Source organism: Neofelis nebulosa, chromosome 16 (assembly GCF_028018385.1).
Source record: "Neofelis nebulosa isolate mNeoNeb1 chromosome 16, mNeoNeb1.pri, whole genome shotgun sequence".
In the NCBI taxonomy this organism is placed as follows: domain Eukaryota; kingdom Metazoa; phylum Chordata; class Mammalia; order Carnivora; family Felidae; genus Neofelis; species Neofelis nebulosa.
In genome coordinates this window covers 28,218,489-28,320,493 of record NC_080797.1, presented here as the reverse complement: position 1 = coordinate 28,320,493, position 102,005 = coordinate 28,218,489, and the positions used below count along the sequence as shown (strand labels likewise).

Genomic DNA, 102,005 nt, shown 5'->3' with positions numbered 1-102,005 from the left:
CTGATGGCTCGGAGCCTGGAGCCTGTTTCCGATTCTGTGTCTCCCTCTCTCTCTGCCCCTCCCCCGTTCATGCTCTGTCTCTCTCTGTCCCAAAAATAAATAAAAAATGTTGAAAAAAATAAATAAATAAAATGTTAAAAAATAAATAAATAAATAAACATTGAAAAAAAAGAGAGAGAAAAGTCATTATTTTACCAAGGGTACAAGTTTAAGTACGATGTAACATTATTTTAGACATCGAGGTTTTAATGTAGTTGGCCACCACAGCACCTTTTATTTCAGGCCGCTGACAGGGATATGGTCCAAAACTTTCCCCTTGAGGTTACCAACCACCAAGGGACGCTAACCATTGGAGATCCTGAACTTATGGCGGGGAGGGTACCCCAGCCAGTGGCATTCCTCTCTCCTCTGGCAAGTTCCAGGAATTCTGGAGAGGGCATTTGGCTGGGACAGATGGTGAGATCTATCAAGTGGTCAAATTCTGAGATCTGCTGGGTGCTGTTCTTTTTTTAAAAAAAATTTTTTTTTAATGTTTATTTATTTTTGAGACAGAGAGAGACCGAGCATGAATGGGGGAGGGTCAGAGAGAGAGGGGACACAGAATGTGAAACAGGCTCCAGGCTCTGAGCAGTCAGCACAGAGCCCGACGCGGGGCTCGAACTCACAGACCGCGAGATCGTGACCTGAGCCGAAGTCGGACGTTCAACCGACTGAGCCACCCAGGAGCCCCTGCTGGGTGCTGTTCTGATGTGAGTCCCTCCAATCAGGGGTGAGCAAACATTTTTCAAGTAGTAAATAGTTTAGGTTTGATGGGCCACATGAGCTCTGTTGCAATTATAAAACTCTGCTGTTGTAGCATGAAAGCAGCTTAGACGATACACAAATGAGTGAGCGTGTGGTTGTGTTCCAATAAAACTTTATTGACAAAAAAGGTAGTTTGCTGACCCCTGATAAACTCCAGGTTTCTTAACTTAGTTTAGGAAGCTGAAGTGACCTGGTACAAGCCAAGTCAGTCCCTGCAAATATAGTAAATATCCCCTTGTCCGCATGTCGCGTTCCGTGGTTTCGGTTACCCACGGTCACCCGTGGTCTGGAAGCAGATGAACCTCCATTGGACCTGTCACCAAAAGGTCAATAGCGGCCTAATGGTTATGTCACTGCCTACATCATTCAACTCGCTTCATCTCATCACGTACGCGTTTTATCACCTCACATCATCACAAAAAGGCTGAGAACAATCAGATATTTTGAGAGAGAGAGAGAGAGAGAGAGAGAGAGATCATATTCATATAATAAAAGTTATTATTAGCTTTAGTAAAAGCTAAAGAATATTGTTATATTGTTCTATTTTATTACTGCGGTTGTTGATTTCTTATTTGTGCCCAATTTATAAATTAAACTTTATAATGGGTACATATATGTACGAAAAAAACCAGTATATATACAGTTCGGTATTATCTGTGGTTTCAGGCATCCCCTGGGGATCTTGGAATGAATTTTTCCTCTCCAGCGATGGGGGGGGACAACTGTACAGGGCTCATTACGGAATGCTGCTCTGTCAGCTCCTTCCACTCTCAGGGCTTAGCAGTGGTGGCTCTCTACACCGAAGGAAGGGAAGCCCATTATTGTGCTTATATTTTAAATTATTTACTCTGTTGGTTTTTGCCCCAGCTAAACTAGGAGTACCTGACGTTTGAGAATTGAGCCTACATTTTTAATACCATGCATACAATTCATACAGTGACATATAAATAGAAGGTGCTTGATACGCCCTTGCTGAAGACTGAGTGAATAAATGAATTTCCTCCCACACCAAGCTGGTGTGAAAGGCAGTTCTTGAGTGACGCCCCTTGGGAACCACTCACGCTTTGTCCAGGCAGATTCCACCTTGAAAGGGCAAGCTGTGTTCCCCACAAAAACACCTACACCTTCTAGAAGAATTTGTTACTGCCACAGGCAGGAACTTTCTAGAAGATATTTCTAGAAGATATCAATGTAAAGAGCCATAGAGTAGGCCTGGCCAAAGCTGTTCTTTCTAAAGGGCTTCTTAGTTCTTTTCAGCGACGGTTTTCACCTGAATAAAAGATTTCAAGTTGCTGATGCTTGGGAGTCCTTAGATCTTGCCTCGTGGCACTCCGTTACCTCCACAACTTCCTGCATCCTGTTTTGCATTCCCTTGGCTGTGTCAAGGCACCACAGGGATCACCTAGTCAGGAAACTCTCTCTTGACCATTATGACCCGGTCTCAGTCTTCATCATTCTCCACAAATGCAAAACACGTAAATGACGTAGAAGAAGACGTGTAGCTTCTCGATCCAGGCTCTTCCCTGAGTGGATCCTGATGGAACCCACAGCCCAATCTCAGGGTGAGGCTCTCGACAGGTCAAAACATCCACTCCCCAAGAGAAGGCAATTCAAAATTATATTGCCCCAACAGAAAGAGGCTGGCGTAAATGCTAGGTCAGAAGATGGATTCTCAGCAATACTAAGCAACTTCATGGCTGAGATCTAGTAAGAGTCAGAATGTCCCACAAGGTAAGTATTTTGCAGGAGGGGTACGCTGATTTTAATGTGGGATATGTGTGTATATATGTGAATATAAGCATAGTCCCGAAAAAATATACAGCATGCGCACATATATTTGCTTGTATTCATTTTTCTAGGTAAATGTGAACAGTCACTGAGAAGACGTATGCTCAATCCAATGACCAGAAACCGAATCCTGGAGTTCAAGGTCCCCACCGTCCCCCTCAAATGCCAGTGACAACCACTGCAGGCCACAGAGATTTCCGCACGGAGGCCCATGGAAAGTACATAAAGATGGGAAGAAAGGCGGGACTGCAAAGTAATTCCAGGGAGCAATCCCAGGGAAATGGCCCCAGAAAGCAAATGCCAGAACTTGTCTGGGGTCCTAGGTACAGATCCTCCTGCTGGGCGCTGGGCCTGGCCACCCAAGGGGCTGTGAAAAGTGCCGCGACTCTGAGAGCCCAGCGGATGAGGGCACAGTACAAAATGGGGGTTCTACAAATGTCCACTGATGGATAAAGAAGACGTGGTGTATATATATACAATGGAGTATTACTCGGCAATCAAAAAGAATGAAATCCTGCCATTTGCGACAATGTGGATGGAACTGGAGGGTATTATGTTAAGTGAAATAAGTCAGTCAGAGAAAGACAGACACCATGTTTTCACTCATGTGGAATCTGAGAAACTTAAGACATAGGGGAAGGGAAGGAAAAATAAGTTACAAACAGAGAGGGGGCAAACCATAAGAGACGCTTAAACAGAGAACAAACTCAGGGTTAATGGGGGTAGGGGGTGGGGGGGGCAGGGAAAATGGGTGATGGGCATTGGGGGCGGCACCTGTTGGGATGAGCCCTGGGTGTTGTATGTAAGCGAAGAATCATGGGAATCTACCCCCCAAAACCAAGAGCACACTGTAGACACAGTATGTTAGCCAACTTGACAATAAATTATCAAAAAACCCCCAAAACCATGGGGGCTCTACTCACGCGGTCGTTGCTTCCCTTGTTGTCTTCATACTTGGTTTCTATATGAATGGAGAATTTTGGCAGAAAGGAACACTACGGGAAAAAAAAGGAAGGTTTCATTAGCATACCATTTTTCCTCTCTTTACACCCTCAGCACAGCCGCCGGATGCTCTCCTGACCATGACGTTGGGAGCACCATTCTCCATCAGCAATGTCAAGATACCAGGTCAACATCCAAATTCGGACAGAAAAGCCGCCTTTGGCAACATGAACACGATCGCATCCAGAAGCCAGGCCGGAGAGAACGACCAAGCAATGGAAGGCACGTTGTCCATTTCCAGAAAGAATACGTTCTGTCAGTCCTACCACAGGCTTTAGAAAAGCGAACCCCTGAAACAGAGGCAGGTCCGGTCCCGGGGTGCTGACCTCTGCGGCGAGAAGCTGTCACTGCTGGGGACCCAGCCTTCACCTTCACGTAAGTATTCCCATAAAGCGAGGGAGGTAGTTAGTATGGGAGAGCTTTAAGATAACAGATTACCGAAGTCAGACACACCTGGCTGTTCGTTTCGAATTTATGACTGGACAGCTATGTGAGTTTGGACAAGTCATTTAATTTTTCTGAGCCGCGGCAGTATTAATATGGGGATAATAACTATTACCCAGTAGTGACTTTTTGAGGGTTAAGTCATCACGCGTGTAAGTCGTGTAAGTGCCGGGCGCAGAGGAGGCATTCAGCAAATGACAGCAATTGGCTGCAGCGAGCTTGATGTAAAAGGCAGCCCCCCTTTTTGCCAGTACGAGGGGGAAAAACCCCCAAACCCTCTGCCCTCCCACCCCAGCATCACTGAACCACACTGTGTGTATTAAGTGGACTTCAAGGGTTAAGGTGGCTTGAGAAGAGGCTTTTGATGGATGTTGACGTAACCTCCCTCCTGCTGGCACTGAGCTGGCCAGTGACTTCCTCGGCCACCAGAGATGGGACTGAAGGCCTAATAGGTACAATGACCCGGCAACTCCACTGGGAGCTGCAGGTGTCGGAGAAATGAGACTCCTGCCGATAGGCTCACAATCCTGAGTCTGGCTCTTTCATTTATTTACCCCACGTGCACAGAGCACACATTGTATACATCAGGCACCAGTACGTCCAAGTGCTCGTTCATTTATTCCTCCTAACTATGCCATGAAGTAGACACTACTGTTATCAGCCCTGCTTTAGAGACGACGGAATGGAGGCAAAGAGAGGTTAAGTAAACGGCCCATGATCACACAGCTCGTAAACAGTAGCATCAAGATAACAAGGCTAGTGGCCTGGTCCCAGTGTCCTTGCTTTTCATCACCCCTGCCCCCAAGCTGGTTCTCAAAGTGGGGTCTCCACACCTGTAGCAGTATCTGTCAGAAATGCCAATTCTTGGGCCCAACCCCGTACCCACTGACTCAGAAACTCCAGGGAAGGTGCCCGGGCATCTGTGTTTCACAAGCCATCCAGGGGATGCAGATGTGGGCTTGCACTGGAAAACCACCTCATTACCCCGTGCATGGGGAGAAAACAGTGCACTATCTAAAATCCGTTAGTCCCCAACCCCTCACCCCACGTGCTTCATCCCCCCAAGTCCAGGATCCCCTTTCAGCCTAGCTGAGAACCCCGGTGGCATGTGTACAGGAAGGCAGAGGCCTTGGACGTGCCATTGATAATTCTGACATCACGTGACTGTGTGCATTCGGCGTTCATCTGTCTCAATCCAAGTGAAACAAGCAAACTGAACCGTGACTAAGGAAACACAGAAACAACCAATCCCAGTAATTGCCTTTATGGAGAATGAGGCTCTGAGATTATTCATTAACACCTTCTTTGCTGTCTCCTCTCAAATCTCTCACTCCACAGTTGCTGCCCTCACACCCTCTGTCCCTGGGGGTTCCAAGGAGGGGCTGCTCCTCATGAATCGAGGCCCTGGAGGAATCGGAGCGGCTCAGAGCCCCAGGGCAGAGCTCTTGACATGTGAACCTGGAGAGATGCACCTGCCAAGACCCTTTTAAAAATGTCAAGCCTTCTGGCAAACTGATCAGTCCTTTTTAACCCATAATTCATCTGAGAATCAACTTAATGCGTGCATAGAGCCAGATGGTGAGAGAACAGAGCCGTCTTGGGTGGGGAGCTGGGTCCGGGTGCATCAGAGTGGAACCCCACAAGGAGTTTTTATCGGTGGAAACTGTAAACCACTTAACTAAGGTCAAACAAATGAATCCGGGTATTCAACCCAAATACGAAATGCAAAACTCTTATGCAAATTAGCAGATGCTGTTATTTTTGAGTCAAGGGCTTAGGTTATTTTCATATCAGAATGGCAATCTTGCCAGAGGCAGGGAGCACACCTGGCTCCGGTGAGGCAGCGGGGAAAACCCGGATCGGACAGGTCAACTCCGGGCTGGTCAAGGTCTTCCGCTATAGCACCGGTTCGGGACTGATAATCTCCATGGGCTATCTGATGGCTGGTTCTCAGAGCCCCAGAGGCTGGTGTCTCAGCCTCTGAATGTGGAGGATCTCTGGCCTGGGGCATTTCCAGAAAGATCACTAAAAACTTTCCGGCTAGAAGTCTATCTCGACATCGAGTTCTGCTTGCCCTACACAGGTTAACTTCCCTAAAGACCCAGCCCACTAATCCTAGTAGAGCCTCGGTGATTAAGCAAGGTTCTTCTTTCTCCCTGGCTGGCTTCCTGCTGTGTCTCACTACTGAGGTTGTCATAAATCCCTTCCCTTCTCTAGACCACCCAGGTCTAGAGAAGTCTGCGGGCTTCCCTCTTCCTCCCTCGCAACTAGTAATCTTGATTCATAGTTTAACGAGACCATGTGGTAGAAACACCAACAACTTCCCTCTCCTCCACTGCTAATCTGCTTATTTCTATATGCTGCTTCTTATTCCTTGTGAATCAGACAAAGGTGTTGCTTTCTGTATTCCAGTGGAAAACAATGCAACGACAAGGACTGAGGCAGTGAGGGCAGCAGACCCAGGCTCAAATCTGAGATGTATGGATTTGAGCAAATTATTTTGGCATTCCCGGCCTCAGTTTCCTCGCAACAGAATGGAGACCACCCTTCTCTACTCTGTAGGAGTGCTGAGAAGATCACTGAGATCATTCCAGTAACCCCCAGCACAGTGCCTGGCACATAGCAGGTGCACAGCAAAAAATTTTAAGTCTCTTCCCTGGAAACTTGTTCCGTCGATTACTTGCATCTTCTCCCTGCTTCCTTCCTGCAGCCTAAAAATATCATGAAAGGTGTCATCTTCCTAAAAAACTAGTATCAAAGTACCCTTGGTGATGTTCCTTCCTTCATCCACAATTAATTCCATTTCTCTTTGTCTCCCCCATCAAACTCTATTAAAAAAGTAGCCCATGCTCTGCTGTTTTTTCGCCTCTCACCTCTTCTCAACCAGAGCAACAGGGTATGGAAACAACCGAGAATCAAAGAATTTTTCAAACAAACATCGCTTCCCCGTCGTCCACACCCTGAGGAACTCTCTATCCTGTTCGGTAGGAGTCAAGAATTCCACCTTTCTGGAAAGCGGTTCCTTCTCTGCCTTCCGTTCCCTCCCCCACCCCTTCAATGGAGGGGTCCCCTTAGGATTTTGTCCTCTGCCCTATTTTCTGGTACCAAACCCTCTCCCCTGGGGAATAATCTCATCTGCCCCTCACTTTTCCTAGACCATGTTATCCGGCTGCCTCCCAAGCTGACGTCTAACCCCACCTGCTTTTCTCACGTATGCAGCTGCCCGCCGGCCATCCCTAGCAAGGGTCCAAACTGAAAGGTCCATACTGAATTAGAATGTTCTCTGCACTGTAGGAGATTCCTGGGGCTGCCGTAACAAACTGGTCCAAGCAGGGTAGTATAACGCAGCAGTTTACCTGCTCCGTTCTGGAGCCCAGAAGTCTGAAATCAAGGTGTTGGCAATGCTGCCCTCCCTCGGAAGGCTCCCCAGGGAGAACCCTTCCCTGCCTCTTCCAGCTTCTGGTGGCCCCAGGGGCTCCCTGGTTTGTGGTTGCCTCCCTCCAGTCTCTACCGGTGTCTTCACATCACCTTCTTCTCTCTGGGTGTCCTCTCCTTTTCTTTATAAGACACCAGTTACTAGATTCAGGCCATCTTAAATCTAGTGTGATTTCATCTTGCACCTTGAGGTCCTTAACTAATTATATCTGCAAAGAACCTACTTCCAAAAAGGTCACGTTCTGAGGTTCCAGTGGACACGAATTTTGAGGGGACACCATTGTAGTGAGGGACACTACACTCACCCATCATGGCCAGTGAACCCCCAAATCCTGCTGGCTCAGCTTCCCCCCTTAAAGGCAAGACCTAGAGTCTTCTATATCCGATCCTAATTTTCTTTATATCTCTGTCCTGTATTCCTCCCATAGTCCACCACAGAAGAGTGCTCGCCACTCCCTGGAACACTTCTGGCTGCCATGTTTTTTTTGTTTGTTTTTTGGGTTTTTTTCCTGCCTACAGTTCCCTCAGCCTGAAGTCTCCTACACAGCCCATCTCAAATCCCATGTCAGAATGTTGACCCCATGTGTGCGGGTAGCGTTCTGTTTGTACCTGTGTCATAGCACTTATCTCCTTGTCCATCATCACCATTAGCTGCCAGGTGTCCGCCTCACCAGGCAGAAGATAAGTCTGCAACACTGTTCCATCAAGAAGACCCCCTCCTCACTCCCTGCTGTCACGAGGAATGGCGTAAGTCACCCCGTCATTCGGGCATCAAAGCTTCTGTGACGGAGGGCTTTGCTCCAGCTAGGAATATACCATCTCACCTGGTCACTCTCACATTTCTCAAGGTGGAGTACCCCACCTTCCAAACCTAGACTTTCTCCAAACACGTCACATCCCCTAAAGATTCTGACACATTTCCATCGGGGAGGGGGATTCCATAACACTGAAGGAATGATCAGGAGTGTGGGAGCAGGAAAAAAAAAAAAAAGGGAACCCAGACACAACCAACTGGAACATGCTGCAGGAAGGGAGACGTCAGGAGCGTCCCCCATTGGCTGAACCTGGAAGGCGTCAAGGGATTCGGAGGACTCCTATGCTCTCTAGGGCACAGTCACTTGGGAACAGCGAACACTTCAAGTCCCATCTGGCCCATGACCCAACATGAAGGACAACCTGAAGGAAAGACTAAAACCTTCCCGCCAGATAGAATGCTCGGATGGCCCCCAAGATTCCCAGCCCTTGATATACACACCTGGCACAGTTCCTTCCCCTCAAGTGTGGGCAACACCTGTGAGCACCATAGGGTAGGAGCCCCTCTGATCGGATTACCAAGGTGATCAGTTGGTGCACCTTACATAAGACTTCTGTTTTGAAGAAGCAGAGATTCTGGCTGCTCTTGAAGAAGTGAGAAGCCATGAGGGGAGAGGACCATGTGGTCAGAGCCCAAGGGAACCCTCCAGGAGCCAAGAGAGAGAGAGAGACCTTGGGAGACCAGCCAACGAGAAAAGCAGACTTCAGTCCTACAACAGCAAGGAACTGATACTTGCCAAAAAACTAGTGAGCTTGGAAGAGGACCCTGAGCCTCAGATGAGATTGGAGCCCAGCCGAGTGAGGCTCTGAGCCAGGACCCTGCCAACCTGCGCCCAGGAGACACTCTGAGGCCGTAAATGCGTGTTGTTTAAAGTTGCTACGTTTGTGGGAAATTTGATATGTGACGATAGAAAAGCCAACACAACACCCAACCTCAAGAATCCAACCACTGCTTCCCTTTCAAATCACCCATCCGGCTTTCATCTGAGTAAAAGATCACTCAAGTTGAAGCGTGAATAGGTCCCAGGAAACGGGGACTCTGTACTCTTGGAACTTAGTAGCTCCGGCTGTGAGGTCAACTGCTTTGTCAATGACCACAGAGAGAGCAGGACACAACGACCCCACAGGAAGCAAGAATACAGTAGAAGGAATACAGATTTTCGAGTGAGATGCACGTTAGTTCGAGCCCCGGCTTCTTTTTTCACAAGTTACCGTGTGATTCGGAGTAAATTCCTTAGTCCCCTTTGAGTCTTCGTTTTCTCACCCATAAAACGGAGACGATACCAACCTCAGCACCGTGGGGTGAAGACTGAATGATCTAACAAAGGGCCATGCAGTGTCTGGCAGGACAGGTCCTCAGGTGCTGGCCCGTCCCACTGTACCGGTCCTCACGAGATCCCACAGGCTCCATGGGGAGAAAATAAACTGGGTGGGGAGATCCTCCGCTGCTGCATAGGTGCATGGACACGCTGGGAGGCTGTGGGCTTGTGGGTGCGGTGCAAGAAAAGGACACTTGATTGGTCCTTCCCACGACGTGGGCGGTGGCCATGCCACAGAGCGGGTTTGGGCTTTTTCCACCTCGCTCTGCCGCCGGACCCGCTCTGTTGTTGAGGACGCGTCCTATCGTCCGTGCCCACAGTGTCCTCCTTTTCCTGAAAGCCTGGGAGCTCCTGCCTCTGAGCAGGGGCTCGATCCCCTGACCTCTCCTCTGCTTCCCTCGACCCCCTGCCAGCTTCAGGCAGGGAAACAAGAACACTACCGGGATCCCCGTGGACTCTCTTCTTTCCTAGATGTAAAGCCTCTACGCCTGCGCGTTCACTCAGCCTTGTTACAAAAACTGAGGTTCAGACGAGTTGAAAAATAGCATCACAAAACAGCATTTGGGAGCCCCGGGGGCCCCACGAGATGACCCTGCTTACAGGCTGAAGACTGGGGCAGTTACTCTAGGGTAGTAAGATGAGGCAGGGAGACAGGCAATAAAATGCCCTAATCCCCTTGGAGCCTGGGGGACACCATGAGTCATTTCAGCCCCTCCCTGCTCTCCTTCCTCTCCTGGGCCCTTTCAAGATCTGGAATCTTCGTTCTCACGAAAACTCTTTCTCCCTTTCTCTTCTTGACTAGAAGAAAAACAGCTTGGCCAGGAGAACTGCAACAAATATTCACCTTCTTACACCCAGGGTCTGTTTTGCCCCTAACCCCGTAAAAATAGTAGCAGGGTCACGGAGAAATCAGAGAAACGAGGCGGAGTTCTGCCGTCATCTCTACTTTGATTTGCTAGCTTAGATCCTCCGGAGCCAGAAGAGTCTCAGTAGGGCTGCTGTCATCTGCTCCCGCTGTGACCAAGCTTCCTTTGTACCCAGTATCTACACATCTTTCATTTGCCTTCCTAACGCAACGGCAGCCAAGGAGATCGCCGGGTACCTGTGAAATCTCTAGCACCTAAAGCTGAATGTGCAGGAAAGTGATGGTTCTTTGTCGAACATTTGAACGCATGTGCTTGTATCTTTTGGAAGTGACGAGAGAATCTGCAGTTGGGGAAAAAGAATGCCAGGAAAAACAAGCAAAGTGCCTCCCTCGGCTTCTGCAAGAATAATTTTCCAGACCAAGCAACTCCCAGGTTCAGTGTCGGGAAACGAAAGCAGCCTATGCAAAATGCACGGCAGGGCTGAATTTTCAATTCACTACAGACATGCTTTGGAAAAATGAAAGGGCTATTTTTAGTCCAGTGATTGATTAGGGTTGCTATGGCAATCAGAAACACTTACGAGAAGAAAACTAAATGTAAGCAAGTCTTAAAGAGAAAGGGGCAAGCCCATGGGAATTTCATAGTTAGCTTCTGGGTGGTGCTGAAAACCCTTTCTGCAGTCCCCACACGTGCACAGAGAGAGCAAATGGTGGCTGCAGAGACCCAGGCAGGGGAGTCAAGTCTGAGGCTCTCCAGGGGGCTGCCCTTCAGAAGCGTGCGGTGACAAAACTTCTGGAAGAATGAGCGCCATTCAGGTAGAGGATCGCCATTCCTGTCATGCTATAGAAGCCCACAGCACCCATGAAAACCATGAGCTAAAGGGTAGTAATCCCCCCCTACATCAGTTTACAAAGGAAAGTGAAAATCATATTCTCTCTCACAGTATAGTTCTTTTTAAAAAATTTTAATCTTTATTTATTTATTTTTGAGAGAGTAAGAGAGAGAGAGAACTCGTGCCATGGGGGAGGGGCAGAGAGATGGGAGAGAGATGGGGGGGAAGAGAGAGAGAGAGAGAGAGAGAGAGAGAGAGGGAATCCCAAGCAGACTCTGCATTGTAAGTGCGGAGCTCAGGGTGGGGCTCGAACCCAGGAACTGTGAGATCATGACCTCAGCCAAAGTCATATATGCTCAACCAACTGAGCCACCCAGCCACCCCTCCGTTTAACCTTTTGAGGAACTGTCAGGTGGTTTTCCAAATCGACTGCACCATTTTACATTCCCGATAGGAGGGTTCCAGGTTGTCTATATCCTTTCCAACATTTATTACTTACTGCCCAGGTGTTTCTTCACCTTGGGAAGTTTTGGTATATCTTTGGGTCAAAATGATGATGCAGGGTAACCAAAGTCAGCCTGCTTTATGCCCATGCTGAGACAGACATGACCCAACACTGAGGTAATGGTGACCATGATATGGCATTATTCCAAGTATTTGATCTATAATAATTCTGTTATTAACCCTTCAGCCGCGTACAACTCGATGAGGGATGTACTATCATTACCCCCATTTTACAGATAAGAAACAAAGGCACGGAAAGGTTAAGTCATATGCCCCAAATCACGGAACATTTACATGATGGAGCTGAGATTCAGCGCAAGCTGTCAGGCAAGGAAGTTCGTGCTTGTGACCCTACATTCTGCTGCCTCTTGAGCACTGGGAAAGCACACGAGTGCTTCGAGTGGAGTTGAGCACTCGGTCAGGGGTGATGGTGACTAAGGCAGAGGCTTTGCTTTTCAGTTTGTCCTGTGGCCCCCGAGAACAAAGAAAATGTGTGTGTGTGTGTACATCTGCCAAATGATAGATGTGTCCTACTTCAAACAAGCCCGAAGAAGAAAATAACTGTTTACTCAAAAGATAAATTGAGGGGCGCCCGGGTGGCTCAGCCGGTTAAGTGTCCGACTCTGGATTTCAGCGCAGGGCACAATCTCACAGATTGTGGGATTGAGCCCTGCATTGGGCTCTGTGCTGTCAGCGCAGAGCCTGCTTTGGAATCTCTCTCTTCCTCTCTCTCTGCTCCTCCCCGCCCCCTCTCAAAATAAATAAATAAATAAATAAACGTTAAAAATAAAAGAAAGATAAACTGGGGAAATAATTATTCATTGAAGAAATTCACAGTGCTATCCCTTCAAATGCCAAAATATCCTAGTACCTTTCAAATACAATCATTTTCAAAAATTGATTTTAAATATGATGGCTTAAGTTGACTACCGCTGTGAAGGGCTTTCAAAACCCCGCTCAGGACTCAAGGAAGGGCATAAATTCTCAAGTGTACAAAATATTACGAAGAAAAAAAACATTATCGCATTGCTGTTGTATTTTACGATAAACATCTACTTTTATAAAAGACACGGAAACAATCCAAAGACCACCAACAGAGGGTTGGTTAAGTACATTACGGTGAACTCTAAAGCCATTAAAATGTAAAGTGTAAAACAGGACGATCCATTTTTGTAAAAAGAAAACAAAAACATGCTAAAAAAAAAAAGCATGTTAGTATATGCACAGAAAACGTGGAGAAACAGACACCAAAATATTCTCATGGAGGAGATCAGCAGAAATCATAAGCCCCTTTTATCTGCCCTCATATACATTTTTATATTTCTATGTTTTAATTTTTTTAATATTTATTTTTGAAAGAGAGAGAGACAGAGTGTAAGTGGGGGGTGGGCAAGAGAGAGGGAGACACAGAATCCAAAGCAGGCTCCAGGCTCTGACCTGTCAGCACAGAGCCTGATGTGGGGCCCGAACTCCCTCAAATGGCGAGATCATGACATCAGCCGAAGTCAGACCCTCAACCGACTGAGCCGGGGAGCACCCAGGCGCCCCCTGATATACATTTTTATAATGCTTGCATTTGACAATAAACATCTACTTTTTCAGTAGGAAAGAAAAATTCAAAGCGGTAAAAAAGTAAATAAATATGTCAATGAGATCCCAAAGGAACTATATGGGATCTAATGGAAATCGCAAGGTATTCCAGAAATTCTCTTCATTTTAGTCCCCTTTAACCTAAAGGGGAGCATATTATAAAGAGCATGGTTGAGTAGATGGAGGAGGTGTAAGTGAAGGAAGTTTGGGAAATTGCCACTTCAAGTGGTCCCCATCTCATCCATCATACTTGTTCATGGATGAGGAAGGATCTCAGGGATGATACAGTCCTGGAGTTCACACCGCTCTTTAAATGGCACTAGGTTCTTTCTACAAATAAAGCATTATGTAGGGACATGGTGGCTGGTGAGGCATGTCCATGGAACCTCCTGGACCAAGACAAGCAAAGTTTGAGAACCAACGATTGAGCTCAAGAGCAGTGCCGGTTATTGCCGGTTACCAGCCGGAATCCTTCCACGTCTGAGCACAAACCTTCCAAGGAGGCTCAAAGACAAGACTGTGAAATGGAAGACTTGAGAAGCTGGCATGGGGTAGATGAAGTGTTTATAGGCTTTCAAAAGATCATTTCCTTTTAGCTTTTATCCGGAACTCAATGCATTCCTCTCCGGCCATCTTGTTCTGTCTCCGTGCACACAGGTCCTCCTGCTATCCATGAACATTAAACTCAATATAGACTTGACCTTCTCTCTAATGGAATTCCCCTGAAGACATTGATTCTCTGGTACTGTATTCTATATTATCATATTAAATGTACTCCAAAGCTGTACAGGGTATTTCAGCCTGAGATGGGATCATTAACAAAAATGAATCTGCAAATGTTTTCAAGTTTCACCAGCAGGAGACCTACACGAGAATGTGCCACAGGGCTCATGAGATCAAGTCTAGAATTTAGGATTTACTGTCTTTTTGGACTCTGGGGCTGCAGCCTGTGTTGTTTGTAAACTAGGAGACTATGGGTGGTCAATCTGTACGTAAAGGCAGCTGATAGATATCTAGATCTTAAAGTACCTCTCAACTTCCTTTACTCTGTTTTTAAATACTTTTCTTTGTTTTTTTAAATTATTAATTCATTAATTTTAGAGAGTGAGAGAGAGCGAGCGCACATGGTTGCACGTGAGCAGGAGAGGGGCAGAGAGAAAGAGAGAGAGAGCATCCCAAGCAGATTCCAGGATCAGCACATAGCCCGACGTGGGGCTTGATCCCTTGACCCTGGGAGCACGAGCAGAGCCAAAATCAAGAGTTGGATGCTCAACCGACTGAGCCATCCAGGCGCCCCTTCCTTTACTCTTCATGAGGAAGTTTTACTCTTCCAATTTGAAATTTTGCCCCATAATTGTAAAGTGTTTTGCACACACATACACACACAGTCACATATACAAACTCCTCTATTAGGCAGAGATCCTTCACATACACACACACCAATTTCAAGAAGGCGTATGTCCAGCTGTCCCTCCCATCTACTCAGAATTGCAGTCATCATGCAGGCAAAGGTGCATAGGAAGGAAGGGGAGCTATCCGGGCTTCCACTGGGTTCTTGGGTTCCGAGGGCCATGTATGACTTTACACCTAGATAGGGTGGGTGGCAATGCAATGGGGTGATTGGGAAAATAAACTGCAATGACAGTTCCAGAAAACTGAGAAGAGGAACCCAGGTGGAGGAGGAGGAGGAGGAGGAGGAGGAGGAGGAGGAGGAGGAGGAGGAGGAAGAAGAAGAAGAAGAAGAAGAAGAAGAAGAAGAAGAAGAAGAAGAAAGAAGAAAGAAGAAGATGATGAAGGAGAGAAGAAGAAGAAGATGAAGAAGAAGAAGAAGAAGAAGAAGAAGAAGAAGAAGAAGAAGAAGAAGAAAGAAGAAGAAGAAGAAGAAGAAGAAGAAGAAGAAGAAGATGATGAAGGAGAGAAGAAGAAGAAGAAGAAGAAGAAGAAGAAGAAGAAGAAGAAGAAGAAGAAGAAGAAAGAAGAAGAAAGAAGAAGAAGAAGAAGAAGAAGAAGAAGAAGAAGAAGAAGAAGAAGAAGAAGAAGAAGAAAGAAGAAGAAGAAGAAGAAGAAGAAGAAGAAGAAGAAGAAGAAGGGAATTTTAAATTATTTTTTTTTAATGTTTATTCTTACATTGAGAGCAACAGAGCACGAGCGGAGCAAGGGCAGAGAGAGAGAGGGAGACACAGAATCAGAAGCAGGCTCCAGGCTCCGAGCTGTCAGCACAGAGCCCGACGCGGGGCTCGAACTCAAGAACCGCGAGATCATGACCTGGGCTGAGGTCAGACGCTTAACCCACTGAGCCACCCAGGCGCCCCAAGAAGAAGAATTTTAAAGCAAAGAGAAGGAGAAAGGGATTGCATGTAAAGGATAACGATGACAATGAGTCTGAGTGACTTCCCTAATATATGCTGCACAGGAAGAAAAGGGTGGCCAAGAAGAACAGTGGGGCCTGAAAGAGAAGTGGGGGAGGACGAGAGGACGGGACCGAGTGGATGGAAAACTTCTGTCTGTATTCTAGCCCCCGCCGAAAACATCTGTCTGTATTCCAGCCCCCAGCCTCTGCGAGGCTACTCAGCAGCTTGCACCCTACACTGAGGCTCTCTGTTCATTCATTAGTTCATTCATCTCAGGAGCCTCTTCTGTCCTCTGACAAGCTGAGTAACAGCATCTTGCAGGAGAAGCAAGGCCAGGAGGGAGAGGCAGCGAAGACATGAATGAAAATATGTTTTCTCAATGGGGCATGGTTTGCTCCTGGCGCCTCTACGAAAATCGAGCAGGGAAACTAAATTCAGGCTCATACAGTCTAAAGCTGGACCTGTCACGGAGAAATAAGCAGAAGGTGCCTGTGAATACTGATAGCTACACACAATGAAGGCAGGACAGGGATTTAAAGAGACAGGCAGAACACATCCAATGAAAAAGAATGACACGTAAATAGTAGAGATGGGAAAGACTCAGAGGAACTCCCCAAATACACAGGCTGCATAGCAAACTTTATGACAAGCCTTTTCAATTAAAAACTGTAAGAACCACCCCTCTGAACCAAACCAGGCACATTCCTTATTTAAAAATATATTAAAAAAAAAAAACAAACAAAAACAAATCTCACTCACTCTTAAAAAGAAGATCAATGTTGAGATTCTGAACTGAAAAGATGTTAGATATCACATAGTTGAGATTATCTTAGTGGGTAGAGGGTCAAAAACACGGGGGCAATTTTGCACTCACTTTATTTTAATCACCAAATTTAGGCAATTTATTGTATTTTTACACAACGAAATCTGTGCAGTTGTACTATTCTTCCCTCCCCAACATACACTGAACACAATTCCATAGGTACTAATAAACCAGAGAAGAGAAATCCAATTTTCAGTGCCACAAGTGGAAAACAGAAAACAAAAGAGAAGGAAGATTCTATGAAACATGTATTTTCTCTCTGATGACTGACCCATATAAAGTCATTCTGGGCGGTGTTTAAAAAACTGCAAACAGGGGCGCCTGGGTGGCGTAGTCGGTTAAGCGTCCGACTTCAGCCAGGTCACGATCTCGCGGTCCGTGAGTTCGAGCCCCGCGTCAGGCTCTGGGCTGATGGCTCGGAGCCTGGAGCCTGTTTCCGATTCTGTGTCTCCCTCTCTCTCTGACCCTCCCCCGTTCATGCTCTGTCTCTCTCTGTCCCAAAAATAAATAAAAAACGTTGAAAAAAAAAATTTTTTTTTAAATGCAAACAATTTCAAAATGTTAACGTTATGGTAGAGAAGCCCATTTTCTCGCCTGCCCTCTCCCCCAAGATGGCTGAATTAATTTTCTTTGAAGTACAAGGAACAGCTTGGGAACAGCCAGAGGAAATGGAAAAGGGGATCCACCAGTCAAAGAACACTGCTTTTCCAAGGATCCTGAGTCACCAGGCACCAACTGACTAGGTCTGTGAATAAGGTCCCCCCGCCACCCCCTATATGACCAGTTCATTTTCGAAATGGAAACAAATCACTGTCATCTCCGTGCAGGGCTGCCTTTGCTGTGGGGTCACGCGGCACCGTTTGGAAAGAAATTCACAGGTCATTACTGTTGGGAGTCTTTCAAACCGCTGGTATTTGAGGAACAGTAATCACTATGCAATATATTAACTCACTGAAATTTTAGAGAAAACAACATTTACTGAAATAGAATTGATCCACTGACCTACTTTGTGGGTGCATAATGGCTCTAACCCTGAGACAAGTTTCTGGAGCTCCCTTAAGGTTTAGAAGGCTGTCCTTACAAAACCCAAGATCCCAAGGAGAAAATAAGTGTGGAAAGTGCTGCAGCTCCCATGTGAAGATTCACAATGTATGGCAGAAAAGTGAAGCCTCTGACAAGTCCTGCAATAACTTAAGCTTTGTAGCTTTGCATAACCCAGTGCTTCCCTATCTGACTGTGCACAATTTAATGATAGGTATGAGTGGTTTTAGACTTTTTCCACCTAAAATCTCTTGACCCCTGAAGATTTCTGAACTTGGCTATTCTGACTCTCAACTATTTATGGTCTATGACCTGTGTCATGACCTATGTCTCCACTGACTTTTTTCTCTTCTTCTTCTGGGAGGGTCCTCCTCCAGCCTGTGGCTAATTGCTGCCTTGCTCATCTGCGCCCCCAACTGGAAGACTATTTCTTTTTGATCACCACGATTACCTTCTGCCCTGGATATTCAGGGTTAATTGCGACGTGGAGATAAAAGTTATTTCCTAACTATCTAACCCCCATCCCTACCCTTGTCTCCATGACTCCAGAGAAGGAACACTTAAGGACCATCATTCTCTTAGCTTAGTTGAGATGGCCAGATTGTACTCTCATGTCCGTCTGAATAAGACTAATCCTAGCGTTCAGGCGTTGAGTGTATTTTCTCTGTACTGGCACCTATTTCCTAGTTATGTAATTCGGTGATTTCTACCACCCTTGGCTGGGACTCAGTGGAAGGTGGGGATGGGGAGCTCAAGAAAAGCCTGATGGGCATGGAGATCATCGGTCTGCACACACAAGCACCCATCAGCACTTTCAATTATCGGGGATCTACTGGGGCTAAGATTTCAAGGGAAGTTCCTATCCAGAGCCGTTAGTTGCTTTCAGAAAAATACCTCAGCCTCCCGTGCCACTCCCGGGAAGATGGCCCGAGTTCACCTCGGGTGACTCATGATACGTTCTCAACGGTGAGCAGGCTCGACTCTCTACCCTGGCTGGTCTGAACCAACCCCAGACAACCCCATCTCTCATTGTGGCTCAACACCATTTGAGCTATTCATTCAAGAGTCATCTCCTTCTCCCCGGTCTGTTATAATTTACCTTGTCCACCTTTTTCAACGAAATAACGACAATGTGGAGGAACACGGGACAGCTCACCGCCTCTGCATCTTGGGCAACAGAAGCCATTCTCACCAGTACAAAGGGGCTTCCCATCTGCCATGGCTTCTTCTGTGAATTCTTACTGAAAGATATTTTAGCGGAGGGGAGCCTGGCTGGCTCAGTCGGTAGAGCAGGCAGCTCCTGATCTCGGGGTTGTGAGTTCAGGTTCTGCACTGGGTGTGGAGCCTACTTTAAAAAGCTAAAACCTTTAAATAAATAATAATAAAAAAAGGATATTTTGGTGGAGTGGGATGGTCATGGCCCCCAAATATATATAGTAACTGTGTATCTGGGTCACCACTATCAAATTACTGTAAGCTTCAGTTTTCAAATTCGTACAAATGAGAAAAAACTTTTTCCCCTTTATCACGACCAAGGCTGAACTGATGCGGCTGAGCTATGTTCGTAGTCCAGTGTCGCCTTTTTTTAGCTCAAGAGAAACAAAATCAGTGACTTTGGAAGGCAGCCAGTCTCTTCGGGCACCTTCCTTTGTGACTTTACAAACTACAGAAGAACCGGCAGGTTTTGAAGAACGGGCTAGATAGTCCGTCCTCTGGAAAATTGTCATCGTGTTAGGCTTTGTTTACTGTGTAATTAAGACTTTTTCCTATAACCAAGCTAAAGATATTTTTTCCACTTCCTGGGCACATGGCATTTCCACGTAATCCTAACGACTCAGTCATACACAGTGATGAAAAAGCTTTTATGTTTTGATCACTGTGATAATGTTGAAGCCTTACATGACCCTAAATAGAAAGTTCTCTTGTCTGGGTTTTGTCACAAATGAGGGCAGCATGAGGTCTCAGTAATAAGCTGGACAGTCAGATAGAGGACCTAGGGGATCCTAGGAATAGATGAACATTGCTCTGGGCTAATCCTATGAGAACAGAGAGCGGTCTAGAGTATTAGGAGCCCCTGTGTCTCCCCGGAGGGTAGGGAGGGCAGGGTGTGGTGATCCCAGCTGAGAGTCAGGCATTGGAGAAGTTTTGCTCTGGGCAAAACGTTGGGCACAGACAGGAAATACGGGCTTGAAACGACATCAAGAAGAGGTATTTAGGGTGAAAGGATCGGGGGACAAAAAGGCCAACGGAAAAGCATTTAAAACAGGAAAAAAAGGATGAAGACAATTGAAAGCATCTGTCGTAAATCCAGGGAGCAGAGCCTGGAGTCAGGGAGAAGAGCGGGCTCTTCCTCCCGAACTGTCGGGGCAGAGACCGTGAGAACTTGGCTGAGTGTGAGGCAAGGGGAGGGAGGCAACTTCAGAATGACCACTGCAGCCAGAGGGAGAAACCCAGACCCCCAGTCACTGGGAAGGCAGACAGAAAACCTGTGCTATGTTTAGGATGGAAAATCAAAGTGAACTAGCCAGGAACAACGTGGCCTCCTGTAGAGAGTTAAATACAGACCTCACATGACATTCAAAGCCACCATGACCTGGCCTCCAAGCTTCCAGGATCCAGCAATGTCACTTACCCACTGGGCCTGGAGTGTGCATGCTCCGGACTGCCCCCCCGCCCCCACACCTCACCATCCCATATTTATATTTGAAACCTTAACCTCCAATGTGATGGCATTTGGAGGGAGGGCCTTGGAGAGGTGATGAGGTTTAGATGACGTCATGAGGGTGGGGCCCTCACAATGGGATAAGTGCCCTCATAAGAAGAGATCAGAGCTGGCTTTCTGTTTTTCCCAGTTCTATGAAGCCATAGTAGGAGGAGGGCTTTTTCTCCAGGAACTGAAGCGGCTGCTACCTCGATCTTGGACTTTCCCAGCCTCCAGAGCTGTGAGAAATAAATGTCTCTTGTTGAAGCCACCCTGTGCATGGTGTTTTTTGTTATGCAGCCTGAACTGACGAAGACACAGCGGGTGTCTGCAGGTAGGACTTCTACTATTCCCAAGGTCCAGCTCAAACCCCGCCTTCTCCAGGAAATCTTCCCTATTTCTTCCAGGCAAAATTTCTCTCTCCTTTCTACAACGCTCTGTGCTTCAACCACAACCCTTAGCACACATATTCCTTGAAATATTGACAGTTCTACACTCATCTGTTCTCCTCTCATCTTCCCAAGCCCCGCCCCCTTTAATCCATTTCACTTCCTGAGCCAAACCTACCTGAGGCAGGAAGTACTTAAGTTGTTCTGACAGGCCACTGGATTGGCCTTCGGGTTAAGGTGGCACGTTAACTTTAGGACAAGCTGCCGAGTCGTACAGTTCCCTCTCCTCCTTTTCTTCTGGCCCACCAATGTGCCCCTGTCCTTATAACCTGATTTTTGTCCTTAAGTCTCTGACATGAGCTCTGCCCCAGTGCTGTCCCCCCTCCCATACGGTTGCCAGAAAAAAAATAGAAGATGAGCAATCTTTCAGTAGAAGTATATTCCATGCAATACTTGAGAAGTACTAAAAACGATATGCCATTAATCTGAAAAGTCAAATTCAACAGGACATTCTGTATTTTCACTTGCTAAAGCTGGTGACTTTATCACTCCCACATCTCATGATCAAGTCCCCTGTGAAAGATGGCCGTGTCCTGCTCCTACCTGTACACCAAGCTCCGGGCCCCGGTCCAGAGACCAAGGCTCTTCTTTTCACCTTTGCTCCTTGCACCTGCTTGTCTGCCTGGATGGCCCAGTGCCATGCATTCTGCCCTCTGGTCTGAATTTCTCCCATCAGCCTCACTCAGAGCTCATCCAGCTCAGTGGGCAGGTCTGGTGTCAGCCTGCCCTCTGGGCTGAATGATGGCCTGTCCCATTTTGCCTCCAGAAAACCCCGTGCCTTGCTGATGGCTGCCACTGGAATGTCTAGCTTCTCCCCCACAAGATTGTGGCTCCCCAAAGCACAGGAGCTACTCAATGGAACCTACTAGCATGATGTTTTATACACTGTCGGTGTTTAATAAATGATTGTTGATCTAAAACTGAAAGATGGTGTTATGGGTTGAATTGTGTGTGTGTGTGTGTGTGTGTGTGTGTGTGCGCGCGCGCGTCCCTGCCCACCCTACCGCCCCACGATCCAGATATGTGCTTAAGTCCTAACCCGGGTTCCTCAGAATGTAATCTGATTTGGATTTAAGGCTGCTGCAGATGGAATTATTTATAATAAGATGAAGTAGGGCAGGTCCTTAATCCAACAGGACTGGTCTCTCTCTCTCTCTCTCTCTTTTTTTTTTTTTTTTTAATTTTTTTTTCAACGTTTTTAATTTATTTTTGGGACAGAGAGAGACAGAGCATGAACGGGGGAGGGGCAGAGAGAGAGGGAGACACAGAATCGGAAACAGGCTCCAGGCTCCGAGCCATCAGCCCAGAGCCTGACGCGGGGCTCGAACTCACGGACCGCGAGATCGTGACCTGGCTGAAGTCGGACGCTTAACCGACTGCACCACCCAGGCGCCCCTCTCTCTCTTTTTTTTTAATGTTTGTTTATTTTTGAGAGGAGGGGAGGGGCAGAGAGATAAGGAGACAGAGAATCCCAAACAGGTTCTGCCAATGTGGGGCTCGAACCCACGAACCATGAGATCATGACCTGGGCTGAAGTCGGACGCTCAACTGACTGGGCCACCCAGTCACCTCAGGACTGGTGAACTGGTAAGAGGAGACACAGGAAGGAGGACACCAGGTGAAGGCACAGACACACACAGGGAGAAGATGCCATGTGAAGACGGAGGCAGAGACTGTAGTTATGCAGCCACAAGTCAAGGAACACCTGAGGCCATCAGAACCTGGAAAGAGGCAAAGAATTCTGCCCCTATAAGGCATCAGAGGGAGCATGGCCCAGCCAACCACTGATTCAGACTTCTAAGCTCCCAGAACCATGAGAAGATGCATTTCTGTTATTTTGTGGTACTTTGTTTCAGAAGGCCTAATCAACTACCCCAAGGATTGGGGGTACCGTTAGGGGGGAACTGACAAAAAATAAAAAAAATAAGGGCCCTAGAAAAGATCAAGCAATACATCGAGTCAAACAGAAGGGGGTGAGTATGAGCCTATACAACTATAACTAACTTCTTTTATCCCAAAAGTTTTCTCAAATAGAAATAAAATAACATGCTCCTCTGAAAGTCTGAGCTGTGTGATCAGAACTACAGCTGGGGCACCTGGGGGCTCAGTCAGTTAAGTGTTCGACTTCAGCTCAGGTCATGATCTCGCGGTTCATGAGTTCAAACCCCGTGTCAGGGCTCTGTGCTGACTGCTCGGAGCCTGGAGCCTGCTTCAGATTCTGTGTCTCCCCTCTCTCTCTGCCCCTCCCCTGCTCGTGCTTTGTCTGTCTCTCTCTCCCTCAAAAATAAACATTTAAAAAAAAAAAAAAAAAGACCTACAGGAGTCCCGTGGGGCAGAAGCTAGACAGAAGGAAAGGCCACGACCCCTGAGAAATCCGCCGTGGCCTGTGCAGAGGTCAGCACAGGAGACCGAGTCCACGGTAATGGGGGCTGGCCAGAAAGCTTTTCACAGGAGGGCTGCCCGAGGAGGTGCGTCCCCATGGGAATGGCTTTGTCAGGAGCTGTGGTCTTCATTCTGATGCATCCTGTTTTCAGAACCAAAGTCCTATAATGTATGTTCTTAAAAACTGAACGTGATGTCAAGCATTTTTCAGACTTCATTTCTCCATGAATCACCCCCACATTTCATGGTATGGTCATTGGCTTCTGGGGGAATAAGTGCCATGAGTTTTGGGTCAAGTCAAGGTGACCTAATTCTAAAGCTCGCTGAGCAAATAACTGCCTTTGCATAGTTATAGGGACATGAATTCTTTTGTCCCTGTAACTACTGATCACATTTCAAGTGAAAAGTCCATGTACGAGCTTTCGGAGAAGCAAGAAAAAGGATAACATCAGATGTCAATAAAATCAAATAATATTCTAGACAATTAGCCCCATCTGGTCTAAGAATTGGAGCCCAGTCAACATTGAAGGGCACCAAGATGTATTCCCATTTATTCGCCCATAGGACTTCCATTGTAATGATGGCAGCTTCTAGCATTGAAGATTTATCGAACATTCGCCATGCACCAAAGACTGGGCTAAGATTTCACGTTAGATTATTTAATATCATCTTCGTATCGCCCTTATGAGATAGTTACTACATTTTCCCCGCTTACAGATGATGAAATGGAGGTTTAGAGGGAGGTAACTTGCACAACTGTTAACAGAAGCAAGACTCAAAAGATACCCAAGCATTCCTCTTAGAGGCGGTTCAGTTGCTAGCAGCCATGGAACTGGGGATAGTGTTGGTGGGGAACCGTTTAATTGCCTGCTATGTACAGGCAACGTGCTAACCATTGTATACATCAGGGGTTGGCAAACTATAGCCCGGGACCCAACGGGGCCTGCTGTCCGAGGAAATTCAACCAGGCCAACATCTTTTACATATTGTCCATGGCTGCCTTCACAGTGACGGAAGCTGGCCCGCAAAGCAGAAAATATTTACTATATGACCCTTTACAGAAAACGTCTTCTAGGGGCGCCTGGGTGGCTCAGTCGGTTGAGCGTCCAACTTGGGCTCAGGTCATGATCTCACAGTTTGTGAGTTCGAGCCTCGCGTTGGGCTCTGTGCTGACAGCACAGAGCCTGCTGTAGATCCTTGGTCCTCCTCTCTCTGTGAACCTCCCCCACACGTGCTCTCTCTCTCAAAAATACATAAAATCATTAAAAAAAAAAAAAGTCTTCTGATCCCCATGTTAAATCACTGAATCCTTCTATTAATGGCTCTATGGAAGAGGGTTTAGTCCAATTTTAGAGATGAAGAAACTGGTTCAGAGAAGTTAAGCTGCTTACTTCTAAAATGTAATATTTGTATTTTGCCAAAGAATTGCCTTTTTACAGACATTAGGGAAGAAATGCTATATATATTCCTATCGTTTCGTAAAAGGAAATATATTTTATTATCTTTTTATCTAAATTTTCTTATCTAAAATTTTTTTTATCTAAATGTTTTTTAATTTTTTTTTAACATTTATTTACTTTTGAGACAGAGAGAGACAGAGCATGAACGGGGGAGGGGCAGAGAGAGAGGGAGACACAGAATCGGAGGCAGGCTCCAGGCTCTGAGCCGTCAGCCCAGAGCCCGACGCGGGGCTCGAACTCACGGACCCCGAGATCGTGACCTGAGCCGAAGTCGGACGCTCAACCGACTGAGCCACCCAGGCGCACCTATCTAAATTTTTTTAAATAGGCTTTACACCCAGCATGGAGCCCAATGCTGCACTTGAACTCACGACTCTGAAGACCTGAGCTGAGATCAAGGGTCAGGTGCTCAAGCGACTGAGCCACCCAGGTGGCCCAAGGAAAGACATTGTAATACCCAAGAATGAGGGATGTAATTTATTCTCCTAAAGGAAACTTGAAGTGGAATAAATTTAATTTTGTGAACAACTTTGGCTACTATTTTCTTCATTTTGCAAAGCACAGGGGAGAATATACTCATAGAGTCATGTAAGTTTAAAGAACTGGCAACTGGGATCACTTGCTTAAGAACTTTGGGCAGGAAGGTGGCAAAGCCAGAGCCAGAGGACACTCAGGCCTACCTGACTCCAAAGCCGGTGACCCTTCTGCCTGAGGAGATGATCCATCTGTTTTCGCCTTCCTTCTGCCATTCAATGACTATTTATTGAGCATTCATTATGTGCAAAGCCCTGTGCTCTTGCCAAGGACACAATGAATCATTTTCCTCCACTTCCCTCTCACCAGGTCTCTTTCCTTTGGCTGTTTTGATTAAGACCAAAAACTCAACTCCATTATAGCTCAGTTAACCATTTTCTTTTTTCTTTTCTCTTCTTCTTTTTTTTTTTTTTAAGTAGGCTTCACGTCCAGAGAGAGCCCAGTGCGGAGCTTGAACTCACGACCCTGAGATCAAGACCTGAGCTGGGGTCAAGAGTTGGATGCTCAACTGACTGAGCACCCGGGCAACCCCCCATTTTTTTTATTATGACAACTTGACCTGTTGGTTGTTGAGGAAAATGATCCAAATGAAAACGCCATAACACAGAGATACTATAGGGTCTCCCTTTTTAATGCTAACTAAGTAACGATTTTAGAGGCCCTTAGGGCAGGAGGAAATCAAATGATTTTCATCAAGCCATCAAGACTGCCCAATCCAGAGCTCAGAGGAAAATAATCTGAATGAACGTCTTTCTAGTTACGAGGTTCTCCAATAAGTGATCAGATCACAGCCTTTAGGTATCAGCCCCGCCTTCTGTCAACAGCTATTATCATCACTTTAATATTGTATTTCTGGCAACTGCTCTATTACATTGAACTATCACCAGTAGAGCAGTCAAGCTATTTAAAAATACAAGCAAAAGTTAATTATGTAAGGTGAATATCAAGGCATTTCAAATTAACATTCATATTCTTGAACAAATGAGAACATGCAAGTTATTGCATTACATACAGCTATGTAATAGCCTACATTTAAATATTTCTGATTTGAATTATTCCCCTATTTTTTTATTACGTGGTACGATGAGAAAGACACAGGAAGTTCCAATTACTCCACTGTTCTTAAACTGAATATTTAAAAATGATTAAATGACACTTACCGTGTATTCTGGTCCCGGATGTTCATTTGGGCAAGAGGGAAAAGAAAAAAGAGAGACAAAATGATGATTTAGACCATGCTTATATGCAACCACATGGCTTATAAAACCACAGAACTAACAACTACTGGTGAATTATAACTATTAAAAATATGTTAAAGAAACCTTCCAAAAACTGAACTTTCATAAATATCTCCATGTTTGCTCAAGAAACTCTTACAGATGATACTTCTGTGGTTGGGCAGATAAGGACTGTACGACAAGGTTCAATTAGCCTATAGGTTTGTGGCTAATTAAAAACCAGCGAGCTGGCATTATAAAAGCAGAATTAAAGACTAATAATTTCAGTGGAGCATTTCATTAACCACAAAGGAAATCTTTTAAGTGGAAAAACAGCTTTTATAACCAGTAAGAAGAGCCTGTTATGATATTCAAGTAGGGTCTTGAATTTTCGTGTTTGAGGGACAGGAACCAAACCTTCCAAATTTGGGAGCACAGTTTCTAGTTCAGAATCAACACAGAGTTTATTAACATCCCATTCCAAGTAAGAGGGAAAGTGATCTTATAATTATCGTATTATCCAACTGCAGAGGAAGTAGTTGGGGCAGAGAGACCCAATAGAACCTTTGACATAAATTATAGTCAACGTTTTGGGAGAAGCTGTAAAACAAATCAAAGTAAACAAACTTGTTTATTTACAAACCACATCCCCAAATTACTTGGGGACTACTGAGGAAATAGGGAGAAATAGGGATCATGAAAACTCTAGACATATTACTAAAAAAAAAACAAAAACAAAAACAACAACAACAACAACAAACCTTTCACGTTCCTTCTCCACAAGCTATTTAATAAAATCACTTTAAGAAGCAAGCTGGAATGGTTTAGTTCAATTCCTACCAGCCCCCCCTAGGAAGAGCACTGATCTCAAAGGACGAAGGCAAATGGTGAAGAGACAGATACTACGGGGCTCTCACAGTCCCTGCTTGGATAATAAACCCTGAATCAGTGAAATCTGACTACCGCACTACGTTCTCTTGCTACATGTGACCTGCCGGTTGTAAAACGGACTTACCTGTAATCGTGTAGGGATAATAGTTCCAAGCCTTTTCTGTAACGTAAAATATTTTGGGAACAACAGCTCTAGCCCAGCTGGGCAGTTTGCTAAGAGGAAAAAAAAAAAAAAAAAAAAGACAATTAGAAAGAGTCTGTCCAGAATCTCACGTGCTCCCACAGCTTTCTGGATAAACTGCCAGAGAAAGTGGAGGCATGCCTAGACAGCCCTTCTCTCCACGGGTCATCTCTTCCCCATCCCTCTGGTTTTCACCATAGTTCACCATTTTCTGTGCATATTCATATGCTCTTTTTTTTTTAATGTTTATTTTTTATCTTTGAGAGAGTGAGACCGCGCGCACAAGTGGAGGAGGGGCAGAGAGAAGGGTGACAGAGGATCCAAAGCAGGATCTACACTGACAGCAGAGAGCCCCATGCAGGGCTTGAACGCACGAACCACGGGATCAGGACCTGAGCCAAAGTCGGATGCACAACCGACTGAGCCACCCAGGGGCCCCTTCATACGCTCTTAAAATGTGGGGAGGCAGATAGCAGCCTGGGTGTGGGGATGGGGAACCTCAGACGATTGTTAGCTTGTCCTCTTTGACCTGATCTACAAGGACATGAGGTTTCAGTGCCTGGAAGGTGCGCCGTCGGGAGGGTGTGGCCAGCCTGGCCTTGGTCTCCTAGGAGTCATATGGCGGAAGTGGTCGGACAGGATGTTTGAGACCGAATAGGGAGGGAGACGGAGGCAAATGTCAGAGCCGGGTGTCAGCTCAACAATCCACAAGGGCGATGTTTTAAAAACGAACTAAAACGACAGACAGTAATGATTTTAGAGATATGAAGAAGAACAAAACATAGCCCCTTGGTGACTGGAGTTGGGGGACTTGTGTCCTCTCCAAAGATGTAGCCACGACCTAACCGCCAGCACCTGTGAACTTAACCTTAGGTGAAAGCAGGCCTTTTGTAGGTAATTAAGGATCTCAAGATGGAATCCCGTTGGATCTAGGCTAGGCCCTCACTCCAGGCACTAGTGTCCTCGTAAGAGAAAGGAGAGGGAGATTTAGAGACAGGTATACACAGAGGGGGAGAAGCCAGGTGAAGACAGAAGCTGGAGAGAGGAGGGACGTAGCCACGAGCCATGGATTGCCTCAGACACCAGAAGCTGGAAGGGAGGCACAGAACAGCCTCTCCCGCGGAGCCCCCATGGGCAATCAGCACTGCCCACACCTTGATTTCAGACTTCTGGCCTCCAGAATCGAGACAGGACAAATCTGCGTTGTTTGAAGCCACCCAGTGTGTGGGGATCTGTTAAGGCAGCCACTGGAAATGATACAGTGATGGAGCCTTTCCCTGGAGCAGGAACCCGGGCAGCCATGAGCAGAAAACAAATTCTTAAAACAAAGAAAACCCAGGGGCACAGGTCTCAAGACCTTTTGTACACCAAAGACTCACTGAGTTTTGTTTAGCTTTATTTGGCTTTGTTTTCCTTCAGGGGCCAACTCTACAGCAGTACAGGCCCAGAGAATTCTGTAAATGCTACATTTAAATATATAGTCCCCTGTATTCCTTAAATATGTCTGCATGATTTTATTCTACCTCCCTGCCCCCGCCCCCAGCACTATACCTGGGGGCTTTGTGTCTTTCCGGATGCTACCATTTTGTTTTAGTTTTTTTTTAAGTTTATTTATTTATTTATTTTGGAAGGGAAGGGCAGAGAGAGAGAGAGAGAGAGAGAGAGAGAGAGAGAATATCCCAAGCAGGCTCTGCACAGTCAGCACAGAGCCCGATGCAGGGCTCAAACTCATGAACCATGAGATCATGACCTGAGCTGAAATTAAGAGTCAGAAGCTCAACTGACTGAGCCCCCCAGGCGCCTCCCTGGCCCCCACCCCATTTTGCTCCTTTCCCACCCTGGGGCTTCCAGCTCAAGGGTCTGGGACTCTGGGCCTAGCCGGACATCAGACCCCGAGAGGACACAGACTCTGAGCTCCTGAAGGCCACCATGTTGACGATAACACTACGGGGCAGTTGTGAATTCCAAGAAAACGGGGCCATCAAGCTAACAGAACCCCAAATCCCCACCCTCTCTCGGACATGGAGTTTAAACGACAACCCGAGCCAGAAAAATACTGTGCACCTCGCATGTCTTCTCGAATTGCTTCTCTTATTTCTGACAGTGTCCAGGACCCCCCTTTTTTTTTTTTAAAGACAAATATGTATTTTCAGTGGCCAGCCGGACCTAACCCAAAGCTCCGGGCGGCTCATCAGGGCCAAATCAAATGGGGGACCCAAAGCTTCCCCGAAGTTGGGGGGGGGGGGGTTGTCAGACAGAGGGCCACCACTCTCCAGTGGGCTGGGCAGCGTGGGCAGGAGCATTTTCTGCCCCGCATCGCGATTTTTCTTGCCGCTCTCCTGCAGAACGTCTCACTCCCATAAAATCAGGTCTGCAGTAACTGCTCATTTACCTTACGTTCACACTGCTTGAAAGGAAGGAGCTGCTTCCTGACGGGGGTTTTTATAGCTTTTGCCTTTGATTTATCCTTTCTGTCGCGGAAGCAGCAGGGCAACCAGGGTTGACGTGCAGGGTGGGAAAATTGCGCTGGGCTTACTTGCAGTTAATGGGCATGAGCACAAGTCCCCCCGGGGCTCCCTCCTTTCTGCCCCAGAGCCCAGGGCGATGCACGTCAGCAGGTGGTGTAGGAAGACACAGCTTCTACTCACAGGCAGGTGGCTTCCCTGGGCTGTTAATGGACTGGAACAGCATTGTAGAATCTCCCCCAAAGAAAGCTAGGCATTCTCTAGCTCGGACCAAGACCAAGTACCTAGGTCTCCCTACAAGCATCAGAGCCCATTCTCCACTGTCCACGCTGGGGGTGGAACCCCTCCCCATACGCATTAGGCTCCTGAGGCATAGCACTCTGGGGCCCCAGCCCCCTCCCTCCATAACTCAGACCCCAGGTCACTTAGAAAGCCTCCCAGAAGAACCACATCCCCATTCAACAACCCTTTCCTGGAAGGAGACTGGCTGAAAAGCACTAGCAATTTTCTACCCACGCCAAGACCTTTCCTATTTGTACGTGGTCAGGACTTCAGCCCCTAGAATCTTTAGCTCAGGTGTTTCATCCACCAACTCATCCAGGATACGAAGCACTGGAAAAAGCTGCCTTTTCCAAAGAGACACCCTAAAAAAACCCCACAACATTCAGCCAAGAGGGCTGATGCCACTTTACAGGATTCTTCAATTAGTCTAGGAAGGAAAACCTCTCACTACAAGCCATTTACCGGGCCGGGGGCAGGAGGCATTGGCAGAAAGTTGCATGATACAATATTCAAATATTTTAATCCCACTAACAGACTTTCTCTCAGCCCCCACTTTCCCCAGAGCACATCATTATTCAAATCATTTTTGTCTGAGGAAGTAAAATTTATTTTTCCCCGTGGCAATGATTTATCAGGGCTGCAAAGGAAAATGGAATTAAATTAGTCCCCACTGCTGCTGTCACTTTCATGATGTATACTGTCACACAGCCTCCAATTCTAAGAAGTCTGTCACTCAAACTCACTCCCAGGTGTCAAACAAGAGTCTCTCTTCTGGAGGGGGCGCCTGGGTGGCTCAGTTGGTTAAGTGTCCAACTCTGGCTCAGGTCATGATCTCACAGTTCGTGGGTTCGAGCCCGGTGTCAGGCTCTGTGCTGACAGCTGGGAGCCTGGAGCCTGTTTCGGATTCTATGTTTCCCTCTCTCTCTGTCCCTCCCCCTCTTGCACTCTGTCTCTTTCTCTCTCTCAAAGATAAATAAACATCAATTAAAAAAAAAAAATGTAAGAGTCTCTCTTCTGGAATGGTGGCACGGTTTGAATCATGTCCTCTTGATCCACTGGCCGGGACCAGACCTCCCAATGGCCCGTATCACCATGTCAGGCTTCAGAGGCACGGAGGAAAGGGACAGACGGACAGACAAAACCCTGAAGCCTTTACAGAATCGTAAAACGTGCTGACGTGGAATGATACTGTTGCCCAAACACCTCTGTCAATGCCCCCCAAAGACAGACTTTTCAAAACGCTTGGCTTTTCACTTTTATGTATTTTTTTCCACTTTTAAACTCTAGTATGAAACACAGAACCTATCAATGACACACCCAGGTGACCCACCCATCCCAGTCTACATGAGGCTGTCCTGCTTTTAGTGCTGCAAGTCCTACATTCCAGAATATTCCCCAGTCCTGGGCAAACTGGTATGGTCGTCACCCTAGAGCACTGGTTCTCAATGGGGCGGAGGGGGAATTCTACACCCCTCCCCGGCGGGGGGGGGGGGGCGCATTTGACCAAGTCTGGAAACATTTTTGGTTGTCACAAATGAGAGGTTGAGGGAGGGGGGGCAGGGATGCTGCTGGCACCTAGTGGGTAGGGGCCAGGGATGCTGTTCAACACCCTACAATGCGTAATGCTCAGGAAAGCCCCCACAGCAAAGAATTCTCTGGCCCCAAATATTAGTAACAGTGCCGAGACTGGGAAACCCGGCCTTGGACCTCAGTGGATATGGTCACTGAAACCTTCTCACCGGTTCCCTAGGTCTCCCTAAATTACAACTGATCTGATAGGAAGGCCCCAAAACGCAGGCATAACCTAACTGGTCTCAGCTGAAGCGTGTTTATTTACTTCATCAAGAGCTTCCGGAACTGAAAACCCAAACCATCCCTTCTTTAGAAGCTTCTGGCACTTTACAATCCAGATTATTGCCAGACTTGCCCTGATATCTAATCTCTCTTTACAATCTAGGCTCGTTTGGGAATATTTTTTTGGCCCCAGGAGGTACTGAACATCATTAGGCCAGATGTGGTCTAAATGGAGTCTAATTTCATTTTCTCAACGGGGATCAGAGTTATGATGGTCTGCACCAGAATCTTTATTTGAGCTGTTTTACCCACCGACTCATGCGGGATACGCAGCACTAGAATCAACCACCTTTTGGACTTAAAACATTCCCTGCAGAAAGACAGCCTGTCTGGGTTCCCTTTGCTCAGGCGTTTCTCACAGTGTCCCTGAAACCTGTCACTGTCGATGCGGAGATTGTGCTCACATAAGCAAAGCCCACTTAAGGGACTTCTAAAAAGGACGAAGCTACCTTTTAGAACCTCATTTTCCGCTGGTCCAGGAGGGATGTTCTCACCTTTTCTTTCCAACCTGGCATTTGACAATTATTTGATAAGAATCGTCAGTACCCAGTTCCGCGTATGCTGACCTCCGATTAATGACTGTTCTGGCCGGTCTTTGAATTCTGCTCGTAATTTCACTTACATGCCACCACCGCTCTCCCTACTTAAAAGAGTAGTTTGGGGGCACCTGAGTGGCTCAGTTGGTTAAGCGGCCGACTTTGGCTCAGGGCACGAGATCGCGGTTCGTAGGTTCGAGCCCCGTGTCGGATTCTGCGCTGACAGCTCAGAGCCTGGAGCCTGCTTTGGATTCTATGTTTCCCTGTGTTTGGATTCTGTCTCTCTCTCTCTCTCAAAAATGAGTAAGCATTAAAAAAAATGTTTTTTAAGAGCAGTCTGCATTGGGATTCTGGGAAAAAAGGTCTGCCTGTGTGTCAGTTCTTGGAAGGCTGTGCTCGGACAGCGTTATGGTAACACGGCTAGCACGCTGGGAAGCACTCAAGGGAGAGGGCCACGTGATGTCAGTGGCATTGGTCAGGAGTGAGGCAGGACCGAGGTGGCACGTGTTTGACTGGATGGACGTTCTAGTTCTTTTCAGATCCAGCCAGGCCAACATTCTGTTCCTGTGAGTTCCCATGGGAGAAGGTGAATGAGGAGCAGAAGGGAGAGATCCTGGCAACGTGAGAATCTGGAGCATGTTCTTAAGGACCGAGACGGAACGGAGCAGAATTGCATGGACTGAAAGGCACGCTGGGAGGAAGTCGCTTACATGTTCTACTTCTCCAGTATACAAAATACAGTAGGTTAATCAATCTCATTTATTGAATATTATATTCAATACTTACACACTGACTATATATTTCCGTAGAATATGTAAGATGAAATATTCTAAAATATTTGACGTTCAGGGGCGCCTGGGTGGCTCAGTCGGTGGGACGTCCGACTTTGGCTGGGGTCATGATCTCACGATCCGTGGGTTCTGGCCCCGCAGCGGGCTCTGTGCTGACAGCTCAGAGCCCGGAGCCTGCTTCGGATTCTGTGTCTCCCTCTCTCTGCCCCTCCCCCACTCACGCTCTTGTCTCTCTCTCTCTCTCTCTCTCTCAAAAGTAAATAAACACTTAACAATTTTTTAAAATAAATAAACATTAAAAAATGAAATATCTGATGTTCCCATACGTTATGGCCACTGCGCACTGTCACTCCCACCTAGAAGGTAAGATCCCCCAGGACAGGGATCCTCATTCTGCCCCTGCTGCATGCCCAGCACCTAGGACAGTGCCTGGCACACAGCAGGCACCAACAGCTATTTCCTGAATGAGTAACGGTTGACTCCAAACATTCAATACTGACCATAAAGATTCTTTCAACACGGCAAGGAAATAAGCCCGCAGGTCAGAATCTTTGACCTCGACAATCTCTCTCTGACCTGTTGCCTGGGCAGCGGGCTCTCCCCAGGCCACACAAGCTCTGGGCACTGAGCTCTTACTCTGGGCAAGCTCTAAGAGATGAGACCGATCTGCTTGGCAGATCTGGCAGACCTGGGAGAAGAGAAAGGCAACGTGAGAGAAAGAGCCAAGCCCTGGCAACCAAGCTGGACCAACGAGCTGGTAGGCAAAGTGACCGGCGGGCGGCTTTGCTTGCCCAAACAGGACTCGTAGCTTGGGGAAGTTGGGCCCTCTCTTACCCAGCGACACACAGAGGCCGGGAGAGTGACCCTGGAAGGCCAGAGCCATGGAACAGGAGAAAGGTGGTCCTCGTCATTAGATCGATTCAGGCATTGGGCGGAATCACCGTTATAAGCTGGCAACCCTCCCTGACGGGCAGCTGCCAGCACAGCCTAATTAATCCAGCAGCCGTGGTGGGGAAGAACATGACACTTCATGACTGAAAAACAAGCCTAAAAATAGGCTCCCTCTTTTCTCCCATGCCCCCCACCCCCATCCCTGAATCCCTCCCCTCCTAGGCTTCATGGGAAGGGACGGGAGAGATGCTACAGATGAAAAGAAAATGAAAAGGGACCAGAGAAAAGACCCACCCGCATCTGATTCTGGGAGACAGGTTTTATTTAGAATCACTATTGGAGAGACTGATGAGTATCTCGCCTCCTTTCCCTGGATGCCAGTTGAAACGGGGATTTTTTTTGAAGCCAAGCCAAGAAATACCACTTATTTGGTTAACTGAACTGGATCGGAGGCCCAAGGACAATCACCAAATGTACTAACGTAGGAGAAGTAATGTAATGTTCCGAGCGCATGAGGCAACCGCCGAGATGAACGGTGCACCCAGCGGTGCCTCAGACGCCGTAGGGAGGGGCCCGAGGAATCCCCTCCCTGGGAGATGAGATACAAGCCAATAAAAGGACGGATGGCATTTTCGAAAGACATTAGACTCCCATTTAAAAATGGGCAAAGGACAACAACAGTCATTTCTCCAATAAATGGCCAATGAGCACAAGAAGAGATTCTCAACGGTCATTAGTCATGAGGGAAATGCCAATCGAAACCAAAATGAGATACCATTTCACACCCACGAGGATGGCTAGAATCAAAAAGACAGACAATGGCAAGTGGCAGTGATTACGTGGAGAAGTTGGCATCCTCACACATTTGCTGGAGGGAATGTAAAATGCAGCCACTTTGGAAACCAGCCTGGAAGTCCCTCTCCCCACTCACTGGCAGCCCGAGCCTGGATCGGAAACTCAGTGGGATGCTTGTGTTGGGATTTTGGAATAAGTGATAGCAAGAAAGAAAAAAAAAGGGACAATTTGGACCCATCCATGGCAGTCGTGGTGGTGCCGGCAGAATGGAGTCTGTCTGCTGCCCTTGGCCCCTCGCAGGTGCCCAGGCAGCTGCCCGTTCTCAAGCCTGCAGGCAGTTCTGTGGGCCACTGACATCCTTCCACGAAATGTCCTTTCTGCTCAGGTCAGACTCAGAGAGAAGGCTCTGACTACCCAGGCTCTGAGTAACTCCAGTAAGAACAGATTGATAAACCTATCTCTAAATGTGATTTGCCTTCCCATATGACATAAGGAGGGGCACCTGAGTGGCTCAGTCGGTTGAGCGGTCGACTTCGGCTCAGGTCACGATTTTTGTGAGTTCAAGCTTCACGTCGGGCCTTGTGCTGACAGCTCAGAGCCTGGAGCCTACTTCGGATCCTGGGTCTCCTTCTCTCTCTGCCCCTCCCCCACTTGGGCTCTGTCTCTCCCTGTCTCTCAAAAATAAATACATGTAAAAAAAAAAAAAAAATTTAGGTTGATGTAAGGGAGAAAATTCACTCACTTTGCCAGCTCATGAATGCAGGTTCACGGGACACAGATGTTCCTGCGTGTAAATTATTAAGTGGGCACGGTGACGTCTCAGCTAATGCCAGTCCAGCTCTCAGAACCCACTTCCCTGCGGCTGGCAAAGGGGTCTCCAAGATGCCACCCACAGCAGTGTAAGAATTATTTGGAGCTGAAGATATTTGAGAATCAACAGTTGCAGGAAGATGCTTTCACTGAACTGCCCTTATCAGCATAAAAGCGGAGCCTCTCGAAAGAATTCAGCTGTCATAAATCCCCTCCCCAGGAAGTTCACAACCAGGGAAGACTGACTCCTATCACCAGAGATGAGAAGTTATCATCGAGAGAAGAAACTGGCTAATAAACAGCCGCTGTCACAAAACTATCATATCTCCTATCCATCCTCCTCAAGTCCCGTTTGTTTTTCATGAAAGCCATTTGTTTCTTCCAGAAGTGCCTTTCCCTTTCACCCTGCTCGCCCCCTAGTAAAATGGCATATAAGCCCCAAACTCTAACTGACTGTTTTTTGGGGGGCTCCCATGTACATCCATGAATAAAACAAATGTCTTTTCTCCCACGAATCCGTCAGTTTTAGTTTAATTTGTAGGCCCCCGCTGACAGAGCCTAAGTGGGCTGAGCAAAAGATTTTCCTCCCTGACACCATTCCCAAGATGGACGGATAGACTCGCAAATGCTAAACACTGTCAGCCCAGATCTTGCTTTGATCAGAAGGCAAAGGCCACGTGTTACTTACTAAGTGATCCTAATAGAGGAACAATTCACTATACGTTTAAAGTTCCAATAAGTACCTATTTAAATGAATTTCAATTAGGAAGCAGCCTTGCCAAGACAGCAGTCCCATGACCTGTGCGTGCAGGACATGATTAACTCAAGGTGGCTCCAGTGTGTAACAAAGTAACGGATCTGGTGTTCTTTTATGATTACGGAGATCCATATTCTTATTTTCTAGTACGTCGCATAGACATTTTTTCTTTTTCTCTTACTAAACCATCATCTCCCTGGTCCTAAGAGATGTGCCACACTCTTCCAAATATACCAAGAGTCTTTTATGTTATAAAGTGATGGACCTAGTTCAGACTCGTGCAAAGGGAACAGAAAGTACTTTTCTCCAATGTCTCATTGGTTACTCATTTACGAATGCTGGAGGTGAGTCAGGATAATGTCTGCCACTTACTTTGAGCATAGAAAATTAAGGTTGAAGGGATCTGAAAGGGTGCCCAGTTTAACCACCTATTTGATGTTCAAATCTGCTCAAGAACAGTCCGGTAGGTGGGAGCCCCGCTCATGTTCAGGCATCCCCAGCAAAAGCATTACGGACTCTTAAGGCGCCCTTCTGGGTTCTCACACACGCACTTGGATTCCTTCCTTAAACTGAGCCTAGACCTTTCTCCTGGCATTCTTACCTGTTGGTCTTGGTCCAGTTGGTCCCCTGGAGGTCTTATCGAATATGCATGTCTAATTCTTTTCCCACCTGCCTACACCATCACACACCCTGAGTCTGGCCTTTCCAGGTTAAATGCCCTTGGTTTTTTCAGTCATTCTTCACATCATTGGTGGTTCTCTGATCTTAATATTCATATTAACAATTTTGGAAAAATTGAATAAGTAGAAGGGACTTGCCCCGCTAGATACCAAACCTCATTATAAGGCTATAACAACTAGGAATTTTAGAATTATATTCTCAAACTCTATTTTAGAAACAACCCTGTTGGCATTTTAATTAGATTTGTATAAAATTTATAATTTGGGAATTGATGGCAACTTTATAATACGGCATTTCCTATCCATGAACATTACCACTTGTCTAGGGTGTTATTTTGGGTGCTTTCGGTTTTGTTTTGTTTTGTTTTGTTTTTGTAAGCTTTATACCCAGTGTGGGGCTTGAACTCATGACCCCTGACAAGAGTCACATGGTCCACTGACTGAGCCAGCCAGGTGTCCCTGTCTAGGGTTTTTAAAAATGTCCTCCACTGGGATGTGTGGCTGGCTCAGTCAGTGGAGCATGTGACACTTGGTCACAGGATTGTGACTTCGAGCCACAGGTGGGGGCATGGAGCCTACTTTAAGAAGATAAAAATGTCCTCCACTACTGTTTTGTTTTGTTTTGTTTTTCCTTCCAAAAAGATGTTGTATATCTTGTAGATTGATTACCGAGTACCTTTAAATTTCTTTGCCTATCCTTTTTCTATTATAATGGATTTTTTTTTTTCCAGAGAGAGAGAGAGAGAGAAAGAGATAGAGAGAGTGCAGGGGAGAGGGGAGAGGGGGAGAGAGAGAGAGAAAATCCCAAGCAGGCTCCATCCATGCTCAGTGCCAAGCCCGATGTGGGGCTCGATCCCATGACCCTGGGATCATGACCTGAGGCAAAATCAAGAGTTGGAGGCTCAACAGATTGAGCTACCCAGGCACCCCTCTAATGGAATTTTGTCAAAGTTACATTTTCCACTTATTGTTCCTGCTGTATAATAATGCTGATTTTGTACATGGATTTTATCCCCAGCAATCTTGCTGAATTCCCATATTGGTGTTAACAATATGAGAGTCTGGTCGAGTCATGATTTATTATTATCATTATTATTATTATTATTCTCCGAGGTATTTGATCTGCTAATGTTTTATATGGGCTTTTCACGTCTGTGTTCTTAACAGAGATTGGTCTATCAGTTTCCTTCTTGCACTACTGTTCAGTTTTATTGTCAAGGTCCGGGTGGTAGACACTGTCAGTTACCTTCCCAGAAGTCTCCTCTCATTTCCTCCCTTTCTTAGAGCAAGATTATGCCTCTTGGACGTCTTTCTCTCTCTCTCTCTGTTTTTAAGATTTTTGTTTTTAAGTAATCTCTCTACGCCCAACGGAGTGCAGTATCGAGGTCACAACCCAGAGATCAAGAGTCACGTGCTCTACCCTGAGCCAGCTGGGTGCCAGACTCTTCATCAGGGAGGAAAATCTTACATCTGGTTGGCCAGAACTAGGTCACATGGCCATCCCTAACTGCAAAGGTGGCCGAGAAAAGGAGTATGGACATTTTTATCCCATGAATTATTTAAAAATTTTTACATTTCTGAATGATGAGGAAGTTGACTTGTTGTCAATTTCTTATTGTAGGGCTTTGTAACCAGCAAACAGGATCTACATGACACTGATTTTCTGGTAGTTGTTGAGACTGATTTCTTGCCTAGTGTGCCGTCAGTTTTTTTGTACATTTTCATGCGTTTATGAAAAGCAGGTTGGTGGGGCACCGGGGTGGCTCGGCTGAGGTCACGATCTCATGGTTCATGAGTTCGAGCCCCACATTGGGCTCTACACTGACCGTGTAGAACTTGCTTGAGATTCTCTATCCCCCTCTCTCTGCCTCTCTCTCTCACTCAAAAATAAATAAACGTTAAAAAAAAAAAAAAGAAGAAGAAGTAGAAAGAGAAAAGCATGTTGGTACTAGGGTCTATTAATGTCCACTACATCAAAGTTCTAATTCTGCTGTTTACATCTGCTCTATGTGTGCTAGATTAATTTGGCTATTTGCTCTATCCATTTATTCAACAGGTATATTAAAATCTCCAGTTATAACTTCAGGCTACCTGTGTTTTTGTCAGTGTGGTCCTATGTTTGTTGAGCTGGTTCAGGTGTGGGATTTAACTTACAAACCTTCAGTGTGACCACTGATATATTTTGCTTTATCTTACCATCAAAATTTATGTTTTTTTTAAAGTTTATTTCTTTATTTTGAGAGAGAGAGAGAGAGAGAGAGAGAGAGTGAGCCGGAGTGAGCACAGAGGAGGGGCAGAGAGAGGGAAAGAGAGAATCCTAAGCAGGCTGCACGATGTCAGTGAAGAGCCCAATGAGGGGCTCGATGCCGTGAACTGTGGGCAAATATCAACAGTCCAATGCTTAACCAGTTGAGCCACCCAGGCACCCCCCAAATTTACATTTTCTGTTTACCATGCCTTTTGTAGGCTTGTCTCTGTTCTTACTCTGTTTTCTGTCTGATGGATCACATTTTCTCTTGGGAGTTTTGTAGTGTTTTACCATTTCTTTAGAGGTCATCTTTACATTTTTGAATATGCACACATGCCTCAACAGTTTTTAAATCAATCAACATTTGTCTCCTCCTCTTAAACAATATTAGCAACTGACAGTGTTTTTTTTTTATGATAATTACTACCCTCTCATCTTCTATCATTGTCCATTATTTAAATTCCAAGAGTATAGGCTCATTAGCAGGATTTTTAAAACATCCTATGCTGATTCAGACTCAGTGAGATGTTTACCAATTTCTCGGCTTATTACTTTTGGATCCTCCGCTCCTCCTTCTTGGGCTCAATTTCCTTCTACTTCTAATAAAACCTTTAGTAGTTCTGTCCATGTGTGCCTCTGAGTGATAACCTCTCTGAGTACTCGATCGTTAGGAACAATTTTTGTGCACGACTCTCAGCTCCAAGACCCCGTTTGTAGGGGCCCAAACCCACATTTCCTGTCTCCTTATGGGCACGACATTCCCTGTATGTCAGTTCTGACATATCCCAGCGTCTGGAGCCGTGGCTCATCAGCTTTCCACTCTGGTTTGCGTTTCCTCTTTATTTCTCATACCTGAGGATTTCCCTTTCTTTGTTTTGAGTCAGCTTTATATTGTTATATTTCATCCTGTGTTTGCCACAGGAGGTGCGGGGCGGAGGGTCCACATTCATCTCTTTAGTTTCTATTACTGGAAGTCCAGATATTCTATTTATAACAAATTTCCCTCTTACTAATGTTTATTATTCTCCTTTAAAATAAACATCATATATTCTGATAGAGAAAACAGCCATGACAGAGACAGCTGGACAGTTCTTGCTCTGTTTCAGGAAAAGATCGAGGTTTATTTTTTTTTTAAGTTTTTGTTTATTTATTTTGAGAGAGACAGACAGAGAGAGACAGAGAGAGAGAGAGAGTGGAGGTGGGCCAGAGAGAGAGGAAGAGAGAATCCAGCGCTATGGGGGAAGGGGACAGAGACAGAGGGAGAGAGAATCCAGGGCTATTAGAGAGAGAGAGAAAGAGAGAGAGTGGAGGAAGGGCAGAGAGACAGGGAGAGAGAATCCAATGCTATTAGCGAGGAGGCTAATGTAGTGAGGGCTCGATACCACAAACTTTGAGATCAGACCCTGAGCTGTAATCGAGAGTTGGATGCTCTGGCACAAGAACAGACACTCAGGGGCACCTGGGTGGCCGAGTCGGTTAAGCGTCCGACTTCAGCTCAGGTCATGATCTCGTGGTTCACGAGTTCCAGCCCCACACTGGGCTCTGTGCTGACAGCTTGGAGCCTGGAGCCTGCTTCGGATTCTGTGTCTCTCTTTCTCTGCCCCTCCTCAGCTCACTCTCTGTCTCTCAAAAATATATAAACATTAAAAAAATTAAAAAAAAAAAAAAAAAAAGAAGAACAGACACTCAGATCAATGGGACAGAATAGAGAACCCAGAAATGGACCCACAAACGTATGGCCAACTGATCTCTGACAAAGCAGGAAAGAATATCCAATGGAATAAAGACAGTCTCTTCAGCAAGTGGTTCTGGGAAAACTGGACAGCGACATGCAGAAGAATGAACCTGGACCGCTTTCTTACACCAGACACAAAAATAAACTCAAAATGGATGAAAGACCTAAATGTAAGACAGGAAGCCATCAGAATCCTTGAGGAGAAAGCAGGCAAAAATCTCTTTGATCTTGGCCGCAGCAACTTCTTACTCAACACATCTCTGGAGGCAAGGGAAACAAAGCAAAAATGAACTACTGGGACCTCATCAAAATAAAAAGCTTCTGCACAGCAAAGGAAACAATCTGCAAAACTAAAAGACAGAATGGGAGAAGACATTTGCAAACGACATACCAGATAAAGAGTTAGTATCCAAAATCTGTAAAGAACTTACCAAACTCAACACCCAAGAAACAAATAATCCAGTGAGGAAATGAGCAAAAGACACGCATAGACACTTCTCCAAAGAAGACATCCAGATGGCCAACCGCCACATGAAAAAATGCTCAACATCAATCATCATCAGGGAGATACAAATCAAAGCCACACTGAGATACCACCTCACACCTGTCAGAATGGCTAACATTAACAACTTGTGCAACAACAGATGTTGGCGAGGATGCGGGGAAAGAGGATCTCTCTTGCACTGCTGGTGGGAATGCAGACTGGTGCAGCCACTCTGGAAAACAGTATGGAGGTTCCTCAAAAAACTAAAAATAGAACGACCCTATGACCCAGCAATTACACTATTAGGTCTTTATCCACAGGATACACGTGTGCTGTTTCAAAGGGACACATGCACCCCCATGTTTATAGCAGCACTATCAACAATAGCCAAAGTATGGAAAGAGCCCAAATGTCCATCGATGGATGAATGGATAAAGAAGATGAGGTGTACATATACAATGGAGTATTACTCGGGGATCAAAAAGAATGAAATCTTGCCATTTGCAACTACGTGGATGGAACTGGAGGATATTATGCTAAGCGAAATTAATCAGTCAGAGAAAGACAAATATCATATGACTTCACTCCTATGAGGAATTTAAGAGACAAAACAGATGAACATAAGGGAGGGGAAACAAAAATAATATAAAAACAAGGAGGAGGACAAAGCATAAGAGACTCTTAAATATGGAGAACAAACAGAGGGTTACTGGAGGGGTTGGGGGGGGGATGGGCTAAATGGGTAAGGGGTATTAAGGAATCTACTGCTGAAATCATTGTTGCGCTATATGCTAAGTAATTTGTATGTGAATTAAAAAAAAAAAGAAAATTAAAAAAGAAAAAAAAGAGTTGGATGCTCAACCTGCTGAGCCAACCCAGACACCCCAGATATGAAGCTTTCTAATTTTTTTTTTTTTTTAATTTGGTATGTAGGGAACATTTCCTAAGCAATAATTTAGGAAAAGGCAATTGTCTGCCAAGGAATGGAATTTTCCATAGGTCTGTATCTATTTTCTTACATCATGCTCACTCCTCTTTGCTCTACACAGGTGATTCCTGCTCAGTATTTGATTTTCACCCTCCACACTAAGAATGCCAAAGCAGCACATTGAGAAACCGGTCTCTGTAAGGAAGTCATCCCCAGGCCAGTCCCAGAGCTCAGCTACTCTTGCAAATCGGCAGCTGGCTGGAGGCTGAACTGGTTCCAAATCCTGCGAATTCACAGCTCCTAATAGATGAATAAGATCAATCTCATTTGCATTTCATCGTGACTCAGGAATTCCCTGATACTGCATCCCTGGGTAGATTAAAACATGTCAGTTTAATCAGCCCATGGCCTTCACTGTCAGGATATCGGCCTGAGAGATTTCCATACACCGTAGTGACAGGACCCAAATGCACCCATCGAGAAGAAATAGTCCACCTGAGCTTGCTGGAAGGTGGAGGCCATGTGGGCATGGCAGAGTCCCAGTGTGGCTCCTCTCAGAAATGTCTCATGGTCAAGGCACAAAGAATGGATAAATATTCACGAGTATCAGTGAATAAACTGGGGCGCTGTCCAGTTATTACGTTGGAAATGCTTTCTGAATAATCACATCGGGGCCAACAGGAGGAGCCGTAGGTGGGGGTAAAGAGTATGCACAGAAATGCACAGGAATAGCAAAGACCAAACCAGTCATCCACTGGTTCACTGGAGCAGACAGTTAATTCCAATAAAATATATTTCCAGTGAGTATACAAATGTCCTGACCTGGAAGAGAAAAAAATGGAAGAAAACGGGCTGGAAATGGGTACTGGGTGGGGAGAAGATCAGACAAGCCCCGATAATCAACTATGCCATTAATGGTAAGAAAACAGCAAGAGATTAAAGAATACGCTTTGCAAAGCAGAAACGGCTGTCCCGATGAGTGCTGGGTTATGATCCTTGCTTATTTACCCTTCCAAAGAAGCAACGACAAGCGTTCATTGGCAGTTCCCTTTGTGAACACCCGCGTGGTCACCTGGCAGGAACGAGAACGCTTACCAAGTCAAGACCCCAGTGGCACACTGCATCTTTGACACGTCTCTACAACCCTCAGGCAAAGCCGTCTCTTTCCCGCTGCTAACACTGAACCAGGGGTAGAAGACAAAGCTCTGTAATCCCTTAGACCAAATTTCATCTTAACGTGTCATCCAGCGGGTGGGAAATGGAAGAGGAAAGCCCCTCCTCATGAAAATGCAGTTGGGGACTCTCTTGCCGAAGGCAGGGGACTCTGTTTTGGGGAAGCTACGAGACTGGTGGATGGAGCGGGCAAAGGTAGTGACTTTTCAGGTCACCTTTTTATCCCACACACCGCCCCCAGCTCGGCCGTAGGGTGGCGTGGGAGAGCCTGCAGGTGGATGGCCGGCTGCCGTGACTTACCTGTTGAGATACACCCGCTTCTCGGTGAACTGCCTGTTGCCGTGGTGAGGATCCTCAAAGGGCTCATTCTGGACGACCTCCACCCCTTCTCCTCGGTCGCTCTGTTCGTGGCTGTGCTTGCTGATCATGTACAGCTGTCCGATTTTGTACTACAAAACACACAGTGGGAGAAAGGTCAGCCCCGCCGCTTGCCTTCGAAAACATCCCCCCCCCCCAACTTCCACGGCGTGGCAAGCAACTATGGTCAGCACTTTCTGCCAGAAAAGAAGGCAGACACATGGGCCTGGTGTTGTTTTTCCTCCGGAGCGGGGAGGAGAACCAGTTGTGAGTAGAGTGTAGATACGGTGTGTTCCTGTGAATGTTCTACATCACCCTGGTGATGCTTGCCGGGGTGGCTGGCAGACTAAGCGGCGGGGGGGAGGGGGGGCGGGTGCGGAACATCAGCCCTACAGGGTTAAATGGTGCTAAAGTCCGATTTTGTTTGGCAACAAACAGGCCAGGACGTGTTATTTCTGTCCCTTCTCTGCCTAATTAACTGCATTGCTGGGCAGAAGTGGACTTGATGTCACCTATCTCTTCCGTCATCTGTCTCAAACTCTCCTGGAGTTCTCTGTCCCCTAGATCTGCAGTTCTCAAGAGTGGCTGGACATGAGAATCACCTTGAAGCTTTAGCCAACTCCAGATGATGGAGCCCCACCAAGAATGGAACGTGTATTCTACAGACTGATCCGCAAAGAGGCGAATCTACAGAGTCTTTAACTCTTTCTTATCCAATTGCACCCACAGTGTGGAGCCTTCCAGCCTGAGGTTCCCAGAAGCCACGTGTACTTACAGGAAAATGATAATAAGGAGCAACATACAATGGGAACATTCTCTGCCCTGTCTGCATTTGTCAACTGTTCCACTCTCCTTCCTGCCTCTCTGAAAACCCCAGGGCCAACAGGCATTTCTTCCCCCTGTGTACTTTCCACATGGCAAAACTAATTTGATGGAGAAGAGAGAGAGAGAGAGAGAGAGAGAGAGAGAGAGAGAGAGAGAGAGAGAGAGAGAGAGAGAGAGAGAGAGGAGGGGGTCAAATGCCTTTTGCAAAAAGGATGTCTGCTCAGAGCCAGGAGACAGGATGCTGTGGTCCTTCGGGCAGATTTGGTGTGAAAACAACACACACTGTGTCACTATCATCAAGGCCCCTGGGATGGGGAAAAGGGGCTTGGGTCTGTAGCAAAATAATGGTGGGTTGTTCTGGGTTGTTCCCCAAAGAGCCCAGGCTGGCAGGGCTGTAGGTCTCCTATCTGTGTGCCTAAGAGAGAGAAACAGATTTTAAATTAAGGGGGCAGATGAATCGGACAAATCAACAGTGCGGTCAATTCTAAGGCTGAGAAGACACACACCTCCGAAGGTCCCTCTTTTGCTGTGAGGCAGGTGCAGGGAGGGGAGTGTGAAGAAGAGCTGAAAGCCTCTGGTCTGAGACCAGCCCTGGGGGCCAGGCCAGTAACCATGACAATGGGAACGGCAGGCTGGGTCTCCTCAAAGGGCAGTGCCACGATTCTGTGCCATACGCCTCCCCAGGATGATCCGCACTTAAAATGCTTTTCACATGAGCGTGTATGTGCGTACATGCGTGCACGTGCTGTGCACACCCGGGGGGAAGAGGGGGTGCTGAGGAGAAACACAGGAAGGGGAGAGAGAAACATCAAAGATAAAATCAATCTTTGAGTTTATTTTCAATCAGAAGTTTGACCTGGCTTCCCCTTAGTAACTCTGGCTCTTACTTTTGCTCATAAAGACTAACTACGGCTCTTTCAAGAAGGAAGACGGTAAAGGGGCGCCTGGGTGGGTCAGTCGGTTAAGCGTCCAACTTGGGCTCGCGGTTGGTGGGTTCGAGCCGCGTGCCAGGTTCTGCGCTGGCTGTGCGGAGCCTGCCTGGGATTCTCTCGCTTTCTCTCGGTCCCTCCCCAGCTTGTGCTCTCTCTCTCTCACACAATAAATAAATAAACTTTTTAAAGTAAAAACAAAAACCAAAGGCCACCAAGGGCTTTAGTTGGGGGTGGGGGAGGGGTCTGGCAGAAGGCGCATGTCTTCAGGAGCTCCAGCCCACTCACATGTGAAGAATGCATGGCATTAAGGACAATGCCTGACACAGAAGAGCCGTCCCTGGTTCAAGCGCTTCTGCTCTGTGGAGACGGGAACGGGCCGAGGCGGCCGGCAGCTGATTCACCAGTGGCCAGAGAAGGGCCCGTCTGCTCAGCCTCATTGATCATTCCAGCGGCTCCTGAACGAGCCACTGCGGGGCAGACACCAGCCTTAGCTCACTAAGATAACGTCAGTCTGGGGGCGACCGACAGACGCTGGATGCAGTAGGTGACATTACTGGGGGTGGCGGGACACTCAAGGCCAGACGCGGAGATGGCCAAGGGTTCTGCGGCTGTCGCTCCTTTCCCTCCCAAGCAAATCAGGCCTGCTCTGCTGGTTGTGACCGTCTGAGCTGGGCCATCCAGAAGCACAGGTTTTGCCGTTGTTTTTAAAGCCACAAATTAACTCACAGACACATGCACCGAGCAGTTTCTCAGTGACGCGGTAGAGGGTAGGACAGATGGTCCCTGAACCATCGATCTCAAAGTCGGCAGACATATTCCTCAAAATGTTGGATCCCAGGCCATTCCAGTGCTTTGACATCCAGACCCTTGGGGAAGAGGCAGTTGGGGACCGGGCTCGGATGCACACTGAATGCTGAGAGCCACTGGGGCAAATTCGGCGAAGGCATTCACAGCACTTATGGGGTACCTGATGGTACTGAAGCCAAAATGTTCCATCTTTAGGGGACCCGTCTTTTCTTTCCTCCTGAATACCATTTTTTTGCAAGGCTCCATCCCTAGTTTAGTGAAAATACCACCTTCCTCATCACTGTCTCCAAACAAACTTTGTCAAATGAAGGCTGCAAATCCAAAGATTCAGAAGCACTCTTAAGACTTTTAAAGCCAGTGAACTGATAATAGATCCGATCACTTCATGCTCACGATGACTTCCAAATTAGGAAACTGAGTCTTGAGAGAGGGTTGACTTTCTCCGGGGCCATGTGGCTTCTAGGTGGCAGAGCTGGGACATGACCACAGGTCTACTGTTTCTTCTTTACCCACCTTCAGCCTTTGTTTCTCTGACAGGTGAATTGCTTTAACACACCTGGGCCTCACCATGATTTTGGAAGAAGTGATGGATGAGTTCCATCGCTTCTGAACTTTGCTATTTCAGAAGCCGAATAACCAAAGCCTGATACCATGTGAAAGACCCAGGTTGTTTAAACTGTGCTCACATACGGACTTGTGGAGGAAGTAAGCTCCAACTTCGTAAGATCTATTGTTCTAACTCCAGAGTCTGGGTAATCATCATTACAGGCAATCACGATTCCAGACAGCTCTGTGCTGCAGGGCTGAGCCTCCGTGTGAGCCGTCATCGGAACAGCTACCCCAAATAATGATCTCTATTGTCAAAAAAAAAACAAAAAAATCATGGGGATTCAGATCCTTCCCACTTGCACACAGTGCCACAAGTTTGATAGAGCTGCACAGTTTAAGAAAAGGCACAAACGTGGGGCGCCTGGGTGGCTCGGTCGGTTGAGCGTCCGACTTCGGCTCAGGTCATGATCTCATGGTCCGTGGGTTCGAGCCCCGCGTCGGGCTCTGTGCTGACAGCTCAGAGCCTGGAGCCTGTTTCAGATTCTGTGTCTCCCTCTCTCTCTGCCCCTCCCCTGTTCATTCTCTGTCTCTCTCTGTCTCAAAAATAAATAAATGTTAAAAAAAATTTTTTTTTAAATAAAAAAATAGAAAAGGCACAAACGTGTCTGGGGAAGCCAAGGGTTTTTCTCAGTCTGTCCTATTGCAAACTCTCCGACTGGGCACAGTCAAGTGACTCAATATAGTTCGACCTCAAATCTTGATTTTAGAAAAGGTGACCCCGAGCCAGAACCTCTGGGTGTATAGTTTATTAACTGAGCACCACCAACACCTGAAATGTCCTCCTTGCCAGAATTACTGGACCCAAAGTTTTAGGCTCAGGAGAACCCCGAGCTATGATTTTTCACTACATTGCACCCCCACCCCCCACCACCCCCCACCACCAGTGCTGCACTTCAGAGATCTCTGCAAGGCCAGGCTCTCATATATCCCCACCCTAAAGCACCAACCAAGCGGCTGTCATCTTCCAACCAATCCCTGTCTCATCCCTTCCTGTCCCCTTTCTCTTCCTCCATTGGTCTCAATACCATTCCTAAATATCAAGATGTGAAAAGTGGGGCAACCCTTTGTAATACACATGACCCATTCTGAATGGAGTTATTCCCCAAAGATATGACTCAGGACATCAAAGCCCCAGCCCAGGAATCAGAATTTACACGTGCTTTTGCCTTTACCACTAAAATCGATGAATGCCACATAACCACATAACCACGGGGAAACGTCTGGCCCTCTGACTTAACATGATACCATGTAGTTTTTCCAGCTGTGAAATGGGCACAATTCCTGCCTGTCTCCGCTCTGGCAGTGTGGAAAGAGGAACGAGCAGGGGGTGATACAATTTGGCATTCTTGGGACTTTCCCACGGGATTCACATCACTGTAAATGCTCTGTCAAAATGCTTCCAGCTTTCTCCACTCTCAACACATGGACCTCGAAGCAACTGCCCTATGATGTGCAAAGAGCCCGCCGAAAAGAGAGTCTGAGATGTTTTATCTTCAGGTGCCCTGAGAGCTTCACACCAAGTGGTGCCAAAATTGTAATTGCACACAGGAAGGGAGATACAATGAGCCTAGCTTTTCACCGCCTCGGAAAACTAGGGTCTAGAGCTGACTGTTTTCTGTAATCCATAGCACAGCTAAGGCACCGGGACAATGTTCTGGACCAGCGGTCGGCAAACCGTGTGGGCTGTTTCTTGTTTGTTAAATGAAGTTGTGGTTGTGGTTGTGGTTGTTGTTAAATACAGTTTTAATGGAACACGGCACTACTCGTTCATTCTGTGGCTTTTGCCGCACAGCAGTAGCATTGAGTACTTTCAACACAGACTGCATGGCCTGGCAAAGTTGAAAATATTTACTGTCTGACTCTAAAAAAAATAAATAAATAAAAATAAAAATATAAATAAATAAATAAATAAATAAAAATAAATAAATAGAAATTTAAAACTGACAGGGGCGCCTGGGTGGCTCAGTCAGTTAAGCGTCTGACTTCGGCTCAGCTCATGATCTCACAGACTGTGAGTTCGAGCCCCGCGTAAGGTTCTTTGCTGACAGCTCAGAGCCTGGAGCCTGTTTCGGATTCTGTGTCTCCCTCTCGCTCTCTGCCCCTCCCCTGCTCACGCTCTGTCTCTCAAAAATAAATAAGTGTTGGGGCGCCTGGGTGGCTCAGTCGGTTAAGCGTCCGACTTCAGCCAGGTCACGATCTCACGGTCCGTGAGTTCGAGCCCCGCGTCGGGCTCTGGGCTGATGGCTCAGAGCCTGGAGCCTGCTTCCGATTCTGTGTCTCCCTCTCTCTTTGCCCCTCCCCCGTTCATGCTCTGTCTCTCTCTGTCCCAAAAATAAATAAACGTTAAAAAAAAAAAATTAAAATAAATAAATAAATAAATAAATAAGTGTTAAAAAAAAAAACTCAAACTGACACTTGATTCAGCTATTAGAAAACTTTTACACAAGGTCGAAACACCTTGGGCATGTGAATCTACTTTTTCAACTGGAAATTTTTATGAAATTTAAATTCAGATCAGATGCCACCGATGAAAATTTAGCATCTGACTTGGGATTGCTGTAAGTGTAAATGCACACTGGATTTTGCGGACTTGGTAACAACAACAACAACAAATGTTTTTACCCCTAATTTCTATGTTGATTACATATTGAAATGATAGTGGTTTGGATATACTGGGTAACTGAAATCCATTCTCAAAATGAACTTCACCTGTTTCTTCTCACTTTCATGTGGCTACTAGAAAAATTTTAAACCACTTTCAATTGAAACCACTGCAGCTTGCATTTGTGGCTCACATATCTCTGTTGGACGTGCTGGTCTAGACCCTGATCTAGATCAATGGGGTCTGAGGCTCAAGCCATTAGGCTGCACTAAGATTCGTTGAGGCTAGCTGGTCAGGAAAGCGTTTCCATGCATTTCCAAGCTAACAAAGTAGAACACGGACACTTAGGGATACATTTGGAGAAGCTTCCCTTTTCTTCTTTTTTTTTTTTTTTTTTTTAGTGTTTATTTTTGATAGAGAGAGAGAGAGAGAGAGAGAGAGAGAGAGAGAGAGAGAACCAGAATCCAAAGCAGGCTCCAGAGCCAGACGTGGAGCACGAGCTCATAAGTTGTGAGATCATGACCCGAGCTGAAGTCAGATGCCCAACCGACTGAGCCACCCAGGTGCCCCGAAGGTTCCCTTTTCTGAGGACTGGCGATTACCTGGACCTCTAGAGAGGTGATAATTGCTCACCGCATGCTATGGTGGAAAGCACTGGGGTTTTAAAATCGAAACCCGGAGCTGAAGTCCTGATTTTGCCTTTGATTAGCTTTGTAACCTTGGACAATTTACTTATCTGAGCCACAGTTTCTTATCATTAGAATGGGACTACCAAAATACCTCACGGGCCATGGTGAGAATCAAGTGAGAAGAAACTTACAAATTAAAATGCCTTGTAAAATGTAAAACTGTACCCAGACCGCCGTAGTTACTGCTCCTTCTGTTGGGCAATGCATCTGGCTGGGTCTTGAGATCTGTTTTGCCCATTTCCCTGTTATGCCACGGCTCTGTAAGGGACACGCATGAGAACAGGGCATTGCCACACGCCCGTACGACGCAAAAACCAAAGAAGATCGGACCCTTTGCCCAAGACGAGCTCTTCTTTCTGTAAAAATCTTCTTAGATGGTCGTCAGATCGAACACTTCCCAAATATAAAAAAGCCTGGGAACTTCCACTTACAAAGTAGTCAGCTTCACAGGGACAGAAAGTAGGATGGCAGTTGCAAGGGAGGATGGGAAGTCAGTGTGTAATGGGAAGACGGAACCGTCCTGGAGACAGACGGTGGTGATGGTCGCACAGCCCTGTGAGTGCACTCAGTGCCACTGAACCATACCCTTAAAAAATGGTCAAGACGGGGGCGCCTGGGTGGCTCAGTCGGTTAAACGTCCGACTTCAGCTCAGGTCACGATCTCGCGGTATGTGAGTTCAAGCCCCGCGTCGGGCTCTGTGCTGACTGCTCAGAGCCTGGAGCCTGTTTCCGATTCTGTGTCTCCCTCTCTCTCTGACCCTCCCCCGTTCGTGCTCTGTCTCTCTGTCTCAAAAATAAATAAATGTTAAAAAAAATTTAAATAAATAAATAAATAAATAAATAAATAAATAAAAAACAATAAAAAAATGGTCAAGACGGTGAATTGTATGTGAGGTCTATTCCATGACAATCCTTTTCCTTTAAATGTCTTAATTTAGATTCCAGTTAGTTCGCGTAGTGTAATATTAGCTCCAGGTATACAACAGAGTGATTCAACACTTCAGTGTGTCACCCGGTGCTCATCACAAGTACACCTCTTCATCCCCATCACCTATATACCACCCCCCCGCCCTTTTCCTTTTTAATGTTTTATCTTTTTTTAAAAAAATTCTTTTTTCTTAATGTTTTTATTTATTTTTGAGACAGAGAGAGACAGAGCATGAGCAGGGAAGGGGCAGAGAGAGGGGGAGATACAGAATCGGAAGCAGGCTCCAGGCTCTGAGCCATCAGCCCAGAGCCCGAGGCGGGGCTCCAACTCACAGACTGTGAGATCATGACCTGAGCGGAAGTCGGACGCTCAACTGACTGAGCCACCCAGGCGCCCCTAATGTTTATCTCTTGAGAAAGAGAGTGAGCGCATGTGTGAGCGTGGGAAGGACAGCGTGAGGGAGACAGAGGATCCAAAGCAGGCTCAGCCCCATCAGCACAGAGCACGACACCCGGCTCGAATCCACGACCCAAGAGACCATGACCTGAGTGGAAATCAAGAGTTGCACACTGAACCGACTGAGCCACCCAGGTGCCCCCCTCATCCCAATTCTCAAAAAAGCCTGGGAACGTGTCATTCTTCAGCGAGTGTGGCTCCCACCTGCTTCCTACCTCACGGTGGCCATCTAACAGACAGTCTGTCTTTTTCACTATGAAAAAAAAAATATTTAAGGACAGGGACTTTTACATTTGATGGATCTTTGGTTTGGACGCTAATTTGAGGGTGCTGGGCTGCGCCAACGGGAGAACTTTAGCAAAGGACTTCTCTCAGAGACAATGTTGCATGAATGCCCGATTCCTGCCCTGCTGGTTACTTGTCTGGCTCGTGATGGCCTAGAGTTAAATGTCTTTATCATTGTTATTTTTTAATGTTTATTTATTTTTGAGAGAGAGAGAGAGACAGAGCATGAACAGGGGAGGGGCACAGAGAGACAGACAGACACACACACACACACACACACACACACACACACAATCTGAAGCTGGTTCCGGGCTCTAAGCTGTCGGCACAGAGCCTGACCTGGGGCTCCAACTCATGAACCGTGAGATGAAGTTGGCCGCTTAACCGACTGAGCCACCCAGGTGCCCTGAGTTAAAAGTCCTTGATATTGGCATTCTGGAGGGTTCACAGTAACGATGCTCCCAAGTAACACGGTTTGACTATGACGACTTGCAAAGACCCTGACAGTCCAGAAAGAATGATTAAATACAAAATGCATGCTGATCCCCCCATCCCTAACATGCGTCCATGAAAACACCAGCTCCTTATTGAGAAAGGACCATCTCATTTCATGACCCTCCCCCTCCATCTGCTAGTCAGCCTGGGGCTCCGACTGAGAGCAACTCTACAGCAAGACCAATTCCAAATCCTTTCCTTTTGGAAAGGTAGTGCGTGCTTTTGCTACCAAGGGCTGAATCTGACTTGGGTTCCACAAGGACACGGCTGCCAACCCCTTAGTCTTTCTGACTCCGTGATTCAATGTCCAGATTTCTCCAAGCAGACAAGGAGGTTTCAAAAAAAAACAAAAAACAAAGGTGTAAGGTTCTCCGGTGTTTCGTCAGATCTCCCTGCCAGGTCAATAAACCACGAAAACCAATATCCGATCCCACAAGGAAAATACAAACTTGCAGCTCATATTTTCAAGATATCAGTGCATCATCGCATATTTATCTTTCCTCCTGGATTTTTATAAGCAGCCCTCTGAGGTGTCTTGTTTACGGAATACCTGTGTCATTATGCCAGGGTGCAGGAATGAAAAAGCTGATAAAAAGATTTAAGAAGGAGCTGGGTGATGGACTTTAATTCAAAAAAAAAAAAATCTTTTGTGACGAACTCATAGAAATAGCATCATACACCGATGCTTAACCCGTCCTAAGTTTTGGACCCAACTGAATAGAAATAGAGCAATTTAACGCCAAGGGACGGGCTCAGGATAGGCTTTATGCTGGTGCAAGCAGAAGTCTGCAACCCGTGGCTGCCACAAGACTGCAAATCATTTCCAGGACGCTCGGCGTAATCTACCTGACCCCGTAAGGGAAGGTAACTACATTCTTCACAGTGCAGGAAAAAGCAAGAGTGCACATTTGATCTGCCCCTTCCAACACTGGCTCGCCTTTGGGGTGGTATTCTAGCCCCAAGAATTCATTTGATGCCAATACTGAATAGCCAAACTGGTAAGGTGCAGCATCTATCGGCCACTTTATGAGCATCAGCTCGAGCAGGAGGGGTCATCCCCTCGTGTTTATAAATGAGAAGCTGGGGCACCTGGGTGGCTCAGTCGGTTAAGCGTCCGACTCTTGGTTTCAGCTCTGGTCACGATCTCCTGGTTCGTGGGTTCAAGCCCCGCGTCGGGCTCTGTGCTGACAGCATGGAGCCTGCTTGGGATTCTGTCTCCCTCTCTTTCCCTGCCCCTCCTTGCTCTCTCTCTCGCTTTCTCAAAAATAAATAAACATTAAAAATATGTTAATATTATATATATGTGTGTGTGTGTATATATATATATACATAGATATATATACATACATAGATATATGTATCTATGTATATACATACATACATATATGTATACATACACATACATATAGATACATAGATCTATGTATCTATATGTACACATACATATAGATATATAGATCTATGTATCTATATGTACACATACATATAGATACATAGATCTATGTATCTATATGTACATATATATGTATGTATATGGGTTCCACATATATATATGTATATATACACATATATCTATGTATATATATATATATACACACACAAACACACATAGGTATATATATATATACACACACACATACATAGGTGTGTGTGTGTATATATATATGTGTATATGTGTGTGTATATACATATATATATATATATATATGTATATACACACACCTGGGTGGTCCAGTCCATTAAGCGTCCAACTTCGGCTCAAGTCATGATCTCATGGTTCGTGAGTTCAAGCCCCGCATCGGGCTCTGTGCTGACAGCTCACAGCTCGGAGCCTGGAGCCTGCTTCAGATTCTGTGTCTCCCTCTCTCTCTGGCCCTTCCCCTCTCGAGCTCTGTCTCTCTCTCTCTCTCTCTCTCTCTCTCTCTCTCTCTCTCAAAAATAAATAAACATTAAAAAAATTTTTAAATATATATATATGTGTGTGTGTGTGTGTGTATATATATGAAGCTGAACGAATTAGTCATTATTGACTGCCATGAAGAACCAAAGATAGGACATGCTAGAACTCAAGGCCACAGGGGTAGCTGGCCTTCACGGCAGAGTGCGAGATTTCTCCATACCGTGGTTGTGGGGACAAGCCTTGGTTCTGGAGAGCCTTGTCCGTCCTGGCTTGTGCACTGAACAAGCACTCAGTGTGTGCCAGGCCCCGGAGGCACTGGAACAAGACAGACCTCGTCTCTGGCGAAGAGGAGGGTTTCCACACGAGCTCCGCCGTGAAGACAGAAGGCTTTGAGCTGCAAGAAGCGGAAGCTTCCATCTCAGCTATCAGACCGTTTGCTGAGAAACCAACTGCAACTCAGATAAGTGGAGAGGTCTGGGGACGGGTCTGACCTCTGGAAAGCGATCAAGGCACTTGTGTTTACTACTGAACATAAACCCACAGCCAATCACAAGGCCCTAAAGGGGAAAGACTGAGACAGAACTGTCCTGGGAAATGAATCCTGCACCTTCTCCTTGCTTCCCCCTTGCCAGTGCTCCTCTCCTTAACTTTGGCCCCATAATCAAAGGGAGAGCGGTCCGTCTACTATGCAAGCCACGGGGTCTTTCCAGAATTAGGGTCTTTCCTGTTTGCGAAACCTATTGTGGCACCTATCCATCTTTTAGGAAAATGACCAGTAGCATCCAGGGAAGCTGTTGTACTGGCTAAAAGTTGAAATAGACTTGCAGGAATGAGAGCAATTAGTTTTAGTGTCTTTGAGACCTTCTGAGAACAGAAGCGCAATTGAATGCAAAGAAGAGCACTTGCTGCTTCATATACAATTGAACAATGGGAGTTCTCGCTGTGTTGAAAGAGTTATTCAAGCCACTTCATGCCTAGAATAACATTTGAAGGTCACCGAACTCCTTTGTTTGCTTAAGTGCTAGCTGCCTCTGCGAACTGTCTAGCAATGCGGAGAGTTACGACCAGGTTGTAACCGGGGATCTAAGTTTGGAAAGTTCCAATACCTTTCTTCACCTCGCTTTGGAAGAGAGGCCCCAGGCTGCACACTCATGGTACCTGTAGCCCAGAGGCAGCCGGCATTTGTAGGGTACTTGGCTGGCTGCAGGGAAGGCACTATTCGTTAATGGCAATGGCAGCCTGAGGGTGTTTCGTCCTTGCTTAAAAGAAGCAGATAACTGATAGAGAAAGGCAAATGGCAGTCAAATCCTGCTCTCCTGAGACACTGAATGAAATAGGCAAGACAGAGGAAATCGGGTACAATTTCAGAAATTACTACGTTAAGAAATCTATCTTCTGAGCTCCTCTTGCATTCTGGACTTATGACCTGGAGAGGTAGTTTATCAACCAGCAACTTTGAGGCCAACCGGTGGCCCTTCTGACTCTCTGTATCCTTGTTCCGGCACCCCCGCCCCCCCCCCCCAACAAGTCCCCAAGGCAACGCCAGGATGAAAGAGAATGTATCCAGTTTCAAAGGGTTGACAGCAAAGAGAATGTGACAAACAAAATGAGCAGGAAGTGTTGGTCTTCATAGGATCCTTACCCCCCCCCCCCTTTTTTTTACTGTGGTAAAATATACATTACCAAAATCGACCGTTTTCAGTTTAAAAAAAATTTTTTTTACATTTATTCATTTTTGAGAAACGGAGCACAAGTGGGGGAGGGGCAGAGAGAGAGGGAGACACAGAATCAATCCAAAGCAGGCTCCAGGCTCCAAACTGTCAGCACAGAGCCCGACACGGGACTCGAACTCACAAACTGTAAGATCATGACCTGAGCCGAAGTCGGACGCTTAGCCGACTGAGCCACCCAGGCGCCCCATCGTTTTAACTAGTTTTAAATGTACAATTCAGTGCTGTTAAGTACATTCACGATGTTGTTCGACCACGACCACCACCCATTCCCAGACTTTTTCATCATCTCAAGAAGAAACTCCATACTCATCGGACAACAACTTCCAATCCCTCCCAACTCCTCCCCCCACCCCCATGACCTCTAATCTCCTGTCTGTCTCTATGTATGGACTTGGCTATTCTAGGTACCTCGTATGAGTGGAATCACACAACATGTGTGTGTCCTTTTGTGTCCGGCTTCTTTCACTTGGGCATAATGTCTTCAAGGTTCATCCATGTTGTAGCGAGTGCCAGAATTTCATTGTTTTTTAAGGCTGACTAATAGTCCATGGCATGGATAGACCACATTTTGTTTATCCATACATCTGCTGATGGATATTTGGGTTGTTTCCACCCTTTGGCTATTATTGTGAGTAACGCTGTTACAAACATTGGTGTACAAGTAACTGTTTGAGTCCTGAGAACTGACTTATAACACATGTGTATGGTTTATATTCAAAGGTTTGGGGTGAAAAGCCATTCTTGGTAATTTTAATTTTTCTTTTTTTTTTTTCTTGCAAATTAAGTAAGTCACTTCTTATTCTATTTCAGGTGACAGCTACTCTTGAAAAAGTAACCCTGGAAATGACTTGAAACTCGGCAATAGATTATACAGATCTTCTCATACCTTTTTTTTTTTTCTTTTTTTTTTTTTGAGTACACAATTCAGTGGTTTTTAGTACATTCACAGGGCTGTACAACTATCACCGCTATCTAGTTCCGGAACATTTTCAGTCACACCCCACCCTTCCCTCCTCCCAGCTCCTATCAACCACCAACGTATGTTCTGTCTCTAGGGATATGCCTACTCTGGATATTTTATACCGATGGTATCATTCAACATGTGGCCTTTTGTGACTACTTCTTTAATTTAGAATATTTTTTTAATGTTTATTTATTTTTGAGAGAGAGACAGAGACGGAGAGTGAAAGCAGCGGAGGGACAAAGAGAGACAGGGACAGTTTCTGAAACGGGCTCCGCTGCGGAGAGCAGAGAGCCTGATGTGGGGCTTGAACTCACGAACTGCGAGACCATGACCCGAGCCAAAGTCAGAAGCTCAAACGACTAAGCCCCCCCAGGGGCCCCTAGAATCGTGTTTTTAAGATTCATCCATGTCGTAGTATGTATCAGTATTTCCTTCCTTCCTTTTTTTTTTTAAACCAAATAATGTTCCATTGCATGGAAACACCACATTTTGTTCATTCCTCAGCTGATAGACATCTGGGTTGTTTCTACTTTTGGGTTAGTATAAATAATGCTGCTATAAACATAATGTGTACCAGCCTTTGTGTGGACGTAGGTCACACGTCTTCAGTTCTCTTGGGTAGACACCTAGGGGTGGAACGGCTGGGCCACATGGCAACTCTGTGTTTAACCTGTTGAGGAACCGTCAAACTGTTCTCTGTAGCAGCCGCCCCATTTTACATCCCTGCCGATAACGTGTCATCCTTACTTTTTGGGTGACAGGTGTTAAGTTACTTGTAGAAACAAGAAAAGTCAAACAAGTGACTTCGAAAGCCAAGAGTAAGCTACGGAAGGGTAAGGGTTCTTTGCTTCCGTCACCGTTATTTTACACGTGGGCACATCCAATGGACAAATACCATGGGCAACTATCCAGCCACATGGCCTCTTTTCATTACCAACGGAGAGCTAAACTGGACACAACAGACTATTAGAAGCTTCAGTAGCACATCCAAATCTACTGATTATGTGGCACAGACGGGAAGTGGAGAAGGAGTTAGGAATGGAGCAGAGCAGCGGGGTCTGCGGTTACCCAGGAGGCGTCTCATGGGGAAAAAAGGCTTCACCTGTGCCTAGATGGCACTAGCTTGGCAAGAAGAGGGGGGGAGGTCACAGCCTACAAGCAAATCCTACACACTTCCTTGCCCACAGCAAAATGTCACTTCTTCCCAGGAGCCCTGTCGATGCACAACAGAAATAATAATAATAATAATAAAAAGTAACAATAATAAAATAAAATAATAAAAATATAAAATAATAACAAAAATAAAAGCCACCACCCTGTTCTAACTTCTCTAGGTCAGCAGGGTTCTAAACTGTTTATACGTCTTCAATCCTTAACAACCCTTTGAGCTAGGTAAGTGTTTTGTGTTTTGTTTTGTTTTGAAGATTTTTATGTTTAAGTAATCCCTACACCCAGGTGCCGGGGTGGCTCAGTCAGGTAAGCGTCCGACTCTTGCTTTCGGCTCAGGTCATGATCTCACAGTTTGTGAGTTCGAGCCCTGCATCGGGCTCTGCGCTACAAGTGTGGAGCCTGCTTGGGATTTCTCTCTCCCGCTTTCTCTGCCCCCCGCTTGGCTTGCTCTCTCTCTCTCCCTCTCTCTCAAAACAAACAAACAAACAAACAAACAAACAAACAAACAAAGTAATCTCTACACCCAACATGGGGCTTGAACTCACAACCCCGAGATCAAGAGTTGCATGCTCTTCTAAACCAGCCAGGCGCCCCAAGGTAGGTTAAGTATTTTTATCCCCATTTTACAGATAAGGAAACTGGTGCACAGACAGGCTGCACAACTTGCCCAAAGCTATGAAGCAGTTGAGTTGGGATTTGAACCCAGGGAGTCCGGCTCCAGGATTCACTGTCCCCTGTCTCTGGCATAATCTCCTCGGCCACTTGTGTGGCATCCAGATAAAAGGTTATTTATTTATAAGGCTGGAAAAAGTACCCTGTAAGGAACGTGAGTTTCCTCACCCTCCCGTGCTGCTGACAGTTTCAGGTTGATATTAGGAAGAGTTTTTTAAAGAGGTGGGAGACAGCAGTACCGAAGAGAGCAAGGAGAGAAGAGGTCACAGGGGGAGTTAGCAGCGGGGACAAAATTAGAAGCCAGGAGCCTAAGGTTCTCAGCCCTCGTCCTGGAAAGCCTTCCTCCTACACACATCGTGACACACGGCAATTAAAAGAAGCATACCCACTCACAGAAATCCCCGAGATTTTAAAGTAAAAATTTAAATTAATGAGTCCATCTAATTTGGACGCACAAAATGCGTGGGTGGAAGACATTTCTGGAGCCGACGGCTGATGTGACAGTTATTTCGCGAAAAGGAAGAGAAGTTGCCTGCCTTCGGATTTGAATGTTTCCAAATGGGATTCTAAACCCCAGCCTGGAACAACACACAGGACGAGGGCTGAATATAGAGATTCTATGGGAGAAAATCCCTTCGGCTCACCCAGTCAACCCATCGTGCAGGAAAATGAAATGGACTATCCCCTTCTAGTTCACCCTTCATGAGAGCGCGCCCAAGAAAGGCAGCGGGTTCCCTATCTAGCTCATACGCTCCTATCCATTGGAAATTAGATTCCTAAATGCGCTGTGGAGGACAGAATCATCTATTCAAAGACTTCATTAAGCTATTGCAATGGATCTGAATCAGAGGGTTTGGGGACACACTGGGTGTGTAGTATCAATGACCCTTTCTGCTCACTCCTCCAGAAGCAAGGTAAAAAAATCTCAACCCCACCTATAGATCGCCCCCTAATAATGTGCCTTATAGGACTGTCCACAAGGCAAACCACAAACTCCTGGAAAAATCACGTCGTCCCTGGTTTTCCTTTCTCTTCTTTCTCTGCCCTCCGCCCCATTCCCAGAGGAAGACAGTTCCAGAACTGCTGACAACGCCCCAGAGGAGGAAGGCCTTTCTTCCTTCCTCCTCTTGGGCAGATGGTATTTGCATACTGACATATTGTAAATCTAGTCACCCAGGTAACGGGCTCCAGTTAGCAACAGCGCAATGAAGGTCAGCCTGATTCCTTCTAAAATTAGAAGTCAGACCAATCTGATTTTTAACTGTTCAAGGTAGGATGCCCAGTTAGATGGCGAATTCGGTTCTTACAGTGAATTTTCACTTGGGGAGATTCGGCACTAGTTAATAAAGGCCAGGTGGGGCATTTCAACACGACACCGACATCGGTTTTGACATGTTGAATGAAGTTTCAGCCGCAAGAAGTTGCTGTTTTCTGTAAATAATCCTACTAGAACGCTAGTCTCTGTCGGTAAAGTCATCTTTGGCCTCGGCTCTCCCTTGACCTTCATAGTCAGTTGGTCATTAAGGACTGCTGTTCTGTGCCAGGCATTTCAGCCTTTACGCAGTTGGCCTCCCCGACTCCGCTGTGGCCCCCTCTCCCTGCACAACCTCTCCCCACCCCCTTCCAAAGTGACTAGCATTGATCCAGGACCATCTTTTCCAGCCTCTTTTGTCCTGGTCCACAGGCATCCCTCTTACTGGGATCTGCGCCCTTCTTTTCCGTCCCTGACCATGGACAGCGGTCTTGGACAGGCTTCAAGGAACGCATAGATGGTGTACAATCCTCCCCCCCACCATTAATTCTAAAAAGGTCCATGCGCCCCCAAAACGTGAAGACCCACCAACTGTCTAATTACAGATGGTACCTACATTGGCATTTCCCTCAATGATTTGAAGGAATGACAGTTCCAAAGGATGTTAAAATGGTGAGGGAAAAAGAGCTCCACAGTCAAGTGAGTGACTGTTTCAAGTGAGTGTGGGAAACACTAAGTCAAACACAGTTGGATGGTTTTTTTTTTTTAATTTTTTTTTTTTTTTAGTTTATTTATTTATTTTGAGAGACAGAGAGAGACAGAGCACAAGCAGGGGAGGAGCAGAGAGCAGAGACAGAATTCCACACAGGCTCCCGCACCATTCGTACAGAGCCCCACGCGGGGCTCGAACTCACGAACCTCAAGACCATGACCTGAGCTGAGACCAAGAGTTGGACGCTTAACCGGCCGAGCCACCGGGGCCCCTGGATGGGTTTTTTAATGCAGGCTATCTCAGGGCCTTTGCTGTACTGCCACATGCCATGGATCACTGATTTCACAGTGGAGCCCCATTCCCAGCAGACACTTCTAAGTGGCCCTTGGTCTCCGATAGGAAAGTTGAGCTTTATTTCCCCCTAACAACCACCTAAGCCGTGCACTGCTTTGTGATAGTTCTTCCCTTATGGTTTTGAGCTACTTATGTTTTACTCTATATATGTAACCGTTACTAGAAATTGTATCATTGCACTTTCACATTATGGCGTGTGTGTTTTATATCTGTCTCCCCTACTAGACTGGAAGCCATTTGACACTAGGCTACACACCTCGGTAACTTTACATCCCCAGGGCCAAGCTAGCCAGACCTTAGAAATGGTGCAGAACTGGGGGCGCCTGGCCGGCTCGGTCAATGCAGCACCCGACTCTTGATCTCAGGGTTGTGAGGTCAAGCCCCACACTGGGTGTAGAGATTACTTAGGAAAAAAAAAAAAAAGAAAGAAAGAAAGAAAGAAAGAAAGAAAGAAAGAAAGAAAGAAAGAAAGAAAGAAAGAAAGAAAGAAAGAAAGAAAGAAAGAAATGTTGAATAACTGAATGTATAAATGAAGGTTATTAACTGGATAATGAACTCCTTCAGAATACAAACTGCATTTTGACCTTCTCATATTCCCACGGCACCCAGAGAAGTTTTTCATATAGCAAAAGTCAATAAAATTTTTAAGACCTAAATCCCTTAGGAAATATTTATGGAACATCAGTTATGTCCTGGGTACCGAGGACATTAATATGGTAACAGGCAATCGGGGAGCTTAGATTCCAGTAAGGGAAACAGACATGTAAACAAAAAATGATGGTAAAATATAAACACTCTAAAAGGAAGGACAGGCTGTCTGGGAGCACAGGTGGAGTATTTCGTTCTGTACGTGCTGGCAGGGAGGCGCGAGGGGTCAGTACCAGGATACTCGGGATTGATGGTGGCACCCAGGTCCCCAACTAGACCACATTTGGGGGGGAAACGGGTCAAGAGGCAGCTCCAGTTGAGTGAGTACGGATACCCACTGGGTGAAGCTTTGGCCTCAACCCCCATGTGGATCCCAAGCCCCGGTGAATGGGCCTCCACCACCTGGAGCTGGTAGGTTCTTGTTGCCCAGGGAGAGCTGTGCCAGGGCCTACAGCCACACCCGCGGCACGGATGCACCATCCCCAAGTCCACGGTCAGAGCCCGGCCCTGTGTTGTTACTCTGAGACCAAAGGATGGATCCAGAGAAAAGAACACAGGAAAGGGGCGCCTGGATGGCTCAGTCGGTTGAGTGTCCGGCTTCGGCTCGGGTCATGATCTCATAGCTCGTGGGTCCAAAGCCCCGCATCGGGCTCTGTGCTGACCGCTCAGAGCCTGGAGCCTGCTTCGGATTCTGTGTCTCCCTCTCTCTCTGCCCCTAACCCACTCGCATTCTGTCTCTGTCTCTCTCAAAAATAAATAAATACTAAAAAATAAACAAACAAACAAACAAACAAAGAAGAGAACACAGGAAAGAAAAGAATGGAAGTGCTCCTCTCCTTTATGAGAACTAGGGCATGGCCAGTCTCATTCGCCCATCGGCCCTTCCAGGCAGGGCAACCTCAGAGTCCAAGAATCCCAGAACTTACAACCCGCAGTTCTGAGGGGAATCCTGGAGTTCCCAAGAGACAGTATACGCCAAGGAAGACAGATGACGCTCCTAGACAGAAGTCCAATAGACGTTCCTCTCTTGACCCCTCCAAGGAGGTTCTTCCGCTCTTTAGGAAAGCAGTGAGGCAGAGGGTAAAACACCCCAACACCCAGGCCTGAGTATTTTTAAAAAACGTCCAGTTTAAGACTGAGAACTACTGGGGTAACAGGAGGAGAGAAAGTGAGAAAGAAAGCCCTGTAGGGGCAGGCTGTTAGAACTGATTCATACATGAATCACATGTTCATTGCCTTGGCAGGTGGGGTGGGGTCAGTGAATGAAACCCATGGCTAAAACGACATAATTCCTCAGCAAATTAAACACTTGGGAATATCACTCGCCTATACATAGAAATATGCTTGTTTTAATATTTTTACCTTGGTACATGGGTACCAAGAAATATTCCTCTATGGTTTCGAAAACAACAGGGCCTTGTGGTGATGAATTACCAACGATACCCAGCTGCACGGGTTGGAGAGGACAGAAAACGGCATGGCCTGGAAACCTGGAGAACCCATGCCCTGTCTACAGAAGGTAGCAGCAACCCAGCTCTCGTGGATGCTTGCCAACATCTCCAAACTATTTCTCCAGAAAAGCTAGAAATCTAGATTTTTTTTTTTTAACGTTTATTTATTTTTGAGACAGAGAGAGACAGAGCATGAATGGGGGAGGGTCAGAGAGAGGGAGACACAGAATTGAAACAGGCTCCGGGCTCTGAGCTGTCAGCACAGGGGCCCGATGCGGGGCTCGAACTCATGGACCGCGAGATCATGACCTGAGCCGAAGTCGGCGCTCAACCGACTGAGCCACCCAGGCGCCCCTAGAAATCTCGATTTTTATATTAATGGCCTAACTTCTAAATGTTGGCTTAGATTAAAACAAAACGAAACAGGGGCGCCTGGGTGGCTTGGTCAGTTGAGCGTCCGACTTCAGCTCAGGTCATGATCTCACGGTCCGTGGGTTCGAGCCCCGCGTCGGGCTCTGTGCTGACAGCTCAGAGCCTGAAGCCTGTTTCAGATTCTGTGTCTCCCTCTCTCTCTCTGCCCCTCCCCTGTTCATGTTCTGTCTCTGTCTGTCTCAAAAGTAAATAAACGTTAAAAAAAAAAAAATTAAAAAAAAAACACAAAACGAAACAAAACAAAACACAGGGGCGCCTGGGTGGCTCAATTGGTTAAGCAACTGACTCCTGCTCAGGTCATGATCTTGCCCTCAGTGGGTTCGAGCTCCGCGTTGGGCTCTGTGCTGACAGCTCGGAGCCTGGAGCCTGCTTTGGATTCTGTGTCTCCCTCTCTCTCTGTCCCTCCCCCAATCGCGCTCTGTGTGTGTGTGTGTGTGTGTGTGTGTGTGTGTGTGTGCGCGCGTGTATGTGTGTGTCTCTCTCTCTCAAAAATAAATAAACATTAAAAAAATTTTTTTTAAATCACAAACCTCACAACCCTCTGAATAAACATAAAAAATTCGTAAGCAGCTACCTTTAGCCATATGGTTTTAACCTTCAATTACATGTAACTCAGTTACGATAAAAAGAAAGAACGGAGGTGCTTGGTCAGAATCATGCTGCCAAGGGTGACATTTAGAGGCAAGCAACTTCATTAGTGCTTGAGGCTCAGGGCGGTTATGGGAAAGGGGAAGATATAAAACACCGTAAATATCTGAGCACCGTAAATCCTTCGCCATCTCAATATTGCTACTGGTCAGAAAGCTTAAGTTAGAAAACAAAGGGCACAACTTATTAGAACAATAATAACAGTGATTAGTATTTCCTGAACATTTACACAGGAAGAGGCAAGGGCTAAGTGCTTTACATAAAAATTACCCCATTTAATCCTGAAAGACAAATTAGCATCTCAGTTTTCAAATGAGGACATGGGGCGGGGGCGGGGCACACAGAGAAGTTAAGGAAAGTGTCAAAGTCAAAGGAAAGTGTCACACCATCTGTGGAGCTAGGGGGTGACCCGAGTCTTTCCCACTGCAAGTCCTGGGCTGGGCATCGCTCTGCAGCTTTGAGGCAGGGAGTGGTCTGAAGGAGAGAACGGACTGAAATATAGAATAAAAGTGTATAGTCAGTAGAGGTCTGGGCGGGAACCTAATGAAATAAAACGGGCCCATAAACAAGTGAAAAACGTAAAACTTTTAACCTTGGGTCACCGGTATCGCCTCAGTTTAGCCATGAGGGAACAAGTGAAAAAAAAAATTGTTTAATGCAAACTCAACACCTATCAGATTAGTAAAGCTTTAAAAGGCTACCCAGTGTTGGTGAGGTGGAGGGAACAAATCCTGAACCACACTGCTGGGGGGAGCAAGGTGGTTAGGAAGATGATCCGGCAATTAAAATTTAAGATGTTTATACTGTTTGACCTAGCCACTCTACCTAGGAATTTCTTCCAGAGAAGCTCTTATGCAATTGTGCAAAGATTTATATGCTTAAGATTCTTCACGGCTACATGATATGCAGTAGAAAGAAAGCTGGAAAAACTCCAGTTGTCCATCAGTGGGACCGCTTAGATAAATCAAGGTACATCCAAATAATGAAATACAATACAGACATTAAATCATGAAAGAGATCTCTACTTGCCAAAATGGAAAGATGTCCCAGATGCATAGTTAAGTGGGAAAAAAAAAGTAAGCTGCAAAATAGTAGGAATAGGAAGAGTTTCAGTCAAGTGCACACACATGAGAAAAAAGTACAGACATGCCTACTAGTACCTGAACAGGGAGGGGGAAAAAAAAACCTAAAAGAATATATATATATATATATATATATATATATATATATATATATATAGCCAATTTTTAATCACAATTACCTAAGAGAGGACTGTGGGAAATGTACTTCTATAAGGTTGGAAGTTTTCACAAGAAGCACGTACATTCCAAGTAAAGAAATAAGCTGACATTAGAAACGTGGCCCTATGCTGAAATTTCAGGGCAGGATTCCAGTTCCTGGGGAGGAGGGTAGATAGACAAAGACCTGGGAGTCTTTAGGACATGGTCAGCCACATAGGTTGTGCACTGCACAAGGGCACCCTCTTGAGATGTGCAGTCTTGGGGCATTATATGGATTCCCGAAACAAATTCAGAAAGGCAACCAAAGCAAAAGGTCAGGCATCTAAGCAGGGCAGGAAGGGGGCTCAGAAAGAAGAGGGTGAGCATGTCAATTCTGAACATCTCAGGATATAGGAGTCAGTGACAAGGCCAGGTCAGGGTGGTCCTGAAAGCGAGCAACACGGTCGCCAACGGAACCTGAGTGTGGCTCTGATTCTCAGATCGGCAGGTGGGTTTAAGACATGAAGCCTTCAAGTGGGCGGAGCCTCTAAAGTACTTCCTGCCTCAGACCCAGATGGGTCTGGGTCCTGAGACAGAGGCGAATGGAGGAAGAAATGCAACGCCCCAAGCTGCCCATTTCGGTACCTCTCTCACTCACACAATTCCCTGTGCTCAAACCTGAGTTTCAACACCTCCAGACTGGTGACAGTGACCAGAAACTGGAAGTTACCCCCAAAACAGGTGGAACCGCCTATCCTTCAAAATATAAAGCGAGCAGACTGTGCACTTAGACCTGTCGAAATAAAACTCTCTCCAATGTGAGTGAACAGTGTTCTAGAATTTCCTTTTCAGGCTAAAGCTCCAAATACCCTCTCCCATAGAAATAACGATATTAGGTCGGCACAGAAACTAGCTGACCCGTAATTGCCCTAAGGAAAAGCCTAATCACCATTTCTAATAACATTTCTGAAGGAAATGCATTGAGTTCCAACAGGGTGTGAGGCAATGAGGAACTTAATTCCTCTTCTCTGTTCCCAAAAATGTGGGAACGTTGCCCAAAGCGTGTTCCTTCAACATCTAAATGATGCGAATATATGTTACACTTTAGAACACTTTTTCTTTTGATACAGGCTTCCATTGTCAAATAAGACCGGGAGAAACTAATTCAAACCAGGCCAAACAGGCTTTATTATTTAAAAAATTTTTTTAATTGTGGTAATATATACACAACATAAAATTGACCATTTTAACCATTTTTTAGTGTACCATTCAGTGGCACTAATTACTGTTACAATATTGTGCAACCATCACCAACCTTTTTTATCATCCCCAAACAGAAACTCTGTCCCCATTAAAATCTCACTCCCCATTCCCTCCCTTCCCAGCCCCTGGCAACCACTGTTCTAATTTCTGTCTCTATGAATTCGACTATTCTAGGGATCTTTTTTAAGTAGAATCACACAATATTTGTCCTTCTGCGTCTTTTGTGAGGACATGCCAAGTTTCAGTCTTCAGGAACGGGTAGGATGGGGAAATGGAGACTATGCCCAGGGTCTAGATAGAGGAGAGAGAGAAGCAGACTTGGGAAGAAAGACATTTCTGGGAGGCTGGGGAGTCAGCAGGTGAAGGTGAACTGGACATAATTAAACACATACTGGTTTGGAGCCTTTGAGCCAAGGAAAGAGATCCGGGCTGGAGCTCGGGACTGAAACCAACAGCATTCTGAAGGTGGGTATAGCGGGGGAATCATGGGGACAGTACACAGTACTCAGGAGGACGCAACAATTAAGGGAGAGAGGAAGCAAGAAAAATTCGGGAAGATGTCTGAAAAATTCAGGATCAGCCAGAAAAAACAGAAGACACCAGGAGCATACCTTCTAAGTGTTTCCCAGCCTTCCCTTTGCCCTACTCGTCACTCCTTTCCAGAACCATCTGTCTAAAACACAGATCTACTCCTCATCTGAGTCTCTTGCCCCAAATCTAAAACCTTTAATGATTTTGTCCAGTGTTCAGAGCAAAATCCGAACCTCTTACTGAAGTTTCCAGTGCTCTCCCCAGCTCACCCTGATGCTCTCCCGACTCACCCCACCTGGTCCAGCCGCTCGGTTCATCTGTGATGCACATGTGTGCACGTGTTCCTAACCAGCGTCTTTCTCTTGGTGTATGTGTTGTTCTTTCTGAATATTGGCTTATGGTCTCCCTTCAAAGACCACATGCAATCCCACCTTTTCTGAGAGATCCGAATCGATCCCTGGAGTGGGGATAAATGTGCCCATTTCCCATAATCCTATACAGCAGGCATACATCCTTTAAAAACAACAAGGGACACGTGGGTGGCTCAGTCGGTTAAGCCTCTGACACTTGATCTCGGCTCAGGTCGTGATCTCGTAGGTTCATGAGTTTGAGCCCCACATTGGACTCTGTACCAACAGTGCTGAGCTTGCTTGGGATTTTCTCTCCTCCCCGCTCCCCCCCCCTTCCCTCACTCTCTTTCGCTCAAAATTTAAAAAAAATTTTTTTTTTAATTTTTTTTTTAATGTTTTATTTATTTTTGAGACAGGGAGAGACAGAGCATGAACAGGGGAGGGTCAGAGAGAGGGAGACACAGAATCTGAAACAGGCTCCAGGCTCTGAGCTGTCAGCACAGAGCCCGATGCAGGGCTCGAACTCACGGACCACGAGATCATGACCTGAGCTGAAGTCGGACGCTTAACCGACTGAGCCACCCAGGCGCCCCCCCAAAAAAATTTTTTTTAAATAAAAACTTTAAAAACAACAAAACAACGAAATCATACGATCATCTGGTTACAAAATGAACTTTTTTCATCATAGAGAAATTAGAATATGGAAAAAGTTTGAGGTTTTTTTACTCATCCAGAAATAACATTAACGTTTAGGTACATATTCTTTTTTTTTTTTTTTTTTTAACGCTAAATTATTTTTGAGACAGAGAGAGACAGAGCATGAACGGGGGAGGGTCAGAGAGAGGGAGACATAGAACCCGAAACAGGCTCCAGGCTCTGAGCTGTCAGCACAGAGCCCGACGCGGGGCTCGAACTCACGGACCGCAAGATCGTGACCTGAGCCGAAGCCGGCTGCTCAACCGACTGAGCCACCCAGGTGCCCCTTCTTTTTAGGTTTCAAAAACGTTGTAGATAAATTGGAAATTATACTGAATAGATCACTTTGTAAAGTGCTTTTTTTAACATATATTATCAGCATTTTTCGTATCCTTAGTCTTCAAAACTTATTAATGGTTGCATTCGCTCCCCTTGTGTGGGCATAATTTAATCAGTCCCCAATTACTGAATGAGAATTTCAAAAATTTCTGCCTCCCCCAGTACATTTCACCTGGTAAGTATTCAGAAGATGTTTGTTGAATTGAATGGTTATGATCAGGACAAAGCATTATCAATAGCTAGATCCTGTTCTCAATTGACTTTATCATTCAATTAACAGAAAATTTTTTAAATGGGGAAAAAACTGTTTTCTGCTTGTGTGGTAACACATATTTGCAGAATTTGTAAGCCCAATGAAATCAAATGAAACTACTGCTTCCTCCAGCCTATGGGGATCATTCCATCTTCTGCAAAGACAAATCCACGATGAAGGCAGTGATTTGGAAAGAAACAAAGAATGGACACTCTGAGCTATAGAGAATCAACTGAGGGTTGGTGGAGGGAGGTGGGCTGGGGATGGGCTAAATGGGTGACGGGTATTAAAGTGGGCATTCGTTGTGATGAGCACTGGGTGCGGTACGAGTAAGTGATGAGTCACTTTTACTCCTGGGGCGCCTGGGTGGCTCAGGTGGTTAAGCGTCCATCTTTGATTTCAGCTCGGGTCATGATCTCACGGTTCGTGAGTTTGAGCCCAGCATCAGACTCTGTGCTGACAGTGCAGAGCCTGCTCGGGATTCTCTCTCTCTCTCTCTCTCTCTCTCTCTCTGTTCCTCCCCCACTTGTGCTCTCTCTCACTCAAAATAAATAAATAAACTTAAAAAAAAAATTCTACTTCTGAAGCTAATATTGCACCGTATGTTAACTAACTAGAATTTAAATAAAACCTTAAAGAAAAAGGAAAAAACAAAGAATGTCTTAAATCTATAAGGAGACGGTTATGTTCAGAAACCTTCTACAGATTTTTAGTGTCATCTAATCTGAACATTTGTGTAAAAGCCCATGTCACCTTTTCCTGAATCTCCTTCCTTCAGTGTTTTCTCTTCACATTAAAATATATTGAAATTGGGGCGCCCGGGTGGCTCAGTCGGTTAAGCGGCCGACTTCGGCTCAGGTCATGATCTCGCGGTCCGTGAGTTCAGGCCCCGCGTCGGGCTCTGTGCTGACAGCTCAGAGCCCGGAGCCTGTTTCAGAATCTGTGTCTCCCTCTCTCTGACCCTCCCCCATTCATGCTTTGTCTCTCTCTGTCTCAAAAAAATAAATAAACGTTAAAAAAAAAAATTTAAAAAAAAAAAAAAATATATTGAAATTTTTTCAGTTGGTAAAAGCCAGTTTAATATGATTTATGTACTTGCCCACAAGAAAGTGAACTTTCCGTATCACTAATTAATATCCACCCGATGCACAGTTTTATCAGCCAAGCATAATGATTTGAGGGAGGAAGGAGAGAGAGTGGAAAAGAAAAGAATGGGACTGAGATCGAAGGTCACGATCTCCACGTCCATGAGGGCAGGAAAGGGTCTAAGGATGGACTTACTACAGGGGACCAACCACTGGACAAAAGACGCAGCCTAAAGCCATGACAGCAAGCTCCAAGGCTATGTAGGTAAAGATGCAGAGGCGGACGTTGCTGGCCCGAAGGCCAAAATCAATAAATCAATAAACCAATAAATCAATAAATCAATAAATCAATAAATAAATAATAATAAAAAATAAAAAATAAAATAAAATAAAAAACTTCAGCACATGAACTTTGGGAGTAAAAGAGAATGACTCCAAAATTTTACATATGACCTAGCCGCCATTTGCGTGAAAGGGCTCACACACAGCCCTGACAGGTGTTCCCCCCAAAAAACCAACTTGAAGATCTCTTCTAGATGTCTAATAACTATAAAAATTAAGAGCTCAAGGTCTGGAAGATCTAACGATGTACATTGAAACCGGCAAAACAGTGATGTCTAAATAATCATTGCAAATATGATATAATATTGTGACATTTTAAAAACTTAAATGTAAAAAAAATAAAAAGTAAAGTAAAGTAAAAAAAACTACGGGCACCTGGGTGGCTCAATCGGTTTGAGCATCCGACTTCGGCCCAGGTCATGAACTTGCGGCTCGTGAGTTCCAGCCCTGCATCGGGCTCTGTGCTGACAGCTCAGAGCCTGGAGCTTCCTTCAGATCCTGTGTTCCCTCTCCCTCTCTGGCCCCTCCATCGCTCGCACTCTGTCTCTCAAAAATAAAAAATAAAGATAAAAAATTTAAGAAAGAAAAAAAAAAAAGTAAAAAAACTAAAAACTTAAACGTAATGTACAATGCAAAACGTATTAAGAGCGTTCTGAGTTCCACATATTATTTTAGGTGGAAGTGACATGCAAGTTCATGAAAGGGGACATGGAGGAGAGATAATAAATACGGCTCTGAGGGCGCCTGGGTGGCTCGGTCGGTTAAGCGTCCGACTTCAGCTCAGGTCATGATCTCACGGCTCATGGGTTCGAGCCCGCGTCGGGCTCTGTGCTGACAGCTCGGAGCCTGGAGCCTGCTTCAGATCCTGGGTCTCCCTCTCTCTCTGCCCCTTCCCCACTAGCACTCTGTCTCCTTCCGTCTCTCAAAACATAAATAAAAATATTAAAAAAAAAAAAAAAAAAAAGTACTGCTCTAAGTACTGATTACCTTGACCTTGACAATCCAAAAACGGAAAGGTTGAGGAATGCTCACATAAAAGTAACCACCAGAATTAAAAACAGGACATGAATTTGCAAACTGCTAGAGAAGACACAGTACATACAGAAAACAGCAGTTGTTAAAAGAAAAGATATAAAAATACAGATAAAATGAGATGAAACAAGACCGTACCATTAGCTATAATGATAAATGTAAGTTACACTTCCGTATTAAAAGGAAATAACTTTCATGTGGGATTATAAAATAAGGCCCAGTGACTTTTTGCTTACAAGAGGCAGAACTAAAACAAAATGAGACAGAAATGGTCATAATAAAAGGATGATCAAAGATTTAGCAGACAACAAACAAAAAGAAGTGCCTTTAATTCATGATAATATCGGCCATATTTTATTTTTATGTGTTCACGCAACGCTTACAAAAATTAGTCATGTCATAAACCACCATAAAAACCCAAATAAATTCCAAGAAGAAACTACACAGGACTCAACGTCACAAAATACTCCACTAAAAAAATATCTAAGTCTAAATCAAACCCCAACACTTGGAAATTTAAAAGAACTTTTCAATAAGCTTTCTGGTCAGAGTAGACATCGAAACTATAGTTACACGCAATTAAAAAATAGAAAATAATGATGGGAGCACTACATACTAAATCTTAGGTGACAAAGACAAAGCTGTATTCACAGACAAGGCAAGCAGATGGGAACAGGCCTATTTTATAACTCGTAGGCTTAAGGCAACCTAAATCCAAATTCGGATGCCATTTAAATACTGTAAGCACATACAAACATACACGTTCAGAGAGAGAGAAAAGACTCTAAAATATTAAGAATAGTAATCTCCAGGTTATGGAATTTCTACTTTCTTCTGAATTTCCTAAATAAGTCTCAATGAGCATGCAGCACTTTTATAATTAGAACAAGATTAAACAAAAGCACAACAAAAAACAGAATTTACAGTCACAGGAGAGAAATAAAACATCATCTTGCCAAAATGATCAAGGCAATTAAAATTCTCTCCTTTGCTTTGACTTTCAAGCTCTAGCCTAGTGATGGTTAATACAAGCCTGTTTTTACTATAATTCAGCACAGTTCTGTCTTCTGGTCTTGTGCCTGGAAGTCAGGGTATGATGCACCGGCTGAAACCTAACCATTGTTGTCTCTTTTGGGGGAAATCAAACATCCAGACAGGTGAGCAACCAAGGGTGGCCTGGTGACGCCTATGTTTAAAAGCGAACGGTCCCGTAGGACAGCACTCACATTCTAGAGTTGGGGAAGAAACAGAAGGGCTGAAGAGAATTCCCTTTGTGGTTGTGATTGTGCACTGTTTTGTGGGGTTTCTGTGTTTTATTTTATTTTATTTTTTATTTGAGAGAGACAGACAGACAGAGCGTGCATGCATGAGCAGAGGAGAGAGGCAGAAGGAAAAAGAGAGTGGATCCTAAGCAGGCTCCACGCTCAGTGCAGAGTCCAAGATGGGGCTTGATCCCACAACCCTGGGATCATGACCTGTGTCGAAATCAAGAGTTAGACGCTCAGTCAACTGAGCCACACAGGCATATTTTAAAAACAAAATAGGTGGGAGACAATATACGTATATTATGTATGTATGTATAAATCACATATGTATATATAAATTATATTATATTTCATTAATATATTTTATTAATATATATTATAAATATATATATTATGTTTTTTTTATTTTTGAGACAGAGAGCATGAGCAGGGAGGGGCAGAGACAGAGGGAAACAGAGAATCCAAAGCAGGGTCTGTGCTGACAGCAGAGAACCTGATGAGGAGTTTGATCTCCAAACTGTTGAAATCATGACCTGAGCTGAAATCAGACCCTTAACCAACTGAGCCACTCAGGTGCCCCATAGGGGGAGATAATATTTAAAAAAAAAAGTATAAATGCGTATTTCTTCTCCTTTTCTGTCTCAACTGATTTAAAAAGCAATAGTATAGGGGCGCCTGGGTGGCTCAGTCAGTTAAGCGTCTAACTTCGGCTCAGGTCATGATCTCACGGTTTGTGAGTTTGAGCCCCGCATTGGGCTCTGTGCTGATAGCTCAGAGCCTGGAGCCTGCTTCAGAATCTGTGTCTCCCCCTCTCTCTGTCCCTCCCCCTCTCTCTGTCCCTCCCCCTATCTATCTATACAGATATAGATATATTCATATATATAACTATTATATATAATATAGATTCATATCTATTCATATATGAATAGATTCATATATATTCATATATAATGAATTCATATATATTCATATATTATATCTATCTACTCATATCTATTCATATATTATATATCTATTCATATCTATTCATATATTCATATATTATGTATCTGTTCATATATATTCATATATATAATATATATTCATATATATAATATATCCATGTATAGTATATATATATATATATATATATATATATATATTCAGGGTACCTGGGTGACCCAATCAGTTGAGCATCCAACTCTTGATTTTGGCTCAAGTCACGATCTCATAGCTGTGGGATCAGGCCCCGTGTCAGGTACCATGCCGAGAGCATGGAGACTACTTGAGATTCTCTCTCCCTCTGTCCCTCCCCTACTCTCCACTCTCACGTGCAGGCAGTCTCTCTCTCTCTCTCTCTCTCTCTCAAAAACAAACAAACAAAAAAAACAAGATCCAACTATATGCTGTCTATAGAAGAGTTTAGTTTCAAAGTCACAAATAGGTTGAAAATGACAGAAAAAAATATACCAACAATAACCATAAGAAAGTTGGATTAGCTATACTAATATCCGACAAAGTAGATTTTAAAACAAAAAAAGTTACCAAAGGTACAGAGGACATTTCATGATGGGAAAGGGCCAATCTATCACGAAGATACAACTAGAAACATAGTATGCCCCTAACAGAGCCCTGAAACACATAAAGCAAAAACAGACCTCAACCCCCCCATTTCAATAACAGATAGAACAGCTAGGCAGAAGACCAACATGGAAACGGAAGGCGTGAACAACACTATAAGCCAACCAGACCTAACATATCTATAGACCGGTCCACCCAACACAGCAGAATACAGCGCACATGAACCAGTCTCCAGGATAGACCATGTGCTAGACCACAGAACAAAACTCCAATAATTTTGAAAGGACTGAATTCATACAAAGCACGTTCTCTGACAACATGGAATAAAGTCAGAAATTGGAGACATTCACAAATATGTAGAAAACTGGCGCACTCTTAAACAGCCTATGACTCAGAGAAGAAACCATAAAGGAAATTAGGAATTTCTTTTCGATGAATAAAAGTTAAGACACAACATACCAAAGCTTCAGGGATGCAGCTAAAGCAGGTGTAAGGAGAAATCGAGAGCTGTAAATAGATTTCGTGAAAAAGAAGAAAGATCTCGAATCACTAACCTAACCTTCTACTTGAAGACACTGGAAGAAGAGCAAACTACACCTAAAGCAAGCTGCAAGAAGGAAATAATAAAGATCAGAGTCGAAATGAATGAAATGGAGAATAGAAAAACAACAGGAACCATCAACAAAACCAAAAGCTGGTGCTTTGGTCACACAACAAAGTTGACACACCTTTAGTTAGACTGACCAAGGGAAAAAGAGAGATGATTCCAATTGCAAACATCGTGAGTGTGCTTGTTTAAAATATATTTTCCAGGTCTTCTTTTTGCCCCAGGGAGGAATGGGTTCTAGAAAGATCTTGGCTATTTCCTTATAGCTTTTGAGCAGGTTGAAAATGTGCTCTTCGATAGTTTTGCTCATTTGGCCACCTGTTCCTGGAATAGCAAAGCAATTACTGTCTCTGCGCCTTTTCAGCTGCTTTAGATAAAAACCCGTTTTGCGCCCACCTGAGAAAATGGGAAGATCTGAGGTGCTTTTCTGTGTTGCGTTGATACAGTGTTGTCAGGTTTTCACTTGCTCCAGACTTCAAGGCAGATACAAAAGAAAATGAAAACAACTTCTATTCAATAACAGAGTGGTCAAGTGGTCTTACTCCTTTAGGGAAGAATGTTCCTCAGATTCCTGGAAGGTTGGAGAGAATGCCAGGGTTGCAGAGCAGTTACCCAGAGTGTGAGACGGGTGACTGGGCAACGTGACCTGCTTTTTCCCTTTAAGACAGAGCCACAGCCACCAGGATTCCACCGGCAGCTCTGTGAACCAGAGTCCCTGACCTTTGCTAAGCTGTAGCACATTCGTATGTGAGAGGGAGGGGTTCAATAAGTGGTTGGATTTCTCCCAGTTCCTACCACCCTTCACCCAGGTCTCCAGGTGGAAGTCTAGGAGTCAGCATTCTTGATGCCTCCTGCCTTGCCCCCCGACACATCCTGTAGACTGATTTCTCCCTCTCCCTCTCCCCTCCACTGACTTCTGTCCACCCCACAGCTGTCACCCTGGGCTAAGATACAACCACATTCCACTGGACCCTATAAGAGCTCCTAAAGACGTGTGCCTGAATCCGTTCTGGTCCCTCGGTTCCCATTTCACTGAAGATCTGTTTTTGTCATTACCCAAGACAATCCCTTCGGGGCGCCTGGGTGGCTCAGTCCGTTGAGCGTCCAATTTCAGCTCAGGTCGTGATCTCGCAGTCTACGGGCTTAAGCCCCACGTCGGGCTCTGTGCTGACAGCTCAGAGCCTGGAGCCTGCTTCGGATTCTGTGTTTCCCTCTCTCTCTCTCTCTCTCTCTCTCTGTGTCCCTCCTCCGCTCGTGCTGTCTCTCTGTCTCTCAAAAATAAATAAACATTAAAAAATTATTTAAAAAAAAATAAACCTCTTATTAAAAAAAAAAAAAAAAAAAAGGCAATCCCTCTTGGAATAAAGCTCTAGTCTTCAGCACGGCCCACGAGGGATGCCCTGACCTGCTGGGCACCTACTCCTCCAGCTCAGGGACGTACCCTCCCATCCTTTGAAGTTTCGTGCCTCGGATACACTGAACTACTCCCTTCCTCCGAGGAGCCTTTGTGCTTGGGTTCTCTCAACCTCCTTCCCTTTGGCTGGTTGACATCAGCCTCGCAGGCTCACTCAAGCTTCCCCGGATACCTTCCCTGAGCACCAAAGCCTAGACCCCCTCTCCCTCTCAGAGCCTCTTACTAACGCCTTGTATCTTTCTTCATGAGAAAGGATTAAGGTGAAGCCAGGAACGACAGATGCAACTACTATCTCATGGCAGACATCACCTGGAATCCTCTCCACCACAGCGGTCCAAGCAGCCACTGTAGATTGACCACACCGAGGATTTTATGTTTTTCGGCTTTTGTACTTGAGCCAACCTATTCCTTAAATCTTTAATAGCCTAAGTTTTCCTCTCCAAAACTGCTTTCATACGGCTAAGCTGAATTTGCATGACAATTTAGATCCATTTCCTGGAAATGACTGTGCTTTACTAAAAACCCAGAGAGCTGAGAAGAGCCTAGTGACCTAAAAAAAAATAAAAAATAAAAAAGTACAAGTAAATCCTAAAACACTGATTGCGACTTTATGAAAGAAGGGAAGAAAAACACTAAGAAATAATTCATAAGCCTATGGGGCAACTGTGGAAATAGGACTGTTTACTTAATCACACGAACTTTCATCTGACTGCTTTACTGTTAGCCCATACAATGTTTTCAGAGTGCTGAATGCCACGGTGCATCTAAATGCACTTCAATTACAACATTAACAGCTAATATTTACTGGACAAATTTATTATGTACCAAAGATCGTCTAACAGCTTTTCACACGCTAACACATCCAATCCTCACTAATAACTCTAAGAGGTAGGTACAATTATGATCACTCTCGTCATACAGATGAGGCAACTGAGGCACGGGCAAAGCAGCAGACAAAAATTGAGTTATTTTCAGGCAGGGGGCACCTGGGTGGCTCCGTCAGCTAAGCATCGGACTCTTGGTTTCGGCTTAGATCATGAGTTCAAGGTTTGTAGGATCAAGCCCCGTGTCAGGCTCTGTGCTGACAGCATGGAGCCTGCTTGGGATTCTCTCTTTCCTTCTCTCTCTCTCTCTCTCTCTCTGCCCCTCCCCTGCCCATGTTCTCTCCCTCCCTCTCTCTCAAAATAAATAAACATTTAAGAAAAAGATATTCTCAGGCATGCTAGAATTCAGAACGGTTAACTCTCTCATACTTTTTCTTGTGTGTACGTTCCCTGAGCAATACGCGTTCAAGAGGCTTCAAAATAAGGGAAGAGAACAAAATAGAGAAAGACAGCAATCCAAGAAAATGCTGAGCCATGGCAGAGAAAGGCAGGGGGCAGGGCCTGGTGGGATGGGGCAAGATGACAGTGGCTCTAAGAAGTAAGGGGATGTCACGGAACCAAGAGCTTGGTAATCGCACTAGAGAATGAAACCATGTTATTTTTTGTTCCTGTAAAAATGAAAGGGAAGTAGTTTCCAGAAAAACTGTAATTGATACATAAGAAAACAGGGCAACTCTGTTGAGAGGGTAAATTTATGCTATGTAGTTGTGTGTGTGTGTGTGTGTGTGTGTGTGTGTGTGTGTGTGTGTTTTACCGCAGTTTAAAAACAAGCAGAGACGAAAGCCGGGAGGATACACTGGTCTGAAGGGGGGACGTGGCTATTAGTGGGGAAATTAGCCAGTACCGACAGGGGCAGACCACGTATGAGAAGGCTCACCTTTATAAAGAGAGCTTGCCATCTTGTCAGAAAATCCCTGACAGCACTAAGGACAAGAGAGAGAGTTCCCCAAGTCTTTCTCCATCACTGAAAGGTAAGTTCCTTGAGGGGACAGATCTTGTCTCTGGTATTAGATAAGCCAGAGTTGCCAGATTCAACAAATAAAAATATAGGACACCCAGTTAACTCTGAATTTCAGATCAACAATGAATAATATATATTTTTTTTTAGTATAAGTATGTCCCATTGGGGCACTTATACTAAAAAAAAATTGTTCATTCTTTATCTGAAACTCAAATTTAACTGGGCATTCTATATTTTATCTGGCAACTCTATAGAGAGCCAGTGATTATGGTGAAAGAGAAGGAAATAGAAGTAACTGGAAAAAAAAAGACAACAACAGAGGATTCATATTTAGAGATAAAACTGCCAGACATTCCTTATTAAGTTCGCAACGTTATCTTTTCTGAGCAACCCTGTTTCCTGCTGGAAGCATGTGCTGTTAAACAGAGTCAAGGAGAGCCACGGCCGAGTCGTGTCACTGGGCACGCAAAGCTAAGGTTCTGCGGGCGGTATTCCCCCACCACTGCCGCCATCACTAACCCAACCATGTGCCATGTACCGCCCACCAAAGCAAAGAGAGAAAGTGAGATTGTTCCAGCGCCACCATCCCATTTAAGTTCACAAGACAAAGGCAAGACACCAGCAAAATATATATAGTCCTCACTGGTTTGCTGAGCGAAGCTGGGAAAATAATCAAATGCTCAGACTTTTCTGGAAAAGATCCCATTCACAGTAGCAACCCAAACCATACAATGCCTAGGACTCCATCTAACAACGACGACAAAAATGTACAAGGCCTATATGAAGAGAGAAATAAAATTTTATCGAAAAACATTAAAAATAAAGACCAGGGCGGGGGCGGGCGGGAGGGCGTTGCCTAAGTGGCTCAGTCGGTTAAGCATCCAGCTCTGGAGTTTGGCTCAGGTCATGATCTCACGGTTCATGGGATCAAGCCCCGAGTCAGGCTTAGTGCTAACAGCGTGGGGCCTGCTTGAGATTCTCTCTCTCCCTCTCTCTTTCTGCCCCTCCCCTGCTCATGTTCTCTCTCTCGCTCTCTCTCCAAAATAAAATAAACACTGAAAAATAAATAAATAAATAAATAAAGACCTGGAATAAGTGGAGAAACTTAGAGAGGAATTGTCTTCTTATATAGAGAGAGTCAGATTCTAAATTTACTATATGAAAAGAGCAGAGGAGAATATTTTTGTAGAAGGCGTTTCAAAGCAAGACATGAAATCTAGGAACCAAAGAGAAAAAGACTGACGGATTGACTATGAAGCAATTTTATTTTTTGATTTATTTATTTTAAAAAAAATTTTTTTTTCAACGTTTTTTATTTATTTTGGGACAGAGAGGGACAGAGCATGAACGGGGGAGGGGCAGAGAGAGAGGGAGACACAGAATCGGAAACAGGCTCCAGGCTCCGAGCCATCAGCCCAGAGCCTGATGCGGGGCTCGAACTCACGGACCGTGAGATCGTGACCTGGCTGAAGTCGGACGCTTAACCGACTGCGCCACCCAGGCGCCCCTATGAAGCAATTTTAAATTCCTCTACAATAAAAGACATACTCACATAAGCAATAACGATAGTCTGGGAGAAAATATTTGTAACTTATTACTGAAGATCACCAGTCCTAATATATAAAGAGTTCCTAAAATCAATTAAAAGGATAAACAACCTGATTAAGAAAAACAATGAGCAAAAGATATCTGGAAGCAAGTTACTAAGAGGATATACACATGGATTATCAACCTAAAGAAAAGATTAGTCAACCTCATTAGGAATCAGGGAAATGCAAATTAAGTCACTCCCGATATTTTTAGCCAAAAGATTAGCGAAAACTAAAATACGAAATACGAAATGGCAGCATTGGAGAAAGTGCGGAGAATCTGCCCTGCTCACCGTGGGTAGGGCTATAAAGCGGTCTGGCTCTGAAAAGGCAAGAGGCTCTACCAAAAATGAAGATGTGGGCATTTTGGTCTAGAAGTTCCCCTTTAGGATATCCATCCTGGGGGGAAATACATACACGTATGCATGACAACACGAACGAGCAAACAAATGGGTTTGTGGAGACAGAGATTTAGCTCATTTGTAGTAACAGCAAAACCCCAAACTTCCTAAATGTCCATCATTGAGGGCACAGATACCTTTTTGTTCATCTATGTAATGAGCTGCTGTTCAAAAGAGTGTGGGAGATGTACGTGTAGCCACACAGAGAGACTCCAATTATAAATTAAGTTCTAAGGGGCACCCGGGTGGCTTAGACGGTGAAGTGACTAACTCTTGATTTCCACTCAGGTCGTGGCCTCACGGTTGGTGAGTTCAAGCCTCACGTCGGGCTCTGGGCTAACAGCGCAGAGCATGCTTGGGATTCTCTCCCTCTCCGTCTCCCTCTCCCTCTCTCTCTGTCTCTCTCTCAAAATAAACATTTTTTAAAAATAAAAAATAAATGAAGTTTCAAAAAAGCAAGTTTATAATAATGTGTCATGTGTGGACAGTTATGTTAAAAAAAAAACTATATGTTTTAATCTTTTTTTATGTTTATTTTTTATTTTTGAGAGACAGAGACAGACAGACAGACAGAGACAGAGACAGAGCACAAGTGGAGGAGGGGCAGAAAGAGAGGGAAACAGAATCCGAAGCAGGCTCCAGGTCCTGAGCTGTCAGCACAAAGCCCCACGTGGGGCTCGAACCCACGAACCGTGAGATCATGACCTGAGCAAACTCAGCCGCTTAACCAACTGAGCGACCCAGGTGCCCCTATGTTTTAATCTTTATGTTTGCAAATGTACAGCATAAGCTCTGAAAAAAGGTACATAGCACATTTTTTTACTGTGGGGAGCTCTGCAGAGAAAGGCAGAATTAAGACTGTTAAAAATCAGCACCCTTAATTTTCTCTATTCGAAACAGAAATAATTTTCCTAACCGGTGGTAACATGGACTCTTTCAGAAACCATGCATGAGTCCCGGTTAAAACCATTCCAGAGGCCTGACAGAATTGCAACCATGTTTTCTAGAACTAATCGCCCCTCATACTCTCAGGAGGGCTCAACCAGAGGGGAACAGTGAGTGCTTCCCATGCAGAAGGAAATTCAAATTTAGGAATGTGAAGCAGACCCAACAATTTCACAGTAAACATGGGGAGACTGGGATGCAAGTTTGGGGTACAACCTGCACAAACGGACTCAACCTCACTTGGTTTCTGCAGAGACCAGCGGTAACGTTTACAGGACTCGGTGAGAGCCATGGATGCCTTTTGGAACAAGTTAAAAAGCTGCACATTTGGTAATGTTGTTAGAAAACTGAAAATGTTTTCCCCGTAATTTACATGGGGGAATTGCTACATGCAAAAATCTGTAGTTAAATAGGTGGAGGAAATGGAGAAGAAAAATAAAGGGCAAGGGGAAATGTCTCCCTCATGAAAGTGTTTGTTGGAGAGGTGGGTGGTATTTTGAAATTTTGTTCTTTTTTTTTTTCCCCCCCCCAATTCAAGTTGTGCTCTCCGGCATTTTTTCCTGTAAGGACAAGTATTATGCTTGGCCCTGCTCCAAAAGTGCTGGCTAAAATTCCTGCAACATTTTCTTCTCGAAATTCAACTCCCAGCAACACCAAAAATTCATTTGTATTTCAGAATTTCCAAAAACCTAAACATAAGGAAAGGGGAAAAAAATCAAAATCAAATAAAAGATGGTCAATTATAAACTGTCCCATATCTGAAGACCTTTCTTTCTTTTCTCTTTCTTTCTTTCTTTCTTTCTTTCTTTCTTTCTTTCTTTCTTTTAAATATTTATTATTGAGAGAGAGAGAGAGAGAGAGAGAGAGAGAGAGAGAGAGACAGACAGACAGAAGGGGAGGAGCAGAGAGAGAGCAGGGCAGAGGCTTCCAATCAGTCTGTACTGACAGTAGAGAGCCCGATGCGGGGCTCGAACCCATAACAGTGAGATCATGACCTCCACCGAAGTCACTTAACCAACTGAGGCAATCAGGGTGCCCCCCGAAGACATTTCTTTCATTCTTTTTTTTTTTTTTTAATTTTTAAAATTATTTTTACTTTTTTATTTTTGAGAGGGAGGGAGGGAGAACAAGTGGGGAAGGGGCAGAGAGAGGAAGACCGGATCTGAAGCAGGCCCTGTGCTGACAGCAGAGAGCCCAATGCGGGGCTCAAACCCATGAACCACGAGATCCCAACCTGAGCCCAAGTCAGCCACTCAACGGACTGAGCCCCCCAGGCGCCCCAAAGACATTTATTTCCATAGGACCTTTTACATTCCGGTTCGACTCTTCAGTCTAAACAAACCAACAAACAAACCTCTCTAGTAAGGTCACTGTGACAACAAAGGGGAATCAGCTCAAGTTCTCTCCCTGGGAGTCCCCGTATCTGTTACAGCAGGAGCTGTATCAGTCAGGATCGGCCAGTTCTGCTGAGGCAACAAAGAGCCCCAAGATCTCCAAGGTTCAAAACCGCCCCAAGTTTACTCCTTGCTCTTGCAAGTCAATGGGGTGTCCTGATCGTCCCAGACCCAGGCTGACAGAGCGGTCACCATCGCCAGCCTTGTGGTCACCACACAAAAAGGAGAGCGAGAACTCTGGAGACTCCACAACCAGCAAGGAAATGTGGAGTGTCGCAGTTATGTTGTTCTTGATACAACCCATTGGCCAGAACTAGTCACACAGTGGCCTCACCTGTGACAGACATCCAGGAGCACCCTTCTCTCGTGCCCAGGGTAAGGGGGAGCTACAATTATTTGAAGAACGGCAACAAACAATAAATAGCCAACGGCTTTTCAAAACCACTAGAAAGGAGACTAGAAAATAGGCTGAGTTTTTTAAATGTGATTTTATCATCAAAATGGATGTACTATTATTCTGAATTCCCTCTGGCTGGCAATACTTCCGCGACAAGCTCCAGGTTGAGAAACCCTTTATCCCCATCAGGGTTGTCTTTACAAGTTTAAGTTTGTGGCCCAAATCCATAAACCATCCTACCTTCTGTGAGTGTTTCCTGGGAAGTGAAAAATAAACTTTCTATATTTTAATTTTTGATAGATTTTTGCTTCTCAAGAAAGGAAGTATGACTAATTAGGAGGTCGACTGAATTAGTGAGGGCATCAACCTTTTCCCGTTTTACCTTCTTATTTTGGCATAACAAGATGCCCAGCAAGAGAAATGTCGAGTGTCGAGTGTTTATATATATAAACAAATAAAATCAGAAATGTGATTTGCCAGTTCAATCAAATGTCTAAACGGGAAGTGGGCAGCTATCAATCACCTAAGACATCATGCTGGCTTACTTAATGCAGAATTTCTGTTGTCTAATAAGCAGTTTCAACCTGCTAACTTGCATTATTTATCAAGTACGCAATGTACTGTTGCCGAATTCATTGGTCAAGACAGCCACTGAGAATGTGCCATCTCATTCCCGAACTGAGTGGATTTTCCCCTCGTGTTGCAAGAATTCTGTAGACTTATGCCATCGGACTGTTTTCTCGTTTTTCACTTGTCTTGACCCGCTCAACAACGCGGCCGGCTATCTCTCCGAGTAGATCACCGGAAGGGAAATTCAACATCATAGATTTGATTCTGACATTGGCTCGTGCTCAGTGTAGGTTCCCTCAGAAGCATATGCTGAGAAAAGAACTCAAATGCGAACAATTTTAAGGGAATGGGGAAGTGATATAGGGAAGAAGAAATAGGAAATAAATGGCATGTTTCAAGCCAATTACCACTCTGGGCAACTGGGCTTAATCCCACTGGGGAAGTCTCAAAACCCATGTAGACACATTCTTTAGATTTACCCACCCTGGCAGGTGAGGGGGCTGGGGTATTGATACACCTGTCAGTCATTACTTAGGCTGCTCCCAGGAAGCACTGGTTCATGGGCAGCAAGGTGGCCTACAGGCCAGAAGAGTCCTCAAGCAAAGAAATGCAGCTGCTGGAAGTCAGAAGTCGGGCCAGCGTGCACTGCAGTGGTGAGGATGAAGGGATACAGGCGAGGGCACAACATTTGCTATAGCTGTTAACTCACTGATAATGGCCACCAGCTCTGAGTCTAACTTCAGCCAAATGCCTTGTTATTGGTCACTAGAAGAATCCCACTGAGCGACACACGCCCATATTTCTAACCTAACCGTAGTTAAAATAGCAGAGAACCAAGATAGTTATTTTTAATATACTTAGGACGAGTAAAACTAATGACAAACCAGAAAGAAAAGATTAGAATTCACAAAACTCCAGTTACACAGCAAAAGCAACATTTCCCAAAGTGAAAAAAAGGTTCCCAGGCCAAAAAATAAAAAGGCTCGGGAACACTCCCTCCAAACTCAACCACGACATCTGACTTGACTGTCTTCTCAGCTTTTGTCACGACCAGACACGATGTATTCTTTATTTCATGTACAGATTTACTTGTTTACTGGTTGCTTCATATCATTTGATTGCTTCCTAAGTTATAGAACACAGACTCAAAAGCTGGAAAGGGGAGTTAATATGGCTTATAAGAAGTATTAATGTCTTATATACGTCTTATAAGACGGCAAATTTATTTCTGAGTTTCAAGATGGAGATCCAGCAGCTGGGCCACTGATGGGTGAGGTGTATTTAAAATTTACAGTCAGGAGCCCAGCTTCTCTGACACACCAGAAAGTGGGGTGCTCTAACAATTGTCCAGACCTGTAATGGGTTCTTCTGAGACATGGGGTATTCCTCACTGTGAATGCAGAGTTCTGATCTAAGGAGGGGAGCCTCGCTCCTAGAAAACCCTATGTCCAACACTTGGTTCTTGCACAATATCCCATTAAAGAATGGTTATTGAATTCATTGTTGGAGTCTCCATTTAACAAAAGAATTCTGAATGTGATTGGCCATTTTAAAAATTAATTCGAAAACTGTTTAGCAGTATCTACTAAAGTTGAACATATAAGTAGCCTATGACCCAACACTTCAACTCTTGAGACTATAACCAACAAAAATGAACACATGTGTTCACCAAAAAAACCCATATAACAGAATCCATAACAACGCTATTTGTAACAGCCCTAAAAGGAAAGCTACTCAAATGGCCCCAAAAGGAAAAGAATAAGTAAAGAGTGGCATATTCACATCATAGAACACTGTATGGCCAAAACAATGATCACACACACAATAACATAGACACAAATACAGTGTTGAATGGAAGAAACCTGATAGAGAAGACTACATACTATGTGATTCCATTTAATTAAGTTCCAAGAACATAAAAACTATCTCTGATGTTAGAAGTCAGGAGAGTGGTTACCCCGGGGTGGTGTGAATTCAGGATGAGGCATAAGGTGAGTTTCTGTGGTTTTGGCAACATTCTATTTCTTGATCTAGGTGTTGGTTATTATTTTAGTTTCCATACCAAATTACCACAAACTTGAATGTTTAACACAATAGAAATGTATCTCTCCCAGTTCTGGAAGCCCGAAGTCAGAACTCAAGGTCTCAGCAGGACCAGCTCCCCGCTGAAGGCTCGAGGGGACAATCCACTTCTCGGCTCTTCCAGCTACTGGTGGCCCCAGCTGTTCCTTATGGCTGGAACTCCCCCTTCTCTGCCTCTGTCTTTATGTGGCCTTCTCCTCCGTGTCTGTGTCTTCTCTCCTGTCTCTTATAAGGACATTTGCCATTGGATTTAGGGCCCACCTGGGAAATCCAGGACGATCCCATCTCAAGATCTCTTATCTAATTATATCTCCAAAGACCTCCCTCCAAATAAGGTCATATTCACAGGCTTCCAGGGACCACCAGTCAACCCATTACAGGGTGTGAAATTTTAGCCAGCAATGCATGCATGCACTTTTCTGGTTATATGCTACACATCTGTGAGGAATTTTTTTTTAAGTCAGCTTACAACTTTTTAGAGATAGATTTGTTAGGGCACCTTGGGGGGCGCAGTCAGTTGAGCCCCTGACTCTTGATTTCGGCTCAGGTCATGATCCCAGGGTCATGGGATGGAGCCCCGTGTTGGGCTCCGCTCGCTGGGCATAGAGCCCGATTGGGATTCTCTCTCTCTCCCTCTGCCCCACTCCCCCACTCACATGTGTACACACACTCTCTCTCTCAAAGAAAAAAAGCACTTTAGAAATACACTTGTTCTGGGGCGCCTGGGTGGCTCAGTCAGTTAAGCGTCCGACTTCAGCTCAGGTCATGATCTCGCGCTCACAAGTTTGAGCCCCACGTCGGGCCCTGTGCTGACAGCTTGGAGCCTTCGGATTCTGTGTCTCCCTCTCTCTCTGCCCCTCCCCTGATTGCACTCTGTGGGTCTCTCTCTCTCTCAAAAAGAAATACACATTAAAAAAAATAACAAATACGTAAATAAATAAAAGAAATACACTTGTTCACCCACCATGAGGTATCTTACACACATCTAACAAAAAAGACGACCCCTGGCATTTTGTTGGCCACACGCCCACAGAGTTTTGTCTTCTCACAACATCCCATCCCCCTTCTGATCTTAGTCGAATATACAGAAACTTCATAGCAACTCACATGTATGGTTTTATCAAGTGACTTTCCCCCACCTTCTACTGCCCAAAGTGATGACATCCTTTAGCAAATTACAAGGCAGGGGCCATCCGAGAGTCTGGGCTCTGCACCGTGTCAGCTCAGAGAACCGGGCTGTAATTTTAGACAGATGTTAGTGAACTTGGGAATTCCTGGTGTGTGGACGTGTGCCTCCAACCCCAGATGGCAGGGAAAAGAGCCAGGACTCCTCACCCAGATGACCCAGAAAACGTTTCTTAATGAATCGTCCAGCGTGACTCACGCTGGCTCCCACATCTGGCAGATCTGGGTTACATCACTCGCGGTCCTCAGTGTCCTGCGGGTTCCTGGGAACATGCCGCCCAGAGTCAAGTGCATCAGCTGCAGCGGCCGGCTGTATTCACACGCCTCTCTGCGTCATCCTGATGGCCACACGCTATGGGGCGGCTCCAGAGAAGGTGCCACCCCCCCACCCCAAGAGGCCACCTCCTCTTACTTTCCCATGGGCCTAAGAAGTCACCATGGAAGAAAAATGCCATGCCCGGAGGTGTCCAGGACAGAAGTGCATTCTCTGCTTTTCTACACTAACATCTCTGGCACCGTATCCCAACTGCATTAGCTTGTGTTAATCTGGAGAAGGGGGAAAAAAAAAAACAACACAAAACCCAACACACACACATAAAAACTTGGGCCATCCATATTCCTCGAATAGGCTCAGAGGAGGGGAGAAACAAACTGTACAGTATAAGCTTTGAAAGGATTCAGAAGATATATGATAAACAGCTCGTGGCAAGAGGCAAGGAGGTGACAATTTTCAGGGGGACAGGGACCTCTGGCACTCTGTTCCACTAGACCAAGTCCTGCTGTGTTCCCTCTATCACTTACAACGTCCCCAACACTCTCTAACAATCTGCCTGGCACCACATTCTTGCTTTATTAACTACGTATCCTGCAAGATCTTTATTTTGCATCCTTTTATTTACTGATCAGAACTGCCCTGAAGGCTGCTTCTGGGGCACCAGATCTCCCAGTAGCGCCCTATGGGGAAGTTCTTCATCCTCCTACTCATTACTAGAACATGACACAGTTCACATTCGTGAACTACAAGCCTCCCTTGTTCCACATCAATCCCCCCTGCTCATTCAGAGCATGTTACAGCTGGAGGGGATATCTTCTTTTAATCATTAATTTCATTCTTTATGGATCAGATGCTGATCCATATTCTAATTTTGAAGACCAAAAAAAAAAGGGGGGGGGGGGAGGGGGGGAGAAGAAAAGGCTATGATTCTTTTTTTTTTTTTTAACGTTTTTTTTTTTTTTTTTTAATTTATTTTTGGGACAGAGAGAGACAGAGCATGAACGGGGGAGGGGCAGAGAGAGAGGGAGACACAGAATCGGAAACAGGCTCCAGGCTCCGAGCCATCAGCCCAGAGCCTGACGCGGGGCTCGAACTCACGGACCGCGAGATCGTGACCTGGCTGAAGTCGGACGCTCAACCGACTGCGCCACCCAGGCGCCCCGAAAAGGCTATGATTCTGACAAGTGAAGTAATTCATCATCCCTGGCTAGATAATGACATACACGAGTATGACCCAGGTCTCCTCATTCTTGGATTCAAAATTACATCATGCAGCCTCATGAATTTAAACAAGCAAAAAAGTCAATTAGAAGACTTTCAAGTTTGAGCTGAGATTTACAAATCTGTAGATACGTTCTAAAGAAATAATCAGAGGGGACGCCTGGGTGGCTCAGTCGGCTGGGCGTCCGACTTCGGCTGGGGTCACGATCTCACAGTTCATGGGTTTGAGCCCCTATTGGGCTCTGTGCTGACAGCTCAGAGCCTGGAGCCCGCTTTGGATTCTGTGTCTCCCTCTCTCCCTGCCCCTTTCCCGTTCACACTTTGTCTCACTTCGTCTCTCTCAAAAATAAATAAAGATTAAAAAAATTTTTTTTTACAAGAAAGAACCAGAAAGAAGACATAAAGAGAGGGGTGAAGAAAACATTTATTTACGTGTGGTCATTTTCCTGGGTGCACATTAGACTTGCCTGCAGGCCTTCCAACCCCCACGCCCAGGCCAGGCCTCAAAGCAAATGAACTCAGAGTCTCTGGACGTAGGGTTGAGTTGTCAGCACGAAACCAGGTGACTCCAACGGGCAGCACCACTGATTTACTGGAGTTTAGGCCAAAACAGATGTGCAGACACCATAACCAGAGTTCTCAAAAGAAGAAAAAGGAAAGAAAAGAGGAAGAAAAGGAGGCAGGAGGAGTCATTTGTATGACTTCAATCTACTTTGTTCATCTCTCTGTGCTTTAGCGGGGGAATCAGATGTAGGGTCAAACTGAGAAGGTCTACACCGGCAATCTCAGTCCAAACAAGGCCAGCTTCCCCCACCAAGCTGATTACCACTGAGGCATGTAGGCAACAGGTGAGGGGAGAAGGAAACAGAGCAAGCAATCAAGTCCTGTCCTCTGAGGGTAGTCACACACTGTCATTATACTGTCTTTCTCTGTTTTCTTGTCTTTTTTCTTTTTTTTAAGGAGTCCATTACATATGACCTGGCAATTCCATTTATGGGCGCATATCCAAAAGAATGGAAAGCAGGGACCCAAAGAAATATCTGTATGCCCACGTTCACAGCGACATAATTCACAACAGCCAAAAGGAGGAAGCAATCCATCTACCTGTGCACAGATGAATGGATAAACAAAATGTGGTATATCCATACGATGGAATATTATTTGGCCTGGAAAAGGCAGGGTATTCTGACGCAGGCTCCAACATGGATGAACCTCGAAGATGTCATGCTGAGTGAAATAAGCCGGCCACAAGGGTCCAATACTGCGCTTACATATGGTACTTTGAATAGTCCAATTCATAGAGACAGAAAGGGGTATGGTGGCTGCTGGGGGGCTGGGGAGAGGGGAAATGGAGAGTTAGTGTTCAATGGGTACAGAATTATTAATGCTACAGATAGTAGCACTAGCAATAGAACAAAATGGATGTACTTAATACCACTGAAATGTACTTTTTTGAGAGAGAGAGAGAGAGTGCATGCATGCGAGTAGGGGAGGGGTGGGGGGGGGAGAGAGAGAGAATTTTAAGCGTGGAGCCTGATGGAGGACTCAATCTCATGACCACGATATCATCATGACCTGTGCCTAAATCAAGAGTCAGACGTTTAACTGACTGAGCCACCCACGTGTCCTGAAATGTACCTTTAAAAATAGTTAAGGGGGTATATTTTGTTATGCGTATTTTAACACATTTTCAAAAATAAAAAAAATAAAAAATAAAAAAGAGCCCATGTCATGTCCCTCATTTACTTCTCTCTGGTGTTCACGGCAGTTGCTAAAGACAAAATCCCAAAGGCAGAGATATCGTCTGTTAAACTGCGAAGCCTGAGGTCAGTGTCCAACATACCCCAGGCCCCTGGAATCTATCTGGCAGGCCTGGCTGACTCAACAAAGAGTTATAAAGCCTCACAAATCCCCCAGGGCACGTGGAGGCCCGGCTGGCAGGCCTTGCGTTCCATGTTATGTAACAAGCAGGTTGCCAACTTTCAAACAACACGAGGTGAATTCCGATGTGCTCCACGTCTGGGATCAGCCAACTGGTGATTAATTCCCAAATAACTCCATATGGGGCCTAGTCCTAATTCCCAGATGCAGTAGTCCCACCTAATTTGTGAGTTGAGAAATCTCAGGTCTTCTCTTTGATAGGGATCGACTCGAACGTATTTTGAAAGAGGGGCTTATCTTTCTTCTTTTCCCTCCTTTCTGCTCAGTATTCTAGAGGCAAAGAAAAACCCCAGCAAGAAGAAAATGCCTCTAGCGACTGCTCGGAGCTGCCTGGCAATCCGAAGCTTTCAAGCGAGTAAGGTTTCTCCTTTACGGACATCCCTGAAACAGGCAGAAGAAAAACATGGCAGGTGTTCTCTGGTCAGTGATCCTAACTCATTCCCTCAATCAGTCTGTGATGATCCTATACAGGGAATGACATATGAAGATGTTTTCTAAGGGAAGGCACGTCAGCCCTAGAGGCGGGTCACCAAGCACATGTGTCTGAGCTCTGGCCAGGTGTCTAAATAAACCCGGGGCCCCACAACAGCTCTCCCACTCGGCCGAGAAAGTCTGTCCCAATGATTCACCATGAAGCCCAAAGTTTAGCAGCTGGAAGAATGTACACTTTCCTCTTTCTTAAGAGTTTGCAAATTAACAGTTCTGCCAGAAGCCAATCATTCAATGGGAGTTGGATTAAGTCCTTGGACACCCTTCCACTGAGCTCAGACAGACACAGGAAAACACTCACTGGTTTCTTTGGCATAAAGTTCTGCAAAATAAAAGAAATTTCTCTAAATGTGAGTAATAACAGAAAAGGCGGGAGGCTCTTGTTCGTGGAGGGAAAGGGAAATCTACCTTGAATGGTGTGACTCGTGTATTCTGAGGTCTAACTTGTGCTCGTATACGTTTTTTTCTATGTAGGTATTTAGGAATACATGCCACAATACTCTTTAATATACAACATACAACTTTGGGGACTCTGGATGAGAGCCTGAAGGGTGAGGGTTTCCTGCCTCTGAATCGCCACCACCTTCCCTGCTCCTAAAGCACAGCCTGTCAGTCAACTATAGTCCTCGTTACATGTCTGGATTCAAAATGCTATCTCCCTGCCTCTCCCTACACTCGTGTTTGCCCCCATCTGATTGTCCTCAGGTGGAAAGGAGAAGACCCCCTGGCTCACAGTTGCCACTCATGCTTCATGATTTCTACAAGGCTCTCTGGAGTCTATGGATCCAGGAAGTTCACGAAGTTCATGGACAGCAGTATCCCAGCGGCACACTGGTAACGACCTCCGGTCAAAGTCATCTTCTCATTAAGTCTTGGGGCGCAGACATAAGGCTAGCAAACTACGTATGGCCACAGGAGGAAAAAAAGGTGTGTTTTCCACCATTACTTCCTTAAAGGCATGCCAAGCACCATATGTAAGTTAATAATAGTCTATCCCTTCCTTTGCCCTTAAGAGAGAATTCAGCTCATGCAGTCCCACCATCACTATATATAAAGTGTTCATTATATACATAGCCCAACACTAAGATAATATACTCTATTCCAAAACACTGCCAAGACTCTGAGAGCATCTTCTGGCACCCTGAAACAGTGGAGTGACCATAAATTAGGTAAAAGGAGAAATTTCTTAGTACATTTCAGAAAAAAAAAATCAAAATAACCCCCAGCAACAGAATTTCATGTGTAAACAACTCTCACATGTTCAAGTTTCAGCTTAATCAACTGTGACTCTTGATATTTTATTTAATACATCTAGGAAGCATCACCAAAAGAATAATTTTAATATTGCTTCTAAATTCAATTAGAAGGGTTACATTTTTATGACAGTGTAACATTTGCAGGGCCCTTCTCTCATACACAAGTTATTAAATCCCCGCAGTCCCTTAATCCACACTGCAGACTAATCTAATGCATTTAAGCCGCCCTTGAGAAGCTATCCCTCAGCTCGTGGCTCGCCCAGCATGATAGCTTTCGCTTTTCTGACCTAAGAAGTCATTTTCTTTTCCCTCTTGACATCTTAAGAGTCATCTTTAATAATGTTTTTTTTTTCGTAGTTGCAATGTCTTTCAACTCCTGATGTTCCAGACTGACTTGGCAAGTCCATTCTTCTCTGATAGAAATACCCATCCGCTGAGATAGAGTGCCAGCTCTACCCAAGCACACCATCCAGCAGACACCCTGTTACAAAATCCACAAATCCAGATGAAAATCCAGACGCTTTCCAACACGCTCCACACATTTCCTACTGTGCCCACGACAGATGCTCCCAGTAGCACAGCCACCGGGAAACTGACAAACACACACAGGATGTAGCCAAGGGGTTGGGAGTGGGTACCCTGTGACCACACTACTAACTACTGAGAGAAGTCATGGGTCTCTCGGAGTCTCTGTTTCCCCATTTGTAAGATGGGAAGACTAGTTGTAATCACCTGCGTTGACACAATGTCCGAGAGTCAAAAGAAACCCTAGTACTCAGCATGATGTTTGAAGTTGTCATTAATTGTTAGTCTGCTTTCTTAGGGAATCGTTCTAATATTTTCATAGGTCCTGGGTCACCTCACTGGCTCACTCAGTGGAGTGTCCAGCTCTTGATCTTAGGGTCATGAGTTTGAGTCCCACATTGAATGTAGAGATTAAACTTATTAAATAATCTTTAAAAAAAATTTTTGGCGGGGGGGATGCCTGGGTGGCTCAGTTGGTTGGGCGTCCGACTTCAGCTCAGGTCATGATCTCGCAGTCTATGGGTTCAAGCCCCGCATCAGGCTCTGTGGTGACAGGTCAGAGCCTGGAGCCTGCTTTGGATTCTGTGTCTCCCTCTCTCTGCGCCTTCCCTGCTCGCACTCTGTCTCTCTCTCAAAAAGTAAATAAACATTAAAAAAAATAACAATAACAATACAATTTTGGTTTCACGGGTCCAGACTAATGGGCCAAGCAAGAACCACTAAGTCCTAAATTAGGGTTCCACCGCCTTTAATATTTTTTTTTCAGAACCAGGTCAGATATAAATTAATAATGACAGCCACCCCTAGAGAATTACACCAGCTTACGTGATGACTGAACTAAAGATGAATTCTTGGGTATAAAGTCAGGATGGTCCCAATTTAGAATAACAAAACGTGTCAACAGAGGCCTCTGTTTTTCATCTGGAAGACACTGGCTACAAATTATCTCAAGCTTAACAGAAATCTTAATTAGGCTGAGCTAGCGAGTAAGCATTAGCATGAGTATCCAGGACTCTGACAGCAACCTTCTGAGGTGGGTGCGGTGCCCATAGCGCGGGTAAGAAAACGGGATAAAGAAACCGGTTAATAGGGATGAAGAGAGCATAGAGAGCATGGCTAATCCACGACAACCAACAGCGTCGGCGACATTATAAAACTTACTCCTCTTCAGCTACAAACCGAGCTGTGTTTTGAAAATTGAGATCAATATGCTTTTCAAGCAGAAAAAGCACAACGTAAAGTACCAAGTCCCCTCAGGCTACCTACCAATCCAGGCGGTTGGCCCCTCTCTGTAAACGTCCCATTCGCCCCTTCTGCTCTCAGCTGGGTGGGTGGGGGATGCGTGGACGGGCAGATGGACGTACAGTCTTTGAAATCGATAAAACCAGAAGTCATAAAACATCTCCCAAAACATTTGCAATCATTAAACCGGAATCATGTCCCCAAAGAGACAATCCATCTTAATGTTGGTCAAAAGAACGTCAGTTAAGAAAATTATTTTACTGTACTGTTTTTCAGTTCTTTGATCACTTTATAATAAGGAAATATTTTATTTTTGTTGTCACTGTGCGAGTTCCACTCTCGGAGCTCTGAACAAGAGCTTAAAAAAGACAGGGGTGCCTGGGTGGCTCACGGTTAGGTGTCCAACTTCGGCTCAGGTCATGATCTCGCGGTTCATGAGTTCAAGCCCCACGTCAGGCTCCGTGCTGACTGCTCAGAGCCTGGAGCCTGCTATGGATTCCATGTCTTCCTTGCTCTCTGCCCCTGCCCTGCTCACACTCTGACTCTCTGTCTCTCTCAAAAATAATAAGACATTATGGGGCGCCTGGGTGGCGCAGTCGGTTAAGCGTCCGACTTCAGCCAGGTCACGATCTCGCGGTCCGTGAGTTCGAGCCCCGCGTCGGGCTCTGGGCCGATGGCTCGGAGCCTGGAGCCTGTTTCCGATTCTGTGTCTCCCTCTCTCTGCCCCTCCCCGTTCATGCTCTGTCTCTCTCTGTCTCAAAAATAAATAAACATTAAAAAAAGAAAAAGAAAAAAAAAGATTCTCTCTCTCTGGGCTGGCATGTCACCTCCCCCACCCTTTAGGTACAGGTGTGACCTTGAGCCCCTTGCCTAACCTCCTTGGGCCTCAGATTCACCACCAGTGAAAGGTTAAGTAGGGATAATGCTAATATCTGCCTCAAAGGATTGTTATGAGGACGAAATTGAATAATGCCCAGTTTTAGCCCTTCCCCAGATCAGACGCTTGCAGACAGTGGAGCCACGCACTCGCCCTTGGCCGATGAGTGGCATCTTTCTAGCCCGTTCACACCGCTTTACTCTAATTCTGCATCTCCAAGAGGTGCCTGGGTTCTGGGCAACGGGGTATCTCATAATGGGGGACTGAAAATTCCCTGAATACAGCTGCATATGGAGGTCATTTTCTGCATTTTAAATGTCCTGGGTCCTCCGCGCCACAAAGCCCTCTCCCACCCTTGCATCCCCCCACCCCCACCCCCGGGCAGCAAGGGCATTTCTTCCCACTACTCCTGCTCCACACTACAAGGACGGTGTCCAAGCAAGCCCTTAGATGGGGCTTTGGCCTTGTAATTTACCTAGATCTAGCGCCCCACCAACCCCCAGATTAAATTTTTATTCACTGTTCTGATATATTAATTTTGCTTTTCTTCCCTTTTGCAGGTAAGTCACTGATTTTTCTTTTTTTTCCCCCTCACGGAATAGATTCCAATTTCCCAAAGATTTCAATAATCTCCCCAGCTGTCTGGCCACCCCGCAGGACCTGCCCGTTCCCCTCCAGGACTACGGCCTCCTGGCCTCCTCCAAGTGGGGTCTCAAGAGCCCCCCACCTACCCCCCACGGCTCCGCAGTCAGGCGGCCAACCCGCCTGTGAGGTACACAGCGCACCCACCCCGCCCCAGCCAACACACCTTACACTTACACACACACTCCGTGAAGAGTTGCGAATGGGAAGCCGCCGGAAGCCCGACGGCAGCAGGTTTATTACCACGGTTCTTTCCAAATGCAAAATCCGGCCCACGAGCTCAGGGATTCGGATTCCTCAACTTGCCGCACCCTGCAACTCACCCGCACGCGGACGCGTCTACGTACGCACAAAACTCCCCCGCACGTGACCTCAGCCCCACGCAGCCTCCCACGACCTCTCCCACCCCGCTACGCTGAAGCGCACACTGGACCGACCCGGGTGTGGAAGTCCCTTCCCGCGCCACCGCCTCGAGTCTCACCGTGTCCCCGGGCCGGGGCGCCCCGAGGCCCGTCGCTGTTCCTTGCGCGGCCCTCCAGGCGGCGGCGGCGGCGGCAGAGCCCGGGAGGGGCACGAGGGTCCGGGTCTCCCTTCTCGTCCGCTTGCGGCCGGGCTGGCGGGGACGGGCCGAGGCGGCCTCAGTACAGCCCCAGGATGGCGGCGCCCACGTCCTTGGAGGGCCGGCGCTCCTCCACCAGAAAGTTGCTCATACTCTCCGACTTGATGAGCAGGTTGCAGCCCAGGAAGAACACGCCGAAGACCACGGTGAGCGACAGCACGCAGAGCACAGCGATCTGCACCACGCGCGACACCCACAGGCTGCGCTCGTCGGGCGCCAGCCCCGCGGGGACCCCGTCGGTGGCGGCCAGCGGCGCGCCCCCGGGGCAGCAGCCCAGCCACGTGCCCAGCCCGTGGCTGCGGTTCCCCAGGGTGGCCCCGCCGCCGCAGCCGCCCAAGCCGCCCGCCGCCTCCAGGCCGCTGTGGTTCAGGAAGGTCGCGTTCATCGCGGCTCGGCGCCCGGGGTCTCGGCGCGCCGGGCGGGGCGCGCGGGGAGGCTGGCCGGCGCCTGCGCTCTCGGAGATGCTGGGGTCCATCCGCGGGCGGGGAGAGGGGAAGGCGGGAGGCCGCCCGCGCGCCGGCACCCCTCGGGCCGCCTGGCCCTGGGCACCGGGCGGGAAGCGGCGGCCCGGAGGAACGAGCAACAGGCTGCGCGGGAGCTGGATCCGGAGAGCCGAGCGAGGGTCGCGGTTACCTGCTGCGCGGCTCGCCGGCCCCGCCGCCCCTCCCCTAGCAACGGCCCCGCCCCCTCCCGCCTCCTTCCTGCTCCCCCCCCTGCGGCGCCCCCCACCCCCACCCCCCCGGAGTCCTCTGGGTCCGAGAAGCGGGCAGCCCCGCCCCGGGGGCAGTGGCGGAGGGTTTCGGGCTGGGAAATCTCCCCGAGGCGCCCATTCCGGGAATCGGTGCTCGTGGCGGTTCAGCTCCTCCTGAAGTCGGCCCTAAATTTCTGCTCCGCTCTTTGGCTCCCAGTAGACCTTCCTGGACATCAGAGAAGTAGCTCTCACCCCTGGCGTTGGCTGCCCTCCTCTCTCCCTTCTCCATTGGGGCGGTGGCGCTGGGTCCGAGCGGTCCCGCCACGCCCCTACCCGCTCCTCGCTGCAGTCCCCAGGCTGAAAGCTGTGGCTGCGGGGCGTGCTGTCTTCGTCCTTCCCACCCCACCCCCATCCTGCCCCATTTGATTTTTTGTTTTTAATTCAAAAAGAAGTTATTGAGGTCTCCCCCCACCCCCGTTCCTTTTGGCAAAAAACGCACCATTGCAAACTAGAAAGTATGGATTAGCAAAATGAAAAAAAAAATCGAAAACCTCAAAATCCTACCCCCCAGAGTGTCGACGTTACCACCTTGGTACAAAATCTGGGCTTTTTTTCTTTGCGAGTCTCCATACATTTATTCAAATAGAGATGCATTGTTAGTACCTACTGTTTTGTCATTTAATTGTGTATCTTTTCGTAGTGATAAATATTCATCTACAACAGTGGTTCTGAATATTCTGGAGGACTTATTATGTCGGGGTTGGGGGCCCCAGAATGTGCATTACTAATACCCTCACAGGTGATGTTCATGCTGCTTCCGGGTCCTGCTTTGAGAACTACTGATCTGTAATACAATTTTTAGTGAAGGAATGGTGTTTCAAGGGTAGAGACTACTACCATGTATTTAAGGAAGATGTTTATTTTTGGATATTTCAGTTGGCCCCCTTTTTTTGCATCAGAACCAATATTACCATAAAGAGCCTGTATCAAAGTGTATGCAAAAACTATTTTTTTCTTGATTTTTTGAACGATGGACCCACAGAATCCAAAGATTACATCCTACCAAATTGCTCTGCAGAAATGAACCAGTTTACACTGCAGCCCTATGGGGAAGGCGGGGGGCATTGCCCCCGATCCTGGTTATTGTCATTATTTTCATATCTTTGCCTGTGTTTATGGGATGTGGGATGGTTTCTCATCCTTGTATAATTTGCATTCTTTGAGCTGTGGAGAAGGAAGGAAAGCATCTAGGAGTCTTTGAGTCCAGGCAGAAGATCCTGTGGGAGGCTTAGATTCCGCTGGTGGTGGCGGAGGGAAAGACCTGAGGATGGAAAGGGCTTGGCAAGTGGGTGTGAGGGTACCCAGGATGTCCCCAGCATGGAGTATCTCAAAGCCACCGCTCCGCCATTAGAACTAATTCACGTGTGTGTGTGTGTGTGTGTGTGTGTGTGTGTGAGAGAGAGAGAGAGAGAGAGAGAGAGAGACAAAGGAGTATGTGAGAAGAAAAGATTTGAATCAAACAGCAGAGACCACCATCCCTACATTAAATAAGAATTAGTGTATTTGGTGGCACCATTACCCAGGTTTCTCTCACATCTAGCGGTCCTGTGTAGCAAATAGTTGTAGTTATTTTGCATTTTGACCGAGAAATGACCTTTTCATTTTGCAGAATTCTCCGTGACAATCATCTGACCGAATTACGTAAAGACACATTTGAAGGCCTGCTATCCCTCCAGTATTTGTAAGTTAATCAGTTCATCATTTATTATGAGTTTTTAGTTATATTATTTATTAAAATATACAGGGTTCAAATTAGATAATTGCAACAATTTCTTCTTACAGTAGAATTCTATAATTCTCTATAGGGGAATTCTATAATTCTCTCTATTATATTCTATAACTCTGTGAGTCTGTGGGGACCCAGCCCATCTCTAGCATTAAATACCTCCTATGCATTTTCAACTTTTTAATTTTATAGACAAGATGTAGGAAAAAGCCCTTCAGTTGTAGAGGAAAAGGGGTAATGAAGTCTGAGCCATTATGGACACCCATATGAACCTTGTTATGTAAGTGTTCATATACCATCTGCTTTTATTTATATTTATTATTTATGGCCCATGGATCAAATCCTGTGTATGGTCTGTCTTGATACAACCTATGAGTTCAGAATGATTTTCGTGTTCTTAAAGGGCTGTAAAAGAGAAAAGAAGGGAAAGAAACAGAGAATATGTGACAGAGACCGTATATGGCCTGCAAAGCCTAAAATATTTACTGTCTGGCCTTTACAGAAAAGGTTTGAAAAAGTTGGCTTAGTAAAATGAGAGGAATTGAAGTTAACCTCAAATTGTCACCTACAAGACAAGAAAATATAGAACACTTACATTAATTTGAATGCCATTAACCCAGAATTTTTAAATAATTTAATCTAAATTAAATATTTGAATATTAAATATTTAACTAAGCAGGTGAATTATGTAAGCAGTATTACCAAGTACATATTAAATTATCAAGAGAACAGATTAAGGATTTCAGTGTGGGAAATTGTATTAGTTTATTTTTTTATTATTATTTTTTATGTAATTTATTGTTAAGTTAGCTAACATACAATGTGCTCTTGGCTTCAGGAGTAGATTCCTGTGATCCGTGTGGAACTTCTTATGCCACCATAAAAATAGATGTTTAAAATGATGGTTAAGGGGTTGGGGCTCCTGGGTGGCTCAGTTGGTTGGGCGTCCGACTTTGACTCAGGTCGTGATCTCACAGTTTGTGGGTTCGAGCCCCGTGTCGGGCTCTGTGCTGACAGCTCAGAGCCCGGAGCCTGTTTCAGATTCTGTCTCCCTCTCTCTCCGCCCCTCCCCCACTCATGCTCTGTCTCTGTCTCTCTCAAAAACAAATAAACATTAAAACAATGATGGCTAAGGGGCACGTGGCTGTCTCAGTCATTAGAGTCTGCAACTCTTGATCTCGAGGTTGTAGGTTAGAGCCCCACGTTAGGTATAGAGATTACTTAAAAAAAATGAAATCTTTAAAAATATAATGATGGTTAAGTGGTATAGTTAGAAATGTTTACACTAAACAAACATTAGAAATGCCTCTAACTTCGCTAATTACAGAACAAACATCTCTCCAGCCTCATTGTCAAGGAAGAAATGTTTGCATATATCTCTGTACATTAGACATGCTGAGATACTAATGTTCTTTGCTATGGAGGTTCAGTGTTTATTCTTCGTCCATGCCATCCAAAGCTGTGTATTTCATTAATCCTTTTTAAAATTTTTTTTTAATGTTTATTTATTTTTGAGAGAGAGAGAGAGAGACAGAGGATGAGCAGGGTAGGCACAGAGAGAGAGGGAGACACAGAATTGGAAGCAGGCTCCAGGCTCTGATCTGTCAGCAGAGAGCCCAATGTGGGGCTCGAACCCACGAACCGTGAGATCGTGACCTGAGCTGAAATAGGACGCTTAACTGACTGAGCCACCCAGGCGCCCCTAAAATAAAGAAATAAACTTTAAAAAGAAAGAAGGAAAAAAGGAAAGATCCTTGACCTGGCAGTCAGAGGCAGATGTTAGTCTCAGCTCTGTTGGTCAACAGCTGGGTCACTGCAGACATTTCACTTAACCTCACTGAGCTTAATTTCCTCATCTGTTAAACAGAACGAATACTTCCTGACCTACAGCACAGGAATTGGGGGGTGGGGGGATTACTCTGAGGGCAGGACTTGCTTTTCTTCTTCATTTTGCATCCTCAACACTTGGCTTGGTTCCTGACACATGTAAGTATTCCGTTAAGGTCTGTTACATAAATCAATTATAAAATACATATATGTAAAATCCTTGGGAAAGATAAAGACAGTTCTGTCATAGTATAAGCATGTCAAAATTACCTATGTGTTTTGGAAAAGGATTGGGAGGGAATACAGAAAACCTGGTTTGAACTGTTAGCTGATAGGATTATGGATAAATATTTTACTGTTTTATTTTTATCTTAGCCCAAACAGTTCATGTTAATGTTCTTGAAAAGTCGAATGTTCTTTTTTTCTTTAAAAAAAAAAAAATTTTTTTTTAATGTTTATGTATTTTTAAATTTTTTTTTCAACGTTTTTTATTTATTTTTGGGACGGAGAGAGACATAGCATGAACGGGGGAGGGGCAGAGAGAGAGGGAGACACAGAATCGGAAACAGGCTCCAGGCTCCGAGCCATCAGCCCAGAGCCTGACGCGGGGCTCGAACTCACAGACCGTGAGATCGTGACCTGAGCCGAAGTCGGACGCTCAACCGACTGAGCCACCCAGGCGCCCCTTCTTTTTTTTTTTTTAATTTTTTTTTCAACGTTTTTTATTTATTTTTGGGACAGAGAGAGACAGAGCATGAACGGGGGAGGGGCAGAGAGAGAGGGAGACACAGAATCGGAAACAGGCTCCAGGCTCCGAGCCATCAGCCCAGAGCCTGACGCGGGGCTCGAACTCACGGACCGCGAGATCGTGACCTGGCTGAAGTCGGACGCTTAACCGACTGCGCCACCCAGGCGCCCCAGGCGCCCCTTCTTTTAATGTTTACTTAGTTTTGAGAGAGAGAGAGAGAGAATGTGCATACATGTATGTGCCTGTGGGGGAGGGGGCAGAGACAGAGCGGACCGAGGATCCAAAGCAGGCTCTGCTCTGACAGCAGAGAGCCCAATGCAGGGCTTGACCTCACAAACTGCAAGACCATGAGCCGCTTACGATCATGACGCTTAACCGTGTGAACCACCCAGGCGCCCCATATGTATGACTTCCTTTGAGAAATCCTTGGTCTTCAGGCAGCCCGTATTAAAATCCGTTGTTTTTTATCAATTCCCATTCTATCACCAATAAGATGTTCTAGAAAGGGCAGGATCTCCTCAGAGCCTGCTTCTGCTATAACTCTTTCTCACCCGAGGCCTTGCTTTCCAGACAGTACTCATTCATTTCAAAGTGAGGAAAACCAATGACATGGCTGTCCCGTGCCCCCTTCCCCACCCTTGAGCCTCTCCGACTGCCTACCGGGATGGCAGCCCGGGGGTCCAGTCCATTCTCCACCACCGAGAGCATTTCCGCTCACACTGCAG

General features: G+C 45.7%; 2 protein-coding genes across 5 annotated transcripts; both read right to left on the bottom strand.

The window, feature by feature from the left end:
• Nucleotides 1–899: 899 nt before the first annotated feature.
• LOC131497780 (cytoplasmic phosphatidylinositol transfer protein 1-like) lies at nucleotides 900–94,399 on the bottom strand. 4 transcript variants are annotated; one of them, XM_058704353.1, is made up of 5 exons: nucleotides 94,115–94,399; nucleotides 44,157–44,305; nucleotides 27,363–27,459; nucleotides 3,516–3,587; nucleotides 900–1,117 (listed from the first exon to the last, which is right to left on the bottom strand). In XM_058704353.1, exons 1-5 carry the CDS (start codon nucleotides 94,241–94,243, stop codon nucleotides 1,070–1,072), a joined length of 495 nt encoding a protein of 164 aa, XP_058560336.1. In that variant the 5' UTR covers nucleotides 94,244–94,399; the 3' UTR covers nucleotides 900–1,069. The 4 variants fall into 4 exon arrangements, with proteins under 4 accessions (XP_058560336.1, XP_058560335.1, XP_058560338.1 ...); XM_058704352.1 differs by lacking the exon at nucleotides 94,115–94,399 and adding an exon at nucleotides 89,742–90,102; XM_058704355.1 differs by lacking the exon at nucleotides 94,115–94,399 and adding an exon at nucleotides 75,717–75,996.
• A 1,848-nt stretch (nucleotides 94,400–96,247) lies between these two features.
• LOC131497781 (reprimo-like protein) lies at nucleotides 96,248–96,899 on the bottom strand. Its single transcript, XM_058704356.1, has one exon. The coding sequence runs from the start codon at nucleotides 96,701–96,703 to the stop codon at nucleotides 96,248–96,250; it is 456 nt and encodes a 151-aa protein (XP_058560339.1). The 5' UTR covers nucleotides 96,704–96,899.
• Nucleotides 96,900–102,005: the final 5,106 nt, after the last annotated feature.

Bases quoted from the DNA above. Each gene is read 5' to 3' on its own strand.
- LOC131497780 (XM_058704351.1), bottom strand. From the start codon at position 45,847: ATGTTTCTCTCTCCCCTTCCTGTGTTTCTCCTCAGCACCCCCTCTTCC. The intron at 27,460-44,156 runs GTAAGTCACGGC...TTTTCCTCTTAG, and splicing joins AAGCGGGTGTATCTCAACAG to CAAACTGCCCAGCTGGGCTA. The intron at 3,588-27,362 runs GTTTTACAACCG...TTTTTCCCGTAG, and splicing joins ACACGATTACAGGTAAGTCC to TGTTCCTTTCTGCCAAAATT.
- LOC131497781 (XM_058704356.1), bottom strand. From the start codon at position 96,703: ATGGACCCCAGCATCTCCGAGAGCGCAGGCGCCGGCCAGCCTCCCCGC.